The 138,414-nt window shown below is 49.2% G+C and overlaps 7 protein-coding genes and 1 non-coding gene across 13 annotated transcripts in view; 7 read left to right on the plus strand and 1 right to left on the minus strand.

Annotated features, from left to right (window-relative positions):
* Positions 1-2,267: 2,267 nt before the first annotated feature.
* Rhebl1 (RHEB like 1) lies at positions 2,268-6,952 on the plus strand. Its single transcript, XM_048350697.1, has 8 exons — positions 2,268-2,430; positions 2,985-3,056; positions 3,603-3,670; positions 4,529-4,611; positions 4,702-4,758; positions 4,962-5,009; positions 6,018-6,099; positions 6,254-6,952. The coding sequence occupies exons 1-8, from the start codon at positions 2,379-2,381 to the stop codon at positions 6,341-6,343; spliced, it is 552 nt and encodes a 183-aa protein (XP_048206654.1). The 5' UTR covers positions 2,268-2,378; the 3' UTR covers positions 6,344-6,952.
* Positions 6,953-10,726: 3,774 nt separating this feature from the next.
* Kmt2d (lysine methyltransferase 2D) lies at positions 10,727-54,953 on the plus strand. 4 transcript variants are annotated; one of them, XM_048365169.1, is made up of 55 exons: positions 10,727-12,205; positions 16,314-16,399; positions 16,643-16,772; positions 16,939-17,162; positions 17,265-17,374; positions 17,538-17,700; positions 18,259-18,424; positions 18,525-18,639; positions 18,765-18,922; positions 19,130-19,275; positions 19,409-20,974; positions 21,062-22,170; positions 22,658-22,771; positions 23,342-23,452; positions 23,998-24,102; positions 25,596-25,777; positions 25,965-26,129; positions 26,224-26,333; positions 26,417-26,464; positions 27,083-27,304; positions 27,515-27,634; positions 27,716-27,829; positions 28,044-28,174; positions 28,480-28,627; positions 28,831-28,896; positions 29,037-29,147; positions 29,342-29,479; positions 29,579-29,663; positions 29,867-30,108; positions 30,207-30,280; positions 30,733-30,783; positions 30,895-32,706; positions 32,816-32,998; positions 33,074-33,210; positions 33,438-35,338; positions 39,242-39,365; positions 39,472-39,556; positions 39,668-39,734; positions 39,849-40,081; positions 40,175-43,015; positions 43,137-43,277; positions 43,400-43,567; positions 43,718-43,877; positions 45,062-45,137; positions 45,277-45,452; positions 45,551-45,681; positions 46,539-46,671; positions 46,755-46,882; positions 47,035-48,175; positions 49,282-49,418; positions 49,524-49,654; positions 51,325-51,610; positions 51,809-51,882; positions 51,983-52,091; positions 52,269-54,953. In XM_048365169.1, exons 2-55 carry the CDS (start codon positions 16,351-16,353, stop codon positions 52,359-52,361), a joined length of 16,740 nt encoding a protein of 5,579 aa, XP_048221126.1. In that variant the 5' UTR covers positions 10,727-12,205; positions 16,314-16,350; the 3' UTR covers positions 52,362-54,953. The 4 variants fall into 4 exon arrangements, with proteins under 4 accessions (XP_048221126.1, XP_048221144.1, XP_048221135.1 ...); XM_048365187.1 differs by having other exon boundaries at positions 27,716-27,820; XM_048365178.1 differs by having other exon boundaries at positions 22,658-22,768.
* A 416-nt stretch (positions 54,954-55,369) lies between these two features.
* Positions 55,370-72,672, plus strand: Prkag1 (protein kinase AMP-activated non-catalytic subunit gamma 1). Its single transcript, XM_048365209.1, has 12 exons — positions 55,370-55,481; positions 61,011-61,056; positions 69,002-69,111; positions 69,294-69,375; positions 69,455-69,513; positions 69,633-69,678; positions 70,036-70,090; positions 70,618-70,744; positions 71,080-71,245; positions 71,401-71,438; positions 71,680-71,826; positions 71,966-72,672. The coding sequence occupies exons 1-12, from the start codon at positions 55,407-55,409 to the stop codon at positions 72,071-72,073; spliced, it is 1,059 nt and encodes a 352-aa protein (XP_048221166.1). The 5' UTR covers positions 55,370-55,406; the 3' UTR covers positions 72,074-72,672.
* A 1,639-nt stretch (positions 72,673-74,311) lies between these two features.
* Ddn (dendrin) lies at positions 74,312-81,228 on the plus strand. 2 transcript variants are annotated; one of them, XM_048365228.1, is made up of 3 exons: positions 74,312-75,186; positions 77,306-77,377; positions 77,750-81,228. In XM_048365228.1, the coding sequence occupies exons 1-3, from the start codon at positions 75,146-75,148 to the stop codon at positions 79,620-79,622; spliced, it is 1,986 nt and encodes a 661-aa protein (XP_048221185.1). In that variant the 5' UTR covers positions 74,312-75,145; the 3' UTR covers positions 79,623-81,228. The 2 variants fall into 2 exon arrangements, with proteins under 2 accessions (XP_048221185.1, XP_048221177.1); XM_048365220.1 differs by lacking the exon at positions 74,312-75,186 and having other exon boundaries at positions 77,169-77,377.
* A 14,847-nt stretch (positions 81,229-96,075) lies between these two features.
* On the minus strand, positions 96,076-99,667 carry Wnt1 (Wnt family member 1). Its single transcript, XM_048350711.1, has 4 exons — positions 99,236-99,667; positions 98,285-98,538; positions 97,333-97,598; positions 96,076-96,568 (listed from the first exon to the last, which is right to left on the minus strand). Exons 1-4 carry the CDS (start codon positions 99,337-99,339, stop codon positions 96,080-96,082), a joined length of 1,113 nt encoding a protein of 370 aa, XP_048206668.1. The 5' UTR covers positions 99,340-99,667; the 3' UTR covers positions 96,076-96,079.
* Positions 99,668-102,391: 2,724 nt separating this feature from the next.
* On the plus strand, positions 102,392-102,496 carry LOC125341769. Its single transcript, XR_007209079.1, has one exon. It is a non-coding gene; the product is annotated as a small nucleolar RNA U13 (small nucleolar RNA).
* A 7,067-nt stretch (positions 102,497-109,563) lies between these two features.
* Positions 109,564-116,602, plus strand: Wnt10b (Wnt family member 10B). The gene is made up of 5 exons (XM_048350728.1): positions 109,564-109,687; positions 110,580-110,691; positions 110,820-111,082; positions 112,841-113,214; positions 115,434-116,602. Exons 2-5 carry the CDS (start codon positions 110,621-110,623, stop codon positions 115,890-115,892), a joined length of 1,167 nt encoding a protein of 388 aa, XP_048206685.1. The 5' UTR covers positions 109,564-109,687; positions 110,580-110,620; the 3' UTR covers positions 115,893-116,602.
* A 7,129-nt stretch (positions 116,603-123,731) lies between these two features.
* Positions 123,732-138,414, plus strand: part of Arf3 (ADP ribosylation factor 3) — a 21,556-nt gene continuing 6,873 nt past the window's right edge. The window contains exon 1 of one of the 2 annotated variants that reach the window (XM_048365265.1): positions 123,732-123,924. The gene's annotated coding sequence lies outside the window, so the exon portion shown is untranslated. Of the gene's footprint in view, positions 123,925-124,692; positions 124,804-138,414 lie in introns of those variants that run through there. The other variant, XM_048365274.1, reaches the window with a different exon arrangement.

The raw sequence follows: 138,414 nt of genomic DNA on the forward strand, positions 1-138,414 counted from the left end.
TTCCTTTTGTTTAGTAACATCTGTTCCCTTTTTCTAATTCCCGCCCACGAGTTGCTTAGTTCACTTTCATCAATGTCTAATGTAGCTGATAGTCTCCTCTGGTTTATTATTATTATTATTATTATTTTCACCCACTTTCCACTCATTCTGTGCCCTCCTCCCAAGTTCCCTCGGATGTGCTTGTGTATATCCCATAGATGAGGAAGAGAATATATAATCATTTAAAAATAATAAGACATTTTCAGATGAGGGCCTTTGTTTCCTTATCTTTGGGGTTCTAAGAGGTGCTTGGGCCTTGCTATTTGGTGCTTTTCTCCTATGGCTGTCCTCTTTTGTTCTTACTGCATTTTTTTTTTTTTTTTTGCCAGTCCTGGGGCTTGGACTCAGGGCCTAAGCACTGTCCCTGGCTTCTTTTTGTTCAAGGCCAGCACTCTACCACTTGAGCCACAGGCCCACTTCTGGCTTTTTCTATATTTGTGGTGCTGAGAAATCTAACCCAGGGGGGCTGGGGATATGGCCTAGTAGTGCCTGCCTTGTATTCATGAGGCCCCGGGTTCAATTCCCCAGCACCACATATACAGGAAATAGCCAGAAGTGGCACTGTGGCTCAAGTGGCAGAGTGTTAGCCTTGAGCAAAAAGAAGCCAGGGACAGTGCTCAGGCCCTGAGTCTGGCCCCAGGACTGGCCTAAAAAAAAAAAAAAGAAAGAAAGAAATCTAAGTCAGGGCTTCATGTATGCAAGGCATGCATTCTACCACTAGGCCATATTCCCAGCCCTTAGCTTTCTTTTTTTTTTTTTTTTTTTTTTTGGTGTGGGGGGGACTGAGTTGGTAGTGGAACTTGAACTCAGGCTGCAGGCACTGTCCCTGAGCTGTTTTGCTCAAGGTTAGCACTATCACTTTAAACCATGGTTCCTCTTTCGGTTTTCAGGTGGTTAATTGGAGGCAAGAGTCTCCAGGATTTTCCTACTTGGCTGGCTTTGAACTGCTATCCTCTGATCTCATTCTCTTGGAGTAGCTAGGATTACAGGTGTTAGCTACCAGTGCCCAGCAGTCCTTTAGCTTTTTTTTTCTTCTTCCAGTCCTGGGGCTTCAACTCAGGGCCTGGGCTCTGTCTCTGAGCTTCTTTTGCTCAAGACTACCTCTTGAGCCACAGAGCCACTTCCGGCTTTTTCTGAGAACTTGAACCCTGGGCTTCATGCATATAGGCAAGCATTGTACCACTAAGCCATATTCCCAGCTCTTGCATTAACATTTGTAGCACTTAATACTGATATTTCTTGTTTTTTTTCCTCAACAATCTTCTTGCTTCTTTCTTTTATTGGTGATCAAACTCATAGCCTACGTCTTCGAAGATTAAAGATCTCTGTTGCCTGGGGCCAGTGGCCCATGCCTATAGCTACTCAGGAGGCTGAGAGCTGAGCATCACCCTAGTCCAAGGAGAAAAGTCCATGAGACTCTTATCTTCAATAAAACCACTTAGCAAACTGGAAGTGATGCTGTAATTCAAGTGGTAGAGTGCTAGCCTTGAGCTCAGGTCTAGAGCTCAAGCCCCACGACCGACTCTCCGCTCCCCAAAAAATTCTTCTGTCATCTTCATGTTCTATCCCTAAAGTCTGGAACATACATTAGGTGCCCGATAAAATATTTGTTGAATAAATAAATGCACTGATTAAGATATTGATGTTAATAAAACCTCAGACTACGGGTCACATGTTCTACCAGTTTTCCCAAGAACAGTTGCAATCCCAAAGATGGATCACGAAAGACTGAGTACATTTGAGGGAAGTCTGGGAAAGAATATACTGGTACTTTGGCCTTTTTTCCTTAACCAAGGATCCCAAGAGACCTTGCAAAACGGAGACCTTAGAATCTTTTAACTAGAAACTTCAGCCTAACCACAACGGCTATTTTCAATCTGCGATTCTTCGCAGCCACTTTTGCTGGGCTGCAAACATGCAAAGAACTTTAGGACCCTGGGCATTTTTCTGTTTCTTTATGAATGAACAAGCTCAGGTTTACGCATGCGTGTTTCCCAGTTCTCCAACTCCGCGTGAGATCCACCCTTCCCTCCAGCCCGCAGCTCCGCCCTCATCCATTCTAATGGACCAATGAGGAGTGGCGTGGGGGCGGAGCCCGGAGCGCCTTACTGGCACTGTATTTCCTCTCCGCACCCGGCTTTCTTACTTTAGTAGTACTGTGTTGTGATCATGTGATCATCTCTGGGCTTGGCGCTTGTTTTGGTTTTTCTACAGCTTGCCCTGGCAGCTTCGAGGTGCACGAGTTTCCTGCACCGGCGGCCGCTCCTATCTGCAACCTGGCCTGTTCCTTGGGCTCTCTCCTCGAAGTTCTGCAAGTCCCTTAGGGACAGGTTCCCGGCATGCCGCTGATTCGCTATAGGAAAGTGTTCGTTCTCGGTTACGGCGCTGTAGGTGAGTCTCCGCCCTGCTGAGGCTTTGTGGCTACCCAAGGCTCAGCCTTGGGAGTGGGACTCTGGGAGGAATAGTGGCATCGTCCCAGGCGCTTGTACAGCGTTATCTGGAAGGATGAAGGAAGAAAGGCTGGGGATGTGTGTGGGGCCCTAGGAAGCAGCGGGGCGGGTTAATGTGGACTTGGCTATGGGCGCATCGGAGTGGTTCCCCAGGGTTACAGTAGGAGCAAGCCATTGGGGTTTGGATTTGAAGACACAGCCGGGATCTGTGTGGGGTTGATTGTCACAAGTGTTCTGGAGCAGGGCGGATTTGATCCTAGAGAATTCTGGATCTTCCCAAGGACGGACTAGGAAATAGGAAAGCCTTACCGTGTCTTGCTGACTATATAGCCAAAGTGCTAAAGAGACAATGTGAAAGAGGGTAACGGTCAGATATGGAAAGCAGTTGCCTGGGTTAGTCACAGACTGGGAGCTGATTTGGGAGTACCTTTTGGCTCTGGGGTGATTGAAAGGATTGATGGATGATTTGGATACAACTGCTTCTTCTCCCCACAGGGAAGACATCTTTGGTACATCAGTTTGTCAAAGGGGAGTTTTTGGAAGACTATGATCCTACTGTGGAGAATAGTGAGTAAGCTCTCCTTTATGAGTAAAGGGGTGGGAGGCTGGGGATATGGCCTAGTGGCAAGAGTGCTTGCCTCGTATATATGAAGCCCTGGGTTCGATTCCCCAGTACCACATATACAGAAAATGACCAGAAGTGGCACTGTGGCTCAAGTGGCAGAGTGCTAGCCCTGAGCAAAAAGAAGCCAGGGACAGTGCTCAGGCCCTGAGTCCAAGCTCCAGGACTGGCAAAAAAAAAAAAAAAAAAAAGTGAAGGGGTGGGATCTGGAGGACTTGGGTAACCCATCATCTCTAGACTTCAAAACTTCTTTGTTGCCCAAGGGCTGATTTATTTAGAAGTAAAATATACTAATCCCATTCTGTGAGTCTAGAGAACCAATTTTGCATAATACTTACTAGTCAGGGTAGTGTACATGTAAACAGTATGAACCCAAGGATCTCATAGTTCCTTAGACCTGGACTATCTCTGTCACTCTCAGGATCAAGGTTTGGGGGTCCACATCTCTGACACTATAAGCATCTCACAGTTAAGTTTTCTTTTCTTTTCAGCATACAGCAAGATAGTGACTGTTGGCAAAGATGAGTTTCACCTACACCTGCTGGACACAGCCGGGCAGGTACCAGTTAGGGTAGAGTATTCAAATGTGGCAATTCAGCCTTCGGACATAATATCCAGTAGCCTCTTTGGTCCATGTGTAAAGTAGTATTAAAAGTTTGTTTAGGGGGCTGGGAATATGTCCTAGTGGCAAGAGTGCTTGCCTTGCATACATGAAGCCCTAGGTTCGATTCCTCAGTACCACATATATAGAAAAGGCCAGAAATGGCGCTGTGACTCAAGTGGTAGAGTGCTAGCCTTGAGCAAAAAGAAGCCAGGGACAGTGCTCAGGCTCTGAGTCCAAGCCCCAGGACTGGCAAAAAAAAAGTTTGTTTAGGTGTCAGGGTGTCACAAAGTATATAGCCCAAGCTGACCTTGAACTCATGATCCTTTGGCCTCAGCCTCCAGAGTGCTGTGATTATAGGCTTGTACCACTAGGAAAGTCATTTTAGATGCTAAGGAAATGCAGAACTCATTTGGAGCTGCTTTGTAAATACTTGTTGAAAAGAAGTGACTGGGGCAAGAAGTAGCTGCTTTGTAAATCTTGTTGAAAAGTGATGAGCAAGAAGTATCATAGGGAGGGTCATCTTTCTTTTTGTTTTCCAATCCTGGAGCTTGTGAACTCAGGGCCCGAGTGCTGTCCCTGAGCTTCTTTTTGCTTAAGGCTAGCACTCTATCACTTGATTCACAGCACCACTTCTGGCCTTTTCTGTTTATGTGGTACTGAGGAATAGAACCTGGGGCTTCATGCATGCTAGGCAAGCACTCTATCACTAAGCCACATTCCTAGACAGGGAGGGTCATCTTAATCCCATTTTACTAAGCCTGTTGCCATCTAAATGGTATGGGTCTAGGTACTGATGTTTCTATTTCTTGCCAGGATGAGTATAGCATTCTGCCCTATTCATTCATCATTGGGGTCCATGGTTATGTGCTTGTGTATTCTATCACCTGTCTGCATAGGTAAGTGACTGAGATTGTGAGCTGGGGGCTTGGGAAGACCTGAAGGTTGTCCTAGAACTAAAGTTATAACTCCATTTCTTGTGTTTAAAGCTTCCGTGTTATTGAGAGTCTGTACCAAAAACTCCATGAAGGCCATGGGAAAACCCAGTAAGTAGTCCTAGAGGTTACAGGTAGTATGGACATTAGGGAGTGGGAAAGAATAGAGGGGTTAATTATCCAAGCTACAGAGAGGACTCTGGAATATAGATTATACTTGGTCTGACTGGGAAGTTGTCCAACTTTGACATAAAGGGGGTTGGGGTCCATGAGAATGGGACAGAATCTTTTTAGTAACTGCTGTTTCCTCCTAGGCTGCCAGTGGTGCTAGTGGGGAATAAGGTGGATCTTTCAATAGACAGGTATGCAAATTCTTTGCTGCTTACGGACCAGGAACCAGTCAATCTCTAGTCCTAGTTCTGCTACTGACTTAAATAAATCATTTCATCTCTTCATTTATAACTGGAGTGTTAAGAGAAGATAATTCTTGGGCTGGGAATATGGTCTAGTGGCAAGGGTGTTTGCCTCATATACATGAAGCCCTGGGTTCGATTCCCCAGCACCACATATATAGAAAACAGCCAGAAGTGGGGCTGTGGCTCAAGTGGCAGAGTGCTAGCCTTGAGCAAAAAGAAGCCAGGGACAGTGCTCAGGCCCTGAGTTCAAGGCCCAGGACTGGCCAAAAAAAAAAAAAGAAAAAAGAAGATAATTCTTATACCACACGAGACATGATGATGTATTCCAAATCTTAGTTCTATATTTACTCATCATGTGTTTGTTTACCTATTTTTTCCTTCCTCAAACTCTGGAGATGTACAAAGCATTAGAGGAAATCTAAATCCTAAAGATTTTATTTTATTTTTTGCCAGTTCTGGGCCTTGGACTCAGGGCCAAGTATTGTCCCTGGCTTCTTTTTGCTCAAGGCTAGCACTCTACCTCTTGAGCCACAGCACCACTTTTGGCTTTTTGCATATATGTGGTGCTGAGGAATTGAACCCAGGGCTTCATGTATATGAGACAAGCATTCTTGCCACTAGGCCATATTCCCAGCCCAATCCTAAGGATTTTATCAAGTACTTGGGAACATTACTTCCATATTGTGTGTGTGTATGTGTATGTATACATGCACACACATGTGTGTCCTTCATCTTTTTTGCTCAAAGCTAGCTAGCGCTCTACCATTGGAGGTACAGATTTATTTCCAGATTTTTGATGGTTAATTGGAGATGAATTTCATGGATTTTTCCTGCCCTGGCTGTTTTTGAACCTCCATGTTCAAATCTTAGGCCTTCTAAGGAAATAGAATTCAAGATGTGAGCCACCAGCACATGGATCTATCCTCCATTTTTATGTCTCATATTTTCTTCCAGAGAAGTGAAAACAGCTGAAGGAAAGAAGCTAGCAAAGTCCTGGGGTGCAACATTCATGGAATCATCTGCTAAAGAGAATCAGGTACTGGGCCTAAAGACTAGACTGGTGGGAAGGGTGCCTTACATAGTGCTTGGTGATGGGGATGATTGGGATCTAGCCTAAGTGTGTTCATCTCAGGGCTACAGAGTGCCAGCATTGAACTGACTCTTGTCAGTTAATATCTATTTCCTTGTAGCTGACTCAAGACATCTTTATCAAAATTATCCAGGAGATTGCCCGTGTGGAGAATTCCTATGGCCAAAAACATCGATGCCACATGATGTGAACACTTAGCTAGGAGTAACTACCTTGTGTCTGCCCCTGGCACTAGCCAAGCTCTGGTGAGGCAGGGGTGCAGATGCTCAAGGACTTCAAGGGTATGGTTGGCCTTCTGGATATACCGTGTGGTGCCCTTATTTGCACTTTTCCCAGGCCTACTGGCCTGGTTGTCAATGTTTACAAAGAGGAAAGGATGTCTCTTGAGCCCTGACCTCTATCTTCTATCTCCCTGTTTTTCTAAATAAATTGTGCTATAATCTGTGGGATAAGGAGTTTGAGCATTATTTATTCAGAATCCACCTTCCTATATAGGTTTTGGTATTGACTAAGGAGAGCTGGAGGACTCCTGAAGTGGCTCCTTTGAGGGCAAATGTATATATGCAAATAAACTAAGAAATCTTTTGTTGACTTCTTTGTGTCTGGGGAGAGCTCAGGGCTAATATTTCCCTTTCTAAGGAATGATTACCGGGGCGTGTTTTGAGTCTTTCATTCTACTTCACTCCTATTCCTTATTCCTCACTTATTAAGGCTCATTACCCTAAGACTTTGTCTTTTCTATTTTGCTGGGTTATTCAGATGTAGTACTGAGTCTAGTTGGCTGCCCCACCTATCCAAGTTTGTAGATTCCATCTTAACTACAGAAACACCACCCCCTAGTGGCCAGCTGCTACATGCTGTGGTAGTTGTCCTGGGGTCAGAAACTCAAGAGAGCAGTGTTTGGGGAGAAAGGAAGCCTTTTCACTCCTAATGTAAGAATCAAGGAGTGCAGAGGCAGACTAAAAGTGCTTGATTACCCAAGAAAATTGACGAAAAAAAGAATGTCCCCGGTGGATATCAGTCTCACCACTTCAGTCAGTATCCTGTCCTTTTTATTTTATTTTTTGTCAGTTGTGGGGCTTGAACTCTAGGCCCGGGTGCTAAGCCTGAGCTCTTCAGCTCAAGGCTAGCACTCTATCAGTTGAGCCACAGTGCTACTTCAGTTTTCTGGTGGTTAATTGGAGATAAAATACTCATAGACTTATCCGTTTTACTATAGTGGACTTTCCCCCTTTTAATAAGTGTAGCGATCTTTTTCTACCTTTGGAGTCACAGTACAGTTGTGAGATGTTAAAGGCTACTACTTTTACCTGTTACCATTACCATTGAGTTACTATCTCAATAGGAATATGGACATTTCAGCTAGAAAGGTTTTTGGATTTTGCTTTTTTTTTTTTTTAGTATGAGATTTAGTCACACTAGGCCGACAATCTACCACTTGAGCCATGTCCCCTTTCTACTTTTCCTTGCCATTCTTTTTTCTTTCTTTTTGCCAGGCCTAGGCCTTTAACTCAGGGCCTACCACTAGGCCATATTCCCAGTCCCTCTTTTTTTTTTTGGCCAGTCCTGGGGCTTGAACTCAGGGCCTGAGCACTGTCCCTGGCTTCTTTTTTGCTCAAGGCTAGCACTTTACCACTTGAGCCACAGCACTACTTCTGGCTTTTTTTCTACATATGTGGTGCTGAGGAATCAAACCCAGGTCTTCATGTATACAAGGCAAGCAGTCTACCACTAGGCCACATTCCCAGCCCCCTACCTGAAGTTTTTAGATATTTATTAATGAGCAATTTCAAGACCTGGACATAGTAAGTTATTGCTGGTCAATGGCTTTTCCATTTAGCTTCGTAACCATGGGTATTCACTTAACCTCTCTGAGCTTTATTTCTCCCTTGTGATGTGTGGTTCATTAAACCTGTTTCAGAGCGAGGCATTAGGGGCTCATGCCTATAATACTAAGTACTAGGAGGCTGAGATCTAAGGATCACAGTTCAGTTTTATGTTGAGCACAAAAGTCTTTGATACTCCATCTTCAAAATAGTCAGCAAAATGTAGAATGCTAACCATGATTGAAAAACCCAAGCAAGAGCGTGAGACCCTGAGGGGGGAAAAGCTAAAAAGAGCTTGGGGCTTTGAGTTTAAACTTCTGTACTGGTGCTTGTGTATACACACACACAGACACACACACAGCCTCAGGAATGAGATAATATACATAATGCTCATCATTCACCATATATAATAACCTTTAAGAAATGGTGGCTATCAGTATTATTTGAAGTCCTTCTGGTGAGGGTTTGCCTCTTCTGGCCTTAGGGTACAGACTATAAGTACTATACATTTTTTCAATTTTAATCTTTTTCTTTTTGTGCTGGTCCTGGGGCTTAAATTCGGGATCTGGGCATTGACCCTGAGCTTTTCAGCTCAAGGTTAGCACTCTGTCACTTAAGCCATAGCTCTACTTCTGGCTTTTTTTTGGGGGGGGAGGGGGGTCAGGGGGCTTGAACTCTGGGCCTGGGTGCTGTTCCTGAGCTCTTCAGCTCAAGGCTAGCACTCTACCACTTTGAGCCACAGGGCCACTTCCAGTTTTCTGGTGATTAAATGGAGATAAGAGTCTCATGGACTTTGCTGCCTGGGCTGGCTTTGAACTGCAGTCCTCATATCTCAGCTTCCTGAGTAGCTAGGGTTACAGGCATGAGCCACCAGTGCCTGGAACTTCTGGCTTTTTTGGTGTTTAATTGGAGATAAGAGTTTCATGGCCTTTCCTATCTGGGCTGGCTTTGAGCTGTGATCCTCAGATCTCAGCCTCCAGAGTAGCTAGGATTACGGGCAAGAGCCATTAAAGTTGAGCTGGGCTCAACTTTATTATTATTTTTGCCTGTGCCAGGCCTTGGACTCAGGGCCTGAGCACTGTCCCTGGCTTCTTTTTGCTCAAGGCTAGCACTCTGCCACTTGAGCCACAGTGCTACTTCTGACCGTTTTCTATATATGTGGTGCTGGGGAATCGAACCCAGGGCTTCATGTATACAAGTCAAGCACTCTTGCCATTAGGCATGTTCCCAGCCCTGGGTTCAACTTTAATCTTTTGTTTTAAACCGGGTGAGCTGTGGGTCACTGAGTTTTTGCTTTTTTTTTTTTTTTCCTGAAATGGGCTCAAATGGTCAGAGAACATGATGTCAGTGTGTGGATAGCAGAAATTATGTCTTATCTTAATTCTGTCATGACCACACCAGATCTCCTGCACTGCCAATATGGGAACCACAAGTTGTAGTTGGCTATATAAATTAAAAGTTCTTCAGCTGCACTAGCTACATTTCAAAGTATTCAATTTCTACATGTGAGTAATGGCTATTCTATTCGGTGATGTGGACACAATACACATCCATCATTACATAAGTCTATCAAATGGTGGTATAATCTCTTCTCCACAAAACTAGCCCCAGATATTCTTTTATATATATGGTCTATGTCTGTCTATCTGTACCTGGCTACATTTATAGATTTACCTATAATATATATAATATATAGATATATATAATATAGATATATATTACCTATAATATATAGATATATATAACATATACAACATATATAATATATATTACATATAATATATAGATATATAGATAGATCTGGTAAAAAGACTTTTTTTTTTTTTTTGCCAGTCCTGGGGCTTGAACTCAGGGCCTGAGTACTGTCCCTGGCTGTTTTTTTCCCTCAAGGCTAGCACCCTACCACTTGAGCCATAGTGCCACTTCTGGCTTTTTCTGTTCATGTGGTACTGAGGAATTGAACCCAGGGCTTCCTGCATGCTAGGCAAGCACTCTACCACTAGGCCACATTCCCAACCCAGACTCTGTTTTGAATCATGGCTACTTGTCAACAGACATAACTCCATGAGCAATTTTTATCTATTTTAGCCTCAATCTTTTCAACCTGTGATATGGAGCTAATTCCATTCCATTCATAATTCTTGTAGGAGGTAGCTAAGAGGATATAAAGTATTCAGTACATAGTTTGTCTCCTGCTGCTGACCCAATGTGCACAATTCATTCAGAAAAGTTCTTATAATCACTTCCTCCCATCCATATTGAGGGCGGTGGGGGTGGGGTGAAGGATTGCCAGCCAGATGTGTATGCTTTGGGGTTTTGTCCAGATACTAACAACAGTTTCCTGGCCAGGCAGTGAGGCTATCTTAGTTTACTTGAGAAGAGAGAGAGAGAAAAAAAAAAGATTAGGAAAGACGAGTGATGGGGGTGGGGGGGACACTGTGCAAAGGAAGGGGACCGATATAATTGATGTTTGATGGGGAGATGGTTTGTGTGGTGGTTGTGACATCAATACTCCTGCTGCACAAGGGGGCCTGGAGAACAGGAGAGAGGAGGTACTTTTTCAGTGTTCTCCGGACCCCCAAACGTGGCAAGAACCCACCCTTTACAGCGCTAGGCACCGTGCCTCACTTTCTCCATTTGTGGACTCCAGTTCCCAGGATGCAGAGCAGTGGCCAATCTCCAGGCTCTTCTTCCATCTCCCCCCCCCCCCCCCCCCAGTAAAGATTGTCCCTGGCCTAGGCAAGGGGATAGCTAGAGTTTCAAGGACCGATGACTGTAGGCGGACAGAATTAGAAAGTGGTTAGAACCCTAGTTTCATCGCTCAGGAGGCCGAGGAGGTAGTTGCAGGGCAGGGGGCGATGAGGAGGGGGGCTTCGTTCCCACGTGTCTGCTCCGCGGCCGGCCCGGCGCCGTCGGGGTTAACCCGTGGCGGAGGGATCCCGTTTGCGTGTGCGTAGAACTGCAGAGTCACAGCCTTTCCTCCGAGAGGCCTGTATCACTCCGCCGCCCGCTCCAACACAAAATAGGGCCGCGTCTTCTCCTTTCTCCCCCCGCCCCTGCTCGAGTGGGGTTCCCCCGGCCAAAGAACCCCCCCACGGCCACACCTGGATCTCGCGCCGGAGCTTCACGAGCCTCCACGACCGCTCCCCAGATCTCGGGCCAGGAAATAGCCCCTTCGCAGGAACCACCCTACCGGCCGAGCAGGAGGCGGAGGGGGGGGGGGGGAGGCGGAGCGGCGCCGCGCTGCACTACTTTCCTCTCCGGTTGCAAATGGCTGCCTCGTTCCCCACTTTCCGCTCAGTTTCCTGACCCCCCGGCGCCGGGAGCCGGGGTTGGGCCAATGCACCTCTAGGCCCCCCGCGATCGCAGTCTGCTGGGGGTCGAGGGGGTGCCTGGGACCGGAGCCGGCCAGGCCGGGGGCGGGGCAGCTTCCCCAGGCCAAGAGGGGAAGGGAGGCGAGCGCAGGGCCTGGAGCGGCCGGAGGGGAGCGGGCAGAGGGCTCGCACCGCCCGCCCCTTCCTCTTCCTCGCCCACCTACCCTCCTCCCTTCCCCGGGGGGAAGCCGAAGGTGGGGGGCTCGTAGCCACCGCGGGAGAAGCGCTCGGGGAGTCGAGGAGCCCGGCACTGGGTGTGTGTCAGGTTCAGCCCCGCGGCCCCGCCGGCTCCGCGTCGCCGTAGCTCGCGCGGCCCCGGGGCGCCGGCCGGGCGGGCGGGGAGAGGGGGCTCGACGCCGCGGTGAGGGTCTCGTTCCATCCGGGCCCGGCACGGGGCGGCGCGGCATTCCTTCCGGGCTGCTTGGGGAGGCGCCTCGACGTTCCATCTGGAGAGCCTCGACGTTCCGCCCGAGCCCGGCGCGGGCGGCCGGGGCGCTGGCCGGGCCCAGGGACTGAGAGGCCGCCCGACGACGCGGATGCGGAGCCTGCTCGCCCAAGATCAAAGCCACCGGTGCTCTCTTTGTGTCCGCTCGGGATTCGCCACCCTGGGGCTGTCCATGGAAACCTAAACTGCTGGAACCCAAGGCAGAGAACCCCTCTTTTGGCTTCTTGCTTTTTTTTTGCGGGGGGGGGGGGAGGGTGGCCACTCCGACCTGGATTTACCGTTCTTGGCACCCCTAAGCCCCCCCGTGCGGGGGGCGGCTGTGATCGCTCTGGCGGTTGGAGGTCGGGGAGCGGCCCGGGCTCTGGCCATGTTCTCGGATGAAGATTTCTGGATCGTCCTGTGAAGAGGTGAGTGAAGTCCGCTCGGCCAGGGCCCAGAAAGGGTTGGACTGGGGGCACAGCCAGATGGACTATCTTGGCTGGTGGTGGCTTTTAGGTTGGAGAAGGGGATATCAGAGCTGGGGAGGCTTCCTTTGGCAGAGTCTGTCAAGGGAACTTGAGCCAGTCGCCAGACAGAAGCAAGGCCTGGTGTCTTGGGGTGTGCCTCTTTAAAGGCTGGGGGTTCAAGGAACCACAGGAGTTTGGGAACCTGTCCAGATAGCTTTGCTGCCTGTTTATTTTTGTATTGGGGGGAGTTCGACTAAACTAGGACCCAGGCCCTGATGCCAGCACCAATCCCAGGCTGCTTGCTGCTTCTCCCCACAGGGCTCCTTGGGACAGAATAACTTGGGAGATTGGGGGGGGGGGGCAGGGTGTCACTGCCAGGTTGGACTTACTGCCAGGTTGGACTTTAAGGTTGTTCCTACCCAGCCCGGCACCCACAGCAGTGGATGGAAAACTCAAGAAGCTCTAGGTCCTTCACCAGGCCTTCTTTCCCTGGCAGAGGGGAAGGTGGGTGGAAACTGACTAGTGTGATGAAGGGGGTGACTGGGGCATGAAGTAGGCGGGACTGGGGGCACTTCTGGCCCTGCCGGTCAACTTTAAACTAGCCTTGCCTGGCAAAGTGACCCCAGCGAGGCCTAGTGCTGTCTTAGCCTGCTTTGCCTCCCCTCCTCTCGGGATGGACATAATCTCCAGGGATTATAGAGGAGGCCGTTGAGATTTGTTCCCTGCGAATGTGGGCTGCAAAAAAAAAAAAAATGGCTTTTGTCTCCTGCTTTCTCTGGGCCTGGTGTGGAGAGCTAGCTTCCCTGATTCTCTGGCCAGTCCTGCAGGCTCCTCCCCAACTTCTACCCATTTCTAGCCAGGGAGTTTTAACTGGCCCTTTGATGCTGTACCAACCCTGCAGAATAGGGTGGCCTGTACCGCTTCCTAGGAATGACTTGACTTGAGCTCTTTCTGCTGGAAGCCAGTGTTTCCAGCCCTGCCAGGAGGTGCTGGAGAGAAGGACTGTGTATGCACATGAAGGAAGTGTGCAGCATGACTCTCATGTCTCAGTCTCTGGGCTCCGGGCTGGGACAGCCTCCCTCACACCTGTCATGCTGCCCAGCAGGGATTTGGCTAGTGCATTTTGCTCCCTTTCTTCATGCCCTCCAAAAAACATTTGTTAGATCTTCTTGTGTTTAGATTTTGGAAAGGAGATAGTGAGGATTTTGCCCTTGAAAGATTTCTGGGGAGGTTAAAGGTGGCCAGGGGTGGTGGAATCAGGTGAGCTGTCAACTGTGCTCTCTGCTCCTACCTTCTAGGGAGCGTCCTTCCTGTTCTCAAATAACTTTCTTAGGTAGAATTGTACTGTGTTATCTATGGCTGCCCCTGGGATGTCCTAGGGACAGTATGGAGGGTCCGCAGGGCCAGTGTTGCCATTTGGAATCTTCCTCGAAGATTGACCCAAAATGGGGGTGGATAGAGTTGTGGTTTGATTCTCAGGCTGGGAACCAGGAAGTCCTCAGTCATGTTGAAGTGCTGTTCACTCAAGGGCTTGTTCTGTCCTTTTACCTTTCCAAGCTTCCGTTTCCCCCTTGGTTGGGAAAATGAAGTGAAAACTATTGGTTTAGGATGAAGCAGGGAGGAGAATGGGTTGATAGAAACTCTTGCTTTCTATTTTCTGTTTGGGGCCTTTCATTCATAAGACTTAAGGGGGGGGTTATACTCTAGATCAGAGGAAGCCTGTCTGGACACTAGCATGGTTTAGATCCAAGGAAAACCCCTTGGTGAATTTGTGTGTCTCTACTTACTGACTAAATAACAGGGCTGGGAGAGCCTGTCCCTTTATTTGTTTAGATGTGTTCAAGGGCTTGATTGCTGGGGGACTCAGTATTAGGGTGCAAATGCTAGGCTGCAGGGATGGTTAAGTAGTAGAAGCTGAGTTTTAGACTTCTTGGATGTACCTTTAGATTGTTTTGGGGACCGTTTGGAGAACACTCTTCTAGATTCTTTGGGGACATCTTGGAGGACACTGTGCTCCTTGCTGCATAATCTCATCTTCATGGCTCAGGACTGGGCCTCTGGCTTTGGACAGTGTTGATATGATGTTCCCCAAGGCTGGGTGAAGGGTTTCTGTACCTCCTTTAGCAGTGCCAGCTTTTACCAGCCTGAGAGGGCTGCGCTCGGGGGAGGGCAGAGGAATTTGTCCCTCTGGCCTTGTGTGAAACAGTCCTCCTCCTCCCCACTGCATTATCTATCACTCTTGCTTCTTATTTGTTGCTGTTTGTGACTCCTTTGGCCTCAGCTTTGAGAACAGAATTGGTGAAGAGTCTTTGGGGGTGGGTGGGTGGGGGAATTAAGGTATAGTAAGGTGTAAACATTTAGAAAACTTTGAGGTCCTCTTGGATATTCTGGGTGTGGCCAGGCCTTGACTGAATAGGAAGAGAGGTGTGGTTGGTACCCTGACCTACAACTCCCACTTCCCTTGGGTGGCTTCTAAAGCCCCCTGCAAATCTTAGAGAAGCTTTTCTGTGAGCTGGCCAGGTAACCCACCGTGCTTTCCTTTCAGATTTGGGGAAGGGACAGTTGGGACTGGAGGTGACCAAGTATCAGGTGCTGCCATACATTCCATGTTTAGTAGATTCTGAGTGTTAAGGGAAAAGTAAAATAATTTCTTTTCCTCAGGAGGGGCATTGGCAATATCTGGAAATAAATTGTGATATTAGAGAAGAAAGACTGGTATTGTAGTTGGACACCAATCATTTGAGTTTCTCTTGTTCAAGCCCATGTTATTGACTGGGGTATTAACCTTCCACTTTGTGAGAGCAGGGTTGTCCTTACCCAAGTTGGTATGGTCCCTGGCTAAACAAGAGGAGTAGAAAAAGTGGGAGACAAATTTATCAAACTTTCACTATTTACATTTCTTTTTTAGTGACTCCCTACCCCAAATCAAATTCTAGAAACACTGTACTTCACTGACTATGAGAAGTGTCTGCTGTCCTTCTCATTAACAGCTTCTGGCACCAGTCCCTTTCTCTTTTCAGGATCCTTTTTCTATTCTTCATCTCTGATTCTTACTTGCTCCTCTTCTCTGTTTCTGTACTATGCTTAGTTCCTTCTGAGGTCTAGGAAAATATGCCCAAAGTTGTGGTTCTCAACTTATTTACATATAACTTTAGTGTGTTTCATTTGGCTGAGGTATAGGGTAGCATATCTAAGAAGGGGACGATTACTTCTCCCCTCCACCCCCACCCTAACCCCCCAGTATGTGTAGAAACCCTGCTTGGCGGAAGAGGAAGGAAGCTACACTGCTCTGCTATGTCCTGCCTCATTTAGATCTCCAAGTGGCAGTGTGCTTCCTGAGACTACAACTCCCAGCATGCTTAGCCTTAGGCCTGGTTACACATGCTCAGTAACTCTTAAGGCCCACTTCTGTTAACTACTAGGGACATCTGAAGAGGAAGGGCAGTTGGCGTTGCTAAGGGCAACAACTTGAGGCCTTCATTCTAGGTGACACTCAGGCCTCAGGGCAGGGAACAAGGGTGGACAGTTAAAGCAGGAGCTATATTTGGGTGGAATTTTTTTTCTTGTGTTGTGATTAGGACATCTTTGTTGAACCAGTGGAGGTGGGGGAGATCTATCCATAGCTAAGCTTTCATTCCAATAGTGTATTCTGTCTCTTGAAAGACCCTTGACTCTGCTGATGGGAGATAGAGTTTGGCTTGACTCAGACTTCCTGGGTTGGCACTGCTAGACCTGTAGAATAGTAGCTATCTAAGACCTGAGGTCAGAGGCCAGAGTATAGGACCCACCAGCGGCCAGGAGCTCAGAGATGAGGCAAAGGGTGGTACTAGATGTGCTTTTAGTTGAGTGCTATTTTTCTGGGAACTTTTATGGAGGAGCCTGGAAATGGCAAAGTGAAGTAGATCCCATGAGTGTCCAGAGTAGAAGAGGGTATGTGTTTATCTGGGGAAGAACTGGGCAGTGGTATAAGAGTTGGGGAGACTAATTCTTCTTGTTACAGTTTATAGGTAAGACTTAGCTCTGATGTCTGAGGAGTACTGGTCATACAGCTATGTCTTGACATAAACAGGTCTCCCCGAGAGGGCCCTGCCCAGTCGGAGAGAGGGATGGACAGTCAGAAGCCGCCTGGTGAAGATAAAGATTCAGAACCGGCAGGTGAGTTGCCCAAATTCTGAGTTGGCTGACAGCTTTTGGCTTTTCACAGGTAGCCTTATATTTCTGATCTTGGCATAAGGATGAGCTAAGTCTGTGTAATAATAGTCAGGCAATTGAGTGACTTTGTTCTTTAAGAGAACAGTTGAAATGCCATCTCTGATCAGCAGAGGGTTTTGGATATTCTCAAGTCTGGTGAATGGACTTAGTATCAAGTGAGGCTAATGTGTTACTCTGTTTATTCAGCTGATGGACCTGCAGCCCCGGGGGAGCCAGGTGCCACTGAGCCAGACCTTCCCGGCCCACCACGTGTGGGGGTGGTCTCTATTCCCAGTTCTGGGAGTCCCAGGCTTCAGGAACCTCCCCAGGACTGCAGGTAACTTCTTTGGGAGGAAATGGTCATAAAAGTTCAAACAAGAATTTTGAGACTTTAGTGCTTCAAGGGAGAGGATTTAGGAAAATGTGTGTTTGGAAAGCATAGGCATGCCAAATCATAGGGTTGTCAGGGGCTTGGCATGATACTGATGCTTGTGTATCCACAGTGGGGGTCCAGTGCGGCGTTGTGCTCTCTGTAACTGCGGGGAGCCCAGTCTGCATGGGCAGCGGGAGCTACGGCGCTTTCAGTTGCCATTTGACTGGCCCCAGTCTCCAGTGGTATCCTTGGAGGGGAACCCAGGTCCCAGTGAGGCAGTGCCACCCAATGATGACCTGTCAAAGATTGGTTTCCCTGAGGGCCTTACACCTTCCCACTTAGGAGAACCTGGAGGTAAGTGAGGGGAAGTGGAACAGAAAATGACATAGGAGCTGAGCTAGCAGTCATTGTATTGTTAACGCTTTCTGCTCTCTTTACCTCTTCCCACCTATAAAGGATCCTGCTGGGCACACCACTGGTGTGCTGCGTGGTCAGCAGGTGTATGGGGGCACGAGGGCCCAGAACTATGTGGTGTGGACAAGGCCATCTTCTCAGGGATCTCACAGGTAGGGCTAAGGCAAAAGGCATTGCACAGGTGGCAACAGGGCTGGTGGACTTCTGAGACAGAATAGAAGGAGAAGAACAGCGGTCATGTGGGGCTGGGCTAGTGTTTATGCTATTTTTCTTGGGAAAGCTGACTGATACTGAGGCTTTGTCTCATCCTGGCAGCGTTGCTCTCACTGCACCAGGCTCGGTGCCTCCATTCCTTGCCGCTCACCTGGATGTCCACGGCTTTACCACTTCCCCTGTGCAACTGCCAGTGGTTCCTTCTTATCCATGAAAGCACTGCAGCTGCTATGCCCAGAGCACAGTGACGGGGCTGCACATCTTGGTGAGAAGTCCTGTCATTTGGACATAGAGCAAACAAGGGCCTAATGGTCTTGGATTTTGTATTGTATAGGGGATTCCTCAAAGTCTTTAATGTGCTCCACTAAAATAGGTATGAACTTTTTGAGTACAGGGACTTTGCCTGACAGATTTACCGTGTTGTTTGTGGTGTACCTAGCATACGTTGGGCAAGAGCTTAGTAACTATTTGCTACTACTCATTCTTTTTCTTTCTTTCTTTCTTTTTTTTTCTTTTTGGCCAGTCCTGGGGCTTGGACTCAGGGCCTGAGCACTGTCCCTGACTTCTTTTTGCTCAAGGCTAGCACTCTGCCACTTGAGCCACAGCGCCACTTCTGGCCGTTTTCTATACATGTGATGCTGGGGAATGGAACCCAGGGCTTCATGTATACGAGGCAAGCACTCTTGCCACTAGGCCATATTCCCAGCCCTACTCACTCATTCTTGAGTACAGAATACCTGTTACCTATACAGCACTGTACTGAGTTGTGCAAAGACTGTTGACCGCAAAGCTGACCTGTGCTGTCTGTCCCTTCTTACTGCAGAGGAGGCACGCTGCGCAGTGTGTGAGGGACCAGGGGAGCTGTGTGACCTGTTCTTCTGTACCAGCTGTGGGCATCACTATCATGGGGCCTGCCTGGACACTGCTCTGACTGCCCAAAAGCGTGCTGGCTGGCAGTGTCCTGAATGCAAAGTGTGCCAAGCCTGCAGGTGAGAATAGGAGGGCCAGAGGGAAGCCTAGAGTAAAACATAGGCTAGGGTTGAAAATGATGGCAGGAAGGCTCCTGGAATGTACTGTGTGTTCCTGCAGGAAACCTGGGAATGACTCTAAGATGTTGGTCTGTGAGACATGTGACAAAGGATATCATACCTTCTGCTTAAAACCACCCATGGAGCAACTGCCTGCTCACTCTTGGAAGTGTAAGGTAAGTGTCTGCTAATTCTGCCTCGAGTAGCATTCCCAGTGTCCTTGTGATGGCTAGTCCTATACTCTCCTCCAGTCTTGACTGTCAGTTTGACGAGAGGCTGTTTTGCCTGCTTCCTCCCTTAGACATGCCGGGTATGTCGGGCCTGTGGGGCAGGCTCAGGAGAGTTGAATCCCAACTCTGAATGGTTTGAGAACTACTCACTCTGTCACCGCTGCCACAGAGCCCAGGGAGGGCAGGCTATCAGTTCTGTTGCCGAGCAGCATCCACCTGTCTGTAGCAAGTAAGTGGTGTGAACTGCTTGAGGTTGGGAATGAGGGATTGGAAGGACTGAGATTGGCAGGGGCCATGTTAAAGCAAGTGGACTTTTCAGAGGAAAGCCCTAAGGTGGGCAGTGCAAATCATAATATTCATGCCTCGCCCCAGTGTGCTCTCTAAGAGTTCTTAGCTGGCGAGAGCCACAGTGCCTGCTCCCCTGTACCCTCTGCAGATTTTCGCCCCCAGAGCCTGGTGATATCCCCACTGATGAGCCCGATGCTCTGTACGTTGCATGCCAAGGGCAGCCAAAGGGTGGGCACGTGACCTCTATGCAACCCAAGGAACCGGGGCCCCTGCAATGTGAAGCCAAACCACTAGGTGAGTAGGGTTTGAGGGTCCCTGAAATTAATCTTTTATTTTGTGGCAAGAGACAGATTTTGTTTTGTCTTAGACTCTATTCTTTGTGGAGTAGATCTGAGCTAGGTAGGACTACTGTGTGTTGTATCTGCAGGGAGAGCAGGGGTCCAGCTTGAGCCCCAGTTGGAGGCCCCCCTAAATGAGGAGATGCCACTGCTGCCCCCACCTGAGGAATCACCGTTGTCCCCACCACCTGAAGAATCACCCACGTCCCCACCACCCGAGGCCTCACGCCTGTCCCCGCCACCCGAGGAGTCACCTGCATCCCCGCCTCCTGAGGCCTCACGCCTTTCCCCACCACTTGAAGAGTCGCCCCTTTCTCCACCACCTGAGGAGTCTCCTCTGTCTCCCCCACCTGAGTCATCACATTTTTCTCCACTGGAGGAGTCACCCTTCTCTCCACCAGAAGCATCACCCCCATCTCCAGCACTTGAGACGCCCCTCTCTCCACCACCTGACCCTTCACCTTTGTCTCCGCCATTTGAGGAGTCTCCTCTGTCCCCTCCACCTGAGGCATTGCCCACTTCCCCACCACCTGAAGCTTCGCGCCTATCACCACCACCTGAGGAGTCACCCATGTCCCCTCCACCCGAGGAGTCACCCATGTCCCCACCACCTGAAGCATCTCGTCTGTTTCCACCATTCGAAGAGTCTCCTTTGTCCCCGCCACCCGAGGAGTCTCCCCTGTCCCCCCCTCCTGAGGCATCGCGACTGTCCCCACCCCCTGAGGATTCACCCATGTCCCCACCCCCTGAAGACTCGCCTATGTCTCCTCCACCTGAGGTGTCGTGCCTGTCACCCCTTCCTGAGGTATCACACTTACCCTCCTTGCCTGAGGTGTCACGCCTGTCCCCGCCATCTGAGGAGTCTCCTTTGTCCCCACCACCTGAGGAGTCTCCCACATCGCCCCCACCTGAAGCTTCACGCCTATCCCCACCACCTGAGGACTCCCCCAGATCCCCACCACCTGAAGACTCACCTGCTTCACCACCACCTGAGGACTCGCTCATGTCCCTGCCACTGGAGGAATCGCCTCTGTTGCCACTGCCCGAGGAGCTGAGATTGTGCCCCCATCCTGAAGAGCCACACCTGTCACCCCAGCCTGAGGAGCCCCAACTCTGTCCCCCGTCTGAGGAGCTGCACCTGTCCCCTCAGCCTGAGGAACTGAGACTGTGCCCCCAGCCCGAGGATCTGCACCTGTCCCCACAGCCTGAGGAGCCATGCCTGTCTTCTGTGCTTGAAGAGCCGTGTCTGTCCTCTCAGCCAGAGGAGCTACACTTGTCCCCTATGCCTGAGGAACCGTGCTTGTCCCCTCGGCCTGAGGACCTGCACCTGTCCCCTCAGCCTGAGGAATTGCACCCGTCTTCCCAGCCTGAGGAACCTCAGCTGTCCCCCATGCCTAAGGAGCCCTCCCTGTCCCCCCAGCCTGAAGAAACACACCTGTCCCCTCAGCCTGAAGAGCTGTCTGAGGAGCCAGGCCAGTGCTCTGCACCTGAGGAATTGCCCTTGTTCTCCCAATCTGGGGAGCCACCCTTATCCCCCGTGCTTGGAGAGCCGGTCCTGTCTGAGCCTGGGGAACCACCCCTCTCCCCTCTGCCTGAAGAGCTGCCCTTGTCCCCATCAGGGGAGCCATCCTTGTCACCTCAGCTGATGCCACCAGGTAAGGGGATGTCAGTACCCCCTTACTCTGGGACAATCTTAAGTCTTCATGGCACATCTAATCTAAGCTGTTCTTTTTCTCCCCCAGATCCTCTTCCTCCTCCACTCTCACCCATTACCCCAGCTGCGGCCCCACCGGCCCTGTCTCCTTTGGGGGAGCTGGAGTACCCCTTTGGTGCCAAAGGGGACAGTGACCCTGAGTCTCCATTGGCTGCCCCCATCCTAGAGACACCTATCAGCCCTCCACCAGAAGCTAACTGCACTGACCCTGAGCCTGTGCCCCCAATGATTTTTCCTCCATCTCCAGGCTCCCCAATGGCACCCACTTCTCCCATCCTGATGGAGGCCCTTCCACCACCATGTTCACCGCTTCTTCAGCATTCCCTGCATCCCCCCACCTCCCCTCCTTCACAGTGTTCCCCTCCTGCTCTTCCACTGTCCATTCCCTCCCCACTGAGCCCCCTGGGGAAGGCAGTGGAGGTCTCAGATGAGGCTGAGCTGAATGAGATGGAAACTGAAAAAGGTCCAGAGCCTGAGTGCCCAGCCTTAGAGCCCAGTGCCACCAGTCCTCTCCCCTCCCCCATGGGGGACCTGTCCTGCCCTGCCCCTAGCCCTGCCCCAGCCCTGGATGACTTTGCCAGTTTAGGGGAAGATGTAGCCCCTCTGGATGGGACTGATGTCCCTGGTTCACAGCCAGAGGCTGGACAGACCCCTGCCAGTTTGGCTAGTGAACTTAAAGGTTCCCCTGTGCTCCTGGCCTCTGAGGAGCTGGCCCCTGTGACCCCTATGGAGGTCTATGGCCCAGAATGCAAGCAGACAGAACAAGACTCACCCTGTGAAGAGCAGGAGGAGTCCCGTGTACCAGTGGCCCCTACACCACCTACTCTCATCAAATCTGACATTGTTAATGAGATCTCTAATCTGAGCCAGGGCGATGCCAGTGCCAGTTTTCCTGGCTCAGAACCCCTGCTAGGCTCTCCTGACCCTGAGGGAGGTGGCTCCCTCTCTATGGAGCTGGGGGTATCTACAGATGTTAGTCCAGCCCGAGATGAGGGCTCCCTGCGGCTCTGTACCGACTCGCTGCCAGAGACTGATGACTCACTATTGTGTGATGCTGGGACAGCTATCAGTGGAAGCAAAGCTGAGGGGGACAAGGGGCGGCGGCGCAGTTCCCCTGCCCGTTCCCGAATCAAACAGGTGAGGGACTGTCTAGCTGCTACATGTGGTCAAGGTCATACACTGTCAGGTACAGTTCTGTGCCACTGACTGATACCCTCATGCTTGGCTTATTGAAGCCTAAACTGACTCAGATCCTTTAGTTCAACTTATTTTACTGAGGCAGCCACTGATAAAAGAAGCAAATGATTTACTTAGCTTCATGATTGCACAGTAGCAAAAATGGGACCACAAACTTGGGTTTCTCAAGTTATATATATTTATAATATTTTTATAATATGTACAGTGTTAGCCACTCTTCTTGGGAGAGGAAACTGGGTCTGGGGTTGGAGCTCTCTATTTGCTTATTTCAGAGCTTTTTTTTTTTTTTTTTTTTTTTTCCTGTTTGAATGGGACTCCTAAGTTTTTTGGGTTTTCTTTTCCTCATACAATGTCCATTTGACTCTTCTCCCCTCCAAGACTATGAGTCCAACACTTGTTTCTATAATTGTCCTCTTCCTTTACTCAGGGACGTAGCAGTAGTTTTCCAGGAAGACGCCGGCCTCGTGGAGGAGCTCATGGAGGACGTGGGAGAGGACGGGCCCGGTTAAAATCAACCACTTCATCCATTGAGACTCTGGTAGTAAGAAGAGGCTTCCCATCCTTTAGACATGATTCACATGGTCCCTTCAAATTCAGCCCTTAAATCCTGCCAGTCCCTTATACATTTGCCTGTCAACCTGTTAGCCTAGGACTTGACTGGTTAGTCTGTACTTCTGTCCACTTGTTCCCTAGGCTTCTCTGAAATCTCTGCCACTGAATGTGGTCCCAGTTAGAGAGTTGGGGTATCTTTTGCTTCTTAGTCCTAGTGTCTGCCCTTCTTAGCTAGGAGTTCACACCTCCTTCCCCAATACCAAAGAGGAAGTTAAGTTAGTTTAGTTGGAGCACACTTAGCTTTTTTTTTTTTTTTTTTTTTTGGCCAGTCCTGGGCCTTGGACTCAGGGCTGAGCACTGTCCCTGGCCTCTTCTTGCTCAAGGCTAGCACTCTGCCACTTGAGCCACAGCGCCCTCTCTGGCTGTTTTCCATATATGTGGTGCTAGGGAATCGAACTGAGAGCTTCATGTGTAGGAGGCAAGCACTCTTTCCACTAGGCCATACTCTCAGCCCGCACACTTAGCTTTCTCACTTTTCTTTTCTTTCTCTGCCTATAAGGTGGCTGATATCGATAGTTCACCCAGCAAAGAGGAGGAGGAAGAAGATGATGACACCATGCAAAATACTGTGGTTCTTTTCTCCAACACAGACAAATTTGTTCTAATGCAGGTACCATACTTGGCTAGGGCAGTCCCATTCTTGGCAGAGAGAGTTGACACACTTAAAGTGTGTGTGTGTGTGTGTGTGTGTGTGTGTGTGTGTGTGTGTGTGTATTGGTGGGAAGGTAAATGGGAAACTCAGGGATCTACTTCTGGGGGGCCTTTAGCTAATGAGAAAACAGAAAACAAATCAATCCCACATAGCAGTAGTATCAAAACTTCTATAGCCCAGTGAGCCTACAATAATCTTGAAACTGATAGAAATTTGCACTTTCATAACTGTCACTTAAGCAGTCTTCTTCATCTTATCTTCCTGTCATTTCTTCTTCCTTATACCCATGTCAGACTTGATAAATTTGAATGACCTGATTAGAGAAGCAAGCAGCATAGGGAGGCACAGTTCTCTGGTTGCATAGAAAGTGAAGGGTCCTGTAAAGTTCTTCATGATGTGGGATGTGCTTCTGACTTTCTGATCTCAAAGTAGTGTGGTAGGAGTTGTCTGGGACAGGGTAGGATGAGACTTGATTGGACATCCATATTTCTGTGTTTTCCCAGGATATGTGTGTGGTGTGTGGCAGCTTTGGCCGGGGGGCAGAGGGCCACCTCCTGGCCTGTTCACAGTGCTCTCAGTGCTATCACCCTTACTGTGTCAACAGCAAGGTAAGTTCAGAGCCAAAGATAACTAGACTGGGGGACACTGTCATTACCTTAATGTCCTGTTCTGGCCACAGTACTTTTTATTTTAGCATATTTTAATTGTATAAGTGGATTTCATTGTGATACTTTCATACATGGATGTAATGTACCTGGATCAAATGATCTTTTGTGGCCCTAGTATTTTTTTTCCCTAGTACTGGAGCTCGACCCTTGATACCTTAGCTTTCTTACTCATACCTGATGCTCTGTTACTCAAGCCACACCTCCAGTCCAGCTTTTTCCTGGTTAATTGGAGGTGGAGTGTTGTAGGATTTTCTACCTGGGCTGCTTTTGAACCAAGATCTTTTAGTTTTCAGCCTTCTCCCCATTACTTCTTTTTTTTTTTTGCCAGTCCTGGGGCTTGGACTCAGGGCCTGGGCACTGTCCCTGGCTTTTTTTTTTTTTTTTTTTTTTTTCCCTAAAGTCTAGCACTCTGCCACTTGAGCCACAGTACCACTTCTGGCCGTTTTATGTATATGTGGTGCTGGGGAATGGAACCCAGGGCTTCATGTATAGGAAGCAAGCACTCTTGCCATTAGGCCATATCCCCAGCCCCTCCCCATTACTTCTTAAAGTGAATGTGGCTTCTGGAAGTTATTCATAGTCCTTAGTGGTTATCAGACTTGTCATAGGGAAAAGTGCTTTGGGAACTCAACAAATACTTTATAACTTCTTTGGTAAACAAAATCATGATAAAACTCAATTAATTATAAGTAATGACAAATCCTGGTACTGGTGGCTCACTTCTGTAATCCTAACTACTCAAAAAGATGAGATTTGAGGGTTGAGGTTTAAAGCCAGCTCATGCAGGAGTCTGAGACTCATCTCCAATTAATGATCAAAAACAAGCAAACAAAAATCCTCCAGTAGAGCTGTGGCTCAAGTGGTAAAGTGCCTTGAGCAAAGAAGCAAAGAGACAGCTCCCAGGCCAAGTTCAAACCCTAATACTGGCACACACACAAAGAAACAAACCAAAACATTACTAGTTGAAGATAGATGCAGTATATATTGGAGGTAGAACAAAACGAAAACCATAATGCATATCCTCAACGGGAAAGCAGTGTTTTTGACCTAAGTATGATTAGTCATTTTAAGGTTTCAGTAGTACTACTTGGTGAATTAATCCACTGCTAATAATCACTAACTTGAATTAGTAACATGTTCTAAAAGTTAAAAAAAATTTTAAGGAATTACAGCTAGTTGTATCCACAGTCTTGTCAGATGCATGGTTAGGTGAAATTGTTATTCCACTCTTAAGAAGATGAGGCAGTAGCTAGTGAGGCTGCTCTGTGATCGGCAGAGGTCTCTGGGAGCCTGTTTTCGAGTTTCCGTTTTGTTGGTGAAAGTTCTCTGTAAGCCTCCCTCTGTTCAGTTGTGGCCTGTGTGTTGGGGGTTTGTTCAACCTGATATAAGTTCTGCCCCCCTCCGCCCCTGAGGAATTCTGTCTTCCATACCAGATCACCAAGGTGATGCTGCTAAAGGGCTGGCGTTGTGTGGAGTGTATCGTGTGTGAAGTGTGTGGCCAGGCCTCCGACCCTTCACGCCTGCTGCTCTGTGATGACTGTGACATTAGCTACCACACATACTGCCTGGATCCCCCGCTGCTCACTGTGCCCAAGGGCGGCTGGAAGTGCAAGTGGTAAGGAGACCTGGGAGCTTCCAAGGAGCCTGTGGCTCGAAAGGATAGAGTGTATGGATGTTGCGTACATGACAGAGGCTGTGTTTAGGAGGCCCAGCTGCTTGTTTAGTTATTGTGGGGACTCCTCCAGATTTGGATTCCTTGGGTAGTTTAGGTGCTAAGGGGTCTGTCTTTCTCCTCCAACCAGGTGTGTGTCTTGTATGCAGTGTGGGGCCGCCTCCCCTGGCTTCCACTGTGAATGGCAAAATAGTTACACACACTGTGGGCCCTGCGCTAGCCTGGTGACTTGCCCTGTTTGTCATGCTCCATATGTGGAAGAGGATCTGCTAATTCAGTGCCGCCACTGTGAACGGTAAAAGCCGTCCTTAACTCCCTTACGTCAGCCTTACTCCACACTGGCAGCCTTGCACTGCCTGTGCTCATCCCTCTTTGTCTGCTTTTCCTAGGTGGATGCATGCCGGCTGTGAGAGCCTCTTCACAGAGGATGATGTGGAACAGGCAGCTGATGAGGGCTTCGACTGTGTCTCCTGCCAGCCCTATGTAGTAAAGCCTATAGGTAAGTACCAAGGGGTTTGGAAGGGTAATTGTTTCTGCCTTTGGGACAGTGCCTCAAGCTGCCATGGTTTGTCTATTCCACAGTACCTGTTGCTCCACCAGAATTGGTGCCTATGAAGGTGAAAGAGCCAGGTAAGTCATGGAAATTTTGACTGTCAAAACTAGATAAGACTTTACTAAACATCTACTCTAGCTCCAACACATTCCAACTTTATCTCCTCATTTTAAAGGAGAACTAGGACTCAGAGAGGTTAGATGGCCTGCCCAGTGTTACCTAGTAAGTTAGTGGCAAAGTTATGACTAGAACCAAGCCTCCCGTTTCCTAGACATGGTTCCTTTCACCAGGACCGCTTCACTACCAGCAACTCATCTCTAGAGAGTACATCTCTTTTCAGTGAAGGGGAATAGGGCTACCTTCTCCATCATGATGTAGGCACTACTTCTGGCATCTAGTACACTGTATGCTAGCATTCAGCAAGTAGCATCCCTCTCATCCTCTGACAGGGAATCCATTTGGTGAACCTAAATTTAATCCTGAACAAAGCCAGCCTTCTAAAGTAGCAGACACATTGGTGAATCCCTGGAATCACTGATGAAAACTTAGGGCTTATCCATGGGCCCTCGGTAGCTTAGGGTCAGGCTAGACGTTCTGTCACTGCTTTTGTATCAGCTGAGAACAAAGGTTGAAATTTGGAGTCCTTATTTTCTTGGGGCTTCTATCCAGAGATCACATTCTTTCTCTTTGTCCAGAGCCCCAGTACTTTCGCTTTGAGGGTGTGTGGCTGACAGAAACAGGCATGGCTGTATTGCGTAACCTGACCATGTCACCACTGCATAAGCGGCGCCAGCGGCGAGGCCGGCTTGGCCTTCCAGGAGAGGCAGGGCTGGAATGTTCTGAGCCCTCAGATGCTCTTGGTCCTGAAGACAAGAAGGATGGGGAGCTGGATACTGATGAGCTGCTCAAGAGCGAAGGTTGGGCCGGGGAATCTCAGGAAACGGCAAAGCATGTGGGAGTTGGGATGTTGGGTGGGGGCTGCATTGCCACTCTTCCTCTCCTCCTTCAGCATTGTTGGCCTTACCCAAGTGGCTCTGTGGCAAGGGGCTGGTCTTAATGGTCGCCTTCTGGCAGGATGAGAAATTAAAGGGCTCATTTCTCTGATCTGCTTCTTTTACTGGATGCAGGTGGTGTAGAGCACATGGAATGTGAAATCAAACTGGAGGGCCCTGCCAGCCCTGATGTGGAGCCTGGCAAAGAGGAGACTGAAGAAAGTAAAAAACGCAAGCGCAAACCCTATCGGCCTGGTGAGTCCCTGGGATGAGGAGGCTGGGGGGTGGGGTGCAGTTTACTAGCAGCTTCTCATCCTGAGTTCTGCTTCCTCATAGGCATTGGTGGTTTTATGGTGCGACAACGGAAATCTCACACACGCGTGAAAAAGGGGCCTGCTGCACAGGCGGAGGTGTTGAGTGGGGATGGGCAGCCCGACGAGGGTGAGACGGGTGAGGGCACCAGCGGGGCCTGGGTGAAGGTGGGGGGGTGGTCACAGAATCCATGGGACATTGCCAGGGAGGTTTGGGCTGGGGGCTCGCTGTAGTGAGAGTGGTGGGCCTGTCTGGCTTTGGGGAAAAGAGTAGACAGAAAATATTTCCCAGTGGAGTTGGGAGCAGTATGCTCTGTCCTCAGGGAACCTGATCCACTTTGTTCTGTCCATAGTGATGCCTGCTGATCTGCCTGCAGAGGGCTCTGCAGAACAGAGCCTTGCCGATGGGGATGAGAAGAAGAAGCAGCAGCGAAGAGGGCGCAAGAAGAGCAAACTAGAGGATATGTTCCCTGCTTACCTGCAGGTGGGTCTTGAGTCCCAAAGGTCTGGGGTGGGGAGTACTGGTGCCCCTAGGGCATCAAGAAACTGTTTCTCAGGGCTGGGGATATGGCCTAGTGGCAAGAATGCTTGCCTTGTATACATGAGGCCCTGGGTTCAATTCCCCAGCACCACATATACAGAAAATGGCCAGAAGTGGCGCTGTGGCTCAAGTGGCAGAGTGCTAGCCTTGAGCAGAAAGAAGCCAGGGACAGTGCTCAGGCCCTGAGTCCAAGCCCCAGGACTGGCAAAAAAAAAAAAAGAAACTGTTTCTCCTGATTCCTCCCACAGGAAGCCTTCTTTGGGAAGGAGTTGCTGGACCTGAGTCGGAAAGCCCTTTTTGCAGTTGGGGTGGGCCGACCAAATTTGGGACTAGGAACTCCAAAACCCCGGGGAGATGGAGGCTCAGAAAGGAAGGAGCTCCCTACATTACAGAAAGGTAAGTTATGTGGGGATGAAGTGGTGTGAAGGGATCCAGCTTGCCTATTTGCTCAGGAGCTGGCAAGGGTGTGGAGAGGAGAAAGGGACTAGGTCTATGTGAGTTGAGGGTAGGCCAAGGGCCCTGACCCTGTGATGTTAAGGACTCATTCTGGGCAATGGATGTTGTGTTTCACTGATTGGAGTGGAAACTGTTGCTTGTAGGAGATGATGGTCCAGATGCTGCAGATGAAGAGTCCCGTGGTCCTGAAGGCATGACTGATACACCAGGTAAGAACTGATGGGGTAAACATGTCATGACTTGGCTTTGCATTTCCCAGTCTGTTCTTCCCCTGGAGACTAGACACTGTTCTGTGCCCTGCTGTGGTTCATAGTGGGCTTGGCTGATGGGTTTTTCTTGGCAATTGCAGGACCTGAGGATGGGGGTGTAAAGGCATCCCCAGTGCCCAGTGATCCTGAGAAGCCAGGCACCCCGGGTGAAGGGATGCTTAGCTCTGACTTAGACAGGATTCCCACAGAAGGTGAGGCTGAGAAGAGTCATCTTCAAGTATAAAGGTCCTCTATTGGAAAGCAGAAGGTCCTATCTATGGGACTGATCTGTACAGCTTTCATGGGGAGTCCTCACTGTCCCCTCTGGCTGCGACCATTTGTATATCTAAAGTGTCCTGTGACTCTCCAAGGCTCCTCATCAGTGTCCTTGATCATTTCCCCATAGAACTGCCCAAGATGGAGTCTAAGGACCTACAGCAGCTCTTTAAAGATGTCCTAGGTTCTGAACGAGAGCAGCATCTGGGTTGTGGAACTCCTGGCCTCGAAGGGAGCCGTACACCACTGCAGAGGCCTTTTCTCCAAGGTGATAAGACAGGGAGAGTGGCTTGAAGACTGCTGTGGTTGAATTTGTTCCCAAGGTAGGCTACTTGCTTCCTTTTCTCTGATCCTGTTCTTTTTGTAGGTGGACTCCCTTTGGGTAATCTATCTTCCAGCAGCCCAATGGATTCCTACCCAGGCCTCTGCCAGTCTCCCTTCCTGGATTCTAGGTTGGTATCTGCGCTTAACTTCTATGGGTAGTTCCTGTTATCCCTTCCCTCAAACCTGGTCCCTACCTTGCCTCCTAGATCACTGTAGTGACTGCTGTTCTCACTCTCGTTGAGGCAGGGCAGTGGCCTAGGGCTCTGGGCCATTTGTCTAGGGTGGGTCTTGGCATCACTGCCCCCTGTGACTCTCTGCCCCTGCGCCCCAGGGAGCGCGGGGGCTTCTTTAGCCCAGAACCCGGTGAGCCAGACAGCCCCTGGACAGGATCGGGAGGCACCACACCTTCCACACCTACCACCCCTACCACGGAGGGTGAGGGCGATGGGCTCTCCTATAACCAGCGGAGTCTGCAGCGTTGGGAGAAGGACGAGGAGTTGGGCCAGCTCTCCACCATCTCGCCTGTGCTCTATGCCAACATTAACTTTCCTAATCTCAAGCAAGATTATCCAGGTACCTGTGGGATGAGGGCAAAAGAGACAGTCCGGCAGCTTAAAAGGTGGAGGGGTCACTTGCCAAGACTTCTGTAACTCAGTCCTTCTGCCTTCCAGACTGGTCTAGCCGTTGCAAACAAATCATGAAGCTCTGGAGAAAAGTTCCAGCTGCTGACAAAGCCCCCTACCTGGTAAGTCAGAAAGGTGCATAGCCAGGTGCTAGTGGCTCACACCTGTAATCCTAGCTACCCAGGAGGCTGAGCTGAGGATCGTAGTTCAAAGCCAGCCCTGGCAGGAAAGTTTGTGAGACTCTTATCTCCAAGTAAGCACCAGAAAACCAAAAGTGGTGCTGTGGCTCAAGTGGCAGAGTGCTAGCCTTGAGCTGAAGAGCTCAGGGACAGCTCTCAGGCCCAGAGTTCAAGCCCTAGGACTAGCCAAAAAAAGAAAAGAAAGACAATGTAGTATATATTTTAAAAATGGAGGGAAGTGTCTCTGGGATATTCAGTCTTACTGCCTTTAAAACAGCAGGCTGCCCCTGCTGGGCGACAGGCTGTTGAGAAAGAAGTTTGAGTGACATTGTAAGGGATGAAGGGTGGGCTTGAGATGTGAGTGTTAAGCCATACATGTGTCCTGTGTCCCTCAGCAAAAGGCCAAAGATAACCGAGCTGCTCATCGCATCAACAAGGTGCAGAAGGTGAGTGGAGATTGGGCTGGTTCAAGCCATCAAGGTTACCACTTGGGTGGGAGAATATGGGTCCTGCCTCTAGCAGAGCCTGATTGCTCTGTGCCTGCTCTCCTCCTGTAGCAGGCTGAGAGCCAGATCAACAAGCAGACCAAGGTGGGCGACATAGCCCGTAAGACTGATCGACCGGCCCTCCATCTCCGCATTCCCCCCCAGCCAGGGGCACTGGGCAGTCCGCCCCCCGCTGCGGCCCCCACCATTTTCATTGGCAGCCCCACCACCCCCGCCGGCTTGTCTACCTCTGCGGATGGGTTCTTGAAGCTGCCAGCGGGCACGGTGCCCGGCCCCGACTCACCTGGTGAGCTCTTCCTCAAGCTCCCGCCCCAGGTGCCTGCCCAAGTGCCTTCGCAGGACCCCTTTGGACTGGCCCCTGCCTACGCCCTGGAGCCCCGCTTTCCTGCAGCACCACCCACCTATCCCCCTTATCCAAGTCCAACGGGGGCCCCCACACAGCCCTCAATGCTGGGTGCCTCATCTCGCCCAGGGACTGGCCAGCCGGGGGAATTCCACACTACCCCACCTGGCACTCCTCGACACCAGCCCTCTACACCTGACCCCTTCCTCAAACCCCGCTGCCCTTCACTGGACAACCTGGCTGTGCCTGAGAGCCCAGGGGGAGCAGGAGGCAAGACTTCTGAGCCCCTGCTCTCACCCCCACCTTTTGGGGAATCCCGGAAGGCCCTAGAGGTGAAGAAGGAAGAGCTTGGGGCATCCTCTCCTAACTATGGGCCCCCAAACCTGGGCTTTGTTAATTCACCCTCCTCAGGCCCCCACCTTGGTGGCCTGGAGTTAAAGGCACCTGATGTCTTCAAAGCCCCCCTGACCCCTCGGGCATCTCAGGTAGAGCCCCAGAGCCCAGGCCTAGGCCTACGGCCCCAGGAGCCACCCCCTGCCCAGGCTTTGGCCCCTTCTCCTCCCAGCCATCCAGAGGTCTTTCGCCCTGGTCCCTACCCTGATCCCTATGCTCAGCCCCCATTGACCCCTCGGCCCCAGCCCCCACCTCCTGAGAGCTGCTGTGCCCTACCCCCTCGCTCATTGCCTTCAGACCCTTTCTCCCGAGTGCCAGCTAGTCCTCAGTCCCAGTCCAGCTCCCAGTCTCCACTTACCCCTCGTCCTTTGTCCACTGAAGCTTTCTGCCCGTCCCCTGTTACCCCTCGTTTCCAATCTCCTGACCCTTATTCTCGCCCACCCTCACGCCCTCAGTCCCGTGATCCATTTGCCCCTTTGCATAAGCCACCTCGGCCCCAGCTCCCTGAAGTTGCCTTTAAGGCTGGGCCTCTAGCCCACACTCCGCTGGGGGCTGGGGGTTTCCCGGCAGCCCTGCCCTCAGGACCAGCAGGTGAGCTCCATGCCAAGGTCCCAACTGGGCAGCCCCCCAGTTTTGCCCGCTCTCCTGGGACAGGTGCATTTGTGGGTACCCCATCTCCTATGCGTTTCACTTTTCCCCAGGCTGTAGGGGATCCTTCCCTAAAGCCCCCTGTCCCTCAGCCTGGTCTCCCTCCACCCCATGGGATCAACAGCCATTTTGGGCCCGGCCCCACCTTGGGCAAGCCTCAAAGCACAAACTATACAGTAGCCACTGGGAACTTCCATCCATCGGGCAGCCCCCTGGGGCCCAACAGTGGGTCTTCAGGGGAGGGCTATGGGCTGTCCCCACTACGCCCCACATCTGTTCTACCACCACCTGCACCGGACGGATCCCTCCCCTACCTGTCCCATGGAGCCTCCCAGCGGGCAGGCATCACCTCTCCAGTTGAAAAGAGAGAAGACCCAGGGGCTGCAATGAGTAGCTCTTTGGCAGTACCTGAACTCCCCAGTACCCAGGATCCAGGCATGTCCACCCTTAGCCAGACTGAGCTGGAAAAGCAACGGCAGGTAAGTGAACATCCTGGAGCTGAGCCTCCCACCCCCCTCCGTCTTTATGCCAGCCCCATCCACTGTCAGAAGAAAATAGGATTACTTGTCTTTTCTGTTTTCTGCACAGCGCCAGCGACTACGAGAGCTACTTATTCGGCAGCAGATCCAGCGTAATACCCTGAGACAAGAGAAGGAAACAGCTGCAGCAGCTGCAGGTGCAATGGGGCCCTCGAGCAACTGGGGTGCTGAGCCCAGCAGCCCTGCCTTTGAGCAGCTGAGTCGAGGCCAGACCCCCTTCACCGGGACCCAGGTAGGTAGACTGGCAAGGGATGTTGGGGCCAGGATTCTGAAGGTGGCCTCACCTTCATCTACTTCTGTCTTCTAGGACAAGAGCAACCTTGTGGGGTTACCCCAAGGCAAGCTAGGTGGCTCTATCCTGGGATCAGGGGCCTTCCCCAGCGATGAGCGACTCTCACGGCCACCTCCATCAGCGACACCTTCCACTATGGACGTAAACAGCAGGTAAGACTCAAAGAGGAGCCTTGTAGGCTAAACCAATGGATCCAGTTTTACCAACACTGATGTCTCCTCTGATTTTCCCCTTTCACTAATTCCTTATGTCACTTGCTATTCCTCCTCATTCCTTCCTCCCTCACTGTTTTCATTTGGTCCTTCCTCACTGCCCTAAGCCCCTGTTCTATTTCTCCATCTTGATTGCATCTCACTAACTTAACTGCATATTCTTCCAGGCAACTGGTAGGAGGCTCTCAGGCCTTCTATCAGCGCGCGCCCTATCCTGGGTCCCTGCCCTTGCAGCAGCAGCAGCAACAACAGTTGTGGCAGCAACAGCAACAACAGCAACAACAGCAGCAGCAGCAGCAGCAGCAACAACAAGCAACAACAGCAACCTCTATGCGACTTGCTATGTCTACTCGCTTTCCATCAACTCCTGGACCTGAACTTGGCCGTCAGGCACTAGGCTCCCCCATGGCAGGAATTCCTACTCGCCTGCCAGGCCCCGCTGAGCCAGTTCCTGGTCCGGCTGGTCCTGCCCAGTTCATCGAGTTACGACACAACGTACAGAAAGGACTAGGACCTGGGGGGTCTCCATTTCCAGGTCAGGGTCCCCCTCAGAGGCCTCGATTTTACCCTGTAGGTGAGGACCCTCATCGACTGGCTTCTGAAGGGTTTCGTGGCCTGGCAGTAACAGGCCTTCCCCCGCAGAAACCCTCGGCCCCACTGGCTCCTGAATTGAACAACAACCTCCATCCAACTCCCCACACCAAGGGTCCTGCCATGACAGCTGGCTTAGAGCTGGTCAGCCGGCCCCCATCAAGTACTGAACTTGGCCGGCCCCCTCCTCTGACCCTGGAGACTGGGAAATTACCCTGTGAGGATCCAGAGCTGGACGATGACTTCGATGCTCACAAGGCTCTAGAGGATGATGAAGAGCTCGCTCACCTAGGCCTGGGTGTGGATGTAGCCAAGGGTGATGATGAACTAGGCACCCTGGAAAACCTGGAGACCAATGATCCCCACCTGGATGACCTGCTCAATGGAGATGAGTTTGACCTACTGGCGTATACTGACCCTGAGCTAGACACTGGGGACAAGAAGGACATCTTCAATGAGCACCTAAGGCTGGTAGAGTCAGCAAATGAGAAGGCTGAGAGAGAGGCTCTGCTTCGGGGGGTAGAGCCAGGACCATTGGGCCCCGAGGAACACCCACCCCCTGTCACTGATAACACAGAGCCCCGCCTGGCATCGGAGGTGAAGCCCAAGGTAGAGGAGGGTGGACGTCATCCTTCCCCTTGCCAGTTCACTATTACCACCCCCAAGATTGAGCCAGCATCTGCTGCCACTTCTCTTGGCCTGGGGCTGAAGCCAGGACAGAGTGTGATGGGCAGCCGGGATACCCGGATGGGCACTGGGCCATTTTCCAGCAGTGGGCACACAGCTGAGAAAGGCCCCTTTGGGGCCACAGGAGGACCACCAGCTCACCTGCTGACCCCCAGCCCACTTAGTGGCCCAGGAGGATCTTCCCTTCTGGAGAAGTTTGAGCTAGACACCGGGGGCCTGACTTTGCCTGGTGGCCAGACAACATCTGGGGATGAATTGGACAAGATGGAGAGCTCACTGGTAGCCAGTGAGTTGCCCCTGCTCATTGAGGACCTGTTGGAGCATGAGAAGAAAGAGTTGCAAAAGAAGCAGCAACTTTCAGCACAGCTACAGCCTGCCCAACAGCAACAGCAGCAGCAGCAGCAGCATTCCCTGATGTCCACACCAGGCCCTGCCCAGACCATGCCTTTGCCACATGAGGGCTCTTCTCCCAGCTTGGCTGGGCCTCAGCAGCAGCTTGCCCTGAGTCTTGGAAATGCCCGACAACAAGGATTAAGCCAACCACTGATGCCAACACAGGCGCCAGCTCATGCCCTCCAGCAGCGGCTGGCCCCACCCATGGCCATGGTGTCCAACCAAGGGCATATGCTAAGTGGACAGCATGGGGGGCAAACAAGCTTGGTGCCGCAGCAGAGCCAACAGCCAATGCTCGCACAGAAGCCCTTGGGCACCATGCCACCTTCTATGTGCATGAAGCCCCAGCAGCAAGCCATGCAGCAGCAGCTGGCAAACAGCTTCTTTCCAGATACAGGTAATGTCAACTGTTGGCGTAGTTGAGTTACTTAGAATTGATCATTGTTATTAGTAACCTTAAGAAAAGCCCTAGTAAAGAGAGATAGGACACAAAGAGGTTTGGCTAAACACCAGAGCTAATGTAGGAAGAGCATGGTAGCTTTTTTTGTGTGTGTGTGCCTCTTTCTTTTTTTTTTTTTTGCCAGTCCTGAGGCTTGAACTCAGGGCCTGAGCACTGTCTCTTCTTTTTGCTCAAGGCTAGCACTCTATCACTTGAGCCACAGCGCCATTTCTGGCTTTTCCTGTATATGTGGTGCTGAGGAATTGAACCCAGGGCTTCATGTGTACGAGGCAAACACTCTTGCCACTGGGCCGTAGTCCCAGCCCCACGTGTGGCTTTTTCTGTTTATGTGGTGCTGAGGAATTGAATCCAGGGCTTCATGCATGCTAGGCCAGCACTCTACCACTAAGCCACATTCTTAGTCCATGGTAGCTTTTAAGAAGGGAAGTGACAGCCTGGCAGTGGTGGCACATGTTTAATCCTAGCAGAAGTCAGCCTGGGCAGGAAGGTCCATGAAATACTTTAATTAACCACCTGAAAACCAGAAGTGGAGATGTGGTTCAGCATGATAGAGCGTTAGTCTTGAGCAAAAAAGCTCAAGGACCATCACCCAGGCCCCGAGTTCAAGCCCCATACTGACCCCAAAAAAAGAAATGTCATTCTTGTGTATAGCAAGCATTCAGATGTCTGAATAAATGAATGGATGAAGCTTGATCAGCAAAGGCTTTGTGGCTATGGTCAGGCTGGAAGTTAGGAATTGGAAAAAAGAGGTGAAGGAAAATCAATCCAGGTAAGTGAAAAGATGAAGATTGTTTTGTCTTCACTGGGAAAATGTATGGAATGTTTGGAGAACCATGAGCAAAGTGGTATAGAGAAGTAAGGCAGTGGGCACTACCATGATTTTGGAAAGAATAGAAGCCTATGGGTATAGTTTGAGTGGTAGAGCACCTGCTTAGCTAGCATGAAGCCCTGAGTTCAAACCCCAGAACTGTCTAAAAAAAGGTAGGGACATACTATGGAAGAAAGTTACAGCAACATTTACTGAGTCATTACTATTTGCCAAGTAGTGCTTTATTTTCATTGTCTTATCTTTTTTTTTTTTTTTTTTTTTGGCCAGTCCTGGGGCTTGGACTCTTGTCCCTGGCTTCTTTTTGTTCAAGGCTAGCATTCTACCTCTTGAGCCACAGCGCCATTTCTGGCTTTTTCTGTTTATGTGGTGCTGAGGAACCCAGGGCTTTATGTATACTAGGCAAGCACTCTACCACTAAGTCACATTCCCAGCCCCTCATTGTCTGTTTTTAATCACCTCAACAGACTTGTTAAATAGGCAAGCTGTCATCTTTGATTACAGAGAAGAAACTGAAGAATAGGAAGAAGTTAAGTGACTTGTATAAGATTAAACAGTAGGGCTGGGGATATGGCCTAGTGGCAAGAGTGCTTGCCTCCTATACATGAGGCCCTGGGTTCGATTCCCCAGCACCACATATACAGAAAATGGCCAGAAGTGGCGCTGTGGCTCAAGTGGTAGAGCGCTAGCCTCGAGCAAGAAGAAGCCAGGGACAGTGCTCAGGCCCTGAGTCCAAGCCCCAGGACTGGCCAACAAAAAAAAAAAAGATTAAACAGTAAATAGCACAGCTAGATCTGATCCCTGGTAGTTTTCTTAACTACTTTACAATTCTGGATCAGTGAAATTGGTTAATCCATTAGAACGTGGGGAATCAGTCAATTAAATTTTCTGAGCCCTGTAGTGGAACTATCTATAAAGTACACAGTTTTAGGAAGATTTTATTTTGCAAAATGACACATTTATATAATCTAATGTATCTCTATGACTGTCTGGGTCTTGAATTCAGGACTTGGGTGCTGCTTCTGAGCTTTTTTTGTCAAGGCTAATTTTCTACCACTTGAGCCACAACTTCACTTCAGACTTTTTGCTGTTTAATTGGAGATAAAGAGTTCTCATGAGGGGCTGGGGATATGGCCTAGTGGCAAGAGTGCCTGCCTCGGATACACGAGGCCCTAGGTTCGATTCCCCAGCACCACATATACAGAAAAAAAACGGCCAGAAGCGACGCTATGGCTCAAGTGGCAGAGTGCTAGCCTTGAGCGGGAAGAAGCCAGGGACAGTGCTCAGGCCCTGAGTCCAAGGCCCAGGACTGGCCAAAAAAAAAAAAAAAAAAAAAAAAAGAGTTCTCATGAGCTTTCCTACCCTGGCTAGCTTTGAACCATGATCCTCAGATTTTTGCCTCCTGAGAAGCTAGGGTTTTAGGGGTGAACCACTGGCACCTATCATCATCATCAGTTGTTGTTGTTATTATTATTGTTATTGTGTGTGTGTGTGCGCACGCACGCATGGTGCTGGTACTGGGGTTAGAACTCAGGACCTTATCTTGATCAGCTTTCTCACTCCATTCTTTTGCTTACTTGCTGGCGCTCTATACTTCAGCCACATCCATTTCTAGCTTTTTGCTGGTTAATTGGAGATAAGAGTCTTGTGGATTCGTCTTTCTCAGCTGGCTCCAAACCGTGATCCTCAGATTTCAGCCTCATGAGTAGCTATGGGTTTTTTTTTTTTTTTTTTTTGCCATTCTTGGGGCTTGAACTCAGGGCCTGAGCACTGTCCCTGGCATCTTTTTCTCAAGGCTAGCACTCTACCACTTGAGCCACAGCGCCACTTCTGGCTTTTTCTGTTCATGTGATGTGGAGAAACCGAACCCAGGGCTTCATGCATGCTAGGCAAGCACTCTACCACTAGGCCACATTCCCATCCCTGTTTTTGTTTTTGTTTTTTGAGACAAGGTCTCCCTATGGTAGCATAGGCTGACTTGTAACTTATGATTCTTCCGAATCAGCTTCTCAAGTGCTAGATATGCCACCATGCCCAGCTTTACATCTCTCTTAAAAAAAAAAAAAAAAAAAAAGCCAGGCTCCTAGCTTCTCAGGAGGCTGAGATCTGAGGATCACAGTTCAAAACTAGCCCAGGCAGGAAAATCTGTGAGACTCTTATCTCCAATTAACCACCAGAAAACTGGAAGTGATGCTGTGGCTCAAGTGAGACAGCTCAGGGACAGTGCCCAGGCCCAGAATGCAAGCCCTACTACTGACAAAATAACAACAACAAAAAAACCAACAACAAAAAATAGGACTGGGGCCGGGAATGTGGCTTATTGGTAGAGTGCTTGCCTAGCATGCATGAAGCCCTGGGTTCAATTCCTTGGTACCACATATGCAGAAAATGCCAGAAGTGGCACTGTGGCTCAAATGATAAAGTACTAGCCTTCAGCAAAAGAAGCTTGGGGACAGTGCCCAGGCCCTGAGTTCAAGCCCTAGGACTGGCAAAAAAAAAAAAAAGGACTGATAGAACATATGAGTTATTGGGTGATTCCTTTTGTGTCCTAAACAGCTCTGCCTTCTAGGGCTTTGCCACAGTGCACACATTCTTGGATTGTAGGTGCTCTCTTTGTACTAAGTGTACTATTGAAAAGTACTTTTCACTTCATAAAGTGTACCCATATTCTTTTCACATATAGTCCTCTGCAGCTGCATGAATAGGGATCATGATGTATATCAAATAGAGTTAAAATGAGGCTTAGGGTAGTAAAGCGATGTTGATCCATTGACAAATACTTACTGACTCTTTTTCCTTGCACTGTGCAAGGAAAAACAGGTTCACATATCTTGGGAATAATAGAGCTATATCACCAGACCTGGCTCCTAGTTTAATGGACCTTCTGCTGGGTTGTGCCATTGTTTATGTGCCTTAGTGGAAGCCACAGTATTAGAACAAATAGGAATCATACAATGGAGCATCGACCCCCGCTCCCCTCCCAAACCCATCTCATTTGACGCATCTCCCTCCAGATCTGGACAAATTTGCTGCAGAAGATATCATTGATCCTATTGCAAAGGCCAAGATGGTGGCTTTGAAAGGCATCAAGAAAGTGATGGCTCAAGGCAGCATTGGAGTGGCACCTGGCATGAACAGGTAAGACTGGGATGTGGTGAGGTTGGCCCTTTTCTTTCTCAGCCATACTTCTCTTCTTGACTTTGCCTACTCCAACACTTAATCTTCCGTGCTTTTATGAACTTAGGCAGCAAGTGTCGCTGCTAGCTCAGAGACTTTCTGGGGGATCCAGCAGTGATCTGCAGAACCATGTAACACCAGGAAGTGGGCAGGTAAGTGATGGTGGTAGTGGTGGAGTAGGAACTTGTGTATTGTGTTGTAGGGATGCTTTTCTTAGGACATGGCATGGAGCAATCACCTTTTAGCAGTTTCTCTCATCACAGGAGCGGAATGCCAGTGATCCCTCCCAGCCTCGTCCCAATCCACCTACTTTTGCCCAGGGAGTGATCAGTGAGTATAAGGCATAGAAAGAAAGAATCCATGGAAGTTGTTAGGGAACCTATAGAGGGAGAGAGATTTGAGTCATCCATTTTTTAGGTCCTTACACCCCATTTTCTCTCCCAGATGAGGCTGATCAGCGGCAGTATGAAGAGTGGTTGTTCCACACCCAGCAACTTCTACAGATGCAGCTGAAGGTGCTAGAGGAGCAGATTGGTGTGCACCGTAAGTCCCGGAAGGCTCTGTGTGCCAAGCAGCGCACTGCCAAAAAGGCTGGTCGTGAATTCCCTGAAGCTGATGCGGAGAAGCTCAAGTTGGTTACAGAGCAGCAGAGCAAGATCCAGAAACAACTCGATCAGGTGGGGTAAAGCAGACTTCTGCTTAGCACCCAGAATCCAGGGATAAGATGGCATGGGTGGGCAGGCTCTAGACTGACCTCTCTGATCCTCCAGGTCCGGAAACAGCAGAAGGAGCACACTAATCTTATGGCAGAATATCGAAACAAGCAGCAGCAGCAGCAGCAACAACAGCAGCAGCAACAGCAGCAGCATTCAGCTGTACTGGCTCTCAGCCCTTCTCAGAGTCCCCGGCTACTGTCAAAACTCCCTGGCCAGCTACTCCCTAGCCATGGGCTGCAGCCACCACAGGGACCCCCGGGTGGGCAAGCTGGAGGTCTTCGCCTGCCCCCTGGTGGTATGGTCCTACCTGGACAGCCTAGTGGCCCCTTCCTCAACACAGCCTTGGCCCAACAGCAGCAACAGCAACATTCTGGTGGGGCTGGATCATTGGTTGGCCCCTCAGGAGGCTTCTTCCCTGGTAATCTTGCTCTCCGCAACCTGGGACCTGACTCAAGGCTCTTACAGGAAAGGCAGCTACAGCTACAGCAGCAGCGTATGCAGTTGGCCCAGAAACTGCAGCAGCAGCAACAGCAGCAACATCTCCTAGGACAGGTGGCAATGCAGCAACAGCAGCAGGGTTCTGGGGTACAGACTAACCAGGGTCTAGGTTCTAAGCCCCAAGGGCTTCTGCCTCCTAGCAGCCACCAAGGCCTTTTAGTCCAGCAGCTGTCCCCCCAACAACCTCAGGGTCCCCAGGGCATGCTAGGTCCTGGCCAGGTGGCAGTGTTGCAGCAGCAGCAGCAGCACCCTGGAGCTTTGGGTCCTCAGGGCCCTCACAGACAGGTGCTTATGGCGCAGTCCCGGGTACTGAGTTCCCCTCAGCTAGCACAGCAGGGTCATGGCCTTATGGGACACCGGCTGGCTACAGGTCAGCAGCAGCAGCAGCAACAGCAACACCAACATCAACAGCAGGGATCCATGGCAGGGCTTTCTCATCTTCAGCAAGGCCTGATGTCACATAGCGGACAGCCCAAACCAAATGCTCAGCCTCTGGGCTCCTTGCAGCAGCAGCAGCTCCAGCAGCAGCAGCTCCAACAGCAGCAACAGCAGCAGCTCCAACAGCAGCAACAGCAGCAGCTCCAACAGCAACAGCAATTCCAACAGCAGCTTCAACAACAGCAGCTTCAGCAGCAGCAATTTCAACAGCAGCAGCAACAACAGCAACAGCAGCAGCAGCAATTTCAACAGCAGCAGCAGCAATTTCAACAGCAGCAGCAGTTGCAACAGCAACAGCAGCAACCTTTTCAACAGCAACAGCAGCAGCAGCAGCCATTTCAACAGCAACAACAGCAGCAACAGCAGATGGGCCTCTTGAACACGAGTCGAACTTTATTATCCCCTCAGCAGCCGCAGCAGGTGGCCCTTGGTCCTGGCATGCCAGCTAAGCCTCTTCAACACTTTTCTAGCCCTGGAGCTGTAGGCCCAACTCTCTTGACAGGCAAGGAACAAAACACTGTAGAGACGGCTCTTCCTTCAGAGGTCGCTGAAGGGCCCTCAACACATCAGGGAGGGTCATTAGCAATGGGGGCTCTACCTGAGCCAATGGCTGTTGAACCAGGGGAAGTAAAGCCCTCCCTCTCTGGGGATTCACAACTCCTGCTGGTCCAACCCCAGGCCCAGCCTCAACAACCCAACTCTGTGCAGGTGCAGCCACCTTTGAGGCTCCCAGGACAACCACAGCAGCAAGTTAACTTGCTCCACACAGCGGGTGTAGGAAGCCATGGGCAGCAGCTAGGCAGCGGATCATCTTCTGAGCCCTCGTCTGTGCCCCACCTGCTGGCTCAACCTTCTGTTTCCTTAGTGGAGCAGACTGGGCCTGTGACCCAGAACCTTCTGGGTCCTCAACAGTCCCTTGGGCTAGAGCGACCCATGCAGAATAATCCAGGGCCACAGCCTCCCAAACCAGGACCTGTCCCCCATTCTGGGCAGAGTCTGCCTGGGGTTGGAGTCATGCCTACAGTGGGTCAGCTTCGAGCACAGCTTCAAGGAGTTCTGGCCAAAAATCCACAGCTGCGGCACTTGAGTCCTCAGCAGCAGCAGCAGCTACAGGCACTCCTCATGCAGCGGCAGCTGCAGCAGTGTCAGACAGTACGCCAGACCCCACCCTATCCGGAGCCTAGTACCCAGCCGTCTCCTCTTCAGGGCCTCTTGGGCTGCCAACCTCAATCTGGGGGCTTCCCTGGATCTCAGACAGGTCCTCTCCAAGAGCCAGGGGCAGGGCCTCGACCTCAGGGCCCATCCCGGCTCTCTGTCCCACAAGGAGCCTTATCTACAGGACCAGTCCTTGGTCCTGTCCATCCCACACCTCCGCCATCCAGTCCCCAAGAGCCAAAGAGACCTTCTTCACAATTACCTTCCCCTAATTCCCAGCTCACCCCCAATCATCCAGGGACTCCAAAGCCCCAAGGACCAACCTTGGAGTTGCCTTCTGGGCGGGTCTCACCTGCTGCTGCCCAGCTTGCTGATACCTTCTTTGGCAAGGGATTGGGACCTTGGGATCCCCCAGAAAACCTAGCAGAAGCCCAGAAGCCAGAGCAGAGCAGCCTGGCACCTGGACATGTGGAGCAGGTGAATGGACAGGTGGTGCCGGAGGCGCCCCAACTCAGCATCAAGCAAGAACCTCGGGAAGAGCCATGTGCCCTGGGAGCCCAGGCAGTGAAGAGGGAAGCCAATGGGGAGCCGCTAGGGACACCAGGTACCAGCAACCACCTCTTGCTGGCAGGCACCCGCTCAGAGGCCGGGCATCTACTCTTGCAGAAGCTTCTACGGGCAAAGAATGTGCAACTCAGCGCTGGGCGGGGGCCTGAGGGGCTGCGTGCTGAGATCAATGGTCACATTGATAGCAAGCTGGCAGGGCTGGAGCAGAAACTACAGGGTACCCCCAGCAACAAGGAGGTGAGTACTGTGGCAAGTGGCACAGTGAGGTCTGGAGTGACGGGAGGCAGAGCCATCAGGTCGGGCAGGTAGGGCAGGTGAGGGCGAGGGCAGTAGTATTCATAGGACTTATCTGGCTTAGGATGCAGCAGCAAGGAAACCATTGACACCAAAACCCAAGCGGGTACAGAAGGCAAGCGACAGGTTGGTGAGCTCCCGAAAGAAGCTGCGGAAGGAGGACGGGGTCAGGTCCAACGAGGCCTTGCTGAAACAGCTGAAACAGGTGACCCCCAGGAGCCAGTCCCCTGGTACCATCCTAGGATAAGGGACACCCTGTCCCCCAGCTGTGCAATGATGGAGATGCAAATGTGGCAGGTTTTCAACTTTGTCATCTTGCCCTCATAGGAACTCTCTCTGCTGCCCCTGACGGAACCTACCATCACTGCCAATTTTAGCCTCTTTGCTCCCTTTGGTAGTGGCTGCCCAGTCAGTGGGCAGAGCCAGCTGAGGGGAGCCTTTGGAAGTGGGGCACTGGCTGCCAGCTCTGACTACTATTCCCAGCTGCTCACCAAGGTCAGAAAAATGGCAATACCTTTTGGGAATGGTCAAGTTTTGGGGAGGTGGGGGCAGAGCTGCATTCTGGAGGAAATTGTAGTATGGGGCCAGGAGATTATACCAGTCTCCCTATGCCATCTTGCACACAACACCCACCCCGCCCCTCAGAATAACCTGAGTAACCCGCCGACACCACCCTCGTCGCTGCCCCCCACCCCACCCCCATCGGTGCAGCAGAAGATGGTGAACGGTATCACTCCTTCTGAAGAGCTGGGGGAGCACCCCAAGGATGCGGCCTCTGCCCGGGACACAGAAGGAGCACTGAGGGGTAAGTAAAGAGCCCACTTCCCTTCCCCAAATTGGTGGCTGGGGCAGGAGTAGTTAGTGTGCACTGACAGGATCGGCTGCCCAGGTGGGAAGGGCATCAAGACCAGAGGACAAAGATGGGCTTCCAGAGTCTGATTGAAAACAACTGGGATGGTAGGTGACAGGGAGAAGAAATAGTCCAGCTTTCTTGAGTATGGAGTTATAGTCCGACCTAGATTTGAACTCTACTACTTGAATATATTTAGTCGTGTTACTTTAGTCAAGTAAGTTAATTGACTTGGTGTGAGCCTCAATTTTCTGTCTATAAATTGGATTTTCTAATGTTTATCCCATAGAGCCATTAAAAGATTAAATACTGACTGTACTTAGCTGGGTGTGGTGGTACGTACCTGCTATCCCAGTACCCAAGAGACTGAGGTAGAAGAATCATGAGGTCAAGGCCAGTCTGGCCTATAGTAGGATCCCAGTTTAAAAAAGAGAAAAAGAACAGCCAGGTGCTGGTGACTCATACCTGTAATCCTAGCTACTCAGGAGGCTGAGATCTGAGGATAACAGTTCAAAGCCAGCCCAGGCTGGAAAGTCTGTGAGACTCTTTGTCTTCAATTAACCAGAACACTGAAAGTGACACTGTGGCTTAAAGTGGTAGAGTGCTAGCCTTGAGCTTTAAAAAAGCTCAGGGCTGGGCTTCCCCTTCCCCCACCCCCCTGCCCCCAACCTAGAGGCTGAGATCTGAGGATACATTTTGAAGCTAGCCTAGTCAGAAAAGCCCAAGAGACTCTTGTGTCCTATAACAAACGACTCAGAAAAAGCTTGAAGTGGTGCTGTGGCTCAACTGGTAGAATGCTAGCCTTGAGTACAAAGAGGCTTGGGGACAGTGCCCAGGCCCTGAGTTCAGCAAAAAGAAAAAAAATGGGGGGGGGGGGCCCGCAGAGAGTGTCTAGGCCCCAGGTTCAAGCCCCACAACTGACAAAAAAGAGTAAAAAAGAAAAAACAAACAAAAAAAAACAACCCTAAAGCCCAGTACCTGCCACACAAGGAAGACCCAATAAATAAGGCTTATCTAACCCAAACTGGTAGGTGAACAGATGGTTAATCTTGCTAGCTAAACTAGATCTCATGCTAGTTGAGCCTGGTTTGAAAAACTGCCATCTACGATGACCCTAACTTTCCATTCCCACACCTCAGATGCTTCAGAGGTGAAGAGTCTAGACTTGCTGGCTGCCTTGCCTACACCTCCTCACAATCAGACTGAGGATGTCAGGTGAGAGTGGGCCTAAAAATTTATTCAGGTGGGGAATAGGGTGGCTTTTTTTTTTCTGGGCTAAAGGCAGATTTTAAAATGTAAGGCCACTGATGTCTAGATTTGGCTATACTAACAGATGTCTTTGCTTATCCTGCAGGATGGAGAGTGATGAGGACAGTGATTCTCCTGATAGCATTGTGCCAGCTTCATCCCCTGAGAGCATCCTGGGGGAGGAGGCGTCTCGTTTTCCTCAGTTGGGCTCACGCCAGTGGGAGCAGGACAACCGTGCTCTTTCACCTGTCATCCCCATCATTCCTCGGGCCAGCATCCCAGGTGTGTGCTATTCTAAAAATGAGCCAGAGTTGTCTGAACCCAGGGGATGCATGGGAGAAGGAGGCAGCAGAGTCTACATCAATTTCTTTCTCATTCAGTTTTCCCAGATACCAAACCTTATGGGGCCCTTGACCTGGAGGTCCTTGGAAAGCTACCTGCCACAGCTTGGGAGAAGGGCAAAGGAAGTGAGGTGTCAGTCATGCTGACCGTGTCTGCTGCTGCAGCCAAGGTGTGTCCTGGGGGTTGCCTTGAGCCCAAGGGAAACCTGGCCAAGGAGCAGTGCCTGGAGCTTGCGTGGATAAAAAGAATTTCAGTAGTACACACTGTGTGTAAAAGCCTGGGCGAGAGGCTATGGCATGAGGGCAAATGAAGCATGGTCGCTTCCCTCCAGGAGCTCATCTTGTAGAGGCAAAGACAGACAGTTCAGCAGTGTGTTTCAGTGTGACAAAGGCTACAAGATAGTTCTTTCCCAGCCACATTTGACAGAACACTATCTGCTGTTTTTGAGTATGAACGGGGTTTTGTGGACAAAGAAAACTGGAAAACCTAGCTAAAACAACAGTGCTCTTTTTTTTTTTTTTTGCCAGTCCTGGGACTTGAACTCAGGGCCTGGGCACTGTCCCTCAGCTTCTTTTGCTCAAAGCTAGCACTCTACCACTTAAGCCACAATGCCACTTCCAGCCTTTTCTGTTTATGTGGTACTGAGGAATCAAACCCAAGGCTTCATGCATGCTAGGCAAACACTCTACCACTAAGCCATGTTCCCAGCCCAAACAGTACCATTTTCAGTCACTCATTTTTATTTCTTTATTTCTACAAGACCCCTTGTATTTCAGACATTGGGTGAATTCCCAAGTTGTGAATATAGAGGGGATTATTTCCTAAACTCTTGCCATTCCCTCCCTGTGGAGCTCTTGTGGGCACCCATAGTGGTTTGTGCAAAGCTGATGTGAGATGTGTGAAAAGGTCTGGAATGGCATGGACAGCACAAACTGACCACTTGGGCAGTGGGTTCTGAGTGTTGTCCCCACCCAGCTGGTACTCACTGGTGACTTGTCTCTCCCTTCCCTTTGCCTGCCCTGACAGAACCTGAATGGTGTGATGGTAGCCGTGGCAGAGCTACTAAGCATGAAGATTCCCAACTCCTACGAGGTGCTGTTCCCAGAGAGCCCTGCCCGAGGAGGCATGGAGCCTAAGAAGGGGGAAGCTGAGGGTCCTGGTGAGTAGGGCAAGAGAGTGCCTTGGTATTAGATGAGGGAAGGGTTCCTTCCAGTGGAGGTCCTGACCCCTTCCTTTCTGTAGGTGGCAAAGAAAAGGGTTTAAGTGGGAAGAGCCCAGACGCTGGCCCTGATTGGCTGAAGCAGTTCGATGCAGTGTTACCTGGATACACCCTTAAGAGCCAGCTAGACATCTTGAACCTCCTGAAACAGGTAAGTCTAGGGGAGGAAAGGGAGGATTGTCAGGCAAAAGGTGCTGGCAAAAAATGTATAAGACATTGGAGGGGGTAGAATTCGGGAGAGGAGGGAGGGCTGTCTAGCTGAGGAACTGGTATTAACTAACATTGAATAATGCCTTTCTGTAGGAGACCCCTGTCCCAGAGCCATCCATCCAGCACAGCTACACCTACAATGTCTCCAATCTGGATGTGCGACAGCTGTCAGCCCCACCTCCTGAAGAGCCCTCCCCACCTCCATCCCCCTTGGCACCCTCTCCTGCTAGCCCCCCTGCTGATCCCCTTGTTGAACTTCAGGCTGAACCCTCTACTGAGCCACCAATCCCCTCACCCCTGCCACTGACCTCATCCCCTGAATCGACTCGATCCAAGCCCCGAGCTCGGCCCCCGGAGGAAGGTGAAGATTCCCGTCCCCCTCACCTCAAGAAGTGGAAGGGGGTACGCTGGAAGAGACTGCGGCTCCTGCTGACCATCCAGAAGAGCAGTGGGCGGCAAGAGGATGAGCGGGAGGTGGCAGAGTTTATGGAGCAGCTTGGCACAGCCTTGCGACCTGACAAGGTGCCTAGAGACATGCGGCGCTGCTGCTTCTGTCATGAAGAGGGGGATGGGGCCACGGACGGGCCTGCCCGCCTACTGAACCTGGATCTAGACCTATGGGTGCACCTCAACTGTGCTCTGTGGTCCACAGAGGTGTATGAGACCCAGGGTGGGGCATTGATGAACGTGGAGGTTGCCTTGCACCGAGGGCTACTAACCAAGTGCTCCCTGTGCCAGCGAACTGGTGCCACCAGCAGCTGCAATCGCATGCGTTGCCCCAATGTCTACCATTTTGCCTGTGCCATCCGCGCCAAGTGCATGTTCTTCAAAGACAAGACCATGTTGTGTCCAATGCATAAGATCAAGGGACCCTGTGAGCAGGAACTGAGCTCATTTGCAGTCTTCCGGCGGGTCTACATTGAGCGAGATGAAGTGAAGCAAATTGCCAGCATCATCCAGAGGGGAGAACGACTGCACATGTTCCGTGTTGGGGGTCTGGTGTTCCATGCCATTGGACAGCTGCTCCCTCACCAGATGGCCGACTTCCACAGTGCCACTGCCCTCTATCCTGTGGGTTATGAGGCCACACGCATCTACTGGAGCCTCCGTACCAATAACCGCCGCTGCTGTTACCGCTGCTCCATCAGTGAGAATAATGGGCGGCCAGAGTTTATAATCAAAGTCATGGAGCAGGGTCTGGAGGACATAGTCTTCATTGATGCTTCTCCCCAGGGTGAGCACTAGGGCCTTGAAACTATAATAGGAAGTTGGGTGAGTTTCTCAAGGAGTCCCTAGAGGGCTTGCAGCTTCCCTATGAGTGATCCACCTCCACCTCAGACAACCAGGAGGCTCCTAAAAACTCAGAGCACTGTTTTGCTTCTCAAATTTCACATATTTTGGTTTCTTTTCCCATCTTTGGTGGATTGGATGTCAGTTCTGACACTCTCATCTGTCTTCCCCAGTCTAATCCTGAGTTCCTTGTGTTCATTTTTCCCCACATAAGATCGTTTATCGTTTCTCAGGACCTGTCTACCACATGCTAGGCAAGCACTATTACCACTGAGCTGTATCCCAAGGTCCTTTTTATTGCAGTTTTTGTGGTAATCACAAAAATATCAAGAAACTCATGTACCTTTTATTAAGCATGTACTGTGTGCCACAAACTAAAGTGATTTATAGGCTATTTTGCTTATACAACGAGGTAAGTACTATTATACCCAGTTTATACATAAAGGAACTGAGTCTTAGCTGGGTGCTGATGGCTCATGCCTATAATCCTAGCTATTCAGGAGGGTTGCAGTTCAAAGCCAGCCCAGGCAGGAAAGTCCATGAGACTCTTTATCTCTAGTTAACAACTAGAAAACCAGAAGTGGTGCTGTGGCTCCTAGAGATAGAGCAGTAGCCTTGAATGAAAGAGCCCAGGGACACTGCCTAGACCCTGAGTTCAAGCCCCACAGCTGACCAAAAAGAAAAGAAAGGAACTGAGTCTTACAGAGGTCCCTTGGCTAGTACTAGTACTTGGGCCCAATTCTTCCCAACTCCAAAGCATACCTGTTCTGTCAGTAAAGACCAAGGCCTTGACTGCCTCACTGGGACCTAGGACTTGTGCTTCTGTATCACAAGCTCTATGATTCCCTTCCAAAGTCTGCTTGGAGAAGAAAGCCAGAAGAGGTTCTTGAAGGTCCACACACCATGACAGGAAGATGAAGGTTGTATTGGGGGGGGGGGGGGGGGAAGAATGTGTGCATGCCCCGCCCCCCTACTTTTAACTGAGGAGTTAGAAGTCAGGGACCTGAAGTTGCCTCTGTCTGAGAGGAGCTTTCTTTTTCTGCCTTGTAGCTGTATGGAATCGCATTATTGAACCTGTGGCTGCCATGAGAAAAGAGGCTGACATGCTGAGGCTCTTCCCTGAGTACCTGAAAGGAGAGGAGCTCTTTGGGCTGACAGTGCATGCTGTGCTTCGTATAGCTGAATCAGTAAGCAAGGGGCCAGGCGATGGGGGGCATGAGGTGGGCACTGGGAATCTTGGCCCTGCCTGCAAGGAGCTCAGAGGCTAAGGCAAGCACTACCTGTGCCCACAGCTGCCTGGGGTGGAGAGCTGTCAAAACTATTTGTTCCGCTATGGGCGACACCCCCTGATGGAGTTGCCACTCATGATCAACCCCACTGGCTGTGCCCGATCGGAGCCTAAGATCCTTACACACTACAAACGGTGAGCTTGTGGGGCTGGGGCTGCAGCCTGTGGGTGTGGGTGTTTATAGGGATCCTTTGGCTACCTTGAGGGTGTGGGATTCGGATTAGAGTTTCCTCAGAGACTGGGGGTTAACACTTAAGCCTCCTGATTAAAGAGCACATGTGTATCAATAGGGTACCCCTCTCCTCCTCCCCAATCTGCTCAGATGCACTGGGTTGACTGGTGGGAATGGTTGTTGGGGAGGTTTCTTGATAGACAGTGGTAAAACTTTAAGAAATATAGGAGGAATCCTGTCACTTTTTTCCTTCTTTGGTTTTGCTTTCAAAGGGCCTGTGATAACTCCCAAATCCCAGACACCCCATGAGTGCTAGGAGCACCTTCCCTTCCCAAGTTGGTGTTAGAAATAAATAATTAGAAATATAATAGAAAAATAATAAAACCTTACATTTGTATAGCACTTTATACTTTTTTTTTCAAAGCGTTTTCACATCCATTATCTCATTTGATCCTCACAACAACCTTATGAGGTAGGTAGGGCAGGTGGTATGATCCCCATTTTACAGCTGAGAAAACTGAGGCCCACAAAGACTACGTGACTAAATAAAGGTCACACAGCTGGGACTAGACCCTTGCCTCTTCACTTGTGGGTCACTGTTCTTTCTGTGTATCACAATAGCCTAACCCTGGTCCTTGGGTAGAGGGAGGCAGAATCCGTGGTTGCAGGGCTTTCTTGAGGACCTTTGGTGGCTCCTAGTTGCTGTAGAGCGTCAGAGACTCCACCCCTAATCAGCCCTAGTCCTTGATGCTCTACAACAGTGGTTTTCAAACTGTGTGTGTTCCAAAAGTCCTGGAACACATAAAACAATGGGCAGAGCTTAGCCCTTCCTATGTGTAAATCCCCTCCCCCCAATTAGATTTAACCATAAGAGCTCCATTTTCACCTATTTCATGGACTGGAGTTCTGGTCAATATTCTATTTAAGAAAAAAAAATTCTCCTTTTAAAAATAAAAAGAAAAAAAAACCCATATGTTTGAAAACCACTGCTCTGGGATGGGCAAGACTTCGGCTGGTGCCCTAGGGTGGTGAAAAGCATACCGCCAGGCAGCAGCCATTCCCCTGCACTGAGCCATCTGCACAGAGCCCGATGCTAGGTCAGGGAATGGGACAGACTGCAAAAAGGCAAGGATACCACCTTTAGGCTGGGAATTCACAGCCGTTTTTAATTCCAATTCAGCCGCTGTAGTAGAGACGGCCCCTACTTTCAGGGCTTACAGCATGGGCAGGAGGTAGGGTTGAGACATTTAAGCAAACCATCAGCTTAAATTCTAGGCCTGGGCTGCTTGAGGAAGACCTCCCAGAAGAGCTTGGCCTTATGTATGGTTTGGCAGGAGGGTGGTAGAAAGTGAGGAGTGGGAGAGCAGGCTCAGTGTAGGGGAATTGGTGTCCCCTTTTCCCTCCATACCTACCCCCTATCCTGGGCTGTCTCTGCCACCTGAGTATCAGAAGGGTCCCTGTAACTAGTTGCTGCCTCTTGAGAGCTGAGACCTGAGTGCCTCTACTCTACTCCCAAGGCAGCACTTGTATGCTTGCTGGCAACACATGCCCCTTGCTGGCATGTTGTACTCCCAGAGAAGAGGCGGGTGGTATATGCTTGGTCTGTCTTGTCATGGACTGTATCACCTCCCAGGCCCCATACCTTGAACAGCACCAGCATGTCTAAGGCATATCAGAGCACCTTCACAGGCGAGACCAACACCCCATACAGCAAGCAGTTCGTGCACTCCAAGTCATCTCAGTACCGGCGTCTACGCACAGAGTGGAAGAACAACGTTTATCTGGCTCGGTCCCGTATCCAGGGCCTGGGCCTCTATGCAGCCAAGGACCTAGAAAAGCACACAATGGTCATCGAGTATATTGGTACCATTATTCGAAATGAGGTGGCCAACCGGCGGGAGAAAATCTATGAGGAGCAGGTATGGGTTGTGTGAAGGGCTATTGTGGGACATTGTCCACACTCAGCCAAGGAGCAAGCGGCGGGTTTGGGCTCAAGAGGGCAGTTGGAAAGTAGTGCATGATGGGGAGACTGGAGAAATGGACATGCCAGAGAAGTCCACTTACCTGAGTCTGTTACCTGATAATCTTGTCTTTCTGCAACCTCTCTGCCTTTGTAGAACCGAGGCATCTACATGTTCCGAATAAACAATGAACATGTGATTGATGCTACGCTGACTGGAGGCCCTGCCAGGTGAGAGGGAGGAAGGAGGGGTTCTGAGGTCCTGAGGGTGGCAGTTAGGTCAACAAGAAACCAAGAAGCCTGGTATTAATGACTGTGTCCCACTGGGCAGGTACATTAACCATTCCTGTGCCCCTAACTGTGTGGCTGAAGTCGTAACATTTGACAAGGAAGACAAAATCATCATCATCTCCAGCCGGCGAATCCCCAAAGGAGAGGAGGTGAGAGGAAGAATCCTGAGTTACCTGACAAGCAGCTGTTCCTCCTTTCCTGGTCTCCTCATTCTTTAGGAGTTGGGTTCTGAGGCCACTGCCTTCTATCACATCTTGACCCTCTACTCATTTTCTCTGGGAACAAGGGAACAAGCCTTGATTCTATCCTCTTTTTTTTTTTTCCAGCTAACTTATGACTATCAGTTCGATTTTGAGGACGATCAGCACAAGATCCCCTGTCACTGTGGAGCCTGGAATTGTCGGAAATGGATGAACTAAGAAGCTTTGAGGCTACCAGGCAGGGGAGTCCTCCTACCCCAACCTCTTTCCCGCAAGGGATAAAGAGGAAAAGAGGTAGCAGCCAGAGCCAGGACCCAGGGCTGGCGCTGCCGGCTGACTGGAGCCCCTGAAGCAGGGGGCTGGGGCAGAGGGCCCTAGGCCAAACCCACCCTGGGCACCAGGGACAACCCTCTTCCCCACCACCGGCCCTCAGGCTGGCATCTCTGCCCCCAGCTCCAAGAGGGGCTAGATAGAAGCAGCCATGGGCATCTCAGGTTTGAGGGGGATATGGGCCGGGAACTACCCAGAAGCATCTGGGAGGCAGCAGGGAGGGGGAAGAGGATGTGTGGCCAGGCCTCACAGCCCTGCTGCTCCCACTGACCTCTCTGGCCCAACTCAAGGCTGCAAAGAGACTTAACTAAGCTTGACAATCCCAAAGGCCGGGTCCCATACCTGGCCCTGCCTGCCGGGTCCTGCCCCCACCTGCCCTCACCCCACCCCCTTCCCTCTCTATCTGTCTCTGTCTCCCTCTTCTCCTCTGTGTTTCTGTCTCTATGGGTTGTGTTTCCTTGTTTTCCACTCTGACAAATGCAACATGAACGGGAAAGAGGCATCCAGCTGCTCAGGAGGGCACGCTGGGCAAAGCCGGGCAAGGAGACCCCGCACCCACACCTACCTCATTTAAGTGTTGGATTTTTTGCTGTTTTGAAATGTGAGACCCTCTCCAAGCCCCCTACTGCCCCAACCCTCTCCCCCACCTCACTGCCCTCTTCTGAGTGGGTGGAAGGGGGGTAGGAGGAGGATGAAAAAAACAACAACAAAAAATCCATCTTTGTTTTTAATTATGGGCATGGGATGGTGGTTGAGGCAAATGGTGATGAAGATTGGGGATGACTGGCCCCTAGTTGCTCTAGGACTTCCTTCTCCATCTGGACATGGGGGCAGGAGTGGTGTGCTAAACCTAGGACCAGGACATTTCCCCACCGTTTTCCCAACCTCATCATGAGCCCATTTGCCCTCCAGCCCCTGGATGGGGTCAATGGGGGGTAGGGTGAGGGCTATCCCTGAGTGGCATGCCCATACCTAGTGAGGCAGGGTGTGGCCTGGAGCTCCCACTTTCCCTCAGTCACCAAACTGCTGCTGGTCTGGTGGGAAGGGGTGGTGATGTGGGGGTGGGGAGCTTAGTGTCAGCGCGGGGAGGGTGGGGGGTATTTATCTATTTATACATGGGATTGTACATAGTCTTGTGGGGCATGGGGGAGCCGGCTGGAGGTGAGAACCCTCCCCTCTCCCCCCACCCCCGGGGAGAGCAAATGTAAAACTACTAATTTTTGTGCTTTATATATTCTATATAAATATATCTATTTTCTTTTTACAAAACCAGTTTATAAATGGTAGGGGGGTGTGGGGCGGACAAATGGAGCTCCCCTTGTGGGGGAGCCCCCTCCATTACCCAACCTACCGCCCTTTTTCTCACCCCCCCCCACTCCCCACCCCCCTGGCTGTGACTGCTGTAAGGTGGGGGTATAGAGAGACGCCGGGTGATTTCTACCCTGTTGTATAGTTGGACTATGTTATAACGCACAAAAGTGAGCTGGCCCCAGGGGGAGCCAGAGCGTGATGGCTTCCTTGCCTCCCTTCCCTTCCCCTTTCTGCCCAAGCTTGTGCTGCAGTTGAACCTCTTCCTGGGGATGGGGGTAGGTAGAGGATGGGTAGGGAGGGCCCCAGTCCCTCTCTGGTAGGGAGCCATGGGATGATGGAAGCTTATTATATGCAGTTCTCTCCTCGGGGCTGGCGGCAAAGGGCATTTTGTAATTAATATTCTCAAGAATCAGATGTCTGAAGTGTAGGGGTGGGCTTGGTGGTGGCAGATAGGCTGGCCTGCTGGAGGGGAAGCATGGTCGCTGTTGTGATTTTAGGTTTGTTTTTGTTTTGTTTTGAATTGGGGGGTTGTGGATTGATGGGGGTAGGGAGATTTTTTTCTTTTCTTTCTTTCTTTCTTTCTTTTTTTTTTTTTTTTTGAAGTTGCTTCTTCAACTGTTCAAGCTGCAAATCTTTGAGAGTAACACCACCCACTCCCACAGGAACCACTGCAATTAGGTCAGTGAGGAGAATGGGCTGCTGCCCCCAAAGCCACAGAGCAGAAGAGCAGAAAGGTGTAAGCTACCGGGAAAGAGATTGGCTCTGGAAAGTGAGGCTGTTGTTGTTGCTTGGGCCCTGGGATTGGGAAAAGGAGGTAGGGCAGACTTTGTAAGCATATGCTAGGTATCCCATAGTCCTGTAGAATTTAGTGGAGAACTCTTATACAGTTTTTAATTTTTATATAAACTATAACTCAGACCCAAGCTACAAGGTTGGAATTTTGGTTGTTGGTTTTTGTTTTTTGTTTTTTTCGTTTTGTTTTTTTTTAAGAACCCTGCCTGTATAATTGCATCAGAATCCTCCCCCTCTCCCACCGCCCCGTGTTTGTATTTTGGGTTGGTTTACACTTGCACATATTCAATTTTTCAGTTTCTCCCCCTACCGTCATCTACCCTCACCTCCAGGACCCTCCCCCTTTTTAAAAAAAAATAAATCGCTGACAAGTGTGAATCCCGTGAAGACTTTATTTTGTGTTGTGTGTATCCTGTACAGCAAGGTTGGTCCTTCGTAACAACGGATGAAATGGTTCCCTTTTTTAAAGCGCCCTCTCTCCCTCCGCCCCCAGCGCCCCCATCCCTGGCATGTTTTGTATCAGCGATCATTCTGAACTGTACATAATTTATGTTGCGAGAGGCAAAGGGCAAGTTTTGGATTTTGCTTCTTACAAGTTTGTTTTTAAACGACAAATAAAAAAAGAACATTTTAAATACAAGCGGCTCCGTCCCGTGACCCTCGCCGTCAGCCAGATCCGAGAGATCCTCGAGGACCCGGGGTAGGGGTGGGCGGGGAAGAGGAGGGCGTTCTATTTAGGGCCAGGCCGCCGCCGGAAGGGTGGGCTCCCGCCTTCCGCCCTGAATGTGCGCGTTTCGTGACGTAGGCGGAAGTGGCGTCAAGGCACCGGACATGGGGAGGAGCCTGCCCCCAGGCCAGTTTCCTAAAGCGAAAGAGCCCAGTCGGTCCCCTCTCGCGATGGAGACGGTGAGGAGCTCAGGAGGGCGGCGGGGGGCGCTGTGGAGCTCGAGACCCCGTTAGGAGCTGTGTGGGACAGGGCCGGGGCGAGCACTGACGTTAGGAGCTGGGTAGGACGGGGCAGGGGCTAGCAAGAAGCAGCCGGGTGTCTTCTGTTGGGTAACTGTCCTGCTCCAGTGCGGGAGCATCTCCTACGACCCGGCCACGCCCGTGGGCTGCCGGCCTGGCGGCCTCGGTGCTCCAACCCACGGGCAGTATCTTTGCAGGAAACTCCTGGGAGCCCACGTACGCAGGAGCCTCCTTTCCTCTTAGGCTCTCCAAACTCTTTCAAGAAGTTTGCATGAGGCAGCAGGCTTGTTTGTGGTCGATTTTACCGGGCGAGGGGCCCTCACTTGCAGGCAGCAGCTCCTGGACCGCAATTGTGCGGCTGTGATTCCTGCAATTTCCTGTAAGGAAGAGCTCAAAGACTTTTATACTGCAGCCAAAGAGACTGCATCCCTTTCATAAAACCAAGAATTGAGGCTTCTGCAAAGGAGAGAATCATTGTTAAGAGGCCGCTTTGTACCTTGGACAAGTTTAGGTCGCGTCCTGCGCGGAGACTCTTAAGCAGAAGTGTTGACATAGTTCATTCTTGGCGAACAAGCATTGACCAATGGTGATAGGTCCCTGTCACCCTCCCACAGATGCTACTCATTGCCACCTTACAGGAGCCCTTCTCTAGCACCCTGAAATCCCTGTTATTTATTGCTCCAGTTTTTAACCATGTACCTTGTATCAGGCATCCTGTTTTGTTTTTAATCACCTGCTTTTGTGTCATTGTGTAAGACCTTCAGGTTCACTTTTCTTTGGATCAATTAGTTACATGCCTAGAGTAATTCTTTGCTTTTGCTCTGCCTGCATAGAGGTGGTATCTCTTGTTATAAAGAAGAAAACAGACAAGTATTAATGTGATGATGCAATTGCTCAGCCAAGGGAGTCATTTTCTACACAGAGCATTTTGAGCAATAGTCTGATTCCATTAAATTCCAGATGATGTGGACTTTTTTTCTTAACTTGTAAATGTATTATGGTTTAAAAGCGTTTTTATGTATAGATTTATTTATTTTTTTGTTTGACCTTCTGGAGCTCTGTGGCAGACAGCCATCACCTTGCCTCTTCTACACCCACTGTTTTGTTTTGTTTTGTTTGCCAGTCCTGCCTGGGGCTTGCCTCATATATAAGAGGCAAGCACTCTACCAGTAGGCCATATTCTCAGTCCTATGTATAGATTTCTAAATGCAGCCCTCATGGCTTATGTACTGGATTGGACTTTTGGATTCGAAATTGTTTTCTAAAATAAGAAGGAAAGGAGAGAGGGGTGAGACAATGAAAAAGGTAAGAAAGAGAGAGAGAGAGAGAGAGAGAGAGAGAGAGAGAGAGAGAGAGAGAGAGAGAGCGCCTCAGCTGGCTCCAAGACTTGATCCTCAGATTTCAGCCTCATGAGTAGCTATGGTTTTTGTTTTCGTTTTTGGGTTTGTTTTTTTTGTTTTTTGTTTTTTTTTGCCAGTCCTGGGGCTTGAACTGAGGGCCTAAGCACTGTCCCTGGCTTCTTTTACTCAAGGCTAGCACTCTACCACTTGAGCCACAGCACCAACTTCCGGGTTTTTCTGTTTATGTGGTGCTGAGGAATCGAAACCAGGGCTTCATACGTGCTAGGCAAGCACTCTATTGCTAAGCCACATTCCCACCCCCAGTGCCTTGCTTTGAACTTTATTTTGTAATAAGGAGATCCATGAATGTGCTTTTCGAATATTCTTTGTTTTTAGTGGTGCTCCAAGGGGTTAATGATACAGGGACTCCCAGAGTAATGTTGCCTTGAACTCACACTCCTGTGTGCCTTCTGAGTGCTGGGATTACAGAACTGGGATTACAGTCCTGGGGCTTGAACTCAGAGCCTGAGTACTGTCCTTGAGCTAGCACTCTACCACTTGATCCACAGTGCCACTTCTAGCTTTTTCTGTTTATGTGGTACTGAGGAATCAAACCCAGGGCTTCATGCATGTTAGGCAAGCACTCCATCACTAGCCACATTCTCAGCCCTGGGAATGTTTTATTTTTTATTATTATTTTTTCCCCTGGGAATGTTTTTATAACAGCTTTCTGTAAGACCTAACCACTTCAGAAAGTAGTGAGTTTCAGGGTGGTAGAAATAAAAACCCTTTCTATATTGAAGATGCACTGGCCAGAGAACTTGGTAAAAGCACAAAAATAAGTTGAGAAGAGACACAAGGCCTTGAATTCAAGCTCTGATACTTTCTCTTCCCCTTCCCCAAGTAACAAATCATCTTTTTTGTATTGAAACTCTTTTTGTGTCAGTTTTGGGGCTTGAACTCGGGCCTGGTAGCTGTCTTCTGTCTTTTTTGGCTGCTAATTGGAGATAAGAGTCTTGTGGGCTTTCTTGCCCAAGCTGGCTTCAAATCATGATCCTCAGATCTCAGCTTCCTGAATAGCTAGAATTATAGCGTTAGCCACTAGTGTCTGGCTTTTTTGAAACATTTTGAAGCGTCTGTGTGATATGTGTTAGTGGCAAACTATTGGAAATGTAGATCAGGAGTGAAAGGATATTTCCCCGCCATCCCAGAGGACCATGCGGAGATAATCACAGGCAGGAGATGAAGGTTCATAAGGAAGTTTATTAGTGGGGCCATAGTTCCCACGGGAGAGGGAGCTACATGGCATCTGTACCTTATCCAGGTGGGAGCTTCTCTCTGGGGCTAAAGGGGAAGTAGTTAGGTAGTAAGTTGGAGTGGCTCATTAGGTATGGGTAGATGGGGGCTAGTGGGAGGAGCTGAGGACCTGAGGCTAGGGAAATGCTAATAAGGAGTTTGGAAGAAATTGATGTCATGTCATATCTAGTCTATATCTCTGCAATAATATTTAGTCTGTATATGTAATATTTATACTTGGGTAATACAGAGGTGCCTTCTCAGTCCTATGTGTTATTAAAAATAGAAAGGAGGGATTGGAGGCATTGCTCAGGGAATAAAGCACTACCAGCCAATGAACAAAAGTGTTAGATTCCAAGTTTGAGTCCTAGTCTCAGACCAAAAAAAAAAGAAAGAAAGAAAGACAAAGGAAAAGGAAAATAGAAAGGAGTGGTTGTAATCTCTCCTTTTGTGTGGAGAAATAGACAGGAGGATAAAGGCACATTCAGTTGTGTTCCTCATATTGATATTTATATCTAGCTGTGTCTCTCCCTCTTTTACTTAGTAATAAGTCTCTGTTCACATAAGTGTAAATCATTATAAGAAGGTTTTAGAGAATAAAACAATTGTAAATACATACTACCCCAGACTAGGTGGTGCAGATACAAAGGATAAGGCTTCGGGGAATTTATAATGTGTTTGAATAGATAATAAAATAATAATAGTGCAGTACAGTAAGTATCCCACGATGGAGGCTATAATGTCTAGAAGTAGCTGCTTGTGTGCCTTTGTATATATCATTGTGAGACTTGTATATCATGTATGTGTATTTACAGTAGAACAGCACTCTCTCCCATTTTAAATGATGAGCCTCTTGTTCCGATAGCCCTGCCAAAAATACCACGCCAAGCTCATAGTCTTAAAGCAACCCAGAGAGAAGAGAGGGAGATTATCTCCTTCCTCAGCAGCTCCACATATTGGGCAAAGGAAGTTTAGAGCTGTCCTCCCGATTTGACTCAATTTGCCAGCCAACTTCCTAGGTTCAAGCCAAGGCCTTTAACTTCATATTATTATGGAAGATACTTCTAAGTTTGTTTAAGGATATTACCCAGAAAAAGTTGAGCTAGAACTGCTGATGCCAGTGGGTGGGCCCTCCTGGCTTTCTAGATAACAATGACATTTCCAAATGTTCCCACCTGAAGAAGCCCAAAGGTTGTTCTGATGGTTTGTCTGTATTCAAAGCACCCTTTAATCCTGGATTGTCTTGAGAAAGAAAACCTAGTGTCTCCTTGACTCACGGAAATGCAGAGAGGACTCAAGTCACTGGCTTCAGAGCATGCATTCATCTTCCTCATCTGTTCCTCATTCTTTCAAGCTTTGATTGTCTGGCTGATAATCAGCTACTGGGAACTTCCCAGATGTAGGTTTCTCTCAAAGAGTAGAGTAGGTCCATGATACTGGTACTCAGTGCTACACCTGTGTTTTGAGAGAAGCTATTGTTTCTCTGCAATCTGTGTGATGTTTTGTTTTGTTTTAGAAATAGTTTTTCTTGCTCTGCATCCTAAGCTTGTCTCCAACTCATGATGTGGTCTATGTTTCAGACTGAAAAGCCTTCTATCTTAGCCTTCTTGGTCGTTGGATTACAGATGTACATCACTGTACCCGCTACATTGATTTTTTATTTATTTGTTTGTTTGTTTGTTTTGTTCTTTGTTTTTTTTTTGCTAGTCCTGGGGTTTGAATGCAGTGCCTGGGCACTGTCCTTGAGCTTCTTTTGCTCAGGGCTAGCACTCTACCACTTGAGCAACAGCACCATTTCTGACTTTTTCTGTTTATGTGGTACTGAGGAATTGAACCCAGGGCTTCATACATTCTAGGCAAGCACTCTACTACTAAGCCACTTTCCCAGCCCATCATTTTTTTGTTTGTTTGTTTGCTTGCTTTTGGCCAGTTCTGGGCATTCAACTCAGGGCCTGAGCACTATCCCTGGTTTCTTTTTGCTCAAGGCTAGCACTCTGCCAGTTGAGCCACAGCCCCATTTCAGGTCGTTTTCTATATATGTGGAGCTGAGGAATCAAACCCAGGGCTTCATGTATACAAGGCAAGCACTCTTGCCACTAGGCCATATTCCAAGTCCCCTATCAATGTTTTAATAAAGGAAATCTGCAAGAATCTTATAGGACCAGCCCTAAACTCAGATTTTTTTAAAAAAATCTTAGCTTTTATTTTATTATACTGCTGGAAATTGAACCCAGGGACTTAGGCATGATAGACAAGCAGTCTATTATTGAGCTACATTCCCAACCCTAGTCTTAGCTTTTAAGACTAAAATTTTTATTAGGCAATGTGGTATATAAGAACCTGAGCTATGCCAGCCATGTGACTTTGGGCAGGTAGTTTAATGTCTTTTTTGTTGTTGGTGGTCTTAGGGTTTGAACACTGGGCCTGGGCACTGCCCCTGAGCTCTTCAGCTCAAGACTAGTGCTCTCACTTTGAGCCACAGCACCACTTCTGGTTTCCTGGTGGTTAACCGGAGATAAGAGTCTCACAAACTTTCCTGCCCATGCTGGGTTTGAACCGTGATCCTCAAATCTCATCCTTCTGAATAGCTAGGATTACAGACGTGAGCCACCGGCGCCCATCTTATTTAATGTCTTTTAGCTCTCAGTTTTCTACTCTCAAATAGGCTAACAATAGTATTTGCCTTGGGGTTGTTATATAAAGTTTAAATGAGATAACATTTTTGAGGGACCTTACAGTACTGTAAAGAAAGTCATTAGTTCACCAGCCATTTTTCTAATGTTGCTAGCCTAAAGTGAATAGAGCCTGATGTATTTTTCTCTTACCGTTCCAGGTCACTTCAGATAGCTTCCCAGCTCTGGAAAATGAGCATCTTCAAGGTAAGTGACATTTGAGGTAAACTGGAAAGAAGACTGAGCATGAAAACCACAGCCTGACCCTAACATGTCTTCAACAATGCTTTTTTTTTTTTTTTTTTTGTGCCAGTCCTGGGCCTTGGACTCAGGGCCTGAGCACTGTCCCTGGCTTCTTTTTGCTCAAGGCTAGCACTCTGCCACTTGAGCCACAGCACCACTTCTGGCCATTTCCTATATATATATATATATATATATATGGTGCTATATATATGTATATATGTATATATATGTATATATATGTATATATATATGTATATATATATGTATATATATATATATGTATATGAGGCAAGCACTCTTGCCACTAGGCCATATTCCCAGCCCCAATGCTTTTGAATCTCCTTGGGATTCCCCTAAGAACAACTCAAGTTGGGCCAGATAATTTGTCAAACCACAGAAATCATGAGGAATTGAACCCAGTGCTTGTGCATGCTAGGCAAGCACTCTACTACTAACCAACTTTTTTGTTTTGTTTTGTTTGTTTTTTGCCAGTCCTGGGGCTTGAACTCAGGGCCTGAGCACTATCCTTGGCTTCATTTTGCTCAAGGCTAGTACTCTACCACTTGAGCCACAGTGCCACTTCTCGCTTTTTCTATATATGTTGTGCTGAGGAATCAAACCCAGGGCTTCATGTATACCAGGTGAGCACTTTACCACTAGGCCATATTCCCAGCCCCACTAACCAACTTTTAAACAGGTATTTGGGTAGGTGCTAGAATTGTCTTCTCTAGGGCTTTAGAGTCTAGAGACTTAGTGCTATTTCCAAATGTGTCCTAAAGGTTTTCAAAGCTCATTTCCCCCCCCCCCCCCCACCAGTCTTGGGGCTTGAACTCAGGGCCTGGGCTCTGTCCCTGAGCCTCTCTGTGCTCAAGGCTAGCACTCTACCACATGAGTCACAGCGCCACTTCCAGCCTTTTCTGTTTATGTGGTACTGAGGATTCAAAACCAGGATTTCTTGCACACTAGTCAAGCACTCTACCACTAAGCTACATTCCCAGCACCAGATTTTTTAATTTTTGAGGGGCATAGTGGTGCACACCTGTAATCCTAGAACTCAGAAGACTGAGGTAAGAAGATCCAATGCTTGAGAACAAGCCTAGACTACATAGAAAGACACTTTTCTTTCTTTTTTTTTTCTTTTCTTGGTGCCAGTCCTGGCACTTGGACTCAGGGCCTGATCACTGTCCCTGGCTTCTTTTTGCTCAAGGCCAGCACTCTGTCACTTGAGCCACAGTGCCACTTCAGGCCTTTTCTATATATGTGGTACTGAAGGAATCGAACCCAGGGCTTCATGTATATGAGGCAAGCACTTTTGCCACTAGGCCATATTCCCAGCCGAAGACTCTTTAAAAAAAAAAAAAAGGAAAATTTAAAAATCTGTTTTCATTTGATCGGCACTCAAACAATATTTCACTAATATTTTCATTTCTCAGACTTCTCTTTATAACTGAGTGCAGCCATCTGATTTCATTGTCTGTTTTGTGTACATTTGCATTGACACCAAGTAGGAGTTAGAAACACAGTTATCTACATGGACCAAACAGTGAACTAAATTTTTCAGTGGCAACCTGTAGACCTTGCTTGAAAGGAAGGAGCAGCCATCTACATTTAGTCAAGACTTTTCTTTTTTTTTTTTTTTTTCCAGGTGTCCTGCTTTTAAAAGAAACTGCAGGGCTGGGAATATGGGCTAGTGGTAGAGTTCTTGCCTCATGCATACATGAAGCCCTGGTTTCAATTCCTCAGCACCACATATATAGAAAAGGCCATAGGTGGCGCTGTGGCTCAGGTGATAGAGTGCTGGCCTTGAGCAGAAAGAAGCCAGGGACAGTGCTCAGGCCCTGAGTTCAAGATCCAGGACTGACAGAAAAAAGAAAAAAAGGAACTGCAAATTTTGATTTCTCTGTGAATCTGAGGATTATTAAAATTTGGCAACTGATTTAAAATTTTTATTTTTAGTGGTACTGGGGATTTAATAAGTTTTTGGTGGTGGTGATCCTAGAATTGAAGGTTGGTGAGATTTGGGCTTCATATTTGCTTGCCTAGCTGGTGCTCACTTGGTGCTCTACCAGTTGAGCCATACCTTTAGACCTGATTTTTGCTGGTTTATTTTGGAGATGGAGTCTAACAAACCTTGATTTCAAGGCTGGCCTATTTGCTTTAGTGCCTTTTGTGGTAGGGTCTCTCTTTTTGCTGGGGTGGACCTGGACTGAGATCCTCCTGTATGTGCCTTCCACTGTAGAAAGGATGACAGGCCAGCAGTACCACAACCAGCCTTTTTCTGTTAAGGTGAGGTCTTGCTAACTTTTTTGCTAGACTGGCTTCAAACCTTGACCTAGATGATGTTAGACTCCCAAGTAGTTAGGTTTACAGCTGTGAGCCACCTCACCCAGCTTGCTATTTTTGAAATAACAGAAAATCCAGGTTCAGTGTATATGTAGGCCTGTGGCCTAAAATGATTACGATTTAATTTTCAATGTACTATATATTCAACTGGTATGTAGTATATACTCAACAAGATGTGTCTTGTGAGTTCTCATATTTGCAAAATCTATGGAAAGCTTCACTTAAAGATGGCAGAGTAAGCCAGGCACTGGTGGCTCAAACCTATAATTCTAGCTACTCAGATCTCTAGCTATCAGAGGATTGAGGTTCAAAGCCAGCCTGGGCAGGAAAGTCTATGAAATTCTTATCTTTCCAATTAATTGCCAAAAAGCAGGAAGTGGACCTGCGCTCAAGTAGTAGAGCACTAGCTTTGAGAGAAAAAAAATGCTGGGGGACAGCACCCAGACCCTGAGTTCAAGCTCCAGGATCAGCACACCCATACCCACACAAAAGCTGGAAGTGGAGCTGTGACTTAAGTTCTAGCTTGGAGCATGAAAACTCAGGGACAGCATCCACGTCCTGCATTCAAGCCCTAAGACCCACACAAAGAAAAAAAGATGGCAGATTAAAAACACACCCACTCTTGTTTCTTCAGTAAAATCACTATAAAGGGTTTTTGTTTTTTTTTTAAAATCAGGCCGGGTGGCTCATTCCTATAATCCTAGCTAGGCTGAAATCTGAGGTTCGTGGTTCAAAGCCATTCCAGGCAGGAAACTCCCCATGACATTCTTATCTCCAGTTAACCACTCAAAAACCAGAAGTGGAGCTGTAGGCTTAAGTGCTAGCTTACAGCAAAACAGCTCAGGGACAGTGCCCAAGCCCTGAGTTCAAGCCCCATCTCAGACAAAAAAAAAAAAAGTATAAACCTATCAAAATAAGGAGAACTGGAAAGCCCCGATCATGACAATGAACTTCGGAAGCTGGAAAGCAGATGAAGGGTGTTAAATGATTTAGCTGACCTGAGCAGTGGGGAAGACAAGAAAAACTGAAAGTTTAAGAAACAAACACCCAAGACTTCCTACCTGCACTGAGTACTTGCACTGCTCCTCTCCACACTCACAAACTCTGAGGTTCTAGAGAGGGATTCAGGTGCAGCTGAGGGCTGAGCCACTGTACTGACAGCAGTAGCCTGGAGTGAACTACGCTGGATGCTGAGCCTCCAGCCTTCTTCCCCCTATTCAGCTTCGAGAATGCTGGCAGAAAAGACTTCTCCCTTCAAGTTCAAAATTGAATAGTGCTCCTCTCCAGAATCCCCTTGTGGGAAAGCCCTAACAATATAAGTATTGAACATTCCCTCTCTAAATGGCTTATAGCCAGGAAGGCCTCCTCAGACACTTGCATCTTCCAATCAGCTTTCAAGCCAAGCAACAACAACAAGGATATGATCTGAAACCAACTTTACACAAGAATGACCAAACGTCTAAAGAAAGTGAGAAAAACGTCTAAACTATCTCCAGCTCCCATGTACCAAGAGAAAAACAAAACCTACCACAAGAATTGCAACTGGGGGAAAAAGTCACTGCATAGAGAAGAAAACATTATTAGTAACATTATTATATATTTAGGTTAAAAGAACACATTTATTTCCACCAGGAAATAAAGTATAATGAGTATATAAGTATCTTTGAAAGGCATTTTCAAGAGAATGAAAAGGAATAGTGCTTCCTGGTTTGGCATAGCTCAGTGGCTTGTGTCCTTTCTGCCTGTGTCCACTGCTTGCCCAAGGCCTTGAAGCTGTTACTGCTGCTGCTGGTCCCATCCTGTGCTGACCCTGGCCCTGCTCTTGTGATTACCTTATGCTGAGCAGAGACTTTGAAGAGAGCGTGGACGATGCATCCAGTCTTGGCACTTGCACAGGTTCCAAGGAGCTATTCAGTTGTGTGGCTAGAACAGCAGAAACTTTCCCCCATTAACATTAGAGGGAATTAAGAACCAAATTTTGTGCGCCTTGAAATTGTGACAAGATGGACACCAAAAAGCTCTCAGTAAATTCCCATTTTATGAAGATCTGGGCTTAGGCAGTTTGGAGCAAGTGGAGAGAATATGGTCATAGAAGCCAAATTTGCATTTGAAAGTCCTGATCTAGATAAGGAGAAGTTAATGTATCTACAAAAATTATAGGTTACATTTCAGATAAGAAAGATGTATATGAATAAAATATTAGACCGCTTTTCCTCACAGAGAAGGCTCAGATGACAACAGTGAGTGTTTAGAAATTAGAACACAGTTTGGCCAAAGTCATTTGGCAGCCACTGCTGGATCTACACAAAAATTGTCTTATGTATTTTGCTGTTTGAGAATAAATCTACAAACCAAAAGGAAGGAAGGGAAGGGAAGAAGAAAGAGAGAAATGAAGGAATGAAGGAAAGAGGAGCTCTTGGAATTAGATAAGTAATAATAGCAAGGACTTTACAAACCCAAATAAAAGATTTGGAAAGTCAAACCTCTCAGCAGAGTGAGACATCAAAGAATTAGAAAATAGAGGACAAAGTTTTTTTGTGTGTATGAAGAGGAGGGCACTGAGTTAGAGATCAAACCTTTGAATGCCAGGCAAGCATTCTAACACTGAGCTACATCCCCAACACAGAACATATTTAAAAATAACAACCCACAGAAACCCAAACAATCTTGAAAGTATCAGTGTAGGAGGTCCAGTATGTAAATAATAGGGGTTGCAGAGAGAAAAATTGCACCAGAGAAGAAAAAATCAGTACAAAACTTCAAGGACATTTTCTGGAACTGAAAGACATTCATTTTCATGTGAAATAACTCACAGAATATCCAACTCCTTGGATGAAACTGACCTATCCAAAGCATAATCATCATGAGATTTCAGAATACTAGAAACAAAGAGAAGAGCTTTGGAAATTCCAGAGGGGATAAAAGCAAGTCCCATACAAAGAATCAGAATTACCTAAGAACACTACCAGCAACTAGATTGTAGGAAAATATCCAATCTAGAATTGTGTATCCACTCAAATTATAAATCTGGGGCAGAATATAGGCTGTATACATGGTCTCCGAAGATTTACCTCACATAAATCCTTTCTCAGAAAGCTACTGGAAAATAAACTTCACTGGAACAAGACAGTTGGGCTGGGATGTAGCTCAGTGGCAAAGTGCTTGCCTAGCAAGTGCAACATCCTGGGTTCAATCCTCAGTACCAAAAAAAGAAAAGAGCACCACCAACAACAACAACCAGAAAAAGAGAGTGATCAAAAAAGATGAAAGTATGAGGCACAGGAAGTCGAAAGGGTGACAATAGAGGAGACTTGGAAGCAGCTCCTAGGTCATGATGAAGGAAGATTCTAGGATGGCCTTGGTGCACACAGGCAAACCAGCCTAGATTGAGCAGATGAGAGGCTCTGCTCCAGAGAGACTTCATTGGTTTGTTTTTAAATTGAAGATTGTCAAGAGGCTAAAATCGGAAGATCATGGTTTGAAGTTAGCCTAGGCATAAAAGTCACCCAGGCCCTAAGTTCAGGCCCTAGCATTGTACCCCTACTCTCCCCCCCCCCCCCCCCCGCCAAAAAAAAATTGAGATTTAAACTCAGAGCCTTGCACTTGCTAGGCAAGTACTCAATCACTCGAACCATACTCCTAGTCCTTTTGCTTCTTAGGGTTTGTTTTGTTTTGTTTTCAGATAGGGTCTTGTGGGTTGTTTGGGTTTTTTTTGCCTGTGCTGGCCTTGAAATTGTGATCCTTTGACCTCTGCTTTCCAAGTAGCTGGGACCACCACAACCAATTCACACCTGAATTCCTAGCTGCTCTGGAAGCTGAGATCTGAGGATTGTGGTCTGAAGCCAGCCAAGGCAAGAAAGTTTATGAGACTCTTATCTCCAATTAACCACAAGAAAACCTGAAATGGAGCTTCACTCAAAGTAGTAGAGCACTAGCCTTGAACAGAAAAGCTCAGGGACAGCTCAGGCCCAAACCCTGAGTTCACCACCATGTGTGGCCTCCCGTGCCTTAAATTGAAAAAAAAAAAAAATGCTTCTGTACTTTTAACTTTTTGGGGGGGCCAGTTCTGAGGTTTGAACTCAGGGCTTCACACTTTCTAGGCAATCTGTCTACTTCTGAGCCACTCCGCAGCCCTTTTCTGCATTGATTATTATATGTATGTATGTATGTATGTATGTATGTATGTATGTATGTATTTGTCAGTCCTGAGGCTTGATGAGCTCAGGGTCTGAGCATTGTCCCTGGCTTCTTTTTGCTCAAGGCTAGCACCCTACCACTTGAGCCACAGCACCACTTCTGGCTTTTTCTGTTTATGTGGTACTAAGGAATGGAACCCAGAGCTTCATGCATGCTAAGCAAACACTCTACCACTAGGCCACATTCCCAGCCCATGCACTGGTTATTTTTGTAGTGGGGTCTTGCTCCCTGCCCAAGCTTTGCTGGACTAGTCTCCTATTTTAGTCTTCTCAGTGTAGCTGGGGTAACAGGTGTTTGCCATCACGTTGAGAGAGTAGTTGCCTTATAGATTTGTTGTAAGAATTAAATGATGTGATATTTTAAAATACATATAGCATAGTACATAATGCATCAAGGCTGTTTTTTGTGGGGTTGACTTTCCAAGTTAGGCCAAGCAATTAAAATCACAGGAATGAAGCCAGGCACCAGTGGTGCATGCCTATAATCTTAGCTATTCGGGAGACTGAGATCAGGAGGATTGTGGTTTAAAGGCCACTCAGGAAAAGGCTTCACGCCTCCATCTCCCAAATAACCATCTAAAAGCCAGGCTGGAGGTATGGCTTAAGTGATAGAACACCAGCCAAACCAGCAAGCCAAGAAAGTGGGAGAGCCTGGGTTTTTAGATCCTGGTACTGGCAAGAAAATAATTAATAAAATAAAATGATAGGAATAAAGATTAATCTGGCCAGGCTGTCTCATTTATATAGAGTAGGTGGAATGAGTCAGTGAACACAGAACGGACTCTCAGGGTGTTTGGCTAGGTTGGTTGAACACTTAAGTGTTGAGAAGTGGCCCAGCTTGGACTCTTGAGTTTCCCATCTGCAGGTCTTGGAAAAAATTTCAGAATCTTACTTGATATTTCACTTAGTGGAGAAAAGACAAGTGAAAAGATGCTAAGTTTATGGGAGGAAATCTTGAATTAATGGTGAAAAAACTTTTAAACCTGAACAGGTTAATGAGAGATATGGACTATTTCCATCAGTCTTCCTTTACCTAAGGAGCCAATAAATACAATGAATCAATTGTATTATGAATATAACTAATAAAATCCCTCCAACTCTCAAGGCTGACCTTATATTCAGGATCCTGTTTCAGCCTCCCTATTGCTGGAATTACAGGCATGTGCCATCACACCAAGCTAAAAGATGTATTACCTGGTGTCAGGAGTTAAAATAAAACCATTTCTAAGGGATTTTCCCAAGTTTTGTGGGACTAAAACAGCAGAATAGGGGGTCATAGTTTTTAAATGCTGCCAATATTGGAGAAGGTAGGTCTTTTGGTTGTAATTTGCTATATGGAAGAAAGCCATTAACTTTCCCACCCTATGCAGAGACCCCAGAATCCAATAACAGTGTGTATACCTCCTTCATGAAGTCTCATCGCTGCTATGACCTGATTCCTACAAGCTCCAAACTGGTTGTATTTGATACTTCCCTGCAGGTGGGTGGCATCTTCTTTTTCCTTCCCCCTTCAATGGAACCTCTGGTTTAATGCCTCTCATCGCATCTCATCCCCAAGGCCTCATCCTTCGATGGGGTTAGCCTCATGTTTTCCCTCTCCTTTCTTATTGCCTGTCCCCTGGTTGGTGTGTCCCTTTATGATTATTACTCTCTTGACTACAGGTGAAGAAAGCTTTCTTTGCTTTGGTAACTAATGGTGTACGTGCTGCTCCTTTGTGGGATAGTAAGAAGCAGAGTTTTGTGGGTAAGCAATTTCTGGAACACAGTATTAGTGGCTTCTTATGCTGGGCAGTAGTGCTGAGGGCTTTTGTCTTGATATCTAGGCATGCTGACCATCACTGATTTCATCAATATCCTGCACCGCTACTATAAGTCAGCCTTGGTAAGGAATACCAAAGACCAAAAGTAGTTTCCTTGCCTTTTTATTCCACATTTGCATTTTTTTTCGTCTGAGCAAGCCACAGGAAATCGAGACTTAGATTCTGTTTCTTCTAATTCCAGGTACAGATCTATGAGCTAGAAGAACACAAGATAGAAACTTGGAGAGGTATGTAGAAAATTGGGGGTTTAAAAAATATGACTGGAGCCAGGTGCCAGTGGCTCATGGCTGTAGTCCTAGCTCCTCAGGAGTCTGAAAGCTGAGGATCAGGGTTTGAAGCCAGCCAGGGCAAGAAAGTTGGTGAGACTCATATATCCAATAAAGTACTCAGAAAAGGCCAGAAGTGATGCTGTGGCTCACATGTACCCTGAAGCACAAAGAGACTCAGGGACAGTGCCCAGGCCCTGAGTTCGAGCCCTAGGATTGGCAAAAAAAAAAAAAAAAAAAAGGTATGGAGGGATAGAGGGGTTTCTGATTTCCTGTGAATCATGTTTGTATTTTGTGTACTGCCCCTTTTCCCTTCAGAGGTGTACCTACAGGACTCCTTTAAGCCACTTGTCTGCATTTCTCCTAATGCCAGGTGAGTTGCAGTTATCCATTTGCTATCCATTTATCCAAAATAGGGAATAGCTGTGCCAATCATGTAGCTAAAGTCCTAAGCACCCAAAGATCCAAGGAATTGGCAAAAGAGAAAAAAAGATACTCTTTCCCAACACATGCACGCACACACTTTAAGTCTGGTTTGAACACTACCCCCCTAACCAAGACTTTTTGTTGTTTATAAACGTACTCTAAGCTGGGCACTGTGGCTCATGCCTATAATCCTAGCTACTCAGGAGGCTGAGATCTGAGGATAGAGGTTCAAAGCCAGCCCAATCAGGAAAGTTCCTGAGACTCTTATCTCCAACTAACCACCAGAAAACCAGAAGTGGCACTGTGGCTCAAGTGGTAAGAGTGCTAGCTTTAAGCTGAAGAGCTCAGGGACAGTGGCCAGGCCCAGAGTTCAAGCCCCATGACTGACAATAAACAAACAAGCACACTCTAAGGAGCTATATAACTCAATTTTAGCACTGTGAAACTTAACCATCATCCTCCTCCTTCTCCCAGCTTGTTTGATGCCGTGTCTTCATTAATTCGAAACAAGATCCACAGGCTGCCAGTTATTGACCCAGAATCAGGCAACACCTTGTATATCCTTACTCATAAGCGCATCCTCAAGTTCCTCAAGTTGTTTGTGAGTACTCCTTAACACAGTTCTTATTTCTTTGTTTGTTTGTTTGTTTTTTTGGCCAGTCCTGGGCCTTGGACTCAGGGCCTGAGCACTGTCCCTGGCTTCTTCCCGCTCAAGGCTAGCACTCTGCCACTTGAGCCACAGCGCCGCTTCTGGCCGTTTTCTGTATATGTGGTGCTGGGGAATCGAACCTAGGGCCTCGTGTATCCGAGGCAGGCACTCTTGCCACTAGGCTATATCCCCAGCCCCCACAGTTCTTATTTCTTATATACTAGGATGGAGAAGTATTCGTGGGTGGATCCTGGAGCCTTAAAAGTAAGCTGTGGTTCTTTCCTCAGATCACTGAGTTCCCCAAGCCAGAGTTCATGTCTAAGTCCTTGGAAGAACTGCAGATTGGCACCTATGCCAATATTGCCATGGTCCGTACTACCACCCCTGTCTATGTGGCTCTCGGCATCTTTGTACAACACCGTGTCTCAGCCTTGCCTGTGGTGGATGAAAAAGGTGAGGGATTGGGAAAAAGAGGGAGGGTTTCAGGGATCAGGAGGTCCTGAGATGAACCTTGTCCTCTCTGCTTAGCCTGGAGGGTGATTCTATGGATTGGGGAGCACTGGATGCTAGATCCTCCTTACTGAGCTGCCTCTGTCCCTCTCCCCTAGGACGTGTGGTGGACATCTACTCCAAGTTTGATGTTATCGTGAGTGTGGAAGGGCTGGGAGGTAGGGAAAGGAGGGGTATTGAATATAGAACAAGAGGAAGAGAGTCTCCTCTGCAACCTGCCTGTGTTGGAATTTGCAAAGGAATTGAATGAGTTGAGTGTGGCTTGTGGGCATGGCTGACAGTTGCCCTTAGTTCCTCCAGTGAGGCTGAGGAGGTCCAGGGTTTGGGGGCTGGATCACTTTCTTCCCTGCCAGCCCTTCCTCTCTTTCTCTCTCCAGAATCTGGCAGCAGAAAAGACCTACAATAACCTAGATGTGTCTGTGACCAAAGCCCTGCAACATCGATCCCACTACTTTGAGGGTGTTCTCAAGTGCTACTTGCATGAGACTCTGGAGACCATCATCAACAGGCTCGTGGAAGCAGAGGTAGGGAGGTCAGCCACCCTGAGGGAACCTGGGGGAGAGGGGTGGCCTTGAGAATGGGTTTTGGCCAGGAGGGTAGGGGCTGAGGGGCTTGCCCTAGCAAGGCTGGCACTCAATATTCCTTCTTGTTGCTCTGTGCCAGGTTCACCGTCTGGTAGTGGTGGATGAGAATGATGTGGTCAAGGGAATAGTGTCACTGTCCGACATCCTGCAGGCCCTGGTGCTCACAGGTGGAGAGAAGAAGCCCTGAGCTGGGGAGGGGGTTGGGCAGCCTCAGGGAGATGCCTCCCCCCACTGCCAATGCCTGCTTGAAGCTCTGAGAAGCAGATGAAACCTTGGGAGAATGGACTGTGTTTCCTGCTCAGGAGCCCCTACCTGCTATCTGAGATCTAGAAGGCATGGGGGAAAGGAGGAGAAAGGATTCTTAGCTGCCCTGATCCTCAAACATACACTTGACAAAAACTTTCAGCCAGTCCTTGCCCCTGTCCCCTTAGACACAGACCCCTTTGGGGGTAAACCATGGGCTCTGTGCTCCTCAGGCAAATTCTGATCTCTAAGAGATCCCTGGGCCTCACCCTTCTTTTGCCTCTGCCTCTGTCTCTGTCCTGACTCTACCTTAAGATAATAGCACAGCAAAAGCCTTCATCAAGATATTTCATTCATCCTGTTCCATGATGGATGGAGGCAGTTCTTGCCATGATTTGAATGGGGAGGATGGTAGGGAGGGAAGCCTTTGGGTTCTGTGCTGTATGAATATGCAGGGAGGTGGTTAGGTGGCGGAGGAGGGCAGAGTGGTTAGCTGAGATTATTGCTTTTCATGACAGATCTAATTAAATGACAAGATTCTCATCATCGTGTTACAGTGGTTGAATTTTTACAGTTGTTAGACACTATTTCTCCAACCCTCCTACTTCATATGGCTTCCTCAACTCAGTAACAAGTTATAATTACACACACACACACACACACACACACACACACACACACACACACACACACACACACACACACACACACACTATGTCCTAGATATCATTCTCAGTATTTTATCTTTGCAGATTACCCTTTATCTAAAATTCTTGGGAGCATACCTGATTCAGATTTTAGAGAATTTCAGATTCCTTGATTAGGGATTGTTCAGTTCATGTGAACTCATTTAGTCTCTGTCTCTATCTCTGTCTCTCCCTGCCCCCCCATCCCCCCCCCCCCCCGTTTGCTAGTCCTGGAGTTGAACTCAGGACATGGGTGCTGTCCCTGAGCCTTTATAATCAAGGACCGTGTTCTACTACTTGAGCCACAGCTCGACGTCTAGCTTTTTGGTAGTTAATTGGAGATAAGAGTCTTATGGATGGACTTTCCTGCCTGGGCTGGCTTTGAACCATGATCCTCAGATCTCAGCCTTCCCTGAGTAGCTGAGTAGCTAGGATTGTAGGTATGAGTCACCAGTGCCTGGCTACATTTAGTGTTAAGGCTGGGTACTATTACTACTATTCTAGCTTAAACAGATTTTTAAAAACGGAGTCCTGGGGCTGGAAATATGGCCTAGTGGCAAGAGTGCTTGCCTCGCATACATGAAGCCCTGGGTTCGATTCCCCAGCACCACATATATAGAAAACGGCCAGAAGTGGCACTGTGGCTCAAGTGGCAGAGTGCTAGCCTTGAGCAAAAAGAAGCCAGGGATGGTGCTCAGGCCCTGAGTCCAAGGCCCAGGACTGGCCAAAAAAGCAAGCAAACAAGCAAACAAAAAAAACGGAGTCCTAGAGGCTAAGTAGCTGTCAAAAAATCACTCAGCTTCTAAAACTTAAAACTCAAATTTGAACCCAAATGGTCTGGCTCTAGGTTTCATGCTCTGTCATTAAGTAGACTTACACCCCTCTGATCTGTACTCTATTTCCTGTAGCTCCCTGCATTATTTCACTTTCTCCTCTGCCTAGACCATAGCTGGGCCCATGGCAAATCCTATAGAGATTTCCAGGGAATTGACAGATCAAGAGTCTTCTTTAGGCAAAGAAACCAGCCACTATCATCAGCTTTTCTTTTTTTTCTTTTTTTTTTTTTTTTTGGCCAGTCCTGGGGCTTGGACTCATTATTTCACTTTCTCCTCTGCCTAGACCATAGCTGGGCCCATGGCAAATCCTATAGAGATTTCCAGGGAATTGACAGATCAAGAGTCTTCTTTAGGCAAAGAAACCAGCCACTATCATCAGCTTTTCTTTTTTTTCTTTTTTTCTTTTTTTTTTTTTGGCCAGTCCTGGGGCTTGGACTCAGGGCCTGAGCACTGTCCCTGGCTTCCTTTTTGCTCAAGGCTAGCACTCTGCCACTTGAGCCACAGCGCCACTTCTGGCCGTTTTCTATATATGTGGTGCTGGGGAATCGAACCCAGGGCTTCATGTATACGAGACAAGCTCTTTTGCCACTAGGCCATATTCCCAGCCCTATCATCAGCTTTTCTGACTGAAGGTTGGGCTGTCATTGGATTTGGCTAAACTGTCATTGAATCTATAAGTCTCTTGCCATTCTTCCAATGTAAGAATGAGTTAAGAGTAGAGTTAGGATAGGGGAACAACAGAACTATGACCCCCCTATCACATCCATTTCCAGTGCTGGAACTATGTGGCCTGAAAATAGTAGCTCCAACCGCATTGGCATTGGCAGACTGTGGGATATGAGCCAAATCCTGGATACCATTTCCCTACTGCCTTGCAGGCATGATATAATTTTCCATCCAAACCATGAGCAATTTCAGCGTAATTCCTTGATCCACCACTGTGCCTGTTCCTCTTTTTTTTCTTCCTTTCTTTCTCCCTTTTCCTCCCTCCCTCCTTTCCTTCTTTCTTTCTTTTGACAAGGTAGCATATAAACCAGATAGGCCTTAAATTTACACTCTTCTCCCTGAGCCTCCTCCCCAGTGCTAGGGTTACATTCATAAGCTTTAACCATGCCTTCTGATGAACTTCCAGCCATACTACACTGATTCTTTTGAACCACACCATAATGGTGTGCACCTGTCATCCTAGCACTCAGGAGACCAAGGCAGGTAGGTAGATCACAAGTTTGAGGCCATCCTGGGCTACAGAGCAAGACCCCCAAACAAAGCAAAAACATGGCTTCCTTACCTCTTCCCAGCTCTCACAGCACATTCCCAAGCTTGGAGGAGGAAGGCTCCCAAGTTATTAGAGCTAGAGTATGTTTATATGTGTGGGAATGAGTGTGTGGTGGAAAGGACAGATGCCTCCTTATGTCACATTCCTTTGTCAAGGAGGATTTGTCTAGGGAGGGGACAAGGGCTTTATAAAGCCATGGGACTTTAGTGAGACCCAGGATGGAAGGAAGTGCCTGGAATAAGAGCCATCAGTACAGCTGGTAGGTGCAATGTGTGCATTTGAAGGGGTAAGGGGATGGGAAAAGGGGTATTTGAGTTCTTTTTATCTATTTGTGTGTGTGCGCGCTAATCCTAGGGCTTGAACTCAGCCTGAGTGCTGTCCCTGAGCTTTTAAAAATTTTTTTCACTTGAGCCACATCTCCACTTCTGGCTTTTGGGCAGTTAATTGGGAATAGGAGTCTCATGGACTTTCCTGCTGGGCTGACTTTGAACCATAATGTTCAAATCTCAGCCTCCTGAGTAGCTAGGATTACAGGCTTGAGGCTCTGGAACCCTGCTTTGTGTTCTCTTTAAAGTTTCATGTTAGGGAGCAGAAGGTCCTGGGGGTATTGTTGTGCTGTTTCTCAGTAACTCTCATCTCTGGCCCTCCACAAACAACCCTTCTGGTCCCCATCCCCCTAAAAGGTACTTTTGTGGAAAACAAACTGGGTTCTCTTGCTTCTCTCATTTCCCACCACCACCTGGAAAACACAGACCACCCATCTCCATCTGAGGATGGAGCTGAGAGAAAGACAAGATGTAGGACAGGAGTCTCACAAGCTTCTGCTCTTACCTATTCCTTTCAGGAAAGGCAAATTGTCCCTTCTTGCTGAAGAACCATTACCACACACACATGCTTCCGCCCTGCCCCCCTCCCCTCCAGTGGAGCTGCTGCCATGGTTGCCAGGCATGGTTGCTAAGTCTCTGCATGGAAGGGTTGGCGTGGGCTGTGCTGCCACTAACATTACCATGGTGAATCAGGGGACACCTGGTAGAGGCTTAGGGGGAGGGATCATGTGGGTGTAAGCAACAAACCTCCTTGGCCAGAATGACCCCAAAAGGTGAGCTCTGCTTCAGACAGGCACTAAGTAAACTAGCACTGTGGTAGTGGGGAAGGGGGCGCTATAGTGGGAGAGACTACTTTTATTTCAGTTTCTAGTGGATTCTGTTTGCCAAGGAAGCATAACATCCCCCCTCCATCTCCATCAAGGTACAAGTGCATAAGCACCCTAGCCTGTCCTCCATAAGACTGGGCAGAGTTATACGGGCATAGAACAGAACCCCCATATTCTGGCTTCTGTATTGGGAGCAAAAGCCTGCTGCTGCTGGGGGGGTGGGGTGAGGGGACTCCATGGGTGCCCAAGAACAAATATTTTGGAAAGGCAGTGGTGGAGCAGGTTAAGAAGCCAAGACAGGCATCATCTGTTATATCAGCTATCTCAGCAGCCCTGAGCTGCTGCACTGAAGTGTTAAGGATGCTTTTGAGATTGGGGGAGGGGCAGCTCACCCCCCAAAGTGGTACAAAAGCTTCCTGAAAGCCTCCTCCTCCTCTCTCTACTGCTTGGGAACTGGTTACTCATCTCATCTCTGCACCCAAATGCCACTGCCGCTAAAAATAGTCCCCATCAGCCAGCCCCTCCTGCACCCCAACCCCATGGTAACCAGCAAAGAGTGGCAGGCAGAGACCTTGAGTTCTGTTGTCACCACTCCCTGCTGGGGAGACAAGTCCGAGGCTGGAAGTCAAGGGTAGAAGAACCCTGGTGGTCAGGCAACCGGCCAAGCAAGAGAGCAAAGGGTTAAACCGGCTGGAAGGTTAAAGAAATGGGGGCAGAGAGTGGGGGCACTGTCAGCTTGGCAAGAATCTGAAGTCTGTCTTCTGCCCACTCTCGCCCACTCGAGTGGGTCCCACCATGCTGGGGGTACGGGGGAGGGGACACAAGAGCGGTGGGAAGGGGCGTCCAATCCCAGGCGGGGTGGGGGGGGGGGACGGGCAGGCACATGGGGGGAGGTAGCAGCGCAGAGCGGTCCGCGCCGTGTCACATGCGCGCGCACACTCACAGACAGGCACACACACGTGTGCCTGGGTATATATAGTTCCCAGTGCCTGGGCCCGCCGCTCTGCAGTGGGCGCCAGCTCCCTGGGCTGGGAGGGGGGCTCACGGGGCGGGTGGGAGGGTGGGGGGCCGGGGTGGGGTGGGGCAGGATGCTGGATGGCCCGCTCTTCTCCGAGGGGCCCGACCGCCCCCGGGAGCTCCAGGACGAAGAGTCTGGCAGCTGCCTCTGGGTGCAGAAGTCTAAGCTGTTGGTGATCGAAGTGAAGACTATTTCCTGTCATTTTAGTCGCCGCGCCCCTCCTCGGCAGCCCATGGACTTCCAGGCCGGCCACTGGGCTCGCGGGCCCCAAATCCGCACGTGAGTGGAGGAGGACGGGGTGAGGTGGGGAGCGGGGTCTCGATCTCCCCTTCCCCTCCCCCCCAGGCACCTGCGTCCTTCCCGCGCGCCCTCCCCCTGGGACCTGACTCACTCGGCGTCCTTCGGAGGGGTGAGGGGGGCGGACATCAGTGGGCGTGAGGAAAGGGCACGGGGTGAGATGGGACAGGCGCTGCTAAAGTGTGCGTGGAGAGATGGTGAGAAGTTCGACTTCAGCCCTCACCTGTGCGCACGTGCACCGGAGCACACCCTCGCACGAGCCCCTTCTCACCGTCCCCAAAGCGCTCCAGCTCCCGGGGCCTCGGCTCCCCTCCCCCACAAGCTGCTCACCTGGGTTCCTGCTCATTGTCCCAGGTGTAGGCCACGCCCGGGATCCCCTGAACCGCCGCCGCCCCGCCGACCCTGGGCTTCCAGGGTGCTGCAGGAGGCGACCAACTGGCGGGCAGGGCCCCCGGCCGAGGTTCGAGCCCGGGAGCAAGAGAAAAGGAAAGCGGCGTCGCAGGAGCGGGAGGCCAAGGAGACCGAGCGGAAAAGGCGCAAGGCTGGTGGGGCCCGACGGAGTCCCTTGGGGCAGCCTCGCCCCGAGCCCCGGAACGCCCCTCGGCCGGCCCAGCCCGCGGGGCTCCTGGTGTCCTCTCGGCCTGGGCGCCTTGGGCAGGTGGGGCGAGCGCCCCGTCCATCTGCGCAACCGCAGAGCGACCCAGGGGCGGCGTGCGTGGGGCCCTGGGGGGGGAGGAGGCCAGGGCCCCCCAGCTATGAGGCCCACCTGTTGCTGAGAGGCGCCTCGGGCACTGCCCCGCGTCGCCGCTGGGACCGGCCGCCCCCCTATGTGGCTCCACCTTCCTATGATGGCCCCCACAGGACCTTGGGGACTAGGCGAGGCCCGGTGCTCCCCCAGGCGCCCATCTCCTCCACCCCGGCTCCCAACCCTGCCAGGACAGAGGGAGGGTTCACAAAAAAGAGGCTGGATCCTCGAATCTACCGGGATGTCCTCGGGGCTTGGGGTCTCCGACCAGGGCGGGGTCTCTTAGGGGGGGCTGCAAGTGGTGGAGTAGCCAGAGAGAGGCAGGAATCCGGCAAGGGGGCCGCGGAGAAAAACCTGGGCCTAGCTGCTGCGGGCCATTCCCAAGCCAAAGGTACTGGTAGGCCGGGCACCGAGACAGCTCCTTCTGGGTCTGCACCTGCACCCCTCAGCCCCCCGCGTCCCTTGCCCCGGTCCAGGCATCACCCCCAGGGCCCCAGGGAAGGAAGAGAACACACCTGGCTTCCCAAATGCTGGATTTCCTCCCCTAAAAAGCAGCCCCCCAGACATAGCCAGACCCTCCCCAGGCCCTGGGCTCCAGGCGGCACAGGGTGGAGAGAGTCCCTGGTTCATAGAGGGGGAGCAGGACCCGAAAGCCTGGAGAGCTGGCAGGCAGCCCAGCGCCCCCACACCCTGCCCCGCAGTTCCCAAGGCCGCGCTCGGGGAGAAGGCGTCTTTGTCATTGATGCCACGTGCGTGGTGATAAGGTCCCAGTATGTTCCGACCCCTCGAGCCCCACAGGTGCAGCTTTTGCCTGCTGGGCAGCCATGTATTGTTGAGGATGGCCCTGGTCAGCCCAAGCCCTGCAAAGAAGAGGAGAGCGAGAGGCCCACGATTTTACCCTCTGCTTGCCAAAAGCAACTATCCAGTGGTCGGATTTTACAACAGCCTGGCACAGGGCACGAATGTGAAGCTAAGGGAGGGAATCCAGGGGACTCTTCAATGGAGGGGCGGTCCTCTGGCATCTCTGGGCTCCCTGTGGGCGAAGTAAACTTGAGAGATGCCCCCACTCAGCCAGGTAGCCCAGATAATTCAGTCATAGGCCCAGCGGCTCCGGGATGTGCCCGCAGCACCAAGGGCTCCGAAGTGGCAGCAGCGGTCCCCAGGCGCATAGGTGGAGGCTGGGCGCGAACCCCAGGGCCCTATGCTGGGGCCCTGCGGGAAGCTGTGTCCCGGATCCGCCGCCACACGGCCCCGGACTCGGACTCAGACGAAGCTGAGGAGCTCAGCGTCCATAGTGGCTCCTCCGATGGAAGCGACACAGAAGCCCTGGTTGCTTCCAGTCAGAATGACAGGACCCTGGCTGAGGCTGGGAAGACAGCAGAACTGAGCAACAATATAGACGCCATCAGCCAAAAGGAGGAGGCCCTGTTTCGGAAGAGGGACACCAAGGGGACCCCACAGGGAAATAGGGAGAGAGAGTGAGGGATATCCTTCTTGCTTTCCCCTGGACCCATCTATTGTTGGGCCTGCTGGTCCTCTTTCTTCCCTCCACTTCCTTTCCTCCTCTTCATTTCCCTACCCATACCTGTCCCCATAATTGAAATAGAAAGGAAAGGAAGGCAGCATGTGCCCATTGTGCTTTTGTTTCAAGACAGGTGGGGGTGAGCAGTACATTCGGTGTCTGCTAGATTCAGGGCACACACGGTGCCCTCCGCAGGGGCTGTTGCCCTAAGTGTGGAGCCTGTCCGGGAGGCCCACGCAGGATCAGGCAGGACAGCAGGAACAGTGGCAACATCATGTCAAGGCCTCTGGGCAGGAAGGAGAAGATAATGGAGAGAGGGGCTTTGAACCCAGTGACAGAATGAGAAGGTGACAGGAAACTCCCTAACAGAGAGGGAAAGAGTCTAGAACTGACCAACTAAGCAGGAAGAGGGCTCACCTTAATGCCACTAGTCTTCAGCTTCATTTCCGAATCCACTGATTGGTTGGTTGACTTTAGACCAATCATTTCCCTTTCTAGAATGTACAAAGAAGACACTCATGGTCTATCCATCTATCCCTGGAAAGTTATTTATTTTATTTCTTTGAGGAGGGCTTTATCTCATCTTCTCCCTTAACAAGGCAGAAGACTGCATTAAGAATAAGTGAATTGAATCTGAGGTTCCGAGACAGCCTCCTTGTAGTTGCGTTTCATCCTCAATTCAGGAGACTCTAGGATTTAGGAAGACCTGAGTAGGCAAAAGGCTCTTCTCTCTCTCCCAGATTCCGGTGAGGGCTAGGGCAGGGCAGTAACCCTGTCACCGGTCCCTGGTCTGTAGTAGTCCCAGCTGGGAAGGGAATACAGCCAGTGAACCCGCTTGAGAACTCCTTAGGCTTTTCTTTTCTACCGCCCCACCCCTCCTCTCCCCGCCTTAGTGAGGGTGGAATGCAAACAAACGGTGCCCGGATTCCCCATCCACGCGGCACCCTCCACTTGACAAGACCCGAGAATGTCTGCATCTTTTCCTCTTGGAGAACACAGCCAGGCCCACCCAGGAAAACCAGCCTTAGGATAGGAGTCCCAAGAAACCTGTAGGTGTGGGATGTCATACCCGCTACAGCCACTACGGGGCGCGCGCAGGTCGCGGATCTCCCGGGTTGCTAGTCCCCGCGTCTCCGCGGTTCCCCGAACAGCCGGTCCATCCGAGTCCTGTCCCCGGCCTTGTCGCCTCCAGCGCGTGCGCGGCGGGCGCGCGGGGCCGGGCGCAGGCCCCCGGCCTCCTAGACCTCCGGAGCGCCCCCTCCCCCCACCCTCTCTTTTGTGCTCCTTCTCGCCAGCCGGCTTGGGACGCTGACAGACGCTGAAGTCTGGCTTTCCCCCCTCCTCTCCGATCCTGGATACCTCCTCTGTCTCTGCCATGTGAACTTGGCCAAATCACTTCACCTCCCTGAGCCTCAGTTTCCTCATCTGTCAAATGGGGTTTTATTTTTTAAAGAAACACCTACCTCGCAGGGTTGTTGTGAGGACTTAATGCGGTAATGTATGTGTGTATAAAGCGCCTTGCACAGTGCCTGGCACACAGTAGGCGCTCAATAAATCTAAAGCTTCCCTTTACCTAGCTTTGGCTGGTTCTTTTCCCTGGCCTTTGTCTGTCTCCCCCCACCCCCACCCCACCCCCACACACCCCACGTCCCTCCCGCAGGGCTCTTCCACCCCAGGGATAGGAAGGCTCCCTGGTTGGGTGGAAACTCCCGGCCCACCCGTCTCCCTTTCTTGTCCCCCCCCCCCCCCCACACACACACCGCACCCCTGCCGGTTCTTCCCACTGTCCCGGCGCACTCTCCCCGCCCCCCCCCCCCCATTCCGGGCAAAGACTGAGTCAGCCTGGGTAAATTTAGCCGCTGGCTAGGCAGGCGTGGGGGCTTCGGCCAGACTCAGTCTCCGGGTCCTGCCCCGTCCCTCAGCCCCACCTCTGTCCCCCTCACTCCCACTGAATCCCCACTCTCAAACCCCTTAGGGATTTAGTGTCTAATGATCTCCATGTCACTCCTCAGCACCCAGTGAGACTCAAGGCCAGAGTCAGGGGCAAGGCTGCCCCAGGCCAGGACCCCCACCTTCCCACTCCCATCCCCCACAGGCCGTTTCCATTCCGTGAACCCTTGAATCTGGTGCTGGTGGCTCACACCTGTAACCCTGGCTACTCTCCAGGCTGAGATCTGAAGATGACTTGCAATGAGCTTATCTCCAATCAACAAGCAAAAAGCCAGAAATGCAGCTGCCCCTCAGGGATAGTGCAAATAACAACAAAACAAACAACCCTCAGGAACAGCACACCCAGGTCCTGAGTTCAACACACACACACACACACACACACACACACACACACACACACACACACACCATGGTGAGAGCAGAAAGTCCACACAGGGCCTCTCTGGAGCCCACACTGCCAGGTTTCTTTCTAGTAGCTCTTGAAGGAAGAGGCAAAGAAAGGGGAGGGGCTGTTTCCACCTTGGGCAGATACTGAAAGGCTCAGATTTCTGTTTCCTTCCACTACAATTCTAATTTCTGTTAATTTCTGTCACTGAGCATTTACTTGAGCACCTACTACAAATGAATCACTAGGCTGGGCTGCAGGATGGAGTTGAGCAAGTCTTAAAAACCTACAAATGTTAGTATTGATTTTTTTTTTTTTTTGAGACAGGATCTAGGTAGCCCAGACTGGCCTTAAACTCAAAATTCTCCTGCATCTGTCTCCCCAGTATAAGATTATAGGCGTATACCACTATGCCTGGGAAAATTACAGTACTTGAGCAGTGCTTGTTAAGTACTAAAGAGGCAAACAAGGGAGATTGTAATTTTATGAGACTCTAGAAGGCTTCAAGGAGGAGGTGACATCTGAGATAAATTTACTGAAAGGACATTTCAAGTAAAGGGAACAAATGGGCACAGTGGTGTGTCTGTAGTGCCATCTACTTCTCAGGCTGTGTCTTACTTGGAGACCAGAAGTTCCTGACTAGTCTGGACATTGTTATATGACATTGTCATATCCTGTGTCAAAAACAAAACAAATCAAGTAGAGAAAACAAAGTAACAAAAACAGAGGGCATAGCTGCTGGGAGACTGGGTTCTTTAGAAACTTAACACCGTTGAGTTGCCTGGAGTTGGGAGGACATTCAGAAAGTCATGGAAGATGAGACAAGAATGAACTCTGGGGGCTGGGCCTAGTGGTAAAGTGCTTGCCTAGTATACATGAAGCCCTGGGTTCAATTCCTCAGCCCCACATATATAGAAAAGGCCAGAAGTGGCGCTGTGGCTCAAGTGGTAGAGTGCTAGCCTTGAGCAAAAAGAAGCTAGGGACAGTGCTCAGGCTCTGAGTCCAAGGCCCAGGACTGGAAAAGAAGAAGAAGAAGAAGAAGAAGAAGAAGAAGAAGAAGAAGAAGAAGAAGAAGAAGAAGAAGAAGAAGAAGAAGAAGAAGGAGGAGGAGGAGGAGGAGGAGGAGGAGGAGGAGGAGGAGGAGGAGGAGGAGGAGGAGGAGGAGGAGGAGGAGGAGGAGAAGAAGAATGAACTCTGGAGGAGAAACTGGCTGTGGGGTGGCTCACACCTGTAATCCTAGTTCTTTGGGAGGCTGAGATCTGGTTTGAAGCCAGCCCAAGCAGGAAAATCCATTTAACCACCAAAAAAGCTGGGAGTGGTAGAGTATTAGCTTTGAGTGAAAAAGCTCAGGGGCAGTGCCCAGGCCCTGAGTTCAAGCCCCAGGACTGGCAAAACAAACAAAAACCAACAAATCACACAACTAACCCATCCCCAAACTGGAGACCAGACAGACGAGCCTAGTGCACTGGAGCCCAGGGCTTGGGACAAGGATGGACTTTCAGGAGGGAAATTAGGGACAGCCTAAGCAATGGTGGGAGCAGCTGTGTGGATCTTCCTATAATCCAGGGGTTCCATGGGCAAGAATGGGGGAGCGAGCATCTCTATGCTACCTGAACCCCTTTGAGGATGAATACAGAGCTCAGTTCCTAGTTGCCTTTATTTTATTTATTTACTTATTGGTCTTTTAGAGCTCCCCCCCCCCCCACCTCCAGAGCTGAGGAGTGAACTCAGAGCCTTGCTCTCACCAGGCAAGTGCTCTTCTACTGAGTTAAATCCTCAATACCTTGAGTTCAGTTCCTAAGAACCCACCACACTGCCACCATTGTCAGGGAGCTGAAGCAGGGTTGTGCTTAGAAGAACATAAACTCTGGGGCCTGGCAACCTATGTTTAAATTGTGTGTGTGTGTGTGTGTGTGTCTGTGTGTGTGTGCAAGCCAGTACTGGGGCTTGAACTCAAAGCCTAGGTACTGTCCCTTATTTACTCAAGCCTGATGCTCTACCACTTGAACCACACCTCTAACTTCCAGCTTTGGGGTAGTTAAATGGATAAGAGTCTCCTGGATTTGTCTGCTTGTGTTGGCTTTGAATTATGATCTTCAGATCTCAGCCTCTTGAATAGCTAGGATTACAGATGTGAACCAACATTGTCCAGCTACATTCTTGCCTCTGCTCTGACCTTGGGCAAGTTATTCGACCTATTCTGTGCTGCATGAAATAGTTTCAGTGTAAGACATGATGATGAACACTTACAACACAAGCTGAGGCAGGGACCTGGCTACAGTGTAAAACACAGGCTAGCCTGCACTGCATAGTAGACTGAGTCTCATAAAATGAAATGGAATTAAAAATTACATTGCTGTGTGTACATCACCTTTATAATAGAAATTACATTTTTGGGGACAAATTAAGTTACTAAAGTGCTTTTTTCGAAGATTGGGATGAAATTCAAGTGATAGATAGAATGCCTGTTTCGCAAGCACAAAGACCGGTGTTCTAATTCCAGGACTGAAGATTAAAAAAAAAAAAGCTTGGAAGGATTACTCAAAATTACTCAATATGAAGAGAAAAACAAAAGTGTTCAAATAGTCAGTATATAATAAGTGATATGCAAGTATTATTTCTCCTGAGAGCGATTTCATTAGGGATATTGTGTGGGAACAAAGGGATGGGAAAAGAGAGAAGTTTCTATCAGGCACTGGTGGTTCAGGCCTGTGATCCTAGCTACTCAAGAAGCTGAGATCTGAAGATTGTGGTTCAAAGCCAGCCCAGGCAGGAAAGTCTGTGAGACTTAGCTTCAATTAACTACCAACCCTCTTTCGCCCCCCACCCCCGCCAAAAAAAAAAGCCAAGAATTGAGCTGTGGCTAAAGTGGTAGAGCTCTAGCCTTGAGCAAAAAAGCTCAAGCATAGTGTCCAGGCTCTAAATTTAAGTCCCAGGACAGAGAGAGAGAGAGAGACAGACAGACAGACAGACACAGGCCATACCAAGAGGCGCTAACCAGAGCCAGAGGTGTAGCTCAGAGGTAGAGTCCTGGCTAACCTGCACCACTGGGGGGAGCGGGGAAGAAGCCCAGGGTGGGTGTACACAGGCCCTGGCCACTGGTGGCTGGGATGTCAGAATAGCATGCCTCTTCTCCCACAACTTCCCCCATCTTTGCCTAAGGATCAAATCAGAATCAGCTGCCAAAATTCTAGGGTGAAGGAGAGAGAGAGGAGAAGGGCCTGCAGGTCTGGGGGCCAGCCCCTGGTGAGCTGTATCTTAGCCTGGCCTGGTAGGTCCCTGTGGGTGGGAGGCTGGAAGCTCCCTGCTGTGAAAATGACTGCTAAATCTGGCTGTGTCTGCCAGCCAGCTTCATGATGGAGGCCACAACCTCCTCCCTCCCCCACTCCTTCCCCCGGCCTTGGGACAGCCTCACTGATCTGAAGTAGAGACAGCAGAGGCAGGGGGGCACAGTCAGCTCAGAGCTTAGATTAATGTAGAACTTAGTTTTAATTAGATTAGCTTGGATTAATATAGAACCCTAGAAAGTCCCAACAGCCAAAGCTGCCCTTTCACTTGCGCATTTCTTCCCCAGTGAACTCCCCAGTTACCAGGCTGCAACTCCAGGACTTCAGAGTGTCTGGAATGTGAGTGCAGAGGTGTGTGAAGAGACAGCAGAAGTGAGGACATGGGAAGTGTGGCGTGTGTATTTCTGAAAACACTGTGAATGCTCCTTTAGTTACTCGTGTCATTTGCTCATCTGTTCATGTATGCCAAGGGTGGAGTGTCGTAGCACACGCCTGTAATTCCAGCTACTGGGATAGAGAGGCAGAGGCAGGAAGATTCAGAGTTCAAGGTTAGCCTAGGATAAGGTAGTAAGATCCCATATCAAAACCAAAAATAGAAACAGAAGGACTGGGGGGTATGGCTCAACTGGCAGAGTGCTTGCTTACCATGCAGGAGGCTCTGAGTTAAATTCCCAGTAATGAAACAGAAACAGCATGTCAGGAACACAGGAGAGATTCAGGCACTTGATTTTTTTTTTCTTTGCCAGTCCTAGGGTTTGAACTCTGGGCCTGGGCCCTGTCCCTGAGCTCCTCTTGTTCAAAGTGAGCACTCTACCACTTGAGCCACAGCACCACTTCCAGCTCTTTTGAGTAGTTTATTGGAGATAAGAGTCTCATGGAGCTTCCTGCCTGGGCTGGCTTTGAACCATTATCCTCAGCTCTCAGCCTCCAGAGTAGCTGGGATTACAGGTATGAGCCATTGGTGCCCAGTTTTCAGGCACACTTTTTTTTTTTTTTTAAACCTGGAGATTACAAGAAGTGGTAATGGAAACCCACAGAGGCATTATAGAGCAGGTAGACAACATAACATACCTTCATGAAGGAGCTCCTGAGGGAGACTGTGAAGAATGGAACAGCTCCCCAGTTCCCCAACAGCTCTCCAACTTGCACTTATGGGCAATAAGACTACTGTATACCCACACCGCAGGAAGACAAATTGCTGAAGTTTCATGCTCCTGGAAGCATGGAGCAAGCCCCCTTTCTTGAAACTCCTGATACTACAAAGCTTTTTGTGGATGCGTATTCCACTTGTGCGTCCATCCATCCATCATCCTTTCACCCATCTATCCATCTATCCATCTGTCATCCACCCATCACCTACACATCAATCCATCCTCTATGCATGCATCCATCATCCATCCATCCATCCCACTTACTCATCCATCCACCAACTCATCTTCTGATCACCTTCCTATATCCATCTAATTATTCAATCTACCTACCCACTCATCCTTTCATCATTTAATGAGGGCACGTGATGTGCCTCACTCTGTATTGGAAAGGAATGCCAAGCTGAAGAAAGCATAGAACCAATGTGGTGAGAAGCTGCAAGTCTCGTAGGAGTGGGGCCAGTAACATACACAGATAAACACCAATGGCATGGCTAGTATGTGCTGTCAACAAGAGCCCCACTAGTGAGGTATTTCCAGGAGCACAAATAAACAAGGCCAGGGAAAAAAGAGCTTTGTGGAGGAAGGGACATTTGGGACAGATTTTAAGAGATTTGAGGAAGAGGGAGATACCATGGTATGGGAAAGCATGCATATGTCTTTTACAGAGAGCAGAGGCTTTGGGAGAATATAAAGGTCTGAAGGGTAGGGTCCTGGAGGAATGTATGGGAGCCAACTTATGAAGTGATCCTTCTTAAATTTATTTTTAATTTTTTGTGCTGGTCCTGGGGCTTGAACTCAGGGCCTGGTACTGTCCTGAGCTTTTTTTTTTTTTTTTTAATTTCTTGCTTAAGGCTAGCGTTCTACCTCTTGAGCCACTGCACCACTTCTGGCTTTTCCTGTTTATGTGGTACTAAGCAATTGAACCCAGGGCTTCATGCATGCTAGGCACACATTCCCAGCCCATAAAGTAATTCTTTTTTTTTTTTTTTGGCCATTCCTGGGCCTTGAACTCAGGGCCTGAGCACTGTCCCTGGCTTCTTTTTTTTTTTTTTTTGCTCAAGGCTAGCACTCTGTCACTTGAGCCACAGCGCCACTTCTGGCCATTTTCTGTATATGTGGTGCTGGGGAATCGAACCCAGGGCCTCATGTATACAAGGCAAGCACTCTTGCCACTAGGCCATATCCCCAGCCCCATAAAGTAATTCTTGAAAGTGAGGAAACAACATCTGACCTTTAGCCATGGGTAGTGATGTATTCCTCTATCAGCGTGGCAAACGCTGACTCCTTGAGCCCAAGACTTGAAGGCCAGATTGGACATCATACTAAGAACATGTCTGAAAACAAAATAAACACTGAGTGAAAAGAATTGATGGTATATGAAGGATACAGTGTTTTTTTTCTGTTTTTTTTTTTGGGGGGGGGTTGTGTACTGGTACTAAGGCTTGAATTCAAGGCCTGGGCATTGTCCCTTAACTTTTTAACTCCAAGCTGGCATTCTACCATTTGAGCCACACTTCCACTTCCAACTTTTGGGTGGTTAATTGGACATAAGAATCTCATGGACTTAACCTGAGCTGGCTTTGAAGCATGATTCTCAGATCTCAACCTCTCAAGTAGCTAGAATTAGAGACATGAATTCCTAGTGCCAGATAGGGCAGAGTTTTTGAGCTGGGGATATTCTAAGGCTTTTGTAACCCATTTTTCCCCTAGTGTTTGAATATGGCCCTGGTTGATCTTATTACCTTGAGGAAACCTCTTCTACTCAAGAGGTCACAAAGGAGGTATTCATAAAATTCTGCCATAAGGAAGGAACCAGTGATAAGACCGTGCCACAAAAGCACTAGCATGAGGATGCAGCTTCAGCTATCTGAGGGACAAATCTTGCCTTTCTCGGATATAGTGTCCCGAGGAGCCCTTCCAAGAAGTCCCACGAGGTGGCGCTGTTCCCAACCACAGCTCTGAATTCTGCCAGTGTCATTATTTTAGCTGGTGAAATGCCCATCCAAGAACTGTCTAGGAATGATCTAGACATCTCCTTCCAGCAAATCTTCTGAGAGAAAGTAAAGCCTAAATACATCTGTAGAACTGAGTAGTGGAGAAGATCCCCAACTTCAATGCAAGTACAGGCCTCATCCACTCACCCATCCAACCTCCTATTAACAGTGCCCACTATGTGCCGGGTATAATATTAGGGTCTTGTAAAAGCAACTGTGACCATAACACGGTTATGCCTTTGAGGACATCTAGTCTAGTTCTGCCCAAATCTTCTCTTACCTTCTCTTTCTCTTATACACATGCAGGTATGTATGTATGTATGTATGTACATGCATGCACATATCTGAACTCCTTTTCCCTGTGGTTGATGCATGGCTCTGCATTTGTGTAGACCCTTGAGAGTGCTCTGGGTCTGATTGCTCCTTCCCAGGATGGTTTGTCTTGCCTTTCCCTTCAGCTACCTGACTCACTGTTTTCTTTTCTTCTCCTAACCTTTCCTATCATATCACAACCACTCTGTCAACCATGGTCACTTTAGGAACCATCAGTAAAATAGGCTGGTAGGCAGATGTCAGTGGCTCGTGCCTATAGTCCTAGCTACTCATGAGGCTGAGATCTGAGAACTGATTGTAGTTTGAAGCCAGCCCAGGCAGTTAAGCCGGTGAGATTTTTATCTTCATTTAACCACCAAAAACCAAATATATGGGTGTGGCTCGAGTGGTAGAACACCAGCCCTGAGGGAAAAGGCCCAGGGACAACACCTAGGCCTTGAGTTCAAGCCCCAGAATTGGTAGAGGCTACTGCCCCTGACACCCTAGAGCCTCCGAGGCTCCAGGGGTTCAGAGGTGGATCTAAGGAAGAGCCTTGTGAGATGCTGGGACCACCTACCCAGAAGTAAGTTGTTGTGAGAGTGTAGAAAACCAAAGAGCTCAGAAACTCGCCCCTCTGTGACCTGGTGGTGGTGGTGGGGGTGCTCTGCCAGCCAACCCTGGCCCCCAAGAGAGGCTGCCTTCTTTTTCACCCCTACTTTGGGAGGCCCAAGCTTTTCCCAGGTCACAGTTCCATAGTAGTGGTGGCAGTAGGCGACCCAGGTTGAAAGCAGAGCATTGTGGGATATTGTCCACTTTCCCAACATGCTCCAGGGCTCCTCTTAGCCCTTGGCGGGGGTTTGGGAGAGGAAGGGAGGGAGGGTTGGTGCCGAGAGAGTGGGAGCCAGGCCCATCAAGGTCCCGGGAGTGAATGCCGCATTGTTGGCCAGGCTAGAGTCACAGATAATTACCTCAATTAGTGACAATGGGAGAGTAATAAATACAGGCTTAGTGTCTCCTACCCCACCAGGGCTCCGAAGATTAATCCAGGCTGACGGGCGGGCCCTGAAAGGCGTGATGGACAATTCATTAAACTCCCCAAATGCTGCACAACCTGGGCGTGAAGGCTGAGTTAGCCCCCTGGGGGCTGTGCCTTTGTCCTGATTGTGTGTCTCCACCACAGCAGAGCCGAGCAGCCCCCAGAGAGCCGGGAGGTGAGTGGGGCTCCCCCAGCCGGGCCGGGCGGCGGGGGATTAGGCCTGGGCCCGGCCCTGGTTGCCCTGGCACGCGGGCCCAGCCCGGCTGGAATGTCCGTGGGGGGGGAGCGGGCCGAGCGGAGGGGCGGGGCGACAAGGTGGGGCAGGGGGGGCGCACAAAACCAGGGGCAGGAGGAGTTAATTAGACGCCAGCCGAGGAGGGCGAGGAGGGCGAGGGGCCGCAATAGGGCTGAAGGGCCGTCAGGGACGGCCCCTTTACTTCCGAGGATTAATAGGGAGAGGGAGAAGGGAGGGGAAAGGACTGGAAGCTACACCGGGTGGCACTGCCCCTCTTGGCCCAGCTGGGCATCTACTTGGCAACTGGCAACCTGGACAGATACCCTGAGCATCCCACAGACTTCTTGCTCCCTACTTGAGCAGAATGATTGGGCCGGAAGGAGCAAAAGGACCCCTTTGTCAGGGGGCAGTCGAGGCAAGCCTGCTTAGGGACCCCTTTTCTTAGTGCCTCCTCTCCTGTCTCCATATCCTATACTCTACCCTGAAGGAGCCTAAGGCATTTACCCTAGGAGGCTTCCAGGTCAGGTCGAAGCCAGGATACCCAAGGGTAGGCGGGTCTAGAGCTGATAGGAACACCACATAGGAGCAATTGTGTGTGTTATAGCACATGCTGTTCATATGGTTGCCAGGCCTGGTAACTAGCAGGCCCTCAGTAAACACCTGTTGAATGAAGGAATGAATGGAGGAATGAACTTCCATTTTGCTGAGAGTAAATGGATGGCAGCAGATGACACTAGACTTCATTGTGGGTAGCTGAGCTTCTTTCTAGCCCTGGCTCAGAGAAGCTAAGGACTCCCATCTTTAAGGAGATGAGCAGATGTCCTGGGGTGGTGGGGAGGAATGCAAGGAGGGTCCTCCACCTGCAAAAGGCTGAAGAAATCAGTAGCATATGCTATAGCCGGTTGGAAGTCCCACTTGTTCCAGGCCCCAGGGAATACAGGGCAGCCCCAGTTCCTCCCTAGGAGCCGCCCCACCCTACCCCTCTCCCAGGGGATGACAAGAGAGCTAGTTGGCGGCAGTTCCCTGGGCATATTTATAACTTACTGCTCGCTCACCAGCGGCTGCTTTTAGCCCAGACAGGGGAGGGGGCAGGGGGGGGTGGTCTGTCTCATGCTGTGCCCCGGTTGGCTGTGGAAAGAGTGAGTAAGGGTGAGTGGTGGGCAGCTCTGCATGGATATTCCTGCTCACACCACAGCCAAACAGCTTATTTTCTCCTCATTTTGTTATTTTTCTCCCTCAGGCCTGGAGGGGGGGACTGAGCCAGCCTGGGGCCATGGGATGGGGGGAGAGCTGGACCCTAGGGTATTTGCAGACCCACTGACAGGATTTTTCCTAGGTGCATGTGGCAGGGTGTGTGCGGTCCCTCCCCCCTTACCCCCCCCCCCCCCCCACGGACTGCAGGCCTGCCATCTCAGTCCTCTCAGCTTTTCCACCACCCCCAGGATATTTCAGGATCGGTTCCTCCTGCACTTACGAAGGCTGACCTTATGTCCAGGGTCCCTGCCAGCTTCAAGTCCCCCCCCCCCCACCACCACCACACACACCAGGCGTGTGTGTGTGTGTGTGTGTGTGTGTGTGTGTGTGTCACCTGAAGATCAGAAGTAGGCAGGAACTAGAGCATCAAGCACATTCCTGAGGACACTGTCCTATGGCTGCTGCCCTCAGCAGCTCTTCGGGAGACTCTTTCTAGGCACAGCTATTTTTCTTCCCATGATCTATCCACGCTGGTACAGAGTGAGCAGCATGGAGAGCACGGGCCATCATCATCAATGAATTGGTCCTGTGGTGTGCTTTGCTGATCCTTAGGCTCTTGTTTTTGTTTTTGTTTTTGTTTTTTTTAACAATGGGGACCAGGGCAAAAGCTCTACCACTAAGCCAGGTGCCAGTGGGTTATGCTTGCAACCCTAGCTACTCAGGAGGCTGAGATCTGAAGATCAAAGTTTGAAGCCAACCTGGGCAGGAAAGTCTGTGAGACTCTTAGCTCCAATTAACCAAAAAAAAAAAAACACAAAACAAAACAAAACAAAACAAAAAAAAACAGCCAGAAGCAGAGCCTGTGGTACAAGTGGTAGAGTACTATCCTTGAGCAAAAGTGCTAAGGGGACAGTGCCCAGGCCCTGAGTTCAAGCCCTAATATTGCACACAGAAAGAAGGAAAGAAAAGAAAGAGGAAGAAAGGAAGAGAGAAAAGGAAAGAGAGGAAGAAAGAGGGAAAGATAAAAAAGAGAAGGAAGGAAGGAAGGGAGGGTCTATCACTGCTCCAACACTCCCAACTTTTTCCTTAAAGTTTATCATTTCACTCATGCATCTCCAGTTACCCAGCCTTATTCTATACTTTCCTGCAGCCTACGCACCCCAGTCTGGAGAGGTGAGAAGCTTCAATTCTTCCTTTTAGGAAATGGGAGAGGCCAGAGTTGACTACCAGTTCTTGACTCCTTACCCTGCTGCTTCTCCCCAATTCTGAACATTGTTCAGCAGTGGCCCAAGTCCCTCTCTCACCTCTGGCAGCTCAGTAAGCTTTTATTTTGATAGCTCAGTGCTCTCTCTTTCTCTCCCCCACCTCCTCTCTGTATGCACATACACACAATACTGGGGCTTTGGGGCTTAGAGTCAAGACCTAGGCGCTGTCCCATAGCTCAAGGCTGCTACCCTACCACTTGAGTCACACTTGGACTTCCTGCTTTTGCTGGTTAATTGGAGATAAGAGTGTCCCTTTCCTGCCCAGGTCAGCTTTGAATCCTAATTTTCAGATCTCAGCCTCCTAAGTAATAGAGGAGAATAGCTGGTGTCAGGCCTAAGTGCTTGTTGGATTATATATTAGCCATTTTCTTTTTTTCTTTATTCTTTTTGTGGTCCTGGGGCTTGAACTTGGTGTTTGGGTATTATCCCTGAGCTTTTTGCTCAAGGCTAGTGCTCTACCACTTGAGCCACAGCTCCACTCCCAGTATTTTGGTAGTTAATTGAAGATAAGACTCTCCCAGACTTTTCTGCTTAGGTGGACTTTGAACTGTGATCCTCAGATCTCAGCCTCCTGTGTAGCTAGGGTTACAGATGTGAGCCATGGGCACTCAGTGAAGACTGACCATTTTCTGCTCATTGTTCTTACTGGAAATCTGAGGTCTTTCAGGTGCCTTCTACCCAGGAAAAATGTTTATTTACTCCCAGGCCACACATGAGAGCCTAGATGGTGCTAGCTTAACCGACTGAGAGAAAGAGATGCCACTTCAGAGTTGACAAGGTCTCTATTACCTCCCCCCCTCAACCCCATATTCCAAAGACCAGAGGTCAGAGTTCAAATATCCTGGGGAAGGTGGGAGGCAACAGGAATAGCAGAGGAATCCTGGGGAGAGGAGGAAATTCTTAAGTTGGCTGGCATCATTTGTTGCCTTTTTATTTTTTTGGCCAGTCCTGGGGTTTGGGACTCAAGGCCTGAGCACTGTCCCTGGCTTCTTTTTGCTCAAGGCTAGCACTCTACCTCTTGAGCCACAGCACCACTTCCGGCTTTTTTCTGTTTACATGGTACTGAGGAATCAAACCCAGGGCTTCATGCATGCTAGGCAAGCACTCTACTGTTAAGCCACATTCCCAGCCCCACGATTGCCCTTTGAATGGGGGTGCTTCATAGATCCCACTGCTTGTTTGGTCCTACCTTGGGAGCTGGAGTTAGAATTAGGGACAGACTTAAGTATTGAGGAAGGGGTGAGTGTTTGTCTGAGGTTAGGATTAAGACTAGGGTTTGACCTAGACCAAGGGACAGGGAGAAGATTATGGTTAGAGATAGTTAAGACTCTGGGGCAGAGTGAATGACGCTGCTGACTCCGACTGTGACCATGAATGCACAGATGTGTGTCCCATAGGTGTTGTCAACAGTAGACTCCTCATTCTGATTCTCTGTGGGAATGGCTAGTTTATTGGTGTGTTTATGGACACATTTAAGCTTCCTTTTGGTTATAGTTATTGCTTGTGTTGTGTTCTAAGCCTCCTGTTTGTTTTCTTTCTTTTTTTTTTTTTGAGGGATAGTGGTACTGAGGCTTGAACTTGGGGCCTCTTGCTCTTTCCTTTGGCTTTTCTGCTCAAGGCTGGCACTTTACCACCTCTACTTCTGCCTTTTTGCTGCTTAACTGAAGCTTGAGTTTCATAGATGTTTCTGTCTGGGCTAGCTTGGAACCATGAACCTCAGTTCTCAGCCTCCTGAGTAGCTAGGATTATAGGTGTGAGCTACTGGTACCCAACACTTCCTGCTTCTTTCTTTTCTCCCTACCCTCTCTTGGGTCAAGACTAGAACCCTCACCCTGGTTGCTTGGATTCTCCTGCACCCAAGCTTGGGAGCAAGGGTCCTAGCACCGTGTTTCCTTGTCTTGTATGTAGGAGTCTAACTCCCTGACTGCAGGGAAAGGCCAATTTCAAGGCCCAGTGCCTCTACCTCAGGGCCAAGGTCAGCCTTTCTGCTTGGCATTTCTCAGTCTGCTTTTCAGAACATGATCCCTAGTGTCACTCCATGGGGCTACTCTCACAACTCTTCCAGGTAGGAAAAGTAGGCTCAGAGTTTGTTTCATCTCATGCATCAAGTGGGTATGTGGCCTTATCACACAGCCAGCTGCTAAAAAATAGGAAGAAGAACCCTGCAGGATCACTTGGCTTCTGACTAGATTCTTCTCTCAGGAATCCTGGAACCTCAGCAGCCTCACCAGGGTCATCCAAAGGTCAGAATCCCAGGGACTTCTTGCAAGGCCAGGGAAATAGCTCCCCAACAATGTACCTATTCTATGTGTTGTTCAGAAAGTAAAACATCCAAGCCTGGTAATACAAGAGTTGAGGAAGAAGTCAGACATCCATGGCTCACACCTAGCTACTCAGAAGGCAGTTCAAAGCCAGCCTGGGTAAGAAAGTCCATTATTATTTCCAGCTTAAAGCCAGAAGTGGAGGTTTGGCTCAAGTGACAGAGCACCAGCCTTGAGGGGAAAAAGTTAAGGGACAATATTCAGGCCCTGAGTTCAAGCCCCAGTACAAACAAAAAACATCTAAATTGGGAAAGGGACAGGACAAACTAAGCTATGTTCTGGATTCAAGGAAAAGCTACCAAGTCATTGATAAAAATAGATATTTTATTCTGCAGAGGAAGATACGACATGGGTGGGGGCGAGGAGCCACTAATAGCTACAGTGGACGGAAATACGGATTCCGGCAGGCAAAGGCATCTTTAAGATACTTGCGGGGGGGGGGGGGCGGGGGGAGGATGAGTTGGAGGACAAAAGGAGAGAATGGGAAGAGGATGCATTGGGGTTGAAGGTGGTCTTGGCAAACCAGGCTGGAACCCAGCACAATAAATAGTTTTATTTACAACAACCAAAAACTCGTGGCTCTGTATCCACGTTTCAGTGCAAATTATTTACACACTGATGAGGAGGCAGGACAGGAAGGGGTAGGAGGCAGCAGAGGGAGGCATGGCTCACAGCTGTTCAATGGCTCCGTGATAGAAGCTGGGAGAGAAAATGGAGATTTTTTTCTGCTGGGTTCTCCATTTTCCACATCATCACAGCTGCCCTTTTCACCCCTGCTTCAGCTACCGGTGGAGAGAAGAAAGGCCTTCATAAGAAGGCAAGGCGAGTGTTCAGGGTTTGCACCTCGGCTAGGAATGAGAAGGGGACCTGTAGGGACCCAGAGGAAGGAGAACAAGAGGGAGGGAAAGAGATAGAGAGGTCGCTGGCGCAATGGAGCTGACGCCTGCTCCCCCTGCCCGTGGGAGAGGAGGCGAATCCTTCTCTCACCTCCAGACCAAGCAGGGGCCCGTGCAACGAGGAGGAGGTCTCCCGCGGCGAGGGAGGGAGGGAGGTCAGGGCAGGTCCCTCAGGATGGCAAAGAGGGTTCATGCAGCCCCAGGCGAGTGGTTTGAGGAGTCCCCAGGTAGCGAGGAGGTGGGAGGAACAGGACGCCCGGAGGTGGGCGATTTATCAATCAAGGTCTGGAGTGGTAGCGAGTGTGGACTGGCAGAGAGCCATCTGAGGATGGCGGGGGGGGGGGGAGGAGGGAGAGGTAGGTAGGGCAGGGGAGCGAGTCCGAGCCACGCATCACAGACACTCGTGCAGTACGCGCGTGTGCGTGCAGTTGCGGCAGCTGACGTGGCAGCACCAGTGAAAGGTGCAGTTGCAGCGCTCGGTGACGCGCTGCGTGCGCGTGCGGTGACCCCGGCCACAGCAAAGGAGCTCGCAGCCGTCCAGCGCGGGCGACGAGCTATTGCAGGCGCGCCCGGCGGTGCCCGCGGTGCCCAGGCGGCCGCTGTACGTGCAGAAATTGGGCGATTTCTCGAAGTAGACCAGGTCGTGGGGGGAGGGGGGCTTGTGCGCGGGGTCTTCCGGCTCGAGGCGCAGCAGTTCGGCTCGAGAAGCTCGGTTGCTGCCTCGGTTGCCATAGAGGACCCGAGAGGCGCCGTCGAAGCGATCGCGCAACACGTCGCCCACGGCGCGCAGCGTGGGCAGCCGCATCCAGCAGGTGCGCACCGTGCACGAGCCGGACATCCCATGGCACTTGCACTCCTGGCGCATCTCGGAGAAGACGGTCTGGAGGGAGAGGGGAAGATCAAAGTGTCCCCAACACATTGTCAGAGCCAAGAGCCACCATCACCCCAGATACCGCCCCCTCCCGGACGCTGCCGGGACCTCAGCAAAAGCCAAAAGCCCGGGGCAGTGTGAACTGTCCCGCAGAGATTTGGTTCCCGGTCCAAATTCGGCTCCAAACAGGAGAGTCAATCTCGGCCTTTCAGCCTAATTTTCAAAATCGTCAGATAGAGGGGGAGGTAGGCAATATATTCTATGTGCCACATGGCTTGTAACCTTTCAGTAAACGTATTTTCCCCATTGGACCTGTGTGTGTGTGTGTGTGTGTGTGTGTGTGTGTGTGTGCTCGCGCCCGCGCCTACACTGAGGCTTGAACTCAGGGCCTCGGCTTTTTTTTTGCCCTGGTGGCTGACTGTCCCTAAGCATTTTTGCTCAAGGCTTGCACCTTACCACTTGAGCCACAGATCCACTTTTGGCTTTTTTGGTGGCTCATTGGAGATAAGAGTCTCACAGACTTTCCTGTCCGGGCTGGCTTCGAACCAACATCCTCAGATCTCAGCCGCCCGAGTAGCTAGGATTACAGACCTGAAGCCACCGGTACCAGGCAACACAGGTATAAATCCCTTTGCACTCGATCGCTGATGTCTTTTCTCCAGCGGCTCCCAAGCCTCCAGCTTTGTAGGGATGCCCTTCCCCAGCGCCCCTAGCCGCACTACCGACGTTTGCCTCGCTGCCACTCTGCTTACGGTGCCGTTTAGGGGACTTACCGTGCGGCCCGCCTCGTTGTTGTGAAGGTTCATGAGGAAGCGCAGGTCCCGCCCCTTCTCCCCGGAGTCCACAAACTCGCGACCGAAGAGGCGACCAAAGTCGATGTTGTCGCTGCAGCCACCCCAGTGCCAATCGGGACCCCCAGGGCCACGTCGCCGGTAGTCGCACGTGCAAGACTCGATGGAACCCTCTGAACAGGAGCGCGCCACCGAGTGCGTGACTCCCGCCGAGGTGATGGCGAAGATAAACGCTGTTTCCCTGCAGCCTGGGGAAATGAAGGCACCCGAGATAAGAAGGCGCGAGGGGCCCGGGCCAGCACGCCCCTTGCAGGGCTTAGGACCCAGCGGTTGGAGCCCGGAGGTCTGCGTGCACCGGCAGCGCAGAAAGCTGCTCTCCGGGTCTCACGGAGAAAGCAGGTGCGTGGGCACGCACCCGGGAACTCCGCTCATAATCACACCTTACCGAGACTCTTTCGGGGCGATTTGGGGGCCGTAGAACGGAAGTGGGACAACTCTAGAGGCAAAGCGGAAAAGAGGGGAGCGGAAGAGCTCTGCCTGGCCGAGACTTTCGTAGCCCTAAGTATCAGGTTGGCGCGGCAAGCTTGGCTGGGCACGAAGCACGGCATAGGCCCGCAGCGAGCAGATTCCCAGACATCTCCGAGAAAAACTGGGGAGAGGTGACCCGTCTCCCAGCACGCACGATCTGGAATTGCCTATGTCTTGGGGGGAGGGGGAGACTCTAAAAAAAGTTTTGTGCCCAAAGCGTATCTGGGGGAAAAAAGAAGCCTGCTAGAAAGGCTGGCCGGATCTAGCTGGGCACGAGGCGCTTGGCAGGTTGATGGTGAAACACTGCGGGCGCCTGGGACTCTTCCCTGTAACTAGCCCGCCTATGCCCTGGGGGTGACCCCGCGTTTCCCCTAGTCCCGGAAGCGTCGCCTTCCTGGGCACCCACCTCGGTTGACAATCTTGCCGAAGAGGTGGGGCCCCGGGGCCGTGGGGCAGTTCCAGCGGCGGTTCCGGAACTGCCACTTGCACTCGCGCACGGCGCTCTGCAGCCCACCGCTCACGCTGTGCAGGATCCCCGGGTTCTGGCGGATCAGACGCCGCTGCTTCCGGCTTAGCAGCTGCAGGCTGGGTTCCAGGACTAGTTGCAGACTCTTGGAGTCCGTCAGCAGGTTCGTGGAGGAGGCCACGTTCACGATGCCCCTGGTAGGAGGCAGAATTAAAAGTTCAGGCACCCTGTCTATGTCCTCTGCCCTCACTTGGGGGTCGGTGCCTGCGGAGACCGGCGGCAGATCAACAATAAGGTGAGGACTAGGTGCTCCTGGGCTTGCTAGTTCAAAGGAACTGTGCATTCAGGTTTTTGTGTCCCCAGAGGTCTGCTCCGAGCCCTGGCACCGGGGGCTGGACAGAGGCTGGACCCAAGAGGCATGGGGAACCCAGAGGCTGTATGTGTACTTTGGCTCTCCCAGCCTACTTCTGGTCCGTCCCTGCGAGGAAATCTTGGCCTATAGTCTTTGCCCATCCAAGGCATGAAATGTTAAGGAAAACCACCCTCTTCTCATCTCCTTTTGAAGCGAACACTGCTTGGATTCCTGACCTGAGTAGACCTGTGGGGTAGCCACCAGCATGAGGCCAGAACTGGGCTTCAAAGTGGACGCGTGATGCTAGATGGGAGTGAGCTTCTCACTAGAGTATCCTGGGTCTCAAGGGGGAGGGGGGTAGCAGATCATTCACCAACTTTGGCTGAGCTCAAGTCTCTGAGCCAGAGTGCCCTGTTTGTGGTGGAGTGAAGTCAGAGAGCCCGGAGAGTCTGTGGGCTGAGGGATCCCACAGCGTAGGAGCTAGAGAGGGCTGGCTGTGCGCCCCAGGACAAGTGGCGACCCCGCAACAACTCACTTACCACCATCGGCCACTGCTGTTGGCAGCCAAGGCTGCAGGCAGAGCGACCAGTACCAGTAGCAAAGTAGCAGAAACCCAGCTGGGCAGCAGAGCCCAGCGCCCCATGGCCTGTCTGGCCTTGCCGGTTCTGTGTTGCAGTTGTGGCTGGCTTTGGCTGCTGCCCGCGACGGTGGGACCGGACGCGGCGGTGGCGGCAGTGGTGAGAGTTCGCAGTCTGACTCTTAACAACCCTGGAGGCGGGCGGCGGGCAGCATGGTTCGCTGTCCCGGCTGGTGGGCTGAGGCGGCCGCAGCGGGCAGCACCGCCTCTTATAGTTGCGGCGCGGGCTGGAATGACGAGAAGAGGCTGCCCCGCCGCCGCCGGGACCCGCAATGTGGCACCAGGGCGCACCGGTCAGGGGCGCAAGACAATGGGCAGCGAGCGGGGCCGTGGCTCCCGCCCGTCTGAGCAGAGAGGTGACAGGCTGGCCGTCGGGGCTCGCCCCCCGCCCCCCTGCCTGGTGGCCCCCGCCTCCGGGTCTGCACTGGCCGCCGACCCCTCCCCTTGGGGCGCCCTCCCACGCGCGCGCCTGCCTCACTCTTCTTCGCGTCCGCAGCCCCGTCGGGGCCGAGCATCCGCCAGGGGGCGCGGCCAGTGTGCTTAGAGAGAATCCGCTTGTAGCCCCAACTGCCTAGCCCACATGCGGTGGGGCTGCCCCCTCGACGTCACCCAGGGCCCTCCGGCCGTGTCCTTTCTCTCTCCCCACAAGCCTGAATGGTGGAAGGAAAGCTGTGGTTCGGGCCAGCATCTCTGGGGAGACACTTCCCCGCCCAGAAACCCCCGACGGCTGGACAGAGAAGGGAAAGAGGAATAAAGGGGCATGGGTGGAGTTGTGGTCAGGGATTCCCGGGGGTGGGGTGTCGGGGTGGACCGACCAAGTGAAGCCGGCTGGGAGGAGAGACCTGGGGCGCCATATGGTCCAAGACAACACAAGTGGCTGTGTGTGTGTGTGACACACAAGTGAGAAGATTCATGTGTTATAAGGGTGCAAATTCCCCTATGTTGGTGTTTTCAGAAATTCCTAGTTCTGCAGAGGGAGAGTAGGAACACTTTCCAAAGGATTTTGAAGTTTAGCTCATCAAGAGATCATCGAGTTATTTGGTCTCAGTCACTGCCCCGGGCAGTGTGTCAGAAAGGGGGTGGCAATGACAGGAGACCCAGGAGCTTGGCTGACTCAGAGATGACTCAAGTAAATGAACAATCTATACTGATAACCTGTCCCCTAGCTATTTCTCTAGGCTAGGACTTGAGTCACACCTAGTAGACCTATACAACCCCACAAGGGTGGAAAGGAGGTTGGAAGACAGAGACTGTGGCTACTGGAACTACTCAGCAGTGGGAAGAGAGGAAATGAGCCAGTATTCTTTATTCCAACATCCCAGGAACAATTCCTTGCTCCTCTATTTCCCAGCGGTGTATATGGGGACTTAGAAGACCTAGCTCAGGTTTCTTTTTAAATTTTCTTTCTTCCTCCCTCCCTCCCTTCCTCCCTCCCTCCCTCCCTCCCTCCCTTCTTTCCTTCCTTCCTTTCTGTCTTACTTGCTTGCTTTTCTGCCAGTATTGGGGCTTGATCTTAAGGGCCTCAAGATTTCGCTCACAGCTGGTGCTCTATCACTTGAGCCACAAGTCCAGCTTTTTGTTGGTTAATTGTCTTTTCTGCCTGGGGTTGCCTTTGAACCCTGATTCCTCAGATCTAAGTAGCTAGGCTTACAAGCCTGAGCTACTGGTACCCAGCTTCTTTCTTTCCTTCCTGTTTTCCATACTAAGGAATTAACCTAGGACCTCTTAATTTTTATACCTTTGAACCATACCATTATACCTCCTTATCAAAATTACGTATGGACATCTATGTGGCCTCCAATAATCAATAGTCTTTTGTTGTTGTTGTTGTTGTTCCAGTCCTGGGACTTGAACTCAAGGCTTGAGCACTGTGCCTGAGCATTTGCACTCAAGGCTAGCACTCTACCACTTGAGCCACAGCTCCACTTCTGGTGTGCATGTGTGCTCCTCTCTCTCTCTCTCTCTCTCTCTCTCTCTCTCTCTCTCTCTCTCTCTCTCTCTCATTGGGCTTTCCTGCCTGGGTTGGCTTCAAACCACAATCCTTAGATCTCAGCCTCCTGAGTATCTAGGATTATAGGTATAAGTCACCAGTGCCCAGAAATAGCCAATTCTTAATTCTCATCTTTTATTTTATTTTTTGCCAGTTCTGGGGCTTGAACTCTGGGCCTGGGCACTGTCCCTGAACTCCATTTGCTCAAGGCTAGCACTCTACCACTTTAGCTATAGCACCACTTTTGGCTTTTTCTGTGATTAACTAGAGGTAGAAGTCCCACAGACTTTCTTGCCCAGGATGGCTTTGAACTACAAGTCTCAGATGTCAGCCTCCTGAGTAGCTAGGATTACAGGCATGAGCCACTGGCACTCAGCTTTAATTCTCATCTTAACCAACCTTCCAAGAGACATTGTTGGATATTGCCCCCTTCCTGCCTCCCCCCCATGGTACTGGATTTGAACTCATGCTTTCTAGGCAAGCACTGTAATACTTGAACCACTCTACTGGTCCTTTTTTACTTTGGTTATTTTCAACATAGAGTTTTACTTTATGTTTGGGATGGATAAACTGTGATCCCCCTATGGATGCTTCCCAGGAGCTTGGAATGACAGACCAACACAGAGTCAGACTCTCCTGAACTTTTTATTTTTTGCCTGGGCTGGCCTAAAACCATGATCTCCCTCTCTCCACCTCCCAAATACCTGGCATTACAAGATTGAGCCACCTTGCCTGTAAAGGTGCTGTTTCTACCACACTAGCTGCTCTTCTACTTGTCTTCTTACCTTGATCCTTTTTGTTTACCTAATTTCTAAACATTGTAGTACATTTGGGTACCTGTGGCTCATGCTTGTAATCCTAGCTACTCAGTAAGCTGAGATTTGAGGATCACCATTCAAAGCCACCTTAGGCAGGAAACCCCTTGAGACTCATCTCCAATTAATCACCAAAAAGATAAAAGTGGAGCTGTGGATTAAGAAGTAGAGCACTAGCCTTGAATACAAAAGCTCAGGGACAGTGCCAGGCCCCGAATTCAAGCCCTAGGACGGTACAAAAACAATTGCAGGGATCCTTTTCTGGTTCATAAGCGTGATGATTGGGTTCTCACAAGCTTGCATGACATGTGCCTCCTTCTAAACCTTGTTACAAAGTGGGCATATTACCTGTCTGACATTAAAAAAAACAAACCCAAAACACATAGTTGCAGGGGCTGGAGATTTAACTGAGCAGTAGTGCTTGTCTAGCGTGCTCAATGCCTTGGGTTCAATCCCCAGCACTACAATAACTAAGTAAATAAATGAATATCAGTACATTTAGGGTTCAGGTCAGTGGTGGAGCACTTACCTAGCATGTGAAGTACCTTGGGTTTAACACTCCCCCCTGCCCATGCCCGGCATAGCAAAAAATAAAGAAGTAAAAGAAGGCATATACTCCAGTTAAATCTAACTTCTCAGTCTACTCAAGCTTCCCCTGTCAACTTTGGGTCTCATTCTTTCTAGTTTATTTCCCTGGCCCTGAACACTGGTCTTACATATCTAATACTTAAATAAGCACCTTAAAATCCCAATATCCCAAACTGAACTTCTCCATTGGCTTTCTTCAGTCATTTCCAGCTCAGTAAATGGCAAGTCTATTCTTTTAGTTGCTCAGGACAAAATTTTGGGGACTGTCCTTGATGAATCTGTTTCACACTCTATGTTGAACCATTAGCAAACCATGCCTCAAAAATTTTTTTTTGTTCCAGTCCTGGAGCTTGAACTCAGGGCCTGGGCACTTTCCCAGCTCAAGGCTGGTGCTCTACCACTTTGAGCCACTGCTCTACTTCTGGCTTGGGGTGGGGCAGGGAGGAATAATTCATTGGAGATAAGAGTCTCACAGGTTTTCCTGCCCAGGCTGACTTTGAAACTTGATCCTCAGATATCAGCCTCCTTAGGAGCTAAGATTACAAGTATGAGCCACCAGCATCCAGCCCTGCCTCAATCTTTAAAATATATTCAGAGCCAGATGCCCATAATCCTAAATATTCATTAGGCTAAGATCTGAGGATAGCAGCTCAAAGCCAAACCAGGCAGACAAACCCAAGAGACTCTTATCTCCAATTAACCAGCAACAACCTGGAAGTGGAGCTGTGTCTCAAGTGGTAGGGCACCAGCTTTGAGTGAAAAATCTGAGAGTATGAGGCCCTGAATTCAAGCCCCACTACTGACACAAAAGAGAAGATGAAATATTCAGAATCAGAGCCATTCTTCCCCTTCTAATGCTAAATACTATTATTCCCAAAGCGAATACATATTGCCTTTTGCCTGACTTCTTGCAATAGCCTCCTAACAACTCTATATATGCCCTTGCCCCTGACAGCCTATTCCCCAAATAGTAACCAGGGTCACCTGTTCTCTCTCTCTCTCTCTCTCTCTCTCTCTCTCTCTCTCTCTCTCTCTCTGTGTGTGTGTGTGTGTGTGTGTGTGTGTGTGTCCTGGGGCTTGATCACAGAGCCTGGGTGATATCCCTGAGCTTTAAAAAATACCAGCAGTAGCACTTTACTACTTGAGCCACAGCTTCGCTTCCAGCTTTTTGGTGATTAATTAGAAATATGAGTCTCATAGACTTTCCTGCCCAGGCTGTCTTCAAACATGGACCATCATGTCTCAGCCTCCTTAGTAGCTAGGATTACAGGTGTGAGCCACTGACACCTAGCTGGCTCATCTATTCATTCCCCTGCTCACAATTTCCCAATCATTCCTCATCTCACTCATGAACCAAAATCTTTACAATGGCCACCAAAAGATGGCCCAAATGGCCATTGGGCATGTACCTCTCTATTCCTCCAACTTCATTGTTTACCAATCTTTCCTTTGTAGACTTCTCCACTGTACCCCACTTACCTCCTTGCTCATTCTTTTTTTTTTTTTAAAGTTCATGAGACTCTTATCTCTATTTATTTATTTATTATTTTTTTTGCCAGTCCTGGGCCTTGGACTCAGGGCCTGAGCACCGTCCCTGGCTTCTTCCTGCTCAAGGCTAGCACTCTGCCACCTGAGCCATAGCGCCCCTTCTGGCCGTTTTCCATATATGTGGTGCTGGGGAATCGAACCGAGAGCTTCATGTGTAGGAGGCAAGCATTCTTGCCACTAGGCCATATTCCCAGCCCTCCTTGCTCATTCTTTAAACATACCATTTGCATTCCTTTCTCAGAGTCTGTGCACCTGTCTTTTCTGTCTTTAGGAAAGTCTTTCCTCAGATATCTTCATGCCTTTGCTCCTTCATCGTCTTCACTCACCCTTTGTAAAACACAATACCATTCCCAATCTCCTTTCCCCTATATTTTTATTTGTATCATCTTTGGTTTTAAAACAGAACCTTGTGCACAGAATGAGTGGAAAGTGTGTGAGAATAGTAACAATAATAACAACAACAATAAAATAGCAGAGGGAACCATCCCTACATCAAACCTGAGGAAAGGAAACCAAGCATCCCATGGGTGGGATTGGGAAGGAAGGAATGAATGAAGCAGGGAACAGATATTGCTAAGTAAAAGAAATGTAAAGTACATATCACCCCAAATGGAGAAAGTATCTGTATTGTTAAAGATAGACTTCATAAGCTATGTAGAGTAGAACAATTTTCATCATTGTGAATGTCAAAATGTATACTGTTAAATATATGTAATAACTTAGCCCCCCCAAAAAGAAATGTTAAAAAAAGAAAGAATAAAGAAATGTACTTTCCTTACATTAACCCCTCTGTACTTCACTTTGATAATAAAGAAGGGAAAAAAAAACAAAGAAGCTTGTGGCCCAGGCTGGCTTCAAAGTATACAAGCTTCCTGCTTTAGCTTCCCAAGTGCTGGAATTACATGTGGGTACCATCACATCTGTACATATTTCCAGTGGCTTGAAATAGAAAATTCAGTAGCAAAATTACCCTCTAGAATAGAAATAGGGGGGCGATATTGAAGGGGCAAGGCGTTACTTTTTTACCTTGGGATCTGCAAAAGTAGCAGGAGACCAAAGTTGAGAATTTGTGGGCGACTGAGCCTACTTCCTTTGAAACACCAACAAGCAGTAACATTGCCCTCTTGGCCTGAGAAGGCACAGCTCATCCCATCCCAGACAAGAATGTGGGTAAAATTCCCTCTAGGGTGATCTAGAAGATTAGTTGAGGTCGACTGCTGAATAGAGGGCTTCCTAAGAGTAGGGTAGCTTGGCTGGGGGCCTCTGGTGCCCCCGCGTGGTGGCTTTCGGCGCTGCAGCAGAAGGCGTGTGAGGTGGAGGGTAGGCAACACCGCTGAGCTCACCGCCGCGGGCGCATCCATCCCTCCCGGGCCTATAATTTGGGTTCCCCGAGCCTGGCCGCCCCTATCAGCGGCTTAGCAACAGATGAGTCACCCGAGACCCCGGGCCAAGGCAAACATAGTAGGGGGAGGGGGAGAGGAGGTTCCCTAAGGCTGGCCCAGCTTTAGCCACCGCCTCAGTTGCTAGATCCCCCAATCTCCAGGGGCCCCCACTCTTTGCTTTGACCCCCGCCCTCCAGGGCCCCAGAGTTCTTCCCTCACTGTTCTTGCTACACCCTCCATCTCCATGATGGGAAGAGCAGTGCCCTATTCTCATTAAGAGCAAAAGGAGGTCAACTAGCTCCCATTCCCTCCCTGCACTGATGGCAGCCCCTTTCTTTCCCCCTCCTGTCACCCTCCCAGCCCTTGTCAAGGTCTCTCTGGTTCCCGCCCCTCCCTTTCCTGGAGTTGGCTGCGTGCTTGGGGTATTAGGCAATGGGTGTGCACCCGCAGCCCTCTCCAGGCCCCGCCTGTCCCACCGCCCCCTAGCTGCCTGCGGGTCAGTGCTCCGGCCGGCCAACCGGTCGGGCCGAGGGCACTGTGGGCCAGCTCAGGCCACCCAGTAGGCCGGCCTGTGGCCTCCTATCCCAGAGCTAGGCTTCAGTGGAGAAAAAGAAGCAGGAGTATAGGTCCTTGCTTTGGAACAGTGCAGCTTGGGGGAATCCCCCAGATCACTAGGCAGTTAAAACTAAGGGTGGAAGTTCTGACTGTAGCTCCTTCCTGACACCTTGACTAAATATTCTGGAATCTGATAAGATAGCATCAGAGGGGGGAAAAGAAATAAATAATAATAAAATAAGGCAAAACAAAATCTTAAACATGAGCAGGTCGCAGGTGGCTCATGTCTGTCATCCTAGCTACTCAGGAGGCTGAGATCTGAGGATCATGGTTCAAATCAAACCTGGACAGGAAAGTCTATGAGACTCTTATCTCCAATTAACCACCCAAAAGACCAGAAGTGGAGCTAAGGCTCAAGTTGTAGATTGCTAGTCTTGATTTTAAAAGTCCAGGGCCAGTGGCCAGGCCCTGAATTCATGACCCAGGACTAGCACTAAAAAATAAAAGTAAGTAAATAATTTAAAAATTGAACATGGGGCTGGGGATATGGCCTAGTGGCAAGAGAGCTTGCCTCGTATACATGAGGCCCTGGGTTCGATTCCCCAGCACCACATATACAGAAAACGGCCAGAAGTGGCGCTGTGGCTCAAGTGGCAGAGTGCTAGCCTTGAGCAAAAAGAAGCCAGGGACAGTGCTTAGGCCCTGAGTCCAAGCCCCAGGACCGGCCAAAAAAAAAAATTAAACATGAAGGGCTGGGAATATGGCCTAGTGGCAAGAGTGCTTGCCTCATATATATGAAGGCCTGGGTTCGATTCCTCAGCACCATATATATATATATATATATATATATATATATATCTATATATATATATATATATATATATATATATATAGAGAGAGAGAGAGAGAGAGAGAGAGAGAGAGAAGACCAGAAGCGGCACTGTGGCTCAATGGCAGAGTGTTAGCCTTGAGTAAAAACAAGCCAGGGACAGTGCTCAGGCCTTGAGTTCAAGCCCCAAGACTGGCAAAAAAAAAAAAATTTAAACATGAAGAAGACCACAGGTATACGGGGAAATACAAATGTCTGTTAGGTGGGGAAAGGGAGGATGAAAAATTCCTTTCTCTCTTTCTTTTGTCAGTGGTGGGCCTAAACTCTGGGCCTGGATGCTGTCCCTGAGCTCTTCAGCTCAAGGCTAGTGGTCTACCACTTGAGCCACAGCATCATTTCCGGTTTTCTGGTGGTTAATTGGAGATGAGTCTCAAGGTCTTTTTTGCCCAGGCTGGCTTTGAACCGTGATCCTCAGATCTCAGCCTTCTGAGCAACTAGGATTCCAGGTGTGAGCCACTGGCATCTGACTGATAGGAAATTTCATCCCTCATCCAAGTCCTCTAAGGACCTGGGTGGAGTCCTAAGCTTACATACAGGAGAAAGGCTGAGAATGGGGATTGCTGAATCCACGTGTGAGGATGGAACCTCCTGGGACAGAGCTGGCAAATTGGAATGTCATCAAAAGCCATTAGAAGCTTCTGCACGGGAGGGAAAGTCTGGAGTTTCCCACTTCACAAGTAGGGAATCAGAGAAAAGTAGCCTTTGGTGGTCCAGACCTGTTCCGGCCATCGACTATGGCCTTTCACCTCCCAGCCTGTTCAGAGCCTAACACATAAGATTAGTAAAAATCCCAACAAAGCCGGTTTGCTGGTGGTTCATGTCTGTCATCCTAGCTACTCAGGAGGCTGAGATCTGAGGATCATGATTCAAAGCCAGCCTGGGCAGGAAGATCTGCAAGGCTCGTATCTAAAAAAAAGAGAAAAAAGCCCAAAATGACATTGTGGCTCAAAGTGATAGAGCACTAGTGTTGAGCAAAAGAGCTCAGGGATAGTGCCCAGGCCCTGATTTTCAAGTCACAACACACACACACACACACACACACACACACACACACACACACATACTGAATCTAAATCCCTGATGTCTTGGCAGACTGATCTGCCTCCAGCCAGTGTCACTTCTTCAGTACCAGGCAAGACCTGTCAAGGTGCAGACTGGAAGGCGGCTGCCCCAACAGCACTGTGATCAACCTGGAGCTTCTGCTTACTGGGGAGTGGGGGGTGTCTCTGAGTCAATGCGCCTCGGGTGCGTGGGGCCAGCCATGCTTTGGGCTGCGGTCTGGCAGGGGCTGGGGGCGGTTGGGAAGCCTGGGGCCCCTCTCTGGCAAAAATAGTCCGAAGTGGTTAGAGCTACGAGGGTGAGTCAGGCGGGAGTGCGGTGGCGCCTAACCCCTTCACTGCCACTGGAACTCCTTAAGGCTTTTTTTTTTTTTTTTTGCCTGTACCGGGGCACCCCAAGACTGGGTTCTTTCCCAGTTGTTCTTGAGCTGAGCTCAATTTGGAAACTTGAGCCCCTTCTCAGACCATATGAAGAAAATCTGCAAGCGTGGAGCAGGAATCTCAGCCATGAGAATTGCAACCCCAAGATTGCCAGGAGACAGACCCTTGATTGCCTACCAGGGAAGAGAGGTGCAAGGGCAGATCTTTGGAACAACCTGAGGTGTGTGTGTGTGTGTGTGTGTGTGTGTGTGTGTGTGTGTGTGTGTGTGTGTGTGTGTTCCAGGCCAAATTCCGAGGCCAAAGTTGATCCCTCCCAAGGGGTAGGCTTGGGCTCCGCGGTGGGCGGGGGCCGCGCGGCGCGGCGGAGGCGCGCGCTTTCCCGCGGGCTCCGGGTGACCTGCGGTGCGCTCGCCCGCCCGACTCACTGAGCGACTGTCCAACGCCTGAAACCGGGAGAAAGTCCAGCTCCGTCCTCCTCTTGTTAAAGGAGCTCGACATCCACCCCGCTGTCGGTGGAGAAACTGAGGCAAAGGGGAAATGATGAAAGAGTGCCATTTGGATCGGGTCCTGCCTTCTTCCTTGGCTGGATCCTCGAACCCTTCCTAACAGCTTTGGGAACCCCCAGGAGCAGGTGAGAGGGACTTAGAGCCGTCTCCTCCCTAAGTGGTGCCAAGCGTGAATCGGGGCGTCGGGGGCTAGGGTGTGTGTGTGTGTGTGTGTGTGTGTGTGTGTGTGTGTGTGTGTGTGTATACGCTGGAGGGGGGGGAGCAGAGGGCTGTGTTCCCCTGGTCAAGGCGGGGGGTGCGAGGGGGTGGGGTGGGGATGCCCGGGGCTCGGGGAGGGGCCGCAGCTCCGTCAGCCCCAGTTGAGCCGCCTGTAAGTTAGGAGCTGAGCCGAGCAGAGCCCCCAGCGCTCTTCTAGCTTGCTGGTTCTCCCGATCACTCCCTCCCTTCTTCCTCCCTCCCTTCCTCCCGGCGGCCGCGGCGGCGCTGGGGAAGCGGCGCAGAGGAGTGGCCCGGCCCTGGAAGAATGCGGCTCTGCCGAGGGGGCAGAACCCGATCCAATCTCCCCACGGCTTAGAGCAGCCCAAGCGGAGCCCAGGCGACGCAGCCGCGCGGGTCGCAGACCCTGCACCCGAACCACTGGAGGTAATGGGACCTAGGAAAGCAAGGGAGGCCAGAGAGGTACACATTTGGGACCAGACCGGCACACGGATAAGTCAGTCATTACAGATACACATCCACCCGCAGGAGCGCAGACACACCGAGAGAGCCAGAGATATTGCTAGAGATAAAGGCAGGGAGAATAAAGGAGTGTCTCAAGATTTAGAGGGCAATGAACTCGAGAGCAAAGGGGTGGGGACCGAGGCTGAGAAACGTGGGCACCAGAAAGCATGTCGTTAGGGGAAAGGGTTGGGGCGGGGGGGGGGGGGGGAAGGACAACGCATCGGTGACAATGTCCCTCATGGGCGCCAGGTTTCCTTCAAGGCCTTTGTCATACCTGGAGCCTCTCCACTTTTCCTGCTGGGTAGGCGAGGGCATAAAGTGGTGTGGGGGGGGGTGAGGCTGGTCTTAGACCCTTCTGATGGAGCCTGCCTGCCATTGTCAGCACCTGGAGACGACACCCTCTCATGTAGTGGGGAACCCCCTTCCTGATCTCTCTCATAAGGGTGGGGAAGCCAGTTGTGGGGCCCTGGAAGAGGGAGCAGTGGGTGAGGTTCTGAAGTGAGAGAGAGTTGTAGTGTCCAACTGTCGTCTGAGTGTGCGTGTGTATGTCTGTATCTGTCTGTGTGTGTGCCCGGCATTGTGTCTGACTGGGTAGGGTTCGGGGACACTCTTGGAGTTTTCTTTTAAAGGCTCTAGAACTCAGGACTCTGGGAAGCAAGGGTGTGTGTGATTCTAGTTGCTTTGTTAGGGGGTGGGCAAGAAAGATCAGTGAGGTGGCATTGATGGCTCAGGACACCTAAATAGAGCATCCTTAGGTTCCTGGGGGGGGGGGGACCCTCTTCCAGATCCCTCATCAGATCTTCTCACCCCACAGGCGGTTGACAGATCTACCCAGCGGAGCCTCCGGGCTTCGACATGCTGGAGGAGCCCCGGCGGCCACCGCCCTCGGGCCTCGCTGGTCTCCTGTTCCTGGCCTTGTGCAGTCGGTGAGTTCCCCCCTAACCCCCCCCCCCCCCGTCTTCCAGCTGGGATGGAGGAGTGGGGGCAGGGGTTGGAGGGAGTGTGAGGTCCGGACCACAGACCCCACCCCCCAAGATGCCTTCTCGGTTCCTAGGGCTTTCAGCAATGAGATTCTGGGCCTGAAGCTGCCGGGTGAGCCACCGCTGACTGCCAACACGGTGTGCTTGACACTGTCAGGCCTGAGTAAGCGGCAGCTAGGCCTGTGCCTGCGCAGCCCCGACGTGACTGCGTCGGCGCTTCAGGGTCTGCACATTGCTGTCCACGAGTGTCAGCACCAGCTGCGCGACCAGCGCTGGAACTGCTCTGCGCTCGAGGGCGGCGGCCGCCTGCCGCACCACAGCGCCATCCTCAAGCGCGGTGAGCTCGGCAGGGCGGGTCTGTGCTGCCGTCCAGGCTAGGGAGTGGGTTGGATTGGGGGGGGGGGGGTAGGGGGAGCAGGTAGAGGCGGGAAGGGACCGGTTCACCGCTCTGAGCGGGGCCTCTCCGGGAATTTCCCCCCTCGCAGCGGTGCAGAGCCGGCTCTGGCCAACCGTCTGCGCCCCTTCAAGCGCCTGACTTCCACCTGCGCGCTGCTGGCAAGGCAGCTGGGTGCCTGCCCCCCTCTCCTGCCTCCACCCGACGCTGTCTGGGTTGCACCTGTGAACAAGAGATGCCCCAACTTTGGGAGCTTCAAACGTCCTCCCTTCCCCCTCCCTCATTTTTCCTCTCCTTTCCCTCTCCACCGGGACAAGCCCAGGCCGGTGTCCCCAGAGTCTCAGCGGGGGTGGGGTGACGCCCCCAACCGTTTAAGGGTTAAACCTGCTCCCCTAATTGCTGGGGTTCCCAGGAGCCAAAGCTGGGAACAAAGACCCTGATGGCTTTGAAGCTGGGGAGCAGCCCCTTCCTCTGTGCTGTGGGGGCCCCAGATGTCACTCACCTGAGCAGGTGAGGAATGACTGCAGGGGTGGTGAACAGGCCACTGGCGGCCTGGTCTGGAAGGGGTGGTCTGGGGGGCTCCTTTGCCTCTCCCTATATCCTGCTGGAAGTTCATGCCCTGGGGAGCAAAGATCCATGGGGGCTCAACCTGGCGATGGGAGTCATGCTTTGGGGACTAGGGGGTTAATAGGCAGCTGCCTACTGCTGGGGAATTCCCAAGACTTGTGCAAACAGCTTCGCCTTTGGAGGATTGGGGTGGGGTGGGGGGGGGGATCATGAGGCTGGCCCGGGAGCCCTGGATCCTGGGGTAAGAGAGGCCTAGGCTCTAAGGGGGTGATGTCTTTTATCTTCTCAGGGCACCAAAGAGCCCTTGCTTAAAATGAAGCAATAGACTGACCCCTCTTTTGCTAGGGGGTCTGGTGTAGGCAAAGGCTTCAACATCCAAATGATGAGCAAGTCTATTTAAACCTGGGAAAGTGTTGTCATCCTGAGCCTCAGTGGCCCCCCAAAACATAACAAAGAGGCCAAGGTTTTAAGAGGGCCTTAGGGAAAATCACTCTCGCCTCTCTCCTCCTCCTCCTAGTATTTTATAGGGTAATGGCAGGTTAGGATAAACATAAAGGGCAGTCTTGAAGGGCAAATATAAAACTGGAACCTGGGACTGGGGAAGGCAGCCCCACAGCTCCAGTGTGTTGGGGCTGTTCCAGTTGTAGAGGGTAGACTGGTTAAAAGGTGAATTTAAATAACTAAAAAAAAAAAATGAAAGAAGAACCTCTAAGAGTTCAGCTTGGCACACCTCACCCATCATCCAAGCTCCCTGCAGGGCTGGGGAATTTCTAAGTCTTTCAGATGTAGAACTCCTTGAAGACATCTTCAAAGTCCACGGGGACTTCCTCACAGTCATCTCCCAATCTAGGGGGTCTCTGCCTCTGGGCTGACTCTTTCATCTGCACCTGAAAAATCACGGGCTTACAGAATGTGAGACGGGGCCTCAGAGATCTTCTTGGGCCCATGGATCTCCCTTTATAAATAAGGAGACTGACACCCCGTGCTTTCTTTCCTGCCCCGTGACTTTGTTCTCCCAAATCACTCCTCTGGTTAAGATTCAGTTTGAAAATGTCTGACAGGGAGGGTGACGACATCCCTAATCCCAGCTGCCACACAACCTCCTTTGCACCATCACACCTTTCTCATCCCCAGGTTTCCGTGAGAGTGCTTTCTCCTTCTCCATGCTGGCGGCTGGGGTCATGCACGCAGTCGCCACGGCCTGCAGCCTGGGGAAGCTGGTGAGCTGCGGCTGCGGCTGGAAGGGCAGTGGTGAGCAGGATCGGCTGAGGGCCAAGCTGCTGCAGCTGCAATCACTATCTCGGGGCAAGAGTTTCCCCCACTCACTGCCCAGCCCTGTGCCTGGTGCAGGCCCCAGCCCTGGCCCTCAGGACACATGGGAATGGGGCGGCTGTAACCATGACATGGACTTTGGAGAGAAGTTCTCTCGGGATTTCTTGGATTCCAGGGAAGCTCCTCGAGACATCCAGGCACGAATGAGGATCCACAACAACAGGGTGGGGCGCCAGGTATGTGTGTGCATGTGTGTGTGTGTTCTAGGTCTCTCCAGGTTTCCTTCCTTCCTTCCTTCCTTCCTTCCTTCTTTCCTTCCTTCCTTCTTTCCTTCCTCCCTTCCTTCCTTCCTCCCTTCCTGTCTGTCTCTCTGTCTTTTTGGCAGTCATGGGGTTTGAACTCAGGGCCTAGGCGCTGTCCCTGAGCTCTTGCTCAGGGCTACTGCTCTACCACTTTGACTCACAGCGCCACTTCTGGTTTTCCAATGGTTAGTTGGAGATAAAAGTCTCAAGGAGTTTCCTGCCCAGATTGGTTTTGAACTGTGATTCTCAGATCTCAGCCTCCTGAGTGGGTAGAATTACAGGCATGAGCCACCAGCGCCCTACCTACCATCCCCTGGTATTTCTTTTCCATTTTCTTTTTCTTTCCTTTGTCTCTCCTCCTCCTCCTTCTTTTCCTCCTTTTTGGTGCTGGTACTAGGTTATGAACTCAGGGCCTGGGTACTGTCCCTGAACTTTTTTACTCAAGGCTAGTGCTCTTCTACTTGAGTCACAAGCCACACTCCCATTTCTAGCTTTTTTACAAAAAGTTTTGTTTTTTTGTGTGTGTGTGGGGGGGGGTCAGTTGTGCAGCTTGAACTTAGGCCCTGGTTGCTTTCCCTGAGCTTTTGTTTTTGCTCAAGGTTAACATGCTACCATTATAAGCCACAGCTCTACTCTACTTCCCCATCTTTTTTTTTTTTTTTTGCCTGCCCTGGGACTTGAACTCAGGTCAAGGGCTAGGTGTTGTCCCCAAGCTGCTTTGTGCTCAAGGCTAGCACTCTACCACTTGAGCCATAGCCCCACTTCTGGCATTTTCTGAGTAGTTTTTTGGAGATAAGAGTCTCATGGGCTTTCCTGCTAGGGCTGGCTTTGAACTGTGATCCTCATATCTCAGCATCCTAAGTAGCTATGATTACAGGCTTGAGCTACCAGTGTTGGCTTTCCCCAGTTTGTTGATGGTTAATTGGAGATAAGAGCCTCACAGACTTTCCTGCCCAGGCTGGCTTCGAATTGTAATCCTCAGATCTCAGCCTCCTGAGTAGCTAGGATTACAGGTACAAGCCACTTGCACCCAGTGCCCTGTGTCCTCTCTTTCCTTTCCCTTTCCTTTTCTATTCTCTTTCCTTTTTCTCTTGGTGATGGAGTTTTTCTGTTTGGTCTCCTATGTCAGCCTCTTCAGTGCTAGGATTACAGGTGTGTGTCACCATGCCTACTTCTCTCTCTCTCTTTTGAAGACTGACTAGATTGAGTCTGAGATTCCCAGCAGAATAACTGGATGAGGTATGACAGGAGATCACTGCTTGCCGTCATCAACAAGTCATCCAGCCTAGGTTTTGCATCTGTGGAAAGAGCCTGAGGATAACCCACAATTACAATGCTGTTAAAGCTGAGCTAGCAGACAGTGAGCCCCATATACTGACTAGTCCTTAGGTCATTACATAGCAGCTGTTATTACAGCTGCCTGTTCTACAGGCTTTTGGGGGTGCCCTGGGTCACACTTCCCGTTTTATCAGTACTTATTCTGGAAATAGCACTGGATGGGGAGTCAGGACAACTGATGTTCAGTCCTGGTTCTGTTACTAGATAGAGATCAAATGGGCAAATCACACTGCTCTGGCAGTCCTCCAGTCATAAAGAATTACCCTTGGCTGGGAATGTGGCTTAGAGGTAGAGTGCTTGCCTAGCATGCATGAAATCCTGGGTTCAAGTCCTCAGTAGTACATAAACAGAAAAAGCTGGAAGTGGTGCTGTGGCTCAAGTGGTCCTAGCCTTGAGCAAAAGAAGCTCAGGGACAGTGCCTAGGCCCTAAGTTCAAGCCCCAGGACTGGCAAAAAAAAAAAAAAAGTTTCCCTTTCTTTTCTGATAATCTCTTTGTTCCTTCCTTCATTCTCTATACCCTTCCCTCTCCTGTGTCCATATATTCTACTTATTGCCTCCTCCTCTGCCTCCTCCTTCTTGTGCTGATCCTGGGTTTTAAAATTGTGGTCTGACCACTGTCCTCAAGGCTAGTGCTCTACCACTTGAGTCCCAGCTTCACTTATAGCTTTCTGGTAGTAGGAGATAAGAATCCATGAGCTTTCCTGCCCTGGCTGGCTTCGAACCATGATCATCAGATCTCAGCCTTATGAGTAGTTAGGATTACAAGGAGCACTCAGCTTGCTGCCTTCTCCTTCTTTCCCTTCTGATGCTTCTAGGTGGTAACTGAAAACCTGAAGCGGAAGTGCAAGTGCCATGGCACATCAGGCAGCTGCCAGTTCAAGACATGCTGGAGGGCAGCCCCAGAGTTCCGGGCCGTGGGAGCAGCGTTGAAGGAGCGGCTGGGCAGAGCCATCTTCATCGATACCCACAACCGGAATTCTGGAGCCTTCCAACCTCGCCTACGTCCCCGGCGCCTCTCAGGAGAGCTGGTCTACTTTGAGAAGTCTCCTGACTTCTGTGAGCGAGACCCCACTGTGGGCTCCCCTGGCACAAGAGGCCGGGCCTGCAACAAGACCAGTCGCCTGTTGGATGGCTGTGGAAGCCTATGCTGTGGGCGTGGGCACAATGTGCTCCGGCAGACACGCGTTGAACGCTGCCACTGTCGCTTCCACTGGTGCTGTTATGTGCTGTGTGATGAGTGCAAGGTCACAGAATGGGTCAACGTGTGTAAGTGAGGCTCAGCCTCCCCTTGGGGCTGGATGAGAGGGCATCTGTTCAGTCCTTTGCTTTCTGTCACCAATCTACATCCCTGGAAGCTCCAAGTTTCTACCCAGAAACAGCTTGGATGTGTATGTGGGAACAGGTGAGGTCTGTGCTATGCAGCCATGTCCCTACAATTGGAAGGCCATCCAGTGATGAAAGCCATCACCACCTTCTGCCCCTTACACATCTGAATGGACTGAGATGAAATGCACTGTATTGCTGCCCTCTTCTCAGCCCCCAGGGGCTCTTTAACTCTGATTCATATTCTTTCTGGCTGGGGAGGCCCTATAGTTTGGCCACTTTCCTTTCCTTAAAGGATAAACCTAGGCCTTCTGGGACACTGTTAAATCCTATATCTAAAAAGAGACCACTCCCTCCTACTTGTGGTTTCCAAACTCATCTACCACAATTTGGATGCCCTCATATGGGCTGGGAGTCAGGAATTGTAGAGATGTTTTTCTTGGGGAAAGGATGGGGGCAGGGTGTTCCACCCCAGAGTCTTCAGAGAGTCTTTGATTCAGAACCTTAGGGAAGATGTCTTTCTCCATTCATGTTAAAAAGAGTCTCTCTAAAGAAAGGGTTTTACCTGGGACTCTTGGAGTCTTTTTTTTTTTTTTATTCAGCAAGAGGGGTGGGACTGGATAATTTATTGTACTGAGACTTGTTTGAAATGAAAATAAATTAAACTATTGACTGGTGGACTGATGACATATCTAGACACACTTGGGATGCCAGCTCATGGTCTCTTTGTTGTACATTGTGGGGCTTGAACTCAGGGCCTGGGTGCTGTTCCTGAGTTCTTTTACTCAAGACTAGTGCTCTACCACTTTGAGCCCCTTTTTGCTCAAGGCTAGCACTCTACTTCGTGAGCCACAGCACCATTTCCAGGTTTTTGTGTGGTTAAATGGAGATAAGAGTCTCACAGGGACTTTCTGCCCTGACTGGCTTCGAACTGCGATTTTCAGATCTCAGCCTCCTGAGCAGCTAGGATTACAGGTGTGAGCTACCAGTGCCCAGGTGAATTCTATACTCTCATACTTGATAACTTCATTTATGTATATCTTGCTGAGTTCCACACAGGATTTGGAATAGTCCTCATGACTTAATTGACAAAATTTAGCTTGTAAAACCAGGAGGGAATTCTAGGGAGGGAGGGCTAGAGATCCAAGTGTACCATCCTTCACAACTCAGTGCCTCAACTCCAGTGATCACTTTGATCACTGCCTTCAACAAGGCTTGAGCTTTTTTCCTTTGTTCTGTAAAGGGTAAATGTACTAGGCTATTTACATTATGGTCTTTGTCTTCTATACTCAACTCTGCCATAATGACTCACCTCTGCTGCTATAGGCAAGCAGTAGCCACAGGAGGGTGTGTGTGTAGATGGAGATGGGGGAGAAGTAAAAGTAGCCATTGACCACAAATAAATGAATGGGAGTGTCTGTGTTCAATAAAACATAATTCACAAAAATTGACTGCAGAACCATATGTAGTCCTCTAGCTATAGTTTGGTTGGCCCTTATCCTATATATTAGGAAGCCATCTCTCCTTTGATGGTACTGGGATTTGAACTCAGGGTCTCTTGCTTATTCACTTGGGTGGCACTCTATTGCCTAAGCCATGCCTCCAGCCCTGATTTTTGCTGGTTATGTTTTGCAGATGGAATTTCACAAACTTTTCTGCCTGGACTGGCTTTGAATCCTTGTCCTCTGGATCTTAATTTCCTGAATAGCTAGGATTACAGGAATGAGGCACCAGTGTCCAGCTGATGTATGTACCTTAGCTCTGAACTATGACCCAAAAGGGCAGGTACTTTATTGCCTTAAAACAAGAGGACTACAGAGATAAGTGTAAGACAGATGGGAAACATACAAAAGGGATTTCTATGCTCAAAACTAAATATTTGCTTTTTGTCCCTCTTGGGTTGTGAGGCTTGAACTCAGGGCCTGGGCACTGGTCCCTGAGCTTTTTCCCTCAAGGCTAGTACTCTACCACTTTGAGCCACAGTTCCACTTCTAGTTTTCTGGTGGTTAATTGGAGATAAGAGTCTCCAGACTTGGGACTTTCCTGCCCAGGCTGGCTTTTGAACTGAAATCCTTGAGCCTCAGAGTAGCTAGGATTACAGGTGTGAGCCACCAGCACCCAGCTACTGAGTTGTTGTTGTTGTTTGGTGGCACTGGGATCTGAATTCCAATCATACTCCCTAGGCAAACGTTGCTGAGTCATGCCTCCAGCTGCTTGTTTGTCCTAATTTGTTTCAGTTGTGGGTCTTGAACTCTGGGCCTCGGATTTTTCACTAACTGCTGGTGCTCCACCATTTGAGTCACACTTCTACTTTCAGCTTTTTTGCTATTTAATTGGAAATAAGCCTCTCTTGGATTTGCCTGCTCCAGCTGGTGCTAAACTAATCTGAAGCTCCTGAGTAGCTAGCATTATAGGCATGCACATTCTGCACTCTGCTGTTGGTTTTTGGGTTGGCCCCAAACCAACTAGTGATTGTGTTGCCTCAGCCTCCTGAGTGCTGAGGTTGCAGGTACAGGCACAGACCACCCAGCTAAATATGGAATACACCCTCTCTCCCCAAAACCAGCAGAGCTATCATGCTCCACCACTGAATTATTTGCAAATGTATCAAAATACATCCTTATTCAGGGTTTCTTCATATTTAATCTTAGTAAAATAATTCCTTTATCTTTAAGTGATAATCACAGTGAATAGAATTTCTTTTGTTCCAGTCTCTCTATTCCTAGTCCAATATCTTTGAAAATAAATTTTATCTTTTTAGTATAAAATGTGAAACAATGAATAAGCAATACACATTCAGAACTTTATATGGTTAGAGGCCTTCTAGATTCTGATTTTTAATGTTACTGCCTTTGTTGGGGAATGTAGAAACAATTTCACTTCTCTAAGAAGAAGATACATTGACTCTATACAATTACCCTTACTTAAGTCAGGCAAAATAAGATTAGTACCAGAATAGCAAGCATTAAGTTAGGGAATAATTTTATAGCTTTTTTTTTTTTTTTCCAATACCGGGGCTCCAACTCAAGGCTCAAAACTAGTGCTCTGCCACTTGAGCTACAGTGCCTCTTCTGGCTCTTTGTAATTTATTAGAGATAAGACTCTTGGGACTTTCCTGACTGGGCTGGTTTGAACCATGATTCTCAGATCTCAGCCTCCTGAATAGCTAGGATTACAAGCGTGAGCCACCAGTGCCTGGCTATAGCAAATTTTTGTGTGTGTGTGTGTGTGTGTGTGTGTGTGTGTGTGTACACGCCAGTACTAAATCTTTTTTTTTTTTGCCAGTCCTGGGCCTGGCTTCTTTTTGCTCAAGGCTAGCACTCTGCCACTTGAGTCACAGCGCCACTTCTGGCCATTTTCTGTATATGTGGTACTGGGGAATCGAACCCAGGGCTTCAAGTATACGAGGCAAGCGCTCTTGCCACTAGGCCATATCCCCAGCGCCAGTACTAAATCTTGAACTCAAAGCCTAGGCACTGTCCCTTAGCTTTTTCCCTCAAGGCTTGCTCTGTATCACTTGGGCCACACCTCCACTTTCAGCTTTTTGCTCATTAGCTGGAGATAAAAGTTTCATGGATTTTCCTGCCCAGGCAGGCTTCAAATTGTGATCCTCAGATCTCAGCTTCCTGAGTAGCTAGGACTACAGGGTTGGGCCATCAAAGCTCAGCTATAGCAACAATTTATGTCCTAAATTTTCACTTGAGCACCGAAAATTCTGGTTTGGAAATTTGGTGGTGCTGTGAGATAGTCCATCCTTACTTCAGGTACTTGCTGAATTAGTCTCTTTAGGAGGAGGGGAAAGAATAAATGGATACAGTAAAAATGGGTATAGAATATAACAGACATATCTAAAGACCATACTGAGGGGGAATTTCTTACCTTCAGAAAGAGGAAAAGGACTCTCTAATGAAGTTGTGGCAAGAATACTTCAACTTTCTCCTGTTTCCTTCCTCTGTAGTGCCTTTGGCTCCCTCTTTTCTAGCTTTCCCACTCCTTTCATCAGACACACTCTGTGGCAAACTTAAGCCCCAAACCACAACCTTGACAAATTCCAAATGGATTTTGTCAGCAAGGCCAACATCTCCCTGCCTCCCACTCTCGGCACACGCGCTGGGCTTGGGCCCAGGCCTGGGGTCAGTGATGGGGTGGGAGTATACAACCCACAGAACTAGTGGCTACAATTTCAAGTTTTACTAGGCTCCAGTGGCAGCTAGAGGGAGAGGAAAAGCCTGATAAACTCTAATTCAGGCCTCAGGCCCCTTTTAGCTATGGATGACCTTTTCTTCCTTATCCCTGTACCAAGTGGCTGAGAAGCTGGAGAGGGGCAGTGACTAATCGACACCTAGACAGCATTCCTCCAATCTGTGCTTCTGTTTATACCATGATACTACAAAACACTTTTTATTGCCAATATTGCCTTGAACTCAGGGCCTAAGCATGGGCCTCTTAGCTTTTTTCACTCAAGGCGAGCATTCTACCACTTCAGCAAGACCTCCATTTTGGGTTTTTTGGTGGTTAATTCAAGGTTGACAGACTTTCCTGCTTGGCTTTGAACTGTGATCCTCAGATCTCAGCCTCCTGAATAGCTAGGATTACAGTTGTGAGACACTCAGCTTAGGAAAACTTTATTCTCCAGTTTTCAGAGGGATGAGGGACAGAAGACCTGGGAGCTTCTCTTGTCCAGTTCATCAATCCTGGAGTAAAATACCATGGTACTTGCTGCTTACCATATTAGTCACCATCCTGATCCTTCTGTTACACCTGAGATAAAACTGAGAGAATTTGAAGTATTGAGCAAGAACATCCACTAACATATCTCCTTGTCAGAGCACAAGGCACGTTGGTATGGCTAGGGCACTATGGAAGGGGGTGGAGGTTGTAAGACATAATTTTGGTGGGCATTGCCAGGGTATAACCTAGTGGGGTTGTCATTAACTTTTCTAGGAAAAGGAATGGATAGGCTGGTCACATGAATGTTACAGGCACAGACTGGAGAGGTATATAATTGTATTGGAGGAGTCTTTTGACTTTATAACCCCAGGCCATTCATAGCATTCAAGATAGATATAACGTGTGTGTATGTGTGTACACACGCACATACCAGTAAACTCAGGGCTTTGTGATCTCCCATAGCTTTTGTGTTCAAGGCTGACAATCTATCACACCTCTGCTTCCTACTTTTTGCTGGTTAACTGAAGATGAGACTCATGGATTTGTCTGCCTAGGATGGCTTTGAACTGTGAATCTCAGATTTCAGCCTCCTGAGTAGCTAGAATTATAGGCATAAGCCACCAGCATCCAGCTACAGATAAAAGTTCTTTTTGTCCATCTCATCCCCCTCACACCTTTTTTTTTTTTGTGCCAATCCTATGGCTTGAACTCAGGGCCTGGGTGGTATTTTTCCTCAGATTAGATTCTTTCTCTCATGGCTAGCACTCTAACACTTGAGCCACAGTGCCACTTCTGGCTTTTCTGAGTAGTTTACTGGAGATAAGAGTCTCACTAGCTGGGCACTGGTGGTTCACGCCTATTATCCTAGTTATTCAGGAAGCTGAGATGTGAAGATGGAGGTTCAAAGCCAGCCTAGGCAGGAAAGTCCATGAGACTCTTATCTCCAATTAACCACCAGAAAACCAGAAGTGGCTGTGGCTCAAGTGGTAGAGCACTAGCCTTGAACTGAAGAGCTCAGGGTCAGTATATGGCCCACAGTTCAAGACAAAAAAAAAAGAAAAAGAAAGTTCATGGACTTTCTTGCCCAGGCTAGGTTTGAAACATTCCTCAGGTCTCAGCCTCCTGAGTATCTAGGATTACAGGTGTGAGCCACTGACACCTGGCTTCATCTTCCCATCTTAAATTAGGGTCCTCTTAGCAACGTATGCTAGGGTCATTTTATTTTTCAGGTAACTTAAAAATGAAGACAGACTAAATCAAGGATTGATGAGGCAAGGAAGACAACAAATCTAGAAGACTGACAATTTTGGCTCAAGCTTTAGGGAACAGCCATGTGTTCCCTTACACTGCAGTAAAATAGGAGGGCATTTAAAGAACCTTCTGTTGCTAGCATTACCAGTGCCCTTCTAGCACAGCTTCTATCACAGCTGTGACTGTTTCAAAAGCAGTTTTGCATGTCCTCACCAGGTGCAAATGTGGCTGTGAAGAAAGTGAGGATGGGTAAGAATAAATATGCACGCAAACTTTCACTTTTCCTTGAGACTAAAATTCGTACTCATTTAGACTTCATCAGAGTACAGACCTCTGAATATTAGGCTTCAGCCCATTGTTTTTTAAGTATCAACTTCCTAACTGGCCAAGAGTCCAGTTGCTTCCTTTAGTCTCTTAAATTCATCATTCTTCTGCCTCTTCTTATGGGAAAAGATTATTTACACACACACACACACTCTCTCTCTAGTCCTGGGCTTGAACTCAGGCCCTAGGCGCTGTCCCTGGATTTATTTGCTCCAAGGGCTACGGCTCTATCATTTGAGCCACAGTTCCACTATCAGCGTTTTTGCTGGTTAGAGATGAATCTCATAGACTTTCCTGCTTGGACTGGCTTTGAACCAGGTCAGCCTCCTGAAAGGCTAGGATTATTGGCGCAAGCCACAGTATCTGGCATTTACTTATTTTTTTTAGACAAGGCGTATGTATGTAGCTATGTAGTCCCAGACTTGCCTCTACATTTAGTTCTTTTTTTTTCCCCTTTCCTTTTGCCAGTCCTGGGGCTTGAACTCAGGACCTGGCACTGTCCCTGGTTTCAAGGCTAGTACTCTGCCACTTGAGCCACAGCACCTGTTCTGGCTTTTTCTGTATATGTGGTGCTGAGGAATTGAACCCAGGGCTTCATATATGCTAGGCAAGCACTCTACCACTAAGCCACATTCTCAGCCCCTTGCCTTGTAGGTGTGGACCACCAAGCCTTTCCCAAAGAAAAGATTTTGATTTAGCATTTGGAGTAATTTTGTCCTAGGAATAGGGAGCCACAAGAACAGCGTTTCTGGGGGCAGGATGTGGGGGCACGAATATGTATGCTGCTAGCTCCCCCCTCCAAATAAAAACGACGTCTTTCAGGGTAAAACTGGGCAACTTAATTACTGGCTTTGCCTAAGAAGTCCCTGGACCACTTGGCCAATCTCAATCTCCAGTGCTGCCAGCATGTGACCACAGTCCTTAAATTCTGGATAGGAGCTGGGCTCAGTGGCTCAGGGCTGTAATCTTACTCAGGAGGCTGAGATCTGAGGACTATGGTTGGACGCCAGCCCCAGGCAGGAAGTCTGTGAGGCTCTTATTGCCAATCTAACCAGCAAAAAGCTGGAAGTTGAGCTGTGGCTCAAGTGGTAGGGAGCAAAACAAACAAAAAAAGCTCAAGGGCAGGTCCCAGGTCCTGAGTTCAACACACACACACACACACACACACACACACACACACACACACACACACACTTCCAGCAAGACCCTGGGGCTTGGTATTTTCACCTTGGTTTCCCGCCCCCCAACCCCCGCCCCCTCCCCCCCCCCCCATCCCCGTTCTCTGATGACTCCAGGCTTCGAGCTCATCCCAGGCCCGCCCTGTCACTTCCAGCCCCCACACCCGCCCAAGACTCCAGCTTCAGCGCTCTCGGCGGCTTCTGCTGCAGCCGCTGCCATGGTGATTCGGTCTCGCGAGAACTGCCGCTGGGTACCACGCAGCTCTCGCGCGATCGTGGAGGTGGGAAGTGTCCAGGGCTTGGGGGTGGGGATGCGCCGCACAGCCTCCAGTCACCGTCGCGGCTTCCGGTGCTAGGTGGAGGGAAGGAAGGAAGGAGGGAGCCGGGGAGCGGGCCCGGGGAGCGGAGGCTAGGCGAAGTCGGCCCTGGGAGCTTGGAGGGTCGGGGAGGAGAGAGAGAGGAGAGCGAGTGGGAGCGCGGGCGAGGGCGAGCGAGCGCCAGGCAGATCCTGCGGGGGCGGAGGCGGCGGTCGCAGCGGCGGAGCCGGGAGCTGGAGCAGGTGAGGGGCTGGGGACGGAAGGCGGGCCCCGCGGAGGGGAGGCTCGGGCCGGGCAGGGTGGGCGCTCAGGAGATAGACACTCCCGTCCCCGCGCTGCGGGGCCCTGGGAAAGCCCACCCGAGAACTCTGGGCGAGGGGCGTCGGGCCGGCCCCGTGCCCGCCCCCCATTTGAAGGACGCCCAGCTGGGGTGGGGGCGGGGGACGCACGTCAATTTGTCCTCCGCCGCGCAGAAGCCTGGCGACCCCGGCTGCAGGTTGGTTCTTCTCGCCGGCGGAACCCGCGGGAGGTGGGCTTCCCGTGGGTTAGGGGTGACGGAGTGGGAGGACGTTCTGGAAGGGGTGGTGCGGGGGCGGCGGGGCTATTTGTATCTTCTCCCGCTCCCGTGAAAAGGGCTGGGAAGGCTGCTTTTTCTCTCCTCCCCCTCCCCCCTCTCCCTCTCCCGTCTTAGCTGTGGGAGCCTGGAAAAAAGCCTTGCAGTGGTTACACCCCTCCCCCCCCCTCCCATAGTGGGCCTGGGTCTGGGGTTAGCAACGGGGCAAGTTGGCAAGGCATCGACCACATCGTGGAGGTTGCTCTTCCGTTCTTTAAGGAACAGGAGGTTTGGAAGAGGGCAGCAGGTGGGGAGAGGGTGGTGAGGAGGCTGGAGAAGGGGGAGGGAGATGTGAGCTTGCTCGCCGAAGGGAGGTGGGGCCTTCCCTACCTCGGTCACTGTCAGGGGCGGTCTCACAGGAGGAGGAGGGAGCATCTTTGTCAGTGGCCCTGAGTTTGTGTCTTCCAATCCGCTTTCTTTCTTTAGGAAGTACCAGGATTCCCGGAACAGAAAATGGAGCCATTGCTTACGCCCCGATCCTTTGAAAGAAGGAGGGGGAAGTGGGGAGGTGAAGTTCCCCGCTAGAACTGGCCACTTGATTATTAGCCAAGGGGTAACATGTTTTGGGGGAGTTCCTTGCTTTCTGGGTTATATTACTGCTGGTCTTCATGTGGACAGACCAGGAGGAATGTGCTTGGGGGAGCTGTGGTATGTAGTCAGGAGTGAGAAGAAATAGTGAGGTCATCAGGGTGAGGGAGAAGTGTAATGTAAAACCTGGCTCTGCTGCTGCTGGGTTGGGTCACCCCTGGTCTATGGCATGAAAGTTTTATTGGGAAGAGATCTGCTACCGGAGTCTGATTGCTTGGGTCAGTGCAACAGGATAGAACCTAGTCTCGGCATACCTTCTTTCCTGTCCCCAGTCAAACAGATGGAGACAGTCTTTGCTGCCATTTTGTCTTAGGCCTGTTAGGTTAATGTGCCCTTCGCTTGTTCTGACTAATATGGGCCAATGGATTTGTCCTTGCACATTGGACCCCAGTTTGAATAATGTATCTGTGAAAACTCATTCTAAGAAAGAAGCCTGACCCACTGCGGTTTCCTTTTTACCAAATGAATCATTGACCTCGGAATCAGCCAGTGAGGGCTCCCATATATCACCTATTACCTACCTCCCAGCATAGAATTATTACTTTGCGTAGTCAAAATTTTTTACATGTGTATATTTTTTCTGAGACTAGAAGGCTTTTGCTTGCAGAAATTGGATTGCCTCTTTTGTCTCTTAAAATAACTGTACACATTGTGGGGAGTGGTGGACACCATTTGTGAATGTGTGTGAATATATAGCACTCAATAAAGATTCTAACTACAGGGAAAGGGAAGGAGAGAGGGCCTGGTGGTTTATACCTATACTTTCCAGTACTTGGGAGGAGGAGGAGGCAGATGGTAGAGAGTTTGAGGCGGGCTTGGGCTGCATAGCAAGAAGCCTCATTCCAAAAAGGGCAGAGGGCTAGGAGGGGAGATGGCAAAACTCTCAGTGAAAACACCTGGAGATGGCTGAACAAGGTTACAAAGATTCCTAGACTTTGTAGTTGACAGGTTTTGTTCTCTTCACTTTCCTAAGAGTGTAGAACAGGCATAGATAATAGAAGCTAACCAAAAAGGAAAATATTGAATGAACACCAAGTCACTGTCTATCTGAAATTTTAGATTTCTGGCTTTTCCATTGTGGGCGAAGGGGTCTCTCCATCAGATCTAATCAAATTGTTTTCTGTGAATGGAAAGCTTAGAGATAACAAAGAAGAAGCCAGTATATGTACATGGTACCTAGGTTCAAATGGGTACAGTAAATAGTAGCTGCTATTGTACTGAAAGCAAGAATAAAAAGTGAGCAGAAAGCAGATTAGAATGAAAGTGACGTCTCAAGTGCACAAAGGATCATAGTCTGTATTCATCTTCCCTATATTACTTTTCCACTGTAGTCATAATAAGAGGAAATGGACTTAGAGGACAGATGGCACTATTTGTTGATTACAAGGAGGAACTTTTTTTTTTTTTTTTTGGCCAGGGACTTGAACTTAGGGCCTAGGCACTGTCCCTAAGCTTCTTTTGCTCAAGGGTAGCACTCTACCATTTGAGCCACTTCTGCCTTTTTCTGTTTCTGTGGTGCTGAGGAATGGAACCCAGGGCTTCATGCATGCTAGGCAAGCACTCTACCACTAAAGCCACATTACCAGCCCAAAGAGGAACATCTTTAAAATCAGGTCTGTTAAAGCGAGTATGCAACTGAGAAATTGTGGAATCTTCCTTCCCATACAACTTTAGAAATGGACACCAAGAGACCTGAGAGTCAAACCTTGTTGTGTTTGGCTCTCCTCATTATTTTGGTTGCAGGTAAATTTAGAGGCATAATGGTACAGTGACTGAGGGTGGAACTTGGAATCAGATATTCTGCCTCCGGTGTATACTAGTTGCATATATTTGGAAAAATTACTTGTCTTTGCTTAGCTTCATTTTCTTATCTGTGTTGATAGTATCTATGGTGTTTTCCAAATAGGGTAGTCATGAGAATTAAATGAGATAACAAATGTTAAGCACTTAGTATTGTACCAAGCACATAATAAGCACCAAACAAATGTTAACTGCTATTAATAATCTACCATTATAATAGTAAAATAAAATGAACACTCAGGGCAGCCTTAAAGGGGAGGAGGTTTATAAAGGATCAACTGGCACCTGAGGTGCTTATGTGGAACAGCGATTGTTACCGTGATTTTCTATGCTAGCACTGAAATTTTTCTCAACATCAACCCCACAGAGGCAGCTCCTGCTGTCTGAGTGGGAGGTATAGCTGGAGCGAGGCAGGAGCCCTCAGCCATCAGTTTGAATGTAGAGTGAGGATGTGGGGATTTAAGAATGGTGTTTTTTAGAAAAACTTAGTGTGACTCTGAGGTAATAGTTGTATGTCCTGATTGACCTACTTGAGAGATTTAGATTTCTGTGTCCCCTTGTTTTATGTCTATCAACACTTTAGGATTTTCCATTTGTTGGGACACTTTCCATTTATTCATATATATATATATTTATGTGTATATATACATATATGTATATATACTTGAACTTGGGGCCTGAGTACTGTCCCTTAGCTTTTTCATTCAAAGTACTCTTAACACTTGAGCCACAATTCTACTTCTGGCTTCTTATGGTGTTTAACTTGGAGATAGTTTCACAACCTTCCTGCCTAGGCTGGCTTCAAACTGTGATCCTCATATCTCATCCTCCTGAGTAGCTAGGACTAAAGGCATGAGCCACTAGTGCTTGACTTTACTCATATCTTTAAAAAATGTCTGTCTCTACATATCTGTTTCACAAAATATTGTGTTAGCATCCAGATTGTATTAGCTGTGTGAAGCTGTGTACTATACTCTTTCCTCTAACATATGGGTAATTGCTAATAGAGTTTTTTGCTTGTTTGGGAACCTAGGGTCTCATAATTGGTACCACTTGAGCTACTCCCCCAGCCTTTTTGTTTTTATTTCAGTTTTGATACATAATTTTGATAACTGCCTGGGCTAGCCTTGAACTCAAGCTCCCCTTATCTCTACCTCTTGAGAAGTTGTATTTACAGGAATATTTCCACCATATCTGGCCTAATAAAGCCCTTGATAATAAAAAAGACTTGGGGGGAACATTTGCAGTCTCACAAAAATGAAAGCTTACTATTATAGTCTGGAACAGAATTGACAGAAGTAAGGATTCTGTGGATATTTTAGGCCTTCGTCTGGACAACTTCAAGGGACCTGCATATCATTATGGTACAGAAAGGAAGTGGCTCAAGATTTCAGGGATCTGCCATATTCCTGAAGAAAGGTGAGGTGACTGAGGCAGGTCTTGGGTTACCTGTTAACTTTCACATTGCTGGTAAGAGCTTTGCATAATCTGCAGCTTAGGCTGAAGAGCATGTCAGTGTTTGAATTTAGGATGCAGAAGAACATTTGTCCTCCCCCCCCCCCAAAAACAAAGAAAAAAAACCTGGACTCCTCAGTATATGATGCTTTCACTCATTGGCTGGGCTCTACCATTTGAACCTCCAAAACCAGCATTTGCTTTTTGTTCTTTTTTTTAATGGCCAGGTGCCAGTAGCTCACACCTGTAATCCTAGCTACTAAGGAAGCTGAGATCTGAGGATCACACTTTGAAGCCAGCCCAGTCTGTGAGACTCTTATCTCCAATTTACCACCAGAAAACCAGAAGTGGCACTGTGGCTCAAGTGGTAGAGCACTAGTCTTGAGCTGAAGAGCTCAGGGACAGCACCCAGCCCCAGAGTTCAAGTTCCACAACCATTCAAAAAAAATTTTTTTTCAAGCCGGGCACCAGTGGCTCATTCCTGAAATCCTAGCTATTTCTAAAGGCTCAGATGTGAGGATCATGGTTCAAAGCCATCCTGGGCAGGAAAGTCTGTGAGACTTTTTTGTTGCCAGTCCTGGGGCGTGGACTCAGGGCCTGAGCACTGTCCCTGGCTTCTTTTTGCTCAAGGCTAGCACTCTACCTCTTGAGCCACAGCGCCACTTCTGGCCATTTTCTATATATGTGGTGCTGAAGAATTGAACCCAGGGCTTTATGTATACGAGGCGAGCACTTTACCACTAGGCCATATTCCCAGCCCTTGTGAGACCTTTTTATCTCCAGTAATCTAAAATTTAAAAAAACTCCAAAAACTGGAAGTGGCACTGTGGCTCACTCAAGTGGTAGAGTGCGTGCTTTGAACAAAAGAAATTCAGGAATACTACCCAAGCCCAGACTTAAAGCCCAAGGACTGGCACAAAAAAACAACCCCCCCCCCCAAAAAAAACAACAACACATCATTCAGACTTTTTCTGTAGTAAAATTTACTGACATCTAATAGGTGGAATATTTCCTTCTGAACATTGATGCTGCTCTGGTGGTAGCAGAGAGTAGACCAGAAACTCTCACATGATTGCCTCTCTTCCCAGGCAGCTCTACATCTTATTTAAGGAACCGAAGGTCTGAGAACATGGAAACCGCATCTCCATTTTGTCAAACAGAGGAAAAGAATCAGGTCACCTAAGGAATACTCCACCCTGAGCTCATAGCTTTCTTGCCATCCTTATGGAAACCACACTCAGCAAGCATGTTAGTCACCAGTTGCAATTCATTCATGGTGCTAGATGTTGGGGGCATGAGTTCAGTCTAGTGGAATACATCCAGCCTTTTCAGACTTCATGTCATACATAGGAACTGCTAATAGACACAGACACTTGACTGATACAAAAGCTCTAGCCATTCTACCCTGCTTTGATGGTACTGGGGTTTGAACTCAGGGTCTTTTCCTTATTTACTTGGGTGGCACTCTACTGCTTAAGCCATGCCTCCAACCTTGATTATTGTGGGGTTTTTTGTTTGTTTGTTTTTTGCCCGTCCTGGGGCTTGAACTCAGGGCCTGAGCACTGTCCCTGGATTCTTTCTACTCAAGGCTAGCACTCTGCCACTTGAGCCACAGTGCCACTTCTGGCTTTTTCTATATATGTGGTGCTGGGGAATTGAACTCAGGGCTTCATGTATACAAGGCAACCACTCTTGCCACTAGGCCATATTCTCAGCCTGTGGGTTATTTTTTAATTAATTGCTTTTTGGGATCACTATCTCTACCTGATCTCCATTAGAAGCAGTTTGGGAAGTTTAGTCTTGGAAAGCAAAAGATAAATGAGAATGATACTGTTTCACGTCCTAGAGTAGAAATATGTTTGAGGTGCTGAGAGATCATAGATAGGCCTTATTCCCTAAGGTGGAAAGTTCCTTATTGTATCCTTATGCTTTTGGCAATACTTTGCTTTATCCAAACCTGGCTTCCTGTTTGAACTGTTCACTGTCAATTCCATTGTGACTTGTACTGTGAGGCCATCCTGGGAGCAAAGGTTATTGAGGCCTTAGCCTATTGACCCAGAGTCACTGATGGATTTTCAGCAATTTTGTAATTGGAAGAATATTCTCTGGGCATCATGGATATAGCAGTCATAGAATATATGGAGAAGGAGCAGTTGTAAGCTGGTCAGATTCTAAGGAAAGGTCAGGTGCAAAGCTTTGGTCAAGGTAGTAATGCCACAGAATGTTCCAGAGAAACAAAATAGTCTAGTTTTTAATTTTTTTATTTTTTGCCAGTCCTGGGGCTCGGGACTCAGGGCCTGAGCACTGTTCCTGGCTTCTTTTTGCTCAAGGCTAGCACTCTACCTCATGAGCCACAGAGTCACTTCTGGCTTTTTCTATATATATGTGGTGCTGTGGAATCAAACCCAGGGCTTCATGCATGCTAGGCAGGCACTCTGCCACAGCACTAGGCCACATTCCCAGCTAGTCTAGTTTTTATCAAGTCATTTTTATCTGACTTGGACATGTATTCTGAATCAGACTTAGGCATTTTCTATCCTGACACTCTTGCTGAGGGTTATCTATGGGCAAAGGTAGACCCTTTCCAGGTGTTTGGCTCTCCGTCAGACACCACTTTTTAGTGGTGGCCTCCAGGTTTTCATGCACTGGGGTCTTCTGTAAGACTCTTTTTTATCTTTGTTTCCATAATAGAAACTGGCATAACAACTCTACTGAATATAAACACCACTATTTGAGTTAAATGGGGCCTTGTTTTAGTTAGATTGTGTGTGTGTGTGCGTGCACGTGCATGTGTGCATGCATCTATGTACTCGCCCACATATATACACTGTTACCAGGGCTTGAACTCAGGGCTTCAAGCTCTTACCTTTCTTACTCATGGTTGGTGCTCTACCTCTTGAGCCATTTCTCTAGTTTGACACTTTGCTGACTAATTGGAAATGGAGTCTCCCAGCCTTTCTTGCCTCTGCTGGCTTTGAACCACAGTACTCCAGATATCAACTTCTGGACTAGCTAGGATTACAAATATTAGCCATGAGCACCAAGAACTATCTTTTTTTTTTTTTTTTTTTTTTGCCAATCCTGGGCCTTGGACTCAGGGCCTGAGCACTGTCCCTGACTTCTTTTTGTTCAAGGCTGGCACTCTGCCATCTGAGCCACAGTGTCAGTGTCACTTCCAGCTTTTTGGTTATATAGTACTGAGGAATTGAACCCAGGGTTTCATGCATGCTAGGCAAGCACTCTACCACTAAGCCATATTCCCAGCCCCAAGATACTCTTCTTTTTAACCCACTAGCTTATCATTAAGGACTCATTTTCTTTACCTTTCTGCTCTGACTGAGGTTCTTTTTTTGTTTTGTTTGAGGCAAAGCCTTGTTTTGTAGTCTCCTGGTAGCGTAGGCTACCCTCCCACTCAACAATCCTGCCTCAGCCTCCCAATGATGAGAGTTCTTATGTGCATCTTTCATGGTCTCGCGTACTCTAGGATCTCATCTTTCTACAACATCTGAAAGTTGGATAAAAGAACATTGTCATATTTCCTGGTTTAAGAATGAAGAAAACAATCTGTATCCCACCAGACTACTCACATGTTACTGAGTAGAATTAGTGTATGTCTATCGTGATATCTTCTCTGGAGCCATCTTCGCTAAAGTACACCTCATACCCTGTCCCTCCCCACAACATCTGAACAAAATAGGGGTTCTATTAGAAGAAAGGGGAGAGTAATGGTTGTAGGCAGTCAGTGAATTCTTTCTTAGGTCATTTTGGTTCCTTTAAGTGTTTCAGTTCATGCTTGTCTCCAGGGCTTTGTACCTTAGCCTTAAAAAAAGCCTTATACTGTGGCACAAGTGGTAGAGTGCTAGCCTTGAGCAAAAGACACTCAGGGATAGTGCCCAGGCCCTGAGTTCAAGCCCCACGACCAACAGGAAAAAAATGTGTGTGTGTGTGTGTGTGTGTGTGTGTGTGTGTGTATGTATGTGTGTGTAATTTTTTTAAGGTGCTGGTCCTGGGGGCCTGGGCACTGTCCCTGAGCTTTTGTGCTCAAGGCCAGTGCTTTAAAACTTGAGCAATCCCTCTTCTTCTGGCTTTTTGGTGGTTATAGATAGTTTCATGATTTTCCCACCTGGGCTGTCTTCAAACCTTTATCCTCAGATCTCAGCCTCTTGAGTAGTTAGGATTACAGGTGTGAGGCATTGGCGCCTGGCTCTGTCATTTTGATGTTTCAAAACTTCCCCCTCTCTGTTACCAGTTCTAATTAAGATTTCAGATTTCTTATCAGTATTACTGTATCTACCTACCAAGTGTTTTTTGCTTATAGTTCGCTCTCTCCCATTGCACTGAGTTTGATGAAGGAGAAGTTATCTTCCTCTCTGTATTCCTAGTCCAGTATATATAATAAATGTTTGATGCAGGGCTGGGAATATGGCCTAGTGGTAGAGTGCTTGCCTCCTATACATGAAGCTCTAGGCTTGATTTCTCAGCAACACATACATAGAAGAAGCCAGAAGTGGTGCAGTTGCTCAAGTGGTAGAGTGCTAGCCTTGAGCAAAAAGAAGCCAGGGACAGTGCTCAGGCCCTGAGTTCAAGCCCCAGGACTGGCAAAACAAATAAATGTTTGATAAGTGGGTGGGGGCTGATATCCCAAGTGATTTTATGGCTTTAGGAGATCTTTGAGTCCATTGGAAGTTGCTGAGATACCAGTTTAGCAGTTTTTGTATTCCTATTTTAGTGCCTTCTCCCTTCCTACCCCCCCCCCCACCCCGCACTGGGGTTTGAATTCAGGGCCATATAATTGCTGGGCAAATGCTATACCACCTGGCCCCTAGCCCTATTTCAGTGCTTTTGAGACAAAAAGTTAAGTGTTTACATATGTCACAAGCCAGCTGCACCAAGGAGACTAAATATAGGCAAAGCCTGCTTTTTTCCCCTTAAATTGTATTGGTCTTTTGGTTAGTATCATTAAAAATAGCATCTCTATTAATGATATCTCAATTTGAAAATTATCTGGGAACACAGCTGCTATTACACTATACCCTGCGGAGCAGCAGAGCATTTGTGAGACTCTGTTCCTTCATCTCATGGACTCTGAAGAGGAGGGGGTGGAGGCAGGAGTTCCCCAGGGATGTCTTGGTACATAAGCCTGATCTGGCACTGGAATCAGTGGTGGGAGAAAAGTTCATGGCAGACTGAGGTGTGGTTGTCAGAAAGCCATTGAGTCAGGCACATTTCTGCAAAACACATGCAAGCCAAGAAAGCTGATCAGCCAACTGCAGCAATAGTCTGCCTCCCTTGAGTAGGGGAGTGCTTGGTGAGTGGTTCTCACTTAAGGACATCTCAGTTGAATGAGTGTGTGTGTGTTTTATGTATGCATGCCTCATACTCTTGCTAGACTTTTTCCCATCACCGTTAGTACTCTACTCCTTGAGTCACACCTCCACTTCTGACTTTTTTTTCTGGTCCTGGGGCTTGAACTCAGGGCCTGGGTGCTATCCCTAAGCCTTTTGTGCTCAAGGCTAGCACTCCCACTTGAGCCACAGTGCCACTTCTGGCTTTTTCTGAGTAGTTTATTGGAGATAAGAGTTTCATAGACATTCCTGCCTGGCTGGCTTCAGGCCATAATCCTCATATCTCAGTCTACGAGTAGCTAGGATTACAAGTATGAACCATTGGGCATATTAATTGGAAATAAGGCTCTCTCAAATTTGTCTCCCCAGACTGACTGGCTTTACCATGATCCTCATATCTCAGCCTTGGGTAGCTAGGATTACAGATGTGAGCCACCAGTGCCCAGGTACTCATATAAACTTTCGGTCAGCCAGTGTGCTAGATTGAATTATAGTAACCCATGCAGACAGTATTGGAGCACAGCTTTGGAGTGCTTACTGCTAATACTTCTCATAATATTTTTTATTATAAAATGAAATATTGAGATGTCCTCTTTGCTAAGAGATATTACTGTATTCCATTTCTCATCTTAAGCCATTCACATTCAGTTTTGATTGCTGTTCCTGGTTGCAAACATGGAACCCTGGCATCTTGCCCTATCAACACAGGAGTCCCATCTGTGGTGAAAGAAGAACTACAGGTGATATCATAAATAGGGCAGTAGACCATGATTTGTTGTAACTCAGCTTATTGTAGATTTTTTAGGACTGTATTCTAGTTAAAGGCAGAGTTAGCTGTGTAGCCAAAGATTTTGTGCTTATAGCACAAAGCTAAAAGCAGCTACTCTCCCAATAGTAAAACAGTATATCTGGTAAATAGAGATAGAAGAAGTCAAGTCTAAAAAGCCAACATCCCCTTTGAAATTCTGATTTAAGTCAAACTATTGATTATACTTAAAAGAGAGTCATGGTGTCTATTAATTTCAAGTTGGTCCAGGGAGACATGTGATAACAGTCCAATGTTTAATCAGAAGTGCTTCAGATCCATTATATATTAAATGGCAAGGGGAGTTTTCACCAGATTACATCTACTGATCATTTTAGGGTGTTCCCCAAATACGCACGCAAGCAAACACAAAAATCTACAAGGTATGAGGCTTACATCATTCAAAGGCCTTACTATTACTTGCCAGGAAGTAGAACTGGTGTAATACTAAGGTCAGATTATTTTTTTCCTTTAAAAGATTTTTTTTTTTTTATAATTTAACTCAGTTGTGGGGCTTGAACTCAGGGTCTGGGAGCTGTACCTGAGCTTTTGTCCTCAAGGTTAGCACTCTTCCACTTTGAGCCATAGCTCTACTTCTGGTTTCTGGTAGTTAATTAGAGATAAGAGTCTCATGGACTTTCCTGTCTGGGCTGGCTTTGAACTGCAATCCTCAGATTTTAGGTTTCAATTCCATAGGTCATGTTGTGAATGCAGTGCATCATTTGCCTATGTGTGTGTGTATGCACACTGATACTGAAGCTTGAATTCATGGCTTGGGTGCTGACTGAGCTTTTTTGCTCAAAACATGCTCTACCACTTGAACCACAGCGCCACCCCCTGCTTTTTGGTGATTAGTTGGATGGCAGTATTACAGACTTCCCTGCTGGATTCTCATGTCTCAGCCTCCTGAGTAGCTAGATTACAGACTGAGCCATTAGTGCCCAGCTACAGTACCTCTTTCTTTTTTTGGCCAGTCCTAGGGCTTGGACTCAGGGCCTGAGCACTGTCCCTGGCTTCTTTTTGCTCAAGGCTAGCACTCTACCACTCGAGCCACAGCGCCACTTCTGGCCATCTTCTATATATGTGGTGCTGGGGAATTGAACCCAGGGCTTCATGTATATGAGGCAAGCACTCTTGCCACTAGGCCATATTCCCAGCCCAGCACCTCTTGATCAGTTGTCACCTCTTCCATTTCTCCCATCTCTCCCAGCTTCATCCATTCTCTCAACTTACTAAGGTCAGATTTTGAAGCAATATTTTATCCAGGTTGACAGCAGAGAAGTGAATCAAAGGATAGTGTTAAATGTTGTAAAACAAGGAATATTGATTCTTCATGTTTTCAACCTCTGTAGTAGTAAATTTTTTTTTTTTTTTTTGCCAATTCTGGGGCTTGAACTCAGGGTCTGAGCACTGTCCCTGGCTTTTTTTTGCTCAAGGCTAGCATTCTACCACTTTAGCCACAGTGCCACTTCCAGCTTCTTCCATTTATGTGGTACAAAGGAATCAAACCCAGGGCCACATTCCCTGCCCTCTTTTTTTGTTTTTGTTTTTTGTAGTACTAGGATTTTGAACTCAGATCCTTGAGCTTGCTAGACTTACACTTTACCACTGGAGCCACAACTCTAGCAGGGCTTTTGCTTTTTGCTGGGGTTATTTTGGAGGTGGAGTCTAGTGAATTTTTCTGCCTGGGCTGGCCTCCATCCTTGATCCTTCAGATCTTAGCCTCCTGAGTAGTTAGAATTACAAGCATGAGCCACTGGCTCCTGGCTCATTATGGAGTTCTTAACTCATTTCCATCAGCACTAGTTGCAGTCATGAAGAAATGTATGCTATAAAACTCAGTTCAAGTCGGCCCAAAACCTAGTAATACCAAATCTTTTTGTTTTGTTTTGTTTTTGTTGCCAGTCCTGGGGCGTGGACTCAGGGCCTGAGCACTGTCCCTGGCTTCTTTTTGCTCAAGGCTAGCACTCTACTACTTGAGCCACAGTGCCACTTCCACCTTTTTTCTATATATGTGGTACTGAGGAATTGAACTCAGGGCTTCATGTATATGAGGGGAGCACTTTACCACTAGGCCATATTCCCAGCCCGTAATACCAGATCTTTAAAGCAAAGTATCATCTTCGTTTTATCTCCCAAAGACTTGGGGAAGGTTTATATTTCTGGAAATGAGGGTAGCAGAGCCAAAAGTCTGACTATCACAGATAGGCATGGTTGATGTCCTCTAATCTTACTAATTGGACAGATGTCCCCTTCTGTCTTGGGTTTTTAGGAGCCCATATGCTTGAGTGGGTTGTGGCTGGAAGGAAGGATGGCTAGTGGGTGACTTGGATGAAGTTGAGCCCTAAGGTGCAGCCAGGCCCTTTCCCTGGAATGTGAGCCCTGTGGATTAGGGGCCTGGTTCATCTGGAGAGCCTTGGAAGCACCACGCCTGGCTCATTAGTAGATGTCTGGGGAAAGCTTTGAAGATGAAATATTCCATAAGCATTCATTGTCTGTATTTCCTGGACAAACTAGTACTTTAGTCTCCAAGGACTGTTGATCTGGCTTCTTTGCACTTGTCTGGAATTTGCTGCAAATTGAGTAGGAAAAACAAAACATAATAAGAAACAAACAAGCCTGAAGACATTTTTGAAAAAAACCCAAACCACTGAACTCTACCAAACCTCCACGCTTTAGCTTGTAAGTAGGATTCTTTACCATCCACCTTTCACATTCTTGGTTTGTCTGTATTCTGTCTTGACCTGTTTCTTCTTCTGAATTTGGGGTGTGCATGTGTGTGTGTCTGGTTTCCAGTCTGTATAGAGTTTGCCAGAAGCTGGCATATGGTGATTGCTGAATAAGCTGCTCACTGATGCATGCCTCCTGCAGGCTTGGAGAACTGGCTGGCATGGGTGGTTCTGAACTCCCATTTCATTATTGTTTCATAGAATGTGCCACAGAGAAAGGAGAAGAGAGATGAATGGATGAACGTTCATCTATGATTTTTGTCTGTTGGTGACAATAGCCAGGAGCAGATGGGTGTTTTGTATCTTTTTTCAGGGAAGGGGGTGCTGGTCCTGGGACTTGAATTCAGGGTATGGGCACTGTCCCTGAGCTTATTTACTCAAGATTAGAGCTCTACCACTTTAGCCACAGCTCCACTTCCAATTTTCTCTTGGTTAATTGGACATAGTCTCATAGACTTTCCTGCCCAGGCTGGCTTTGAACCTTGATCCTCAGATCTCAGCTTCCTGAGTAGCTAGGATTACAGGTTTGAGCCACCACATCTGGCTTACACATCCAGTGAAGTCTTAACACTGGCAGGGAAGTCAGTAGAGACCTTAGGAGTTATTTCAGTTATTCAGCTATGCTGTAGGCCACTGTTTTCGTTATTAGGGACACAGCAGTGGAAAAAAATGAAACAAAAAAAATAGTAGGAGGAGTAAAAATACAGCCAGCAATCATGCTATAATGTGTCCCATGGTAATAAATGTTCTGAAGAAAAGTGGGATAAGTGGGAAGGTAGTAGTGTGTGTTATTATACGGGTAATTAGGGAAGGTGTCTTTGATGACATTGGAATATATATATATATATACACACATATATGTAACACACACACACATATTTATACCTGAAGGACATGAGGGTTTCTTGGTAGGTGACTGTTTCAGGTGAGAAGATGAGTACGAAAGCTTTGTGGGAAGAAAATATTGGAGAATTAGAGTGGAAAACAGGAGATCTGGTAAAAGAGTTGGGATTTTACTAAAATGGCTCTATAAATCCACTAGAGGATTTTGAATACAGCAATCACATGACCTGTATTTTTTTTTTTTGCCAGTTCTGGGCCTTGAACTCAGGGCCTGAGCACTGCCCCTGGCCTCTTTTTGCTCAAGGCTAGCACTCTACCACTTGGTTGAAAAAGAAATCACTGACTTCCTGAATATAGTCCCAGGGGCACAACAAATAGGGGAGAGACTCGACAAATGGGACTACTACAAATTAAAAAGTTTCTGCACAGCTAAGGATATAGCCACCAAAATAGAAAGACAGCCAACCATATGGGAAAGGATCTTTACCAGCATAGCAACAGACAAAGGCCTAATATCTGTCATCTACAGAGAACTCAAAAAACTAAGCCCCTCC

The sequence above is a fragment of the Perognathus longimembris genome, chromosome 1, assembly GCF_023159225.1.
Source record: "Perognathus longimembris pacificus isolate PPM17 chromosome 1, ASM2315922v1, whole genome shotgun sequence".
Lineage (NCBI taxonomy): Eukaryota > Metazoa > Chordata > Mammalia > Rodentia > Heteromyidae > Perognathus > Perognathus longimembris.

Excerpts from the sequence above, each read along its gene's own strand:
- Rhebl1 (XM_048350697.1), top strand. The coding sequence starts at position 2,379 with ATGCCGCTGATTCGCTATAGGAAAGTGTTCGTTCTCGGTTACGGCGCT. Across the intron at positions 3,057-3,602 it reads TGATCCTACTGTGGAGAATA|CATACAGCAAGATAGTGACT; the intron begins GTGAGTAAGCTC and ends TTTTCTTTTCAG. Across the intron at positions 6,100-6,253 it reads CATCTGCTAAAGAGAATCAG|CTGACTCAAGACATCTTTAT; the intron begins GTACTGGGCCTA and ends ATTTCCTTGTAG.
- Kmt2d (XM_048365169.1), top strand. The coding sequence starts at position 16,351 with ATGGACAGTCAGAAGCCGCCTGGTGAAGATAAAGATTCAGAACCGGCA. Across the intron at positions 18,425-18,524 it reads AAAGTGTGCCAAGCCTGCAG|GAAACCTGGGAATGACTCTA; the intron begins GTGAGAATAGGA and ends GTGTTCCTGCAG. Across the intron at positions 20,975-21,061 it reads ACCTCAGCTGATGCCACCAG|ATCCTCTTCCTCCTCCACTC; the intron begins GTAAGGGGATGT and ends TTTCTCCCCCAG.
- Prkag1 (XM_048365209.1), top strand. The coding sequence starts at position 55,407 with ATGGGGAGGAGCCTGCCCCCAGGCCAGTTTCCTAAAGCGAAAGAGCCC. Across the intron at positions 55,482-61,010 it reads CCCCTCTCGCGATGGAGACG|GTCACTTCAGATAGCTTCCC; the intron begins GTGAGGAGCTCA and ends TTACCGTTCCAG. Across the intron at positions 71,827-71,965 it reads ACAGGCTCGTGGAAGCAGAG|GTTCACCGTCTGGTAGTGGT; the intron begins GTAGGGAGGTCA and ends GCTCTGTGCCAG.
- Ddn (XM_048365220.1), top strand. The coding sequence starts at position 77,169 with ATGCTGGATGGCCCGCTCTTCTCCGAGGGGCCCGACCGCCCCCGGGAG. Across the intron at positions 77,378-77,749 it reads CGCGGGCCCCAAATCCGCAC|GTGTAGGCCACGCCCGGGAT; the intron begins GTGAGTGGAGGA and ends TCATTGTCCCAG.
- Wnt1 (XM_048350711.1), bottom strand. The coding sequence starts at position 99,339 with ATGGGGCGCTGGGCTCTGCTGCCCAGCTGGGTTTCTGCTACTTTGCTA. Across the intron at positions 98,539-99,235 it reads AACAGCAGTGGCCGATGGTG|GGGCATCGTGAACGTGGCCT; the intron begins GTAAGTGAGTTG and ends GCCTCCTACCAG. Across the intron at positions 96,569-97,332 it reads ACAACGAGGCGGGCCGCACG|ACCGTCTTCTCCGAGATGCG; the intron begins GTAAGTCCCCTA and ends CTCTCCCTCCAG.
- Wnt10b (XM_048350728.1), top strand. The coding sequence starts at position 110,621 with ATGCTGGAGGAGCCCCGGCGGCCACCGCCCTCGGGCCTCGCTGGTCTC. Across the intron at positions 110,692-110,819 it reads TTCCTGGCCTTGTGCAGTCG|GGCTTTCAGCAATGAGATTC; the intron begins GTGAGTTCCCCC and ends CTCGGTTCCTAG. Across the intron at positions 111,083-112,840 it reads CAGCGCCATCCTCAAGCGCG|GTTTCCGTGAGAGTGCTTTC; the intron begins GTGAGCTCGGCA and ends TCTCATCCCCAG.